Source organism: Macrobrachium rosenbergii, chromosome 55, assembly GCF_040412425.1.
Source record: "Macrobrachium rosenbergii isolate ZJJX-2024 chromosome 55, ASM4041242v1, whole genome shotgun sequence".
NCBI lineage: Eukaryota > Metazoa > Arthropoda > Malacostraca > Decapoda > Palaemonidae > Macrobrachium > Macrobrachium rosenbergii.
The window spans coordinates 11872248-12016426 of record NC_089795.1 but is presented as its reverse complement, the minus strand read 5'-3'; the positions used below and the strand labels follow the sequence as shown (position 1 = coordinate 12016426).

Here is a 144179-nt window from a genome sequence, read left to right as displayed (position 1 = left end):
GGTACTGCCTTGTAATACATATATCCTCCTATAATTTTGATATATTTACTCTTTTATTTATCATGTATTATGTGTAATAATAATAATTATTGAAATATCATAACAGATCTCAAAAGAACTAATGATTTAGATAACTTAATAGCATAATTTAGAATTGATAATACAATTTGAATAGTAACGTAGTATGAGCAACACGTACGTGTGTCCTAGTGAGAACTTGTTTCATTTCAATTATCATCAGTTGAGATAAGAGAGAGAGCGCTTTGTTTTGGGTTAACGTGAGGACAGTTTGGAATAACATTTGCCGATTCGTTCAGGAAATCAACTGTTTTTCGTCTTGTTTATAAAACACGTCAATCATAATTAGCCGATTGCAGTATGTTTCGATCATGTAGAGATTTCTGTAAAAGCCTTGTCCCATACGTAAAGAATATGAGTGATTTCACAAAGTTACATACATGGCTCTGATCACGTTTGCTGGGAGTGACGTCACCTTCCTTCTAGAAATTTCTCTTTTGGTATCTCGTAACCAAAATGCCTTAATGATGCCATGTAGTTGTTTCATGTGCTACTGGAGTTCTGAAATCTATTCATTCTGATTTCCGAGACCGATCAGTTTGGTTCCCTCTCTCTCTCGCTCTTAAAAAGAGATTACTTTTAACGTAGTATATTTGTGGTCACTGGTATTAGCATTAACTTTTGAGATCTGAATTTAGTAAAATTATTTAATTTGTGACGGCGCCTGACAAAAAGGTGTTTAGTGAAATAAGCGTAGCTGCAAAGGGATTTTACAAAGGTTTTCACAAGCTTGTGTTAGGTAACGTGAATTTTACTTATTAATACATGGTATAATGAGTTAGGGAATTTTGCCTTAGTTATATTATTATCGATAAATCTTTTGCGGAATTATGTGTGTTTTTCTATTTACAATCTCTTTATATTTTCACATTTCTTATGTTTGTGATGTAACATTTATTTACGTAGCATTTTAAATATTTCTTGGTAATTTAACATTGCATACTTGATTTAATTTTTCATTTATTAAGATTTTCTTTTCAAATCTTGAGTAATTCTTGATAGTTTAAATTTTTCTTGATTAATTTAAATTTCTGATAAAGTTCTTGTGAATTAGTTTTGTTTCATAATTTAATTCAAGAATTCATAAAGTTTTAATTTAGTTTTGTGTTGTTTTTAAGTGATAGTAAATTTTTCAGATTGTGAACTCTAGTTAAAAATTTTGAATTTAAAAATAAATTTCGTGTTTAATGTTTTTAGGAAAACAGTGTTTCATTTATTGGCCACCAGTAAATAGGATTAATTGTGTGTGCATAAGGCAAAGTGATAAACATGTTCTGTTCTTTTAGTTTTGCTAAAGTGAGTTAAGACCAGGGAAACAGTTAACGTTGTTTGATGGAGTGATGCCCTTTTACTCTAGAATATTTCTTGTTTAATTGTTGATACCTCAAACTCATTCTGATAAACTGAGTTTGATTTTTTCAAGTGATTAATAAGTTTTTTAAGGGATCACCGTTACCGTTAGAGTACTCAGTCGTAAGTCCTATTGTTATGAGAGTTCAGGCGTCTGGCTGAAGTGAGGTAAATTTTTGAATTTTGAGATTAGACGTGTAATAACCAGGTGCCTGGTATGCATCGTGACAACATATAATTTATGTATATATAAATTAAATATAATATATATATATATATATATATATATATATATATATATATATATATATATATATATATATATATATATATATATATATATATATATATACATACAGTATGTTGCACCATTCTGGGAAGGCCGACTAATAGTGGAGACCGGGAGAAGCCACATCAGTGATGAGCATGGTCAATCGATGGAACAGTGGCCTCTTTAACAAGTGGGATGTTATCTGTAGGTGCGGCAGATCGGAAGGTGGAAAAGGGAGCACAGAGGCTCATTGTTCGGTGTGGCCGCACATGTTCAACTGATGAGTACAAAACGGCAAATTGGAGAAGATTAAAGACTACAGGAAGGACTAATTGTGTGAACAAATATCTATGGCACTTGTGAATGTTTACGGGCTGTTATTTATTCACCGCCCCGATCAACTGGCGTCAATGACCACAGGAAGGCAGCAACAGCAGGTCGTCCACAGCAAGTAGGAATCCAACCTCTCACGCCTCCACTCCATATTCCAATAGGAATCCTCCCTCTCACGCCTCCACTCCCTATTCCAATAGGAATCCTCCCTCTCATGCCACCAATCCCTATTCCAATAGGAATCCTCACTCTCACGCCTCCATGCCCTATTCCAAAAGGAATCCTCCCTCTCACGCCTCCACTCCCTATTCCAATAGGAATCCTCCCTCTCACACCTCCACTCCCTATTCCAACAGGAATCCTCCCTCTCATGCCTCAACTCCCTATTCCAATAGGAATCCTCCCTCTCACACCACCAATCCCTATTCCAATAGGAATCCTCACTCTCACGCCTCCACTCCCTATTCCAATAGGAATCCTCCCTCTCACACCACCAATCCCTATTTCAATAGGAATCCTCACTCTCACGCCTCCATGCCCTATTCCAATAGGAATCCTCACTCTCACGCCTCCACTCCCTATTCCAATAGGAATCCTCCCTCTCACACCACCAATCCCTATTCCAATAGGAATCCTCACTCTCACGCCTCCATGCCCTATTCCAATAGGAATCCTCACTCTCACGCCTCCACTCCCTATTCCAATAGGAATCCTCCCTCTCACACCACCAATCCCTATTCCAATAGGAATCCTCACTCTCACGCCTCCACTCCCTATTCCAATAAGAATCCTCCCTCTCACACCACCAATCCCTATTCCAATAGGAATCCTCACTCTCACGCCTCCATGCCCTATTCCAATAGGAATCCTCCCTCTCACGCCTCCACGCCCTATTCCAATAGGAATCCTCCCTCTCACACCACCAATCCCTATTCCAATAGGAATCCTCCCTCTCACGCCTCCACTCCCTATTCCAATAAGAATCCTCCCTCTCACACCACCAATCCATATTCCAATAGGAATCCTCACTCTCACGCCTCCATGCCCTATTCCAATAGGAATCCTTCCTCTCACGCCTCCACTCACTATTCCAATAAGAATCCTCCCTCTCACACCACCAATCCCTATTCCAATACGAATCCTCACTCTCACACCTCCACGCCCTATTCCAATAGGAATCCTCACTCTCACGCCTCCACTCCCTATTCCAATAGGAATCCTCCCTCTCACACCACCAATCCCTATTCCAATAGGAATCCTTCCTCTCACGCCTCCACGCCCTATTCCAATAGGAATCCTCCCTCTAACGACTCCACCCCCTATTCCAATAGGAATCCTCCCTCTCACGCCTTCACTCACTATTCCAATAGGAATCCTCACTCTCATGCCTCCACTCCCTATTCCAATAGGAATCCTCCCTCTCACGCCTCAACTCCCTATTCCAATAGGAATTCTCCCTCTCACGCCTCCACTCCCTATTCCAATAGGAATCCTCCCTCTCACACCACCAATCCCTATTCCAATAGGAATCCTCCCTCTCACGCCTCCACGCCCTATTCCAATAGGAATCCTCCCTCTCACGCCTCCACTCCCTATTCCAATAGGAATCCTCCCTCTCACGCCTCCACTCCCTATTCCAATAGGAATCCTCACTCTCATGCCTCCACTCCCTATTCCAATAGGAATCCTCCCTCTCACGCCTCCACTCCCTATTCCAATAGGAATCCTCCCTCTCATGCCTCCACTCCCTATTCCAATAGGAATCCTCCCTCTCATGTCTCCACTCCCTATTCCAATAGGAATCCTCCCTCTCATGCCTCCACTCCCTATTCCAATAGGAATCCTCCCTCTCATGCCTCCACTCCCTATTCCAATAGGAATCCTCCCTCTCATGCCTCCACTCCCTATTCCAATAGGAATCCTCCCTCTCATGCCTCCACTCCTATTCCAATAAGAATCCTCCCTCTCATGCCTCCACCCCTATTCCAATAGGAATCCTCCCTCTCATGCCTCCACCCTATTCCAATAGGAATCCTCCCTCTCATGCCTCCACTCCCTATTCCAATAGGAATCCTCCCTCTCATGCCTCCACTCACTATTCCAGTAGGAATCCTCCCTCTCATGCCTCCACTCCCTATTCCAATAGGAATCCTCCCTCTCATGCCTCCACTCCCTATTCCAATAGGAATCCTCCCTCTCATGCCTCCACTCCCTATTCCAATAGGAATCCTCCCTCTCATGCCTCCACTCCCTATTCCAATAGGAATCCTCCCTCTCATGCCTCCACCCTATTCCAATAGGAATCCTCCTCTCATGCCTCCACCCCTATTCCAATAGGAATCCTCCCTCTCATGCCTCCACTCCCTATTCCAATAGGAATCCTCCCTCTCACACCTCCACTCACTATTCCAGTAGGAATCCTCCCTCTCACACCTCCACTCACTATTCCAGTAGGAATCCTCCCCCTCACGCCTCCACTCCCTATTCCAATAGGAATCCTCCCTCTCACGCCTCCACTCCCTATTCCAATAGGAATCGTCCCTCTCACGCCTCCATGCCCTATTCCAATAGGAATCCTCCCTCTCACACCACCAATCCCTATTCCAATAGGAATCCTCCTTCTCACGCCTCCACTTCCTATTCCAATAAGAATCCTCCCTCTCACGCCTCCACTCCCTATTCCAATAGGAATCCTCCCTCTCACGCCTCCACTCCCTATTCCAATAGGAATCCTCCTTCTCACGCCTCCACTCCCTATTCCAATAAGAATCCTCCCTCTCACGCCTCCACTCCCTATTCCAATAGGAATCCTCCTTCTCACGCCTCCACTCCCTATTCCAATAGGAATCCTCCTTCTCACGCCTCCACTCCCTGTTCCAATAGGAATCCTCCTTCTCACGCCTCCACTTCGTATTCCAATAAGAATCCTCCCTCTCACGCCTCCACTCCCTATTCCAATAGGAATCCTCCCTCTCACGCCTCCACTCCCTGTTCCAATAGGAATCCTCCTTCTCACGCCTCCACTTCGTATTCCAATAAGAATCCTCACTCTCACGCCTCCACTCCCTATTCCACTAGGAATCCTCCCTCTCACGCCTCCACTCCCTATTCCAATAGGAATCCTCCTTCTCACGCCTCCACTCCCTATTCCAATAGGAATCCTCCTTCTCACGCCTCCACTCCCTGTTCCAATAGGAATCCTCCTTCTCACGCCTGCACTTCGTATTCCAATAAGAATCCTCACTCTCACGCCTCCACTCCCTATTCCACTAGGAATCCTCCTCTCACGCCTCCACTCCCTATTCCAATAGGAATCCTCCTTCTCACGCCTCCCTCCTCACTCCCTATTCCAATAGGAATCCTCCCTCTCACGCCTCCACTCCCTATTCCAATAGGAATCCTCCCTCTCATGCCTCCACTCCCTATTCCAATAGGAATCCTCCCTCTCACGCCACCACTCCCTATTCCAATAGGAATCCTCCCTCTCACGCCTCCACTCCCTATTCCAATAGGAATCCTCCTTCTCACGCCTCCACTCCCTATTCCAATAGGAATCCTCCCTCTCATGCCTCCACTCCCTATTCCAATAGGAATCCTCCCTCTCACGCCTCCACTCCCTATTCCAATAGGAATCCTCCCTCTCACGCCTCCACTCCCTATTCCAATAGGAATCCTCCCTCTCACGCCTCCACTCCCTATTCCAATAGCAATCCTCCCTCTCATGCCTCCACTCCCTATTCCAATAACAATCCTCCCTCTCACTCCTCCACTCCCTATTCCAATAGGAATCCTCCCTCTCATGCCTCCACTCCCTATTCCAATAGGAATCCTCCCTGTCACGCCTCCACTCCCTATTCCAATAGGAATCCTCCCTCTCATGCCTCCACTCCCTATTCCAATAGGAATCCTCCCTCTCACGCCTCAACTCCCTATTGCAATAGGAATCCTCCCTCTCACACCACCAATCCCTATTCCAATAGGAATTCTCCCTCTCACGCCTCCACTCCCTATTCCAATAGGAATCCTCCTCTCACACCACCAATCCCTATTCCAATAGGAATCCTCCCTCTCACGCCTCCATGCCCCCTATTCCAATAGGAATCCTCCCTCTCACGCCTCCACCCCTATTCCAATAGGAATCCTCCTCTCACGCCTCCACGCCCTATTCCAATAGGAATCCTCCTCTCACGCCTCCACCCCTATTCCAATAGGAATCCTCCTCTCACGCCTCCACTCCCTATTCCAATAGGAATCCTCACTCTCATGCCTCCACTCCTATTCCAATAGGAATCCTCCCTCTCACGCCTCAACTCCCTATTCCAATAGGAATCCTCCCTCTCATGCCTCCACCCTTATTCCAATAGGAATCCTCCCTCTCATGCCTCCACTCCCTATTCTAATAGGAATCCTCCCTCTCATGCCTCCACTCCCTATTCCAATAGGAATCCTCCCTCTCACGCCTCCACTCACTATTCCAATAGGAATCCTCACTCTCACGCCTCCACTCCCTATTCCAATAGGAATCCTCCCTCTCACGCCTCCACTCCCTATTCCAATAGGAATCCTCCTTCTCACGCCTCCACTTCCTATTCCAATAAGAATCCTCCCTCTCACGCCTCCACTCCCTATTCCAATAGGAATCCTCCCTCCCACACCTCCACTCCCTATTCCAATAGGAATCCTCCCTCTCATGCCTCAACTCCCTATTCCAATAGGAATCCTCCCTCTCACACCACCAGTCCCTATTCCAATAGGAATCCTCACTCTCACGCCTCCACTCCCTATTCCAATAGGAATCCTCCCTCTCACACCACCAATCCCTATTTCAATAGGAATCCTCACTCTCACGCCTCCATGCCCTATTCCAATAGGAATCCTCACTCTCACGCCTCCACTCCCTATTCCAATAGGAATCCTCCCTCTGACACCACCAATCCCTATTCCAATAGGAATCCTCCCTCTCACGCCTCCATGCCCTATTCCAATAGGAATCCTCCCTCTCACACCTCCACTCCCTATTCCAATAAGAATCCTCCCTCTCACACCACCAATCCCTATTCCAATAGGAATCCTCCCTCTCACGCCTCCACTCCCTATTCCAATAAGAATCCTCCCTCTCACACCACCAATCCCTATTCCAATAGGAATCCTCCCTCTCACGCCTCCACTCCCTATTCCAATAGGAATCCTCCTCTCACACCACCAATCCCTATTCCAATAGGAATCCTCCCTCTCCTCCTCCACTCCCTATTCCAATAAGAATCCTCCCTCTCACACCACCAATCCCTATTCCAATAGGAATCCTCCCTCTCACGCCTCCATGCCCTATTCCAATAGGAATCCTCACTCTCACGCCTCCACTCCCTATTCCAATAAGAATCCTCCCTCTCACACCACCAATCCCTATTCCAATACGAATCCTCACTCTCACGCCTCCATGCCCTATTCCAATAGGAATCCTCCCTCTCACGCCTCCACTCCCTATTCCAATAGGAATCCTCCCTCTCACACCACCAATCCCTATTCCAATAGGAATCCTCCCTCTCACGCCTCCACTCCCTATTCCAATAAGAATCCTCCCTCTCACACCACCAATCCCTATTCCAATAGGAATCCTCCCTCTCACACCACCAATCCCTATTCCAATAGGAATCCTCCCTCTCACGCCTCCACTCCCTATTCCAATAAGAATCCTCCCTCTCACACCACCAATCCCTATTCCAATAGGAATCCTCACTCTCACGCCTCCATGCCCTATTCCAATAGGAATCCTCCCTCTCAAGCCTCCACTCCCTATTCCAATAGGAATCCTCCCTCTCACACCACCAATCCCTATTCCAATAGGAATCCTCCCTCTCACGCCTCCACTCCCTATTCCAATAAGAATCCTCCCTCTCACACCACCAATCCCTACCCAATAGGAATCCTCCCTCTCACGCCTCCATGCCCCTATTCCAATAGGAATCCTCACTCTCACGCCTCCACTCCCTATTCCAATAAGAATCCTCCCTCTCACACCACCAATCCCTATTCCAATACGAATCCTCACTCTCACGCCTCCATGCCCTATTCCAATAGGAATCCTCCCTCTCACGCCTCCACTCCCTATTCCAATAGGAATCCTCCCTCTCACACCACCAATCCCTATTCCCATAGGAATCCTCCCTCTCACGCCTTGACGTCCTATTCCAATAGTATTCCTCCCTCTCACGCCCCCACTCCCTATTCCAATAGGAATCCTCCCTCTGAAAAATAGAGAATAAGTATTGAGAGCAGCAACTACGGCCACCCTGTGAGGAGGAGAATAACTTCATTTATGGAACAGACGCCTCAGTACCCTTAGTTGCTGCTCTCAGTACTTATTCTCTATTTTTTGCAATTATTATATGTCATCTGCAGAATCTGTTGCTACTATTATTATTATTATTATTATTATTATTATTATTATTATTATTATTATTATTATTATTATTATTATTATTATTATTATTATTCGGTTTTTATTATTATTGTAATTTTTTTTGTCTATCACAGTCATCCTATTCGGCTGGGTGGATTTTATAGTGTGGGGTTCCGGGTTGCATCCTGCCTCCTTAGAAGCCCATCACTTTTCTCACCATGTCCGCTGTTTCTAGTAGCACACTCCTCTGCATGAGTCCTGGAGCTACTTCGGCATCTAGTTTTTCCAGATCCTTTTCCAGGGATCTTGGGATCGTGCCTAGTGATCCTTTGATTATGGGTACAATTTCCACTGGCAAGTTCCATATCCATCTTATCTCGATTTTCAGGTCTTGATACCTATCAATTTTTTTCTTTCTTTCTCATATACTCTGGTGTGACATCAATGAGTGACACTTTCTTCTTGATTTTGTTAATCAACGTCACGTCTGGTCTATTATCACGTATCACCCTATCTGTTCCGATACCATAGTCCCAGAGGATCTTTGCCTGATCGTTTTCTATCACTCCCTCGGGTTGGTGTTCGTACCACTTGTTACTGCAAGCTAGCTGGTGTTCCTTGCACAGGCTCCAGTGAAGGACTTTTGCTACTGAATCATGCCTCTTTTTGTACTGGTTCTGTGCAAGTGCCGGACGTTCCCTTGCTATGAGGTTTATGGTTTCGTCTTTCATATTGCACTTCTTACATATGGGTGAGATGTTATCGCCATCTCTTGTTCTCTGGACATATCTGGTTCTTAGGGCCTGATCTTGTGCCGCTGATAGCATTCCTTCTGTTTGATTATTGAGTTCTCCCCTCTTCAGCCATTGCCATGTTTCATTGCTGGCCAGTTCTTTAGTCTGTCTCATGTACTGTCCGTGCATTGGTTTGCTGTGCCATTCCTCTGTTCTGTTTCTCATTCTCCTGTCTCTGTATATTTCTGGATCTTCGTCTACTTTTATCAGTCCTTCTTTCCACGCACTCCTTAGCCACTCGTCTTCATTGGTTTTCAGATATTGCCCCAGTGCTCTGCTCTTGATGTTGACACAATCCTCTGTGCTTAGTAGCCCTCTCGCCCCTTCCTTTCATGGTATGTATAGTCCGTATTTGCTCTTGGGTGTAGTGCTTTGTGCATTGTCATGTGTTTCCCAGTACTCTGGTCTATGTTGCGGAGTACAGTCTTAGTCCACTCCACTACTCCTGCGCTGTATCTGATTACTGGTACTGCCCATGCGTTTATGGGGCTCATGTTTTCGGCGTTGAGATTTGACTTGAGTATCGCCTGAAGTCTCTGCATATATTCTTTCCTTGTCCTTCATCTCTTGGTGTTTTATATCCTCTCCTTCTATTATTCCCAGGTATTTGTGCCCTGTCTCATCTATGTGTTTGATGCTATTCCAGCCTGGTAGCTTTATCCCTTCAGGCCTTGTCACTTTGCCTTTTTGTATGTTGACCAAGGCGCATTTTTCTATTCCAGACTCCATTCTGATGTCCCCAGATACAATCCTTCCAGTCTGGATTAGGGTATCTATTTCCTTGATGCTCTTACCATACAGCTTGATGTCGTCCATGAACATCAGATGGTTAATTCTGTTGCCTCCTTTTTTGAGTTGGTACCCAGCATCCATCTTCTGCAGTACCTTTGTCATGGCTACTGTGAAAAGTAGTGGGGACAGTGAGTCGCCTTGAAAGACCCCCTCTCCTGATGTTAATCCCTTCCAGTCTTATCCCAAAGCTTGTAAGCACTGTATTCCAGTTGCGCAGTGTATTTTTTAGGAAGCTGATGGTGTTTACCTCTGCCTCATGTACTTTCAGGCATTCTGTTAGCCACGTGCGCTCTGTCATGTCAAAGGCTTTCTTGTTGTCAATCCATGCCATGTTTAGGTTGGTTCTCCTTCTCTTACTATTCTTCATTACCATTTTGTCTATCAGGATCTGGTCTTTTGTGCCCCTACACTTCCTCCAGCAGCCTTTCTGTTGGTGGGGGATGGTGTCTGTATCCCCTAGGTAGTTGTTTAGCCTTTCACTGATGATAACTCTTAGTAACTTCCACATTATTGGTAGGTGGGTGACAGGCCTGTAGTTACTTGCTATATTTCCCTTGTTCCTGTCTTTCTGTACTAAGGACGTTCTCCCTGAGGTCACCCATTTGGGCGCATGGTGGTCTGTGATGCAATGCTGGAGTTGATCTGGTATTCGTGGGTGCAGGGCCTCGAAGTTTTTGAGCCAGTATCCGTGGACTTCGTTGGGACCTGGGGCTTTCCAGTTGGGCATTTTCTTTAGCTGGTGCCTTGACTGTGTCTGTCGTGACCTCGGTGAATCTTTGTTTCATTCTCCCCATTTCCTCTGCCTTGATTTCCCGGAGCCATGTTGCAGGTTTGTTGCCGGATACCGAATTGCTCCATATGCTTTCCCAGAGTCTCTTACTTGGTTCGGCTTCGGGAATTCCCTGGTGATTGTCTCCCCCTCTTAGTTGGCTGTACAGTACAGTCTTTTCTGGTTGGTTCTGAAGAGCTTGTTCTGTTGGCATCCATTATCCCTGTTCTGGTACCGTTGGGTCTTACTGTACGTGCTTTGGCTCCAAGCCTCTGTTTGATATCTTCCGCTGCGTTGTTTAGTCACTTCTCTTGTAATTTGTATTACAAATTCAGTTCCTTTCTTGTTTTCTCTCGCTTCTTAGCCTCTTTTCTGCCATTTTCAGTTTGCTCAGGTCAGGTCTCGTCGCCACGAGTTGTTTTTCCAGGCGCCTTTCCCAAGGCGGTTGCTGTTTTGGTTTCTGTTGGGTTGGCTGTGATGGTGGTGTTGGCGTTTGCATCCCCATGAGTTCTGCTACTAGTCTTGCTCCTGAATATGCCAGGTTATTTGTTTCTGGTGGTGTGGATTAGTCTCATTATTTCGTTTACTTCACTCGGTTTCTCCCTCACTTTCTTTGTGTTGTGGGCTTGCGTGGAGGGGATCCCTGTTCTTTCTGTATCTGGCTTCACCCATTGTCTGATCTTTTCCACCCATTCCGACCTCTCTGTTACCACCACCACCACCACCACCACCACCTCCTCCTCCTCCTCCTCCTCCTCCTCCTCCTTCCTCCTCCTCCTCTTCTTCTTCTTCTTCTTCTTCTTCTTCTTCTTACTTCTTCCTTCTGTTTTCTTCTTCTTCTTCTTCTTTTTTTATTCATATCCCTCAGGACCTGACTTCTGTAACCACCTAAGATCCCTAGCTGAAAATCGATTGTATGCAACCTGCTTTTTTTTATTTATCATATTCAATACTTTTTTTACTGTTTATTCTCTACAATCATTCCTCTCACTGCCATTATTATGAATACCATCTGTTTCCAACTCTTCAGCAAGTGTGTGGATATTGCCGAGTATCATTTTACCTCGCGCATCTAGATTGTGTGGGTTGTATATTCCACGTGTGTGTGACCCCGAGCTGACAAAGAAGAAATAATACCACCGAAAATCCCACCAGGAAAATCTACGGATTTACATACCAGGTTTCAGTAACCTGCTGTAATGCTCTACAACAATGGTTCCCAACCTTTTTCCAGTCACTTTTTCACCTGTGGACCCCTACAACGAAATAGGTTAAGCCAGCAAAATTAATAAAAGATTGTTCTGCAAAACATGAATATATTCATGTAAAATGCCTTGCATTGTTATGCTGATGAAGCTGAACATTCCGTTCAGCACTTTTTTTTTATTTAAGTAAAATACATAGGAAAAGTGTTATGTTAATGTTGTTATAGTTGTAGGTATTGTAGGCAAAAACTATCTTTATAATACGTGCCCTATTTTTGAGCTTGCAAGCACATGTATGAATAAAAAAAAATCACAAAACCTGTATGAATAAAACACAAAAAAAAAAAAACAAAAACGGCAGTGAATGAAACTTTTCATTGGTTGAAAAAAAGTATGTCACTTTATATTTCTCAATGGGACTTTTGTGGTTGCTTTTGAGCAACCAGCTCATGAATCCTTGGCTCAGTGGCGGCAGCCAGTGCGCATCTCAAGTCGTCTTCCACAGACAGCTTGTTCCTTGATTTTGTTTGTATTGCAAGTAATGAAGAAAGCCCACTTTTGCACAGGTAGGTTGAAGCAAAAGGCATGATCCTGCATGCTGAGGGCTTAAGTCAGGAAAGTAACGGCGAAATTCATCATCTAGCTGAGACAAGCGATCCACGATTTCCTTGGACAAGGTGCTTGAACGCTGACCATCACCAAGAACTTCATTCAATGATGGAAACATCATAAATTTTCCTACGCTCACTCTCTTCTTATATAGCTCCAATTTGACCAATAATGCATGTATTGAGTCACATTGGCTGAGCAAGTTTGAATAAGTTCCTTGGAGTCTCAAGTTCAGCTGGTTGAAGATTTCAAATATGTCCACAAGATAAGCAAGGCTGAGCTCAGAGTGTTCTGATTTCAATATCTCCAACAGGTCACATTTTTTTCTGTACATCAAGAGACATTTCAACTCTGTAAAACACTCCCCGATGTGCTTAAACTCGTCTAATGTTAGTCTAAATACAACTAAAAGTAAGTCCCCAGTAATGAACAGGTTAATGAAGTGGCTCTGACATGTTTACAAATTTCCATCGCTTCGTTTCAAAGATACCTCAATTCTGCATGTATTTAATCATAGTTAGGCATAACAAAATTATTAAAAAGCTGCTCATGACTGCGTTTGGATACCAGTTATGGCTGCAGTTTCGGTCCGTTAAACTGTTTAGTGATTTTCAGTTATATAAGCATCTTCCCTTTATAATAGCTGCAATAGCTGCATTACTATAAATGGCAATATGAATTAATTATTGCACTTACTATTGCCATAATAAAATAAAGGTTATTTATGAATTTTCTCTCTCTTACTCATATATCACGTATATTCATTGCACTCGTCATCTTAGGAGGCAATAAATCTTCCTGTCATCTCTATGGACCCCTTGAAATTCTTCCATGGACCCCAAGGGGTCCATGGACCCCTGGTTGGGAACCACTGCTCTACAATAAAGAATTCTCCTGTCAGAAATACGCTGTTTCATCCGTCAACATATGAACATTGGACAATTATTGACTAGTATGGGTGTGCGGGAAGAGTGATTTATTGTATAAAATCAATTCGCAAAATGCAGCCATTTTATTCAACATTATTATTATTATTATTATTATTATTATTATTATTATTATTATTATTATTATTATTATTATTATTATTATTTCCAAATAATAAACAGTAAAAATATTGAAAATAACTAAAAAAAACAGATTGCATATAATCGATTTTCAGATATAAATGAAAACAGCAAGTCTCAATAGTAATAATAATAATAATAATAATAATAATAATAATAATAATAATAATAATAACAATAATAATAATTTCGCAACCAGACCTCGGCAAGGACGCTGTTCCAATACTTCGGTTCCACATTACGACTGTGTAGTATTTCCCCAAGAGCATCGGTCAAAAAACTAGATACATATACATATATATGCACGTATGAACTCGTATAAGTGATCCATTGTTATTGTTTTGTAATGACTTTGCCCCGCCATTCTGTGTTTGTACAAGAACGTCCGACGAACGCCGTTGGTGAAGGGAACAGTTGACTTGACAGAAGTCAGTCCTTGTTTCAGGTGACTCAGTTCAGGGTTTATGCATCTTGGGCAGAGAGAGAGAGAGAGAGAGAGAGAGAGAGAGAGAGAGAGTACTACAATCACAGGCTTGCGTGTCGACTTCGTTTATGTTTATCTGCTAAATGCTGTAAGGAGCAATTATTGCTTTTCCAGCAAAAATGTCCGTTTTCTTTTTGATTTTTTCCTGTGGCGTCACAGCAGGCTTATGTGGCGTGTTATGCAGAAGTTCAAAGAGTTCTTTAAATAACTCCCGCGTGAATCTATAGATTAAAATTCTAGTCTTTTCGTTTTCTGTAAAAGAAAACTATTCCAGAGACGGCTCCTTGTCCGTCCGTCAGCGCTCTTTCGTCCGCCCTCAGATCTCGAGAACTACTGAGGAGGCTAGAGGGCTGCAAATTGCTACGTTGATCATCCACCCTCCAAACATCAAACATACCAAATTTCAGCCATCTAGCCTCAGTAGTTTTTATTTCATTTAACACTATAAGACAGGTCACCACCGGCCCGTAGCTGAAAGCTTCATGGGCCTCGGCTCATGCAGCATTTTGCGTTGTACAGAAAACTCCATTGCGCTGAAGAAACCTCAGAGCATTTTTTACTAATTTCTTTCAGGTCATCTGAGGAAGAATGCCGACATTGGACTCTTCGGTCCTTCAGGTGAGAAGACGCCGCCAACAAACCCACAGCCATTTCCCACTTCTCTTCGTCAAGCGTTTTAGGGGAGCCACGTGCAAAATTCGAGCATAGGGGGTCATCGATTTCCATGATTAGCTCAAACACATGTGTTGGCCAGCAAGGTGGGGACGGAGATTGCCCCCCCCACCCACACCCCACCCAACGTCACTAGTTTGTTCCACGACTGCGTTTCGCATTTCCACACAGAATTCGGAAAGTCTTCCTGGGGTGAGGTTCCTCCACCCATCCAGCGATTCCAGACGCAGTCATGAAGGCGGCTGCGTCGTTGCTGCTGCTGCCGCTGCTGCTGTTGTTGTTGGGCCTCTGGTGCAGCTTCGCTTGGAGCCACAACGTCTCGGAACCGGTATATAATAATCTTTTGATTTACCCAGCAGCTTTCTGAGTCTCGCTCAGTTGTGTGTTAGTTGAGGTTGGTTAGTTAGTCTGTGTGGACGTCCGCTGCTTCTGCCAGAGGTTCTCTTTCAGACTGAGTGGCTGTTCGTGGTGGGAGGAGGTTTCAGGCTCCTGGTGCAGTAACTGCGCCTCACTGTCGAACCTCTCAGTTCCAGAGGGCCTTTAGTCCTCCCCACAGAGAGCTGGACTGTGGTACAGCTTCCCTGAAGAGGATGTCGTCCAATTGGAATTTCAGAAGTTCAAGCCAAGAAGCAATGCATTACTACCCCGACACTATTCTCCTTGCATTTTAATAATTCACTTATATTTCTTCTTTACTTGATAATTTCTCTGTTTTCCTAATAACCGATCTCCTCTTTCTGTATTTCCCATTACCTTCTGTTACTCCTTTGGAATGAACACCTTGATGTCCTTTGGAAGTTTGGATTTCAAGTGAATGGCCCTGTTGGCTCGTTCCACCTGAATAGGGTTCATCTTCTGAATAATAATAATAATAATAATAATAATAATAATAATAATAATAATAATAATAATAATAATAATAATAATAATAATAATAATAATAATAATAACAATTTAGCTGACAGGGTTTGATATATATGTGTATACAGTATATATATCAATGTTTTATCAATTTTCCGTTTCAATGAAACGAAAAATGAACCCTGTAATGACTTCGTCTTGTCCCTGCAGCAGTTTCTTGAAGCCTGACACTGATTTGTTGCCGAAATATTTCCGTGGGTCCTTCTAGAAGCGACTCGTGATGCTCCAGCGCTGGATTCTGTTCACAGAAATCTGTAGATAAGGTTTTGATCACTGCCATATAATTTATTCATTCAGTGTTCCTTTTGCTTTACAGGAGGCCTTCAATCACTCACGTCACCTACCCTGCCCAAATTGCCCACACCAGCACCCACACAGTAAGTTCTGTTCAAGGCGACTTTGTGAGGTTTCATTCTCTTTTTCTCATTCTTTGGGACAAGAAGAAGTCCCACTGTGGCGCGATCTTGGCTCCTCCGATGGTTTGACCTCCGATGGTCTGACCTCCGACAGTCTGACCTCCTATGGTTTGACCTAGGGTATGTGAGTGAGTTGAACAGTGCACAGATGGGGTGTCAAAAATAATATGAACATGTAAAAAATGCCCCGAAGTTTCTTCGGCGCAATCGAGTTTTCTGTACAGTAGATCATGCTGTATGAAACTCTCAGCCACGGCCCGGTGGTGTCCTGTGTTGTTGGTACCTATAGCGGCGCCAAATTCACGATCATGGCTAGCTTTTAACCTTAAATAAAATAAAAACTACTGAGGAGGCTAGAGGGCTGCAATTTTGTATGTTCGATGATTGGAGGGTGGATGATCAACATACCAATTTGCAGCCCTCTAGCCTCAGTACTTTTGATTTTATTTAAGGTTAAAGTTAGCCATGATCGTGCGTCTGGCACCTATAACTCAGGCCACCACCGGGCTGCGCTGAGAGTTTCTTGGGCCCTGGCTGAGAGTTTCATACAGCAATATACGCTGTGCAGGAAACTCGACTGCACCGAAGAAACTTGGGCTCATTTTTTACTTGTTTTATCATACGTCTGTGGTCTCGCTTTCAACATTTCCTCTTTATGACGTATTTAGAGAAAGCTCATCATCATCATCATCATCATCATCATCATCATCATCATCATCATCATCTTCATTATGAAAGCATAAAACATGAGTGCAAAGAAATAACTATGTAACTTGGGTCATAATTATTTTTTCAGGCCAGGGTGGAGGGGAGGCGTTTTCACACATCCCTTTTCTAACTCCCCCAGATTGTTGGCCAACTGCCGCATGCATTACTTACGGCGGCCGCTGCGTCAGAAACCGCGACAAGGACGACTGCGACGGCCTTCTGTTTCCAAGGGAATGCAGGTCACCCTACTGTTCCTGCTGTATAGAAGGTAAGAGAAAGAAACTCTGTGGATGTGCACTTCGGAGAGGAGCCTATCCAGTTATACTGAGCACCTCGGTGATTCAGCAGTTTCTTCTTTTGAAGAGCGATTCTCTCCTGACCAGTCAAAATTCTGCCGTCGCTGGAGAGTAGAAGTGCAATTATATGAGATCAGGTTGGCTGGGAACTTTCCCACCCACGACAAAAAGAAAACGACACTAGGAGATTTGCTTCCAGATTCCAGCGGCTCCATAGAAACCGAGGTCTTGTGTCGTATCCTTGCTGTGTGACAACAGAGTCATTTTGACGATTCCTTTGCGAAAACCATCTTTGATTCAGGGTCCCTGTACCCTGAGCCTTTGTGAAGAGTCAAACGATCCCTGTGGGGAGGTAGTGGCATCAGTCCACCTCATGTGGTGCGCTGTAGGCACCTTCCATAACTTTTACTGTACCTCCATTCATAATCACTTTCTTCCACCTTACTTTCCTCAGCCATCTGCTAAAACTGACTCATAATGCAACTGCTTTGAGGTTTTCCTCCTGTTACACCTTTCAGACCCTCTTGCTGTTAATATCTGTTTCAGCGCTGAATGACCTCATAGGTACCAGCATTTAGCCTTTGGGCAAAGTTCTACATTTTATTCTGAGCCTAATTAACTGTCTTTCCATGCTCTTCGCAGCTACACTGAAGACGAATGAATGCGAAGGCATGAATGTCACCTGCCCCCCAAACTCAGTGTGTCAAGATAAAGATGTAGGCTACGAGTGCGTCTGCGATCCTGGCTTTGAGCAGTGCGGAGGTGAGTGACACTGAGGGTTCGTCCATTCTCAACTTGAACGGAAAATTGACACAAGATAAGTGGAAGTTATCGTTCATTTTCCGTTTTTCCTTTCCTGTCAAGTTGTCCTAAACCTTGAAACGTCCCGTCGGACTTGTTTAGGTGCGACAAATTCTCTGAATCTGCATTTGGTATCACTGACCTGGTTTCCTCTTTTCAACAGACATAGATGAATGTCAAAGACAAATTCTCTGAATCTGCATTTGGTATCACTGACCTGGTTTCCTCTTTTCAACAGACATAAACGAATGTCTAAGCAGTCCATGTGAAGCGATTTTAAATAACTCCATCTGCATAAACATACCCGGAAGTTTCTTATGCATCCTCCCCAAAGGGTATGAAGCTGATACACTTTTCATGGGTAAGTCTCGCTTGAACTGAAAACTAAAAAAAATATGAAAAAAATAAATTTTTGACGCACGCTTTTACTAAAACGCAATTAAAACTGCGAGGTAATTTTTTGAGGAGCACCAGGATTTTTCTTACGATTAAGCATGTCTACAAAAATAAAAGGAAGGAGATGCTACAAGAAATTAAAAAAATATATATATTTCTTGTCTTTATCATTCCCTTCCATGTTTGGCGGCCACTCTTTTATTTTTTGTAGACATGATTACTCGTAAGAATATCTTGGTGTCTCAAAAAATGATTTTTTTTTACTTTTTTGTGTATTTTAATAAAAGCACGTTTTAAAAAAATTGTTTATGTTTTTTTTATCTTATATTTTTTGGTTTTGACGGAAATTGTAACCGATTTATGATTGTAACTGAAAAAATTGAATGTGGTAGCCTATCCTGCCTAGCCAAAGTGGTTAAAAAATCCCTAGAATCATTAACTTATTCTACCAAGTCAAAGCTGTGAAAAATCCGTAGTTTCATACAAATCCTGAGATACTGAGAGAGGTCACTGTAGGGTCACTAGAGGTCAGTGCCGACCTACTGATCATGGAAGATTGTGTTATCACCGGGACTGAGTAACCATGCAACCCTAAGCACCCCTTCAGGGGGGGCTTTTGGAAACAATGTTTTGTATTCAAAATATGGTTTAGTGCCAAATGTTGCCCACAACAGGCAAGTCGCGTATTCCGCAGGGAATTACACGCACGGTCAAAACCAAGACAAAATTCTTTACAGAATTGTGGCTCTAACATTTTTCCTTCAGACGTCCTTTCATTGAGAGTTCTGTAGACGAGTAAGTGAGTGAAGTATAAAATAGAGCTATAACGTAAATTGATACATCTTGACATAGCCTGCATCAGGTACTCAGTTTACAAGCGTTTTTCATTGATATGCACAAGCACATAAGTTGTGAAGATTCTCTTCAGTCCTAAATATGTTTAAAGAGTGGGCTCTGCTCATGTTCTCAATAATAGCACTCACACACACACACACACACACACACACATATATATATATATATATATATATATATATATATATATATATATATATATATATATGCTTTCATGCACATACATGTATACGTGAGTGTGTGCTTGTGTGCATGTGCCTTTTACAGGCTATAATTTAATGGAAAATTGGTATATTTAGTGTTCTCTTACATAAGAGTTATTCATTATACTCATTTCCATGCCAAAAGTGCCTTCCGCGGCTGAACCGCCCCTCAACTCAACGGCGAGTGGCGACCCTCCTGCAACTGAACCATAGGCGGGACCAGCAAGTATCATCGCCAGTGTCAGCATCGCCAACAACGTTGATGCCAGAACCTGACGAAGACGCTGAGACAAAACTTCTCATCATTTAAATTTCAGAATCACTTTGTAGAAATCAGATTTTTGTCTTCACTTTTTCATTCCATTTGTGGGAAGATTCTTGTGGTTGAAAGATCACTGAATTCAAAAATAAGATTAGAAATTTTTATTTTAATATTCCAGCTACTGAATGATCCAGTTTCATCACTTCTTTAAAACCTGGAATGGCTATTTTCATTTGGTGTGTTTCACTTTCAGTCTTAGGATAAATGACACATTTGTTGATTTTTTTTTTTTTTGTAAAGCACTGTTTTGCAATGATCTTGGTTTCCTGAATAAAGAACCCAACAATTTTTCTTCCGTTTCGTATTGATTCTTTCCTGAACATAGCGAATCTATGACACTTCTCAACTCCAAAACTGGGTAAAACGTGATATGCACTGGACTGATTTAGGCAACTCGTGGCCTAGATTATATTGTTGAGAATATACATACGAGGACAGGAAGGAGCTTCGTAGATTCCCAAAGTAATTCTGACAAAGAAGAAAAATTAAAAAAAATATGAGCCAGATTAAGGGATTTTCCTATTAAGCAGGAAAGAGACAGGTAGTTGCAACACCCTGGAACTATAGTTCATGCGAGCTTGATGGCGTGTGCTACGCTGCGCTGGAACCCAGCGCTGCCCATCATGTCTTCCCTACCCTCCCGATCCTCTACCTACCACGCCCCCGACCAGGGTGGACAAACAGGTTTGCAGGAGGAGGGTGGATGTGTCATGTCTTCCATACCCTCCCGATCCCCTACCTACCCCGCCCACGACAAACCAATTTGCAGCCCTCTGCCCTAGGTAGCTTTTAAGATCTGAGGGCAGACTGAAAAGTTTTTAAGCTCTGAGGGCGGATAGAAAAGTTTTTAAGCTCTGAGGGCGGATAGAAAAGTTTTTAAGCTCTGAGGGCGGATAGAAAAGTTTTAAAGCTCTGAGGGCGGATAGAAAAGTGTTAAAGATCTGAGGGCGGACAGATAGCTACCTATCTCTTCATGGATATTCACGAATTGATTATATCCTTTGGAAGAATGAATTTCAAAGTCAGTGACCCCTTTAGTGGGCTTGTTCATGACGAATGGGCTTCACTTCTGAAGGATGTTCAGTATTTTGAATACTAATAATGATGATAAAAATAAAAAGGATAATAATCTAATTCCATATGAATAGGGTTCATCATCTGAATAATAATAATAATAATAATAATAATAATAATAATAATAATAATAATAATAATAATAATAATAATAATAATAATAATAACAACATTTACTGAGATTCTATGAAGAAACGCACTACTCTAAGCGCCAGCACAGGAGCTTAAGAATGACAAATTATCCTCTATCTGTACAGAAGAGGTATTGGCGTCCAATTTCGGAATGATTTCTCGCTGAGCTCGAAACAAAACTCCGTTTTAAAAGTTGCTGGCACCTGATCGATCTTGCCTTCAATTACTGCAACTCACAGATCACATCACGCTCCATCATTTCGGCTCTGGTTCCGCGTTCGACGGCGCGGAACAATGAAATTACAGGGTCTGGTAATGACGCGCTTTCCGCACACCCGCGAGGCACGTTAATGTGCACGCAGCATTTAGAGGGTACTGACCCTCGAAAAATGAGCTGTGACCTAAATTCTGTATTTTGTATTCGCAACCTGCATATATATGTATATATATAAATTATATATATATAGAAATAATCAACACACAATCACGTGTGGAACGGAAATAAATTTCTGACTCACCTCAGAATCGAACCCAGGTCTTTCAACTGGAAGGTAAGGGCGCTGCCCACTAGGCCTGGTGGGCAGCGCCCTTGCCTTTCAACTGAAAGACCTGGGTTCGATCCCGATGTGAGTCAGAAATTCATAATTATATATATATATATATATATATATATATATATATATATATATATATATATATCTATAATATATATATAATTTATTCTCTTTATCTCTCTCTCTCTCTCTCTCTCTCTCTCTCTCTCTCTCTCTCTCTCTCTCTCTCTGTACCACTTTTAATTTAGATTCCCTGTGTAACTCGTAATTGATTCAAGATATGTGGTTACAGCAGCATAAAGCCAGGTGTTCCTCACTATTGTACACCGGCTGCTATGGCAACCAATGTTTATTTAACGTCGGGTCTTTCTAAAAAGCAAACTGGTTACCTTCAGCTTAAATAAATGAGAAATATAAACCTTATGCATGAGGGTTATATTGAGATTCCTGTGGACAAAATATAGAGTTTTATCTTTCACACCAATTTCATAAATACATGTATTCAAAATCTCCTTTTCTATTCGAAAAATCCCGTCCAAAATTGACTTCCAAGTAATTGTTGGCAATAAAGATATTAAGCCAAACAGCCACCAATCACCGCTCGTGCTGATGACATCATCAACAGCCAATCACAGCCAAGAATAATTCCCGCCAAAATACCGTTATGCGTTGCTGTTCAGATTCTCGTTATAAAATTGAAGAAATTTCGTCTTGCGTTTTTTTTTTATTAATTAATTTTTGGGGGGCTTTTAGACAGCATACGCAGTTGAAATAGGTCATATATCGTGTATTGTAGGCTGATAATTTATATAACTGTGATGTCACTTTTGGATCCAGTCCTCAAGTTTCCTTCCCGCACAAGAAGACCATTTCCCATCACCCAGCCACAACTCTCCACTGGCCAGATCTCAGAGATGGGCATAAAGCACAATTCCAAATTATTCAAGGTCACCCAGCCACAACGTTCCACTGGCCAGATCTCAGAGATGGGCATAAAGCACAATTCCAAATTATTCAAGGTCACCCAGCCACAACTCTCCACTGGCCAAATCTCAGAGATGGGCATAAAACACAATTCCAAATTATTCAAGGTCACCCAGCCACAACTCTCCACTGGCCAAATCTCAGAGATGGGCATAAAACACAATTCCAAATTATTCAAGGTCACCCAGCCACAACTCTCCACTGGCCAGATCTCAGAGATGGGCTTAAAACACAATTCCAAATTATTCAAGGTCACCCAGCCACAACTCTCCACTGGCCAAATCTCAGAGATGGGCTTAAAACACAATTCCAAATTATTCAAGGTCACCCAGCCACAACTCTCCACTGGCCAAATCTCAGAGATGGGCTTAAAACAATTCCAAATTATTCAAGGTCACCCAGCCACAACTCTCCACTGGCCAGATCTCAGATATGGGCTTAAAACACAATTCCAAATTATTCAAGGTCACCCAGCCACAACTCTCCACTGGCCAAATCTCAGAGATGGGCTTAAAACACAATTCCAAATTATTCAAGGTCACCCAGCCACAACTCTCCACTGGCCAAATCTCAGAGATGGGCATAAAGCACAATTCCAAATTATTCAAGGTCACCCAGCCACAACTCTCCACTGGCCAAATCTCAGAGATGGGCATAAAACACAATTCCAAATTATTCAAGGTCACCCAGCCACAACTCTCCACTGGCCAGATCTCAGAGATGGGCTTAAAACACAATTCCAAATTATTCAAGGTCACCCAGCCACAACTCTCCACTGGCCAAATCTCAGATATGGGCTTAAAACACAATTCAAATTATTCAAGGTCACCCAGCCACAACTCTCCACTGGCCAAATCTCAGAGATGGGCATAAAACACAATTCCAAATTATTCAAGGTCACCCAGCCACAACTCTCCACTGGCCAAATCTCAGAGATGGGCATAAAACACAATTCCAAATTATTCAAGGTCACCCAGCCACAACTCTCCACTGGCCAGATCTCAGAGATGGGCTTAAAAACACAATTCCAAATTATTCAAGGTCACCCAGCCACAACTCTCCACTGGCCAAATCTCAGATATGGGCTTAAAACACAATTCCAAATTATTCAAGGTCACCCAGCCACAACTCTCCACTGGCCAAATCTCAGAGATGGGCATAAAACACAATTCCAAATTATTCAAGGTCACCCAGCCACAACTCTCCACTGGCCAAATCTCAGAGATGGGCATAAAACACAATTCCAAATTATTCAAGGTCACCCAGCCACAACTCTCCACTGGCCAAATCTCAGAGATGGGCATAAAACACAATTCCAAATTATTCAAGGTCACCCAGCCACAACTCTCCACTGGCCAGATCTCAGAGATGGGCTTAAAACACAATTCCAAATTATTCAAGGTCACCCAGCCACAACTCTCCACTGGCCAAATCTCAGATATGGGCTTAAAACACAATTCCAAATTATTCAAGGTCACCCAGCCACAACTCTCCACTGGCCAAATCTCAGAGATGGGCATTAAAACACAATTCCAAATTATTCAAGGTCACCCAGCCACAACTCTCCACTGGCCAAATCTCAGAGATGGGCATAAAACACAATTCAAATTATTCAAGGTCACCCAGCCACAACTCTCCACTGGCCAGATCTCAGAGATGGGCTTAAAACACAATTCCAAATTATTCAAGGTCACCCAGCCACAACTCTCCACTGGCCAAATCTCAGAGATGGGCATAAAACACAATTCCAAATTATTCAAGGTCACCCAGCCACAACTCTCCACTGGCCAAATCTCAGAGATGGGCTTAAAAACACAATTCCAAATTATTCAAGGTCACCCAGCCACAACTCTCCACTGGCCAGATCTCAGAGATGGGCATAAACACAATTCCAAATTATTCAAGGTCACCCAGCCACAACTCTCCACTGGCCAGATCTCAGAGATGGGCATAAAGCACAATTCCAAATTATTCAAGGTCACCCAGCCACAACTCTCCACACATACTAAAAAATGTTATTGATAGCAGTGACTGGACTAACAGTTGCACATAATGATCGTGTTATAAATTTATCAAGTAAGCAAATAAGTGAAAAAGTTGTGAGTGCGCTCGGAGAAGGTTTATCCTTTGTGAGGTTCAAGAAATGTCAGAAGCGAAAGACTGGTCCTTTATTATGTTGTTTCAGATTTAGCTGGCCTTGTGCCAGCACGGGCTCTTGCTCCTAGATGGCACAAGGCCAGCTAAATCTGAAACAGTGTAATAAAGGATCAGTCTTTCACTTCTGGCACTTCTTGAACCTCGCACTGGTGACCCCGGAGTGACAGATAGCGTGATTTTGGCTCGGCCATTAACGGACTAAAAACGGCATTTATTATTCTCGACAGGTGTTTATAATGCGGAAACCGCACAATGATGCATACAATGAGATATATAAAGAATCTGAAATAATAACGATTGTGTCATCCCTATGTATATTTGAAAAATATTGCGATCTTCCTCAAAATCATGTTGACACAATTAAAGGTGTTGTTTCTGGAGCTGCCAATGTTAGGCACGAAAGTAATTTTCCTGCTCGCGATGAGAAAAGTTTGACCGATCTTGAAACGAGACAATACAATCCACAATCTCCGAGCCGTAATTCATAACGATGCCAGTTAGTAAACTGCTAATGAATTCATTCTAATTAACAGAAAATGAATCCTTTATGAAGGCTCATATATATATATATATATATATATATATATATATATATATATATATATATATATATATATATATATATATAGTAATGTTGTTCAATGTAAAACAAAAATGGCAAAAATACAAAATTACTGAGAGAACCATCAAATTTGAAATATTCTTCAAGATATGTCATTATTATCGTACAGGGGGATTATATTGTGATCCAGGTGCATTTACAACCAGCGCGCGAATGCATATAACCACTGTACAAATAAGTATACCTTAGTTTAACCAGACCACAGAGCTGATTAACAGCTCTCCTAGTGCTGGCCCAAAGGATTAGATTTATTTTACACGGCTAAGAACCAACTGGTTACCTAGCAACGGGACCTACAGCTTATTGTGGAATCCGAACCACATTGTAGTGAGAAATGAATTTCTATCACCAGATATAGATTTCTCTAATTCTTCATTGGCCGGTTGGAGAATCGAACGCGGGCCCAGCAGAGTGCTCTAGCTGAGAACGGTACCCACCCGTCCAATGAGGAACTTACCCACTGTACGGTATATATATATGCTGTATATATATATGCTGTGTATATATATATATATATATATATATATATATATATATATATATATATATTATATTATTTATATCATATATATATAAAATATATATATTTTACTATCACGGGAAAATGAGTAGGGTTATAAACCATTGCAACTTGTCATGTATAACTGAATATGTTTCTTTGATAACATCTGTACAGTCATATTATGTTTACAAATCACAAGTAAATTGTAAGTGAGTAATTATTATAATACGTATTTACGTAATCGTTCTGATGCAAAAGAAAAGATGTGAATATGTAATAAATGTGACCATTCGCAATTGTCTAATGTCCATCTTCAACACGTAGTGCATAGATATATATATATATATATATATATATATATATATATATATATATATATATATATATATATATATATATATAAATCTTTTCTAAGATGGCTTCGTCAAAAAGTTTTTGCGCACATCTGAAATACTGGAACATACAAACTCCTCTTCATTCTCACCTAATTTATTTTTCCATCGAATTATTTGAATTCATTGCCGACTGGCGGGGAATAAATTTCATTTATTTTCGTAAAAGTGCAGAAGATGTCACTGAAACAAACGTATTCGACGTAAAACGGCGTACAAAGGTCTGGGAATAACTACTTCTGCATTGCTGATTCATCAAAATGAAAAGCTAAAACTGTTCTGATCCATTGCATCGTGCAATCCATTTCGCCCAGTCTCTGTGCCTAAAGATACGTACACACCCACTATATATATATATATATATATATATATATATATATATATATATATATATATATATATATATATATATATATATATATATATATATATATATACACACGGGTTATGAACTATAATTACAGAGTGCAGTGAACTCAACAACGCGATGAAAATGACAGCAAGTGTCCAGAGAACTGTGGAATAGTGACCCAGATTAGAATGGGGAACTCCTTCCTGGTGGTCACAATCAACCATTCCAATCCCAACCCACTACAACATTTCACAGCCAGCGCTTCGTATATTTCCGCAGCTCGTGAAGTTCCTTTCTAGAATCCTATAAGGCTTCATGCACGCACAAACGCACACAAATGTATATATATATATATATATATATATATATATATATATATATATATATATATAAATGTATAGTGTATACATATATATATATATATATATATATATATATATATATATATATATATATATATATATATATATATATATATATCAGAAAGTGGTTCCTGGGAGATGTTGTTGCACACACAGTATTAACCATTGTATGTATATGTATATGTGTGTGCGTGCATGCGCTCTCGTGGGTATGTGGGCGAAATGGATTAAAATAATTTCCAGCTTTCCTTTGTGATGAGTCAGTAACAAAGTCCAGCGGTATTTATTTCCAGACCTTTGTGCCACGTTTTACATCGAATGGGCAAAATCGAGGTGGTCAAGGTCACTCCCTTAATAAACCCCAACCAAATGCTTCAGGAGAAATCAATCAATTAAACAGACTTTAAAACTAATGTTATAATGTAGATACGCAACGTAATTACATCGTGTAAATATAACGTACGTATTTAACCACCCCCTTAGTAACTAAGCATTTTATATATATAAATAAATAACAACGCCAAATCCCTCCCCAGTCACATTCATACGCACACACACACACAAATATACTGTATGTAACACATTCTCTTACTTTTGTAATATGTAATATGTATATTATACTAAAAGGTCCTTCTGTAAATTCACTTCTACGAACTTTTATATAAGTCATTTTGTGTTCACTTACGCGAAATTTTGAATATGTTACCCTTCACTTGGTTATACGATGGCCAGAAATAAAGTCACAGGAAAAAGTCTTAATTTTGGCTAGGATAAAGTCAGAGAAAAAAATCACATTAATTTGTGGTGACCGGTAATGAAGTCACCGGGAAAATATTCACAATTTTGGCTGGGAAGGAAAGTCATGTAATCAAAGAAAAGCAATCAAGTCGGTTGTAATTTAAGTGCCATAGCCAATTAAAGTAACAAAACAGAAAGTATTTTAAATCAGTTATTCACTGGCGATACATGAATTGTACATGTTGGTAACATTTGACATTTATTGTGGCACTGCATGCACGTGAAAACATTTAACCAGATTGGCCCATTTTGGACTGACTGACTTGTTTTCGAATTTTCAACACCTTTTGGTGCTTTGCCCAAAGGGAAGATCTTACATGACTCCATTATATATATATATATATATATATATATATATATATATATATATATATATATATATATATATATATATATATATATATATATGTTTGAACTTTGAACATTCAAAATAATAATAATTAAAATAATAATAATAATAATAATAATAATAATAATAATAATAATCATCATCATCATCATCATCATCTTAACATCATAGCTAAGGAAAGACTTATACTTTGGTCACTGACAAACACTTGACAAGTGACCTCCATACAATCACATGTTTCAACATAAAGCTAAACCTATTCCAGTAGAAATACTTAACTCTCTTTCCGCCTCTCGTGTAAACAGCTATCATTATTTTGATACAATATACAATACCGACTAACAGATATTCATAATAGCTAATGGTTTGAAATTCCTGGAAGCAAATTCTCACCTGTATACATAAAATAAGTTGTTAACGAAATGAGGTGATCTTATAAGCCCATAACTGCTGTCCATATTCGGCCACCCTAGGTCAAGTAAGGAACAATATATAACTTATTACTTTTGCTGCGTGTATACTGCCTGAATTAATGAAAATGAAGGCACATTCACATGACAATATTCTTTACTGATACTTTCAGTACACGTGGCTCTATTCCAGACGCGCTTGAAAGGTTTCATCCACAAAAACAAATGCTTTCTATTTTATTGTTATCAAATTTAGTTTTGGTGCATTGCAAGGAATCATCTTTCATTTGCAGGAATTGTCAAGTATTTCAACGCAATAGTTTTTGCTTACTGCGTGGATGTTATTTATCTAGGATGTAACCCCATGATTTTATTCAATTCTTTATATTTATTTGTTTTACAAATCAGAACATTTGCAGAAAAAATATACAAAAGTTTTACGTAATATAATTTGTTCTGATGATTTTTACCACAAAACAAACATTTTGGCATAAAATTCATTATGACTTTTTTTCTCTGACTTTATTCCTGTGATTTTATGATCTGGAATCCTTATAACTGAACTGAACTACACAAAAATTGCATGACTTCCTGTTCGCCACCTTTTGATTACTGCCTTGTTTGTGATAAACAGCAATTTGTCTTTAATAACTGGGCTTTTGTTACTGAAGCAATGATAGTTAACCCACGTGCAACAGCACTGCACCGTTAGGAGCGAAGCTTTTACCATTAAGAGAAGTATTCTGCCTTCATTTTAACATTTCATTGCCGAGGGTGGAACATAATCGTCGTATATATATATATTTTATATATATATATATATATATATATATATATATATATATATATATATATATATATATATATATATATATATATATATATATATATAAAGCTTCCGTGATAAAGTTAAGCATTCTGTCTTTTAATAAATTCATTGTTGAAGACAGCACACTATGTCTTGCTTATTTGGTACGATTTTAAAGGAGAAATCGTTTATGTGGTTTGATTTTAAGAGAAATTGTATATACATGTAATGAAGATGATTTAATATTAGTTATAGTTCATATTTTTTGTGTAAATCTTTATAAAAACTACAAATATTCCTGTGATTGCTGAAAGAGTAGGACTTGTCCTAACTACTGAACAAGATAATCGCGACGATATATATATAAACTATATCGACCGGAGATCTTTGAGGACATGGAATCGATAGTCACAGAATTTATACTTGTTAGGCAACAATCCATAGCAAATCAACCTTTGAATTACCCTGTAACTACTGAAAGTGCATTTTAGGATTGACCTTTTTGCTTCCTCTTAAAAAGGACCTTAGAAAACTCCATAACAATCCCCAGCCTAATACTTCAGAAGTTAAGTAAAGTATACTTTAGTTTAACCAGACCACTGAGCTGGTTAACAGCTCTCCTAGAGAGGGCTGGCCAGAAGGATTAGACTTATTTGACGTGGCTAAGAACCAATTGGTTACCTAGCAACGGGACCTACAGCTTATTGCGGAATCCGAACCACATTGTAACGAGAAATGAATTTCTATCACCAGAAATAAATGCACTGGCCGGCCGGAGATTCGACGCGGGCCCTGCAGAGTGCTAGCCGAGAACGATATCGACCAGTCCAACGAAGAACAAATACTTCAGAAGAAATCAACAAACTTATTAGTCTCATAAGAACAAGAAACAGACTGTAAAACTAATGTAATAATGTAGTTACACAATGTAATTACATTATTATGTAAATATAATGTACATCATTAACCACCCCCTAAGTAACTAAGCATTGTAAATATAAATAATAAGCCCAAATCCCTCCCCAGTCAAATTCCCATGACACAAATACACAAATATACTGTACACATAACACATTTTCTTACCTTTGTAATAATGTAGTATGTTTATATACTAAAAGGTCCTTCTGTAAATTCACTTACACGAACTTTTGAATATTTTACCCTTCACTCAGTTATACTGAACTGAACTACACACACACAAAAAAAACAGCAATTTGTCCTTTCTAACTGGACTATGGTGGTAACATCATCTATTACTGAAGGAATGACAGTTACCCCACGTGCAAACTACCGTTGTAACAGCTATGACATTCACAAAGCCCCGATAATAGTTTCGGCTTGTGAAAAAGCAAATTGCTGTTTAATTCAAAACTCACTCGCATTGTACAAAAGGCGGTGATGCGAATTTGCGGATTTTTTTTTTATTTCAGTTCAATACAGGATGATGAGGAAGTGACGGTGACTGGTCGAGTAGGAAAAAAAAAGCAAGGACTGTGCTTGTTACCAGAGCCTGTAAATGAAGATTTAAGTGAAACTAATGATTATAGTTGTGATGATTCGTAGTCATTTTCATTTTTGTTTTATCCGGTTTCATTACTCTTTCTCACTTTTTTTCAGTACGCGTACATATATATATATAATGTGTGTTTGTGTGTGTCCAACACCGGCTATAAACTGAACACCCGTAACAGGCCTGATGGTCGCTACTGTTAATTGCCTTGTCATTCATAAATTAGTAGTTCACGTCCACTGAAATATTTACCATCGCTGTAAGTAAGGAATGTTCTATCTACTTACGTGCAATTTATTACGTTTGACTTTTCCAGAAAATATATTTTTGGATCTTTGACGACTGAAGAAGAGAAGAAACGCTAAAAATTATTTTTGGTCATATTTCATCACGTCTAAAATGGTGGTAGTTGTCATCTAATTTCTGAGAACTTTTAAAATCCAGTAGAGTAAACTTTCAGCTTTCAATGGTACCACTTTATTGGTAATAAAAACTACACGGGTAAAATTAAAAGGATTTTGTGGAAACTTCCACAAAATCGGTCTAACTCTTCAACTGTTCACCCAGAAGTAGATGATAAAGACCTGAGCTTAAGCTGCATTGTGATTTATGTGAAAGCTTCACGAAATATTTTACAGTCATTCCTTCAAATTCTGCCACAAAGTTTCTAAAACTCATGTGCCCAAATGCTTTCTTATTTCTAAGTCATGCAAACCAGAGCTTATTGAATAAATACTACAATTCAATAACTGGAAGAGAAAATTTTGACGATTCTGATTATTTCTCTTAATTGGTCACCAATAAATGCTCTAGATCTACAACCCACAATAATTCATAAAATAGATAAACATCTTTTTTACTCAGAACCAGGTAATTATATTAAATCCCACCTTACGAAAAACTAACATGACCACAGAAATAAAACATTTAACTCACAAATAAAACTCCAAGCTACCAGGCATCACAGCAAGTTGTTCTGAGTCAGGAGGGCAATTGAGTGGGCTGTTACTGAGTAAGCTACAGGCCTCTGCTGTTGATTTCCCGAGACTGAAATGTGCAGAGCTGTGGTTTGCGATGACTGAAGATCAAAAATGCTTCTGAGGTATCTCACAAGAATACTAATTATTATTGCTATTAATACTGAAAGAAACTGCTGCGTCAGCTGCATTAATCTTGTATAGGGTCTTCTCTATTTTCCTTAAATAGTTTTCTTGCTGTCATTATAACTGGTGGTAACGCGCCAGTGTGATTCATCAGGAGGAGTTAAATTCCAGGGATAAGTAAGTAAAATATAGTGAGCATAGTCAGTAGAATTATTTATATATAAGGATACATATATGTCGATTTTGGCTATAAGTCAAAACCTTTCTGAAGTGGCCAACGTTTCTCCCGGATTCATCCGAGTCTGATCACGGCAGTGGGTTGGAGCAGAATGGTGATGCAGCTGATGCTTGAACCCTAAGGATAAAAGTACGATAGCAGTGAGTGTTGGCTAGTGGGAGAGGCCAACAGATGGAAGAAAGAAGAATTGGGTAGTAGGCACAGGCAGCTAGTATGCTAGTTCGTGGTGATCCAAAGCCATATTCCTTGTCCGGTCCTAATTCTTGTGTCTGTATGTGTTTCGTGTATTTGTTGGGTGTTGATTGTGATGGATGGAATGATAGGGGAGGGAGTGATTTCTAAAAGAGTCACCATCTAGAAATGAGTGGTATGGCTTTTGATTTGATGACACACACGCGCGCGCCCGTAAGACCTCATTGTATGCGGTCTCTTACACAATTATAGGCTGTGTGTTGCAATCTTACGATCAAATTTCATTCGTTTCAGCAGTTCAGTACAGAGTCATATCAGGCTTGATTCTGTTCATTCAGTAACTTGGCTGCTGTCAAAATGTTATCATAAAAGTCGAACAGATTAATTTGTAATAAAACACCAATAAAAACCGCTATCAAAATGACTGTTTTTGATTTCGTGCGTCTGGTAAGCATGTTACATAGCCGCCCCCACCCCACCCCCAAAGAGCACCCCACCGTCTCCGGATTGTAGGAAGAAACAGGATTTGATTAAGCTATCATTAATTCTGGTGGGAAACAGTGCTGCTGAAAAAATAAAATGGCTGAATGTATAATATTACAATTTTGTATTGTGAAGATGAAATGAATTTATGAAGAACTGAAATGAAGATTTTTTGGGAAACAATTCGATGGCGACGAAGTCTGACTAAGGAGAGATGATATACAGGCTAATATTGATGCTGTAGTCACTTTCTGGTGAGCGATCACTTGCAAACGTTATTGGCACCTGCTTCTTGCATTGTTATTGAAGCACGTGAAGCCTCGATGACATCATCAACTCTTTCAGGGTGTTAAATTTACACCCGTCGCCCTAGTGGTACTCCAGAACCAGCTGGAATGAATGACAGAAGAAGAATCTACTATATGTTGTCGTTCCAGTTATTGGGTGCTGCCACTTAGCGTTTATTTATGATTCTATTATAAAGAGATAGCCATTAACATTTTATTTTTTATCGTTTCCAAGTACTTCTAAATCATTTTTATGGGATTTCAGTTTAAGTATGATCTGTAGCGGTTGCATAAAGGCCGTAATAGACACAGCATCAGTGTTCCATAGACACATCAGTACATTTCAGAAAAAAAACTGCAATTTTCAGGAAGATTCAAAAGAAGCAACCGTAAGGACAGGCACAAATGACGACACATAATGGTCAAGCAAATGTGTAACAGATACTTTTCCCCAGAAGAAGTAAGTGAGTATTCTCAAAGTTTCATTTTTCAAAATGGCAGCTGGAGTATTCGTTTACAGAAAAGCCCTTTGAAATATAAACAAATGACAAAGCTATTCCTAATGATTACTAAAAGGCATGATTCCAAGAGACAATTTCCTAAACCAAAGAAGATCGGGAGCCGTCCCATAGGGAATACTCCGACCTGACGATTATCGTTCAGCCAACACGACCGACGCCAAACAAATTGAACGATAAGAACGGGTTAAAAGGGGAAGATAAAAAAAATGTTTGCGCTGTTAAGAAACAACTGAAAACGTAGAATGTTTCTCACTCTGCTGCCCAGCAGATATATATAGCGACATTAGAAACAGATTCTTGCAACAGCCATATCAAGAACATGAAGGGGTACTGATAGCTAAAATACTTCTGTTTGCGGACCCACCGAAAGAAGGAATTGAAAAATAGGAGTGAATTATAAAATACATGACATCGCAGAGATAATAAATTTAAAGAAACGGAATCAAATGAGGAATGGAGCGAGCAGGGGAGCCGTTACAAAGACAATTACTACTACTACTATTCCTCTGCCAAACGCTCACCTGTCAAAAGGATGAAGTTATGAACGCAAATGGTTGAGTGTGAATGTATTTTATTGTATAATCCCCGTAGAATTCGTGTGCGTGCACTGACACTTATGAGTTGTGATATTTAGGTCGTGGACGTGGATTAATGACGCCAGAGAGAGAGAGAGAGAGACATTGTCTCTTGTGAATCCCGAGCGGAGATTTCACGATACCTGGTCAGGTATATGGGGCCATATTCCGCCCTCTCGTCTCGTTTGTATTCTATTAATCCTGCTGTAGAGTATTTACTGTCTGTCCTAACCTATTCATTTATAAGTTGGTATTTCTAAGTATTAAATCCGCGCCTGTTTTTACTTTGAAATTGGCCTTTCCTATACTTTTAGGGCTGCTAATGATGGAGACGCATTTGTTGGTTGTCGGCCATGTGTTATTTGCCCCTTAACTCTACCCGACAGTAAAGGGGAACTGTGGGGATTTAATTCTCTATAGTAGCTCCGCGCCTGTTTTTCCCTCACTTTTATGCCTCCTGAAAGCGAAGATGGACTTGCTTGTTGGCGGTCAAGGGGGAAGTGTGGGAACACGGGGTTGGGGGTGGGGAACAACAGAGTTGCGGGGTGGAAAAGTTTACGTTACGGATGTACAAGGGGGAGCCATACGCAGAAACGGGGAGGGCTGAAACCGCGGGGAGCAATTGGGGGGAGGAGAGGAGAAATCACCTGACGTACCCCAACAGCGGGGTAACTGAGGTGGGGTGCAACGGGAGGGTGGGGTGGGGGAAGTTACGCAAGCGGGAAACACGTTTGGGACGGGTCCGGGGAAAAGCGTAAGGGAGGGGGTGGGGCTGGGAAGGAACGCTGCCAAGCAACGGACCAGGGGGCAAAATATATGACCGTGAACAAAAAATTCCCCTTGAATAAAATTTCAGTTTTCAATACTTTTTGATGTATTTCCAGGACACCTAAATACGTTGAGTGATTGTTTTGCTCCAAGAAAGTCCCCATTATATTAACTATAGAATGAGTTTGTATAAATTAGTCCTATTTAAAGGTAAAACACCTTTTCGTCTCTATAAAACTAAATGACGTCTGATTGCAGTGTTGTCAAACTTCTTCCTGTGGAGAATGTAATGTTATTTTCTTGTTGTAAGGGCACATGCCAGTAGTTTGTTCTGGACGAAACCCTTTTTTTTTGTATGTTGCAGATTAAACAACTTAATGTTTGTGTTTTAGTTGATGGTTTGTTACGTAACCCTGTAGTTTTGTAGATGTGACAACTGTTATCCAATGTACTGCTCCTGAGTTTTCTTCCAGGGTGAGAACATGAAGCTCTGCCTGTTTCGAGCATACAGAAAGGCAAGTTAGAGAAGAAGTTCTCGTTCCAGCCCCATCACCTCGTGAACTGTTAGTAATTTCTTCATAAGAATATTCTGAAATCGCCTTTTTTGTTTATGTTTTCCTCTATCGAAGTAACGTAACGTTTTGTCAATTTTTGCAGTAATATGTTAATGTTTTCTTGCTTCTTAATGTAACTTGGATGATTGTTGTGTCCTTTAAATATTAATTATTGGTTAAACTTTTTAATGGTATTTGTGAACCCGGATCACCCAAAAAGAATTGGGGTTGATTGTTTCTCAACTGACATTGTTGGAAAGAATATAATGTTTCTTGACTTCATGGTGATTAACTCCTCAGCACTGTAATGGTCTCATTCAAAGCTAGGGCAGAGGGCTTAAGGTTGAATGAAATCGACAGTAAACAGTGAACAAACAAGTCTCAACTGGTAAAGGAGACAAAAGTGGAGAAATAACAAGTCCCCAAAAAAACAAGGGCAGGATGGTACTCAGCGCCAATCATTTTTGGTTTATGTAAAAACCTTCAGGGGGAAATAACCTTACCTTAGGGCCTGTTCAGGTCAATGGGGTTGTGGAACCTGGTTTAACGAAGTGAATTTTAAAAGCGAGCTGCCAGGTAAAATCCTATTTTCTTGTGAGAGCCCTTTGCTCTCGACACAGATATACAAACCGTCAGGTCCTTTACATTAGGAATTACTTTCAGGCGTAGGCTGGAAACGGCCGTTAAACTCTTGTTAGGTGTTTAGGCAGTAACTACAAGGTAGGCGGAATACCTTCCCGCCCGGGTGTCCATTCAGTTTTGCTTTCGCCGTCATGCGTTGCTGACATGTTTTTGGTTCTCTCTGCCTGACTGTCGTTAAGCTCTTCTTATCCCAGTGGTCTTTCTGTATTTTTGTTTATATATATGTGTTTGATATTTATTAATACAAACCACGATTTGTGATAACCTTCATAAGATCGTTCCCTCGCGCTGTGTCTTGGGTTTGACGGCCGAGGGCGAATTGGAGAAGCGCCTTCTCTTCCAGCAGCCTTTATGTAAATACTGAAGGCGCACTGTACATTCGGAGATATAGTTTGGGACATAATCCTTCACTACATTCATCGTGACGTAACACTTATGCTGAGTGTTGCTCACCGCCTGCGCTTGAGAACTGCGGGCCGGGTGGGAGGTTGCGCGCGTCGTCGATAAGTTCCGCTCCATGGCGCCCCTGGGTGGCCTCCTCTCTGTCCTTTTTTTTTTTTTTGTTTTCTTCCTTCTCCCCTTTAGTAGATCTCTCCCTTCGCCCTCTTCGCTCGCTCATCGGGCGAAACCAGGGCAGAGAGCGATCGGGCGACCTCTTGTAGAGTACCTCCTCCTGCTGCGTAGGGCAGTTCCCTTGTAGCGGGAGGAGCCTCCTCTGCTAATCATCTTTGCATTTCTTTCAGGTTGACAGTGAGCATCACAGACACAGCAGTAGTTGGCTGGATATATCAAAGAATATCTCGCATGAAGCAGTCCCGACATTCATTCAGTGTTGCTTCGGGATCGACCACAATACCTGGTTAGATGACATATTTCCACGTCAGGATCGTTCTGACTCTGTTCCCGCCGATGTGGATCGATCGCTGTCATTGCTGGGCTTCATGTATGTTGTTGCACTGCCTCCGGCGTATCTGTGGTCCATCTGCTCCTGCTGTTCCCTGTGTTATGCTCTTGTCAACTCGACGACAGTCTCTGGGCTGCTCTTCCCGGTCTCCTGCCGCAGGCGCCCAGATCATTCCTGTTGCTGCTGGTGACTTTCATGTGACATTTCTGTCCGTTGCAGTAGCTCCCTTGAACCACTAATGTGTCCTGATTGGGTCCTGATCGCCCGCTACTTCTCCTAGTGGTTGTGCTCGGGGCCTCTTCCGCTGTGTTCCTGCCAGCTGCCCTGGAGGTTACGATGTCTGCCATCCTGTAGATGTTAGCATGAAGGGGAAGGAAGTCGCCTTGTGGAAGTGACGTTCCTGGCCGTTGCAATAGCTCCTGCCCTCCAAACCTCTGCCGTAGCTCCTGCATCGGCTGTCCTGATCATGCCTGCCGCTTCTCCTTGCGGTCGTGCCCGGGGCCGCTTCCTTTGTGCTCCTGCCAGCTGCCCCAGGGGTTACGATGTCCGCCATCCTGTAGAAGATGTCAGCGTGAAGATGAAGGAAGTCGCCCTGTTGAAGTGATGTTCCTGGCCGTTGCAATAGCTCCTGCCTTCCGAACCGCTGCCGTAGCTCCTGCATCGGCTGTCCTAATCATGCCTGCTGCTTCTCCTGGTGGTGGTGTCCTGAGCCGCGTCCATTGTGTTCCTGCCGGACTGCCCTGGAGGTTGCGATGTTTCGTGTCCACGATCCTGTAGAAGATGTCGGATTGAAGGTGAAGGCCCTGTGGAAGTCTTCCTTCATCTTATCTTCCAAGGTCCAAGGGGTCCCAAGGTCCAAGGGGGTCCCGAGCATTGGACAGACCTCTGTCGGCCGAAGGAGAGGAAGGCTGCTTCTTCCTATTGATACCCTTGAACGTCTATGGTCTGCCTCCTTCTGAGGAGGCAGTGGGTCTCTCGTTGGCTCTTCCCAACCTTCGGGTTAGGAAACCGATTTGCATAGCCATGGGTTTTGTGTTCCGGAAGCCTTAGTTTGCGATCCCGTTCCCAGTCCTAGAGGTTCCGCCTCTAAGACAGGTGCTGCTTCAGGCGCTTGTTCGCGAGCCGCAACAAGTGCTCGAGATTCTATGGAATATCGAGTATCCCGATCTGGTCTGGAGAGATTTTCCTCGGCCCAGTTCAGGAGCAGTGCGAGAGAAAGGGCCGAGACAACCAGGTGTCTCAGCTCTTCCTGCCAGCACCACAAGCGCTCCCTGAGTGCTTGCCAGTGCTCAGTCGGGTTCCCAGCCTGGTGTCTCAATCCTGTCGGTTCGAACACCAGAAGAAGCAGAGAAGAGATTCCTTTCAGGAGTCCTGTGGGACTTCTAAGGGACTGACTCTCTTCCGGGAGACAAGTTTCTCTCGTTGGCTCTTCCCGCCCTCGGGCGGGAACCGATTCACATTCTCCTGTGGGGTCTGGCGTTTCGGGGGCCACGAGAGCACGGCCTCTCGAGACCACGCCCTCGTTGCCAGTCTTGGAAGTCTGTGTCTGAGACTGGGTCTGTGCTTGGCTCTTTTGATCTCTTAGGAAACTGAAAGCAGCCGCTCCCGATTTTTGGGAGTCTCGTGAGTAGCTCAAATTCTATGAAGCACGAGCGCTCTCCTGACAAGAGGCACAGAACGAGAGAAAAGTGCCGAGACACCCAGGTGTCTGGATGCTGAGACGCCAGGTGTCTCGATACCGCCCACCAGCTGCTTCGGTTGCTCAGCCAGGCTTCATTCTTTTGTCTTGAACCTTAGGGTTCGAGATTGCAAGATAGCAGACACAGAATTCCCCTTTGAACCTTTTCTTGAGGGGCCTCAGCCTCGAAAGAGTTTAGAGTTCAGGAAACCAGCAATTGTTCACAGCAGACAAGTTCCGCCTGCCCAGTTCCGATTGTGTTTGTGCGATTGGCTCAGCCCCCTCGGCTTACAAGACTGTCTCGGCTCGCTCGGCTTGTGAGACTGGCTCAGCTCGCCCCCCCTGCCCTCCCAGTCCACTGCATACCAACCAGCTGGATCACGTTTCTGCGTGATCGACTTGGCCTTTGTTTTTTCTTGATTCGTGTTCAGCCTGTGTTCGGTTTTTTCCAATTCCCAGGGTTCTTGGCACATGTTTGAGTGAAATTTTCTGGTTGCCCTATCCCACGAAAGCGCCTCTCCTGCTTATCTTACTGGCAGGACAAGGTAGCTCTTTTCTCCTCACCTGTTCAGTAATCTCCTTGGTTGATTACAGCTGGCGTGAGACGAACTTATCTTCAGAGTTTGGCTGCCTGGCACGCTTTGGGTGTCGGTCCCCAATTCTCTTCTAGTATAACCAGGTAGCCAAGAAGGGTTTCATGGGATCTGTCAAGATCTCCTCCAAGGGGAGAGGTACAGGAGTTTCACGCTTCGGAAACAGCGAGGGTCTTCCTCTTCAAGTTATGATTGCCCTTGTGTTTTCAGAGAACTTCGTGCCGATTCGTTGGCACGAGGATCCCTGGGACGGGACTGCCGCTCCACCAATGAATAATCTTCATCACTCACAACCCTTGCAGTTCCCGAGGGACCGAGAGTGTCGGGGACCGCCGCGGTCCTGGCCTCCAAGAGCGTTTTCGACCTGATGAATTCTTTTCTTCGAAGGAGTTCATTCAAGGCGAGACACCAAGCTTCTCCCCTGCCTCGACAGAATATGAATTCTTCTTGCCTCGAAGGGTCTTGCCGACTGCAGTTTTATGGGCGATTCTGGTGCTAAGAAGAAGGACTTTGTCCCAATTGGATCTCCGGTTTCGTAAGTCCCGAGTTGGCTTGACCCTTAGGAACGAACCTTTACTTGGTTCTGCCTTTCTCTTTCAGAGATTTACCAGATACCTTGGTAATCAAGGTTCGTACCAGAGCACTGCCTTGTCCTTTGGACAACAGCCAAGAACCTTTGGGTCTTTGTCATCTCCACTCGACCTCGAGTTCAAGCCAGCCCCCCCTCAACTCCTTAGCTAAGAAGTCCCAGGCTTCGGAAGAAGATTGCAGAACACATAGAGAGAAAGAAGTATTGACTGGAAAGTTCTACTGCTGATGCCTGGATGAAATGATAATTATCGAGTCTCTGGAACTGGCAGTGAACATTGCCGAGACCTGGGAATGGATTCCTTCAGGAGAAGTATCCATTTCCCTTAGGTCTCGGCAATTCTTTTCATCAAACTTCCATCCCGCCTCCTCTCCCATGCTCGCAATTCGTGAAATGCCAGCCCAGCTAGGGCTAATTGTCTTGGTACCCTGTCATCTTGCAGAAGCTTCCCCATGGTGGAGAATGGAAGTCTGCTTCCATTCCTCCGTCCGTCTTTCCTCTTCGATGTATGAGGGAAGAGTTAGGCTAATGCTTGATTGAAGGAACCTTTGAATATGCTTGCATATCCCCCTCACATCTTGTGTCTACTTACGGATTCACCGATTAAGGAATAGGTGCACACCGGTAAGACCTTGTCTTGAAGGTGTGTGACTGAGACGATTAGTACCTTCTCATTACCGTCCTAGGCTCAGGGCAGCCCTTTGCCGTCCGAGAATTCAAGATGAGTTTTATGACACTCATTGGTTTCATTGAACAACAAAACCACAGTAGTGGCATTTGTCGACAAACAAGAGTTAATCGTTTTTTCCTCATGTTTCATCTATCGACATTTGCAGGTACAGTACTCAATTAACCCGATGCATTCCCGGTGGGGATGTATTGGCAGGCAAGCGTGGCCTCGGGTTTGAGTGATCAGGACGGAACGTGCTGCTCACTCTTTCCTTCACGAAGATTCATGCAGAGACTGCTCGACTGAGAAATCTCTGCCGTCCTTCTGTTGCCTCCTTGCACAAAGATAAGAGTATATATTACCTGTTTGATAATTACCTGACCAGGGGCCGCTATGGTGAGGCATGCTGTCTTTTTGGGGAAAATTCAATATCTAAGTTTTTTCCCTCTGTGTCCGTTTTGCTAGGGGTTCACAAGCATTGCTCACCCCGAGCTACAGACAAATACTTGAAGACTTCGCCTTCATCCGACCTGATAGCAGAGGCATCGAGAAGAGTTCTGCTTGACCCAACCTCCTGTAGCAGCTACACAAGAAGTGGTTCTTGAGGCAGTACATCCCTGTGTGTTCAGGACTGGGAGACCTTCCAGCTTTCCTTGCAAGCACAGGCTTTCTCGCCGAGTGGCAACAGATGTAGCTGGATATCCCTTGAAGTCCTCTGCAACACTGTCCCAGGGACTGGATCCATCTTCTCTGGTGGGTGTCGTTGACGGAACTTCTTCCCGGTCAGAGTCGCTCTTCAAGTCTGGACTTCCTCATCTTCTCTGCCGAGGGTTGCTTCTCTCCCTTTCATTTGTGAAGAATGTAGATCCATGCAACCTAGTCTTCTATCTGAAGTAGCCTTCATCTCCTCAGTCAAGAGTTAACTACGGACAAGAAGCTCCTTCGGTTGTGCTGTCCCAGGGAACTGTTCCCTGGGTGGCATGTGACTCTCGTTTAGGGTTCCTGTCCATGCTCTGCACACGCCCTTATGAGAGTCGTCGGATAGAGATATGCCCTCTTAGGACCATCTCTCATCTTACTCCAGCCTTGGCGTAGAAGATGGAAGAACAGGGATGAGGATCATACCTCGACTCCTTCTCGGATGTTGTAGGTGGACTCCGAATCCATGGGCATCTACTGTCAGGTTCGAAGAACAGGGATGAGGATCATACCTCGACTCCTTCTCAGATGTTGTAGGTGGACTCCGAATCCATGGGCATCTACTGTCAGGTTCAAGTCCTTTTTTTCCCCTCCTCCTTGGACTTTGTGTCAGTGATCCAGATCATTCGTTACTTTGTCCTGGATGTCATCAACGTTTTTGCGAGTACTCCTGACTTCGTGAAGCGATCAAAGGAGGTACTTGGCAGCTGACGACGACAGTACCAATACCTTCCACCCGAGAGCTCATGAAGTCGATGGCTTGGTCCACCCCTCGCTTTCCTGAAGTTTCTGTCAGTCTGGAAACAAGACATGGTCTCAGACCATACTCTTGTCTTCCTGTGGTCTTGCCCACAGGCCCTTGGAACCTTTTTCCTTGGTCCTGTGGTGGCTGCTCAACAAGTTGTGTTGTCTTACCCAGCTCCTTCAAGAGAACGAGTAGCATCTCGCCTAAGGTGTTGGTTCTGGAGGTGAGAAGGATACCGAGAATGACTGGCCTCTCTTCCTCCTCCTTCCCCGTCCTCCTACTTCTCCTCCTTCAGTATGAGAATAGGACTCGAACCAATACTTGCTGGATGTGGAGCTGATGCAGTAAGACTACACATCGAGCACCCATTCTGTTTTTCTTATAGAATCATAGAAGCAATTCCACTCCTTCCTCTAGCAAGGGGAGGAAGGAGAGATGCAATAAGGGAACCCCATCTCAGCTTTTTCCTTACTGCCTCCGACTCTAGATCCTTCCAGCCTATTTTGCAGGAGTTACATTTCCTCACTCATGTGAAAGGTCCAGTATCTGACATTTGATCTTGCAGTTCCTACACTCCAATCAATATGTCAGAGGCACGGTACTCCTCCTCGCTCTTTCGACCAGGAGTAGCCAGGTGTGCAGAGCTCCAGTTAGTTCAGGAGACTCACTCAGATTCCTCCCTCCAACCAGTGAGTCTTCCTGATGTAAAGGACTGACGGTATGTATATCGTGTCGGAACAAATCACAATTTTGAAAAATAAATTGTATTTTTCCTAACTATACAAAACCTGAAGTCCTTCACATTACATGTATATCGTCTGAACCTGGACCTCGGCAAACTGGAATTTTACATCCGGGCAGGTATTCCCATACTACCTGGCGGTATTACTGCAACCACCTAGAGAAAAATACAATTTACTTTAAAAAATTGTGATGTTAGAAGGAAATCGCCACAGCGGAGCTACTACTTAGATCTACCAAACAAACTAATCGTTTTTATTATCATTTTATTGTCTCTGACACTATAGGTTCATCCAAGCCTTTTCTGGAATAATAACACAAACTCATTAATTCAAAGCCCAGAAGTCTGACAGTTGAACATCCCATATGTTCAATAGACCAGAGGCACGGGACTCCTTCCTCAGCTCTTTGAGACCAGGAAGAGATTCCCAGGTGAGTGGAACTCCCAGTCGGTTAACAGATTTACCCCCAATCCACCATCCAAAGGGCAAGACAGAAGCCTTGTATTCGTGTAGTAACAAACGGCAAATTTTAAAGTAATTTATATTTTTCCTAACTTACAAACCTGAAGGTCTTTGCATTTATGGCTCACCTCAGCGACCCGTCATTCTGGTACCTGGGCTGAAAGGCAAAGTGGAGTGCAGACCAACGATAAGGGCAGGGCTTCCCCCTACCGTTGGTAGCTAACGACCTTGTTTGAATGTTAATGGCTGTTCCAGCTCGCGTTTGCAAGCAAAATCCTGTGTAAAGACCTTCAGGTTTGTGTTGTGACTAATTTATTCAGACAACAAACACACAGGTCAGTAGCTATTGTGAGCGGAAATGTAGTGCCTGACATCAGGCAGGTAGAAACAGATTAAACACAATCACTTGTGTATGTTGGCAGATGGAAATGTGCGCTTGAATTGGTACATAATACAGGACTGAAGTTAAGACACATATGGCCGAGAGCTGACAGTGCAATGCGTGTGATGATGACGATTCATATGATAATAATAATAAAGGAGATATAGGCCTATGTAGAAAACATGCGTGATATGCCGTGTTTTTTCGTCCACGCGTTGGCGCGCGGGGTTGTTGTTGTGGGGTTACTGGCCGGGGTGATGAAGGTGTGTGTGGGGTCCACGTGTGGACCTTACAGGACTCTCCTCCCTTGGAGAAACCTACAGTTGTAGGTCAGTGTCTGGTATGTATGCTGGCTTCAGACGATCGATGGAAACCCTCGTTGTTCTGCCGTCTACTGTCATCTGGTATGCCTTGTGTCATCTCTGGATGATGCAGTGTGGTCCCGAGTAGACTTGGGGATCTGTGTGCGTCTACCTGTATGAACGCATGTTGTGCGCTCTGCAGCTCGCTAGGGACGTACACATTTCTGGTCACATGGTAGGTCGTCTTGGCAGGCATTATCCTTTCTACCACTTTTCGGGTTTCGGATGGGGATGTTGGACTCTTTTGATCTTGAAAGACATCTGCTGGCAACATTAGTGCTTGGCCATATAGGGCTTCTGTTGGAGATGTGTTGAATGCTGCGTGGTGTCGTTCTTAGGCCCAGTAGGACCCACAGTAACTCCTTTCTCCAGCTCCTGCCTTGACATCTGGTGGTGATTGATGCTTTTAATGACCAGTGTAGCCTCTCGATGATGCCGTTAGCTTCTGGGTTGTAGGCCTTCGTGTGTGTTATTTTTGTCCCCAACTACCTGCGAGGGCGTTCCACGGGGCGGATGTGAAGTTGGCTCCCTTGCCACTTGTGATGATCAGTGGGACTCCATGCCGGCTGGCCCATCTGATGAGGGCTTTCGCACAGCTTTCTTGGTATTTCTTTCTGTGAAGGTGAATAGGTATCTGTACCCTTCAGAGGCGGGTAGGGGTCCTACTGTGTCGACATGAGTCGGCTGCGTGTTGTGTTAAACTCTCTTTATCCTGCTCTCGACATGTCTTGTGATTTTTGACATGTGACACAGGATGCATTCTCTCATCCAGTTTTTTATGTCCTTCATCCCCTACTAGATGTACCACTCTGCTATGATTCAGGCAGTTGACCGGCCTGATGAGTGGGACAGGTTGTGGGCGAGTGTGAAGGCTTTTCTTCTGAGGCCGTCTGGCAGGTAGGGGTGAGGGCATCCAGTACTCGTTTCACAGGTGTCAGTATGTGATCCTTTTTCATTGTGATTAAATTTAGTTTTTATTTAATTTGCTAAACCTAGTCTAGTAAGTTTCACTAGTCATGGACCTCCTCTTGAGTATAACAATTGTTCAATTGTTTACTTGTTATTAATATTTGTGTTTACTTTTCAAGGAGGTTGTGTGTGTGTGGTCCCTCCCCTGTGGTTTATGGGGTGTTGGGGGGGTGACTTCGTATCTTCTGTTCGGAGAGCAGGGAACTGTTCTCTGGACCTTTTGCTCTGCGGAACCCTTTTGCCTGGCTTGGTGGATCAAGGATATCGCTGTGACTTGCTTCTTGATGATTGCAGCCTCTGTTAGTAAATTCCACTTATCTTCCGAACTTGAGGGTTTATGCTGGAGTACTGCCATCCTCAGATTAGAAGACTTCTCCGCATTACCAATCGGGAGTTCCTTTCTGATTCACCGTTCCACCTCTGGTTTGGTTAGAAAGCCCTGGGGGATCTCGCTATCCCATGGTAAGGTTCATGTACCTTTAAATTGTATTGATCACGGCTGTGGATTTGTTGTGGCTGCTTGGTTGGGACTGAGTTGGTTAACCAGCTGTTACTCTACTCCAGTCGTGGAGGATACCCCTATTCTTCGTGGAGAATCTAAATAATGTATTCAAGAAGCTAATAAGTGACAAGTTTATTTATAGGAAAATTAGTTTGTAACTTCGATGCGACTTCCTCCTCCTTTCTGGACCCCTAATTTTTGGTTTTGAGTGTGTAAGAACTATCTTAAGTGTAGGTGTGTTTTAGAAGATTATTATGACGAGTGAAAGGGATTCATTTATTACCTGTATCTATCTGTTTATTTTTGTATTAAATTTATGGTTTTTTCGTGGTGCTTGTGTACTCCCCCTTGAATTCATTCTTGCACTGTGTTTATTGGATCTTGACATGATTCCACCCTTTTGTGGACTTCATATCTGTGTTATTTGGATACTTGAAGAGGAAATTTTTGAGTGAATTTTGGTAACGGTTAAACAAGCCGTTACATAGGCGGTGGTCGTTACTCCACCGTTGATTGGCAGGTCACTCCATGTAAGGGCGGGGTTGTCCTGCGGCAGTCACTGTAGGTCTGCGTTGTCTCTTTGGTCTTCTGCTATTTCGGGATAGGCTATCCCGAGCTGGATGTGTTGACGCAGTTTCTTGATAGTGGATCTGCCACGGTGTTTGCTGTACCTTTCAAGTATTTGATGGTGCAGAAGTGTTCCGCTTTTGCTGATAGGAGCTGTTGCTTCCTTGCTGACCGTGCACCTGCTGACTTCGTGAAGGCGGGCACCAAGGGTTGATGGTCTGTTTGCACTACGAACTGCCGTCCCCGGGCGTGTGGCAGAAGTGGTGGATGGCTTTGTAGGCTGGTAGGAGCACCCTGTTGAACATGGAGTACTGTATTTCTGTTCCACTGCCCTTAGCTTCTTGCTGAAGAACGCGATTGGGCAACTACCATCAACTGTATCCTACTTAAGTATGGAGCCCATCAACACATTACTTGCACCTGTTGTCAACGTGAGGGACCTAAGCGGTAAAGGAAAAATCAATGTGGTTGCAGATGTTATCGCATGTTTTGCTAAAAGGAAAGCGTTATCTTGAATTTCTGACCAATTTAACTTTTTATGTTTTCATTTTAGGCAATCGTACATGGGGCTCATTATTTTAGCAGTGTTAAGTATAAACCTGTGGTAATAACTGATTAGTCCTGAAAATTCTAGCACTGCTTCAATTGTTTTTGGTTTTGGGAAGTTGGCGATTGTTTTTACTTTTTCTGGTAGGGGTTTAATGCCTTCTGGATTACTTGATGTCCCAGGAATTCCACCGTTTTCTTTGCCCATTCGCATTTGTCTTCCCTTACTATGAGTCCGTTTTCTTTGAGTATCTGTACTACTTTCTGGACGTCTGTGAGATGTTGCTTGAGATTGGGGCTAAATATAAGGATGTTGTCGACATAGACTACGCAGAATGGGAGGTTGCTGAGCAGTTCACCCATAAGTCTTTGGAAGGTTTCCCCTGCGTTGCGAAGGCCGAAACAGCTGTATTTGAATGTGTAGGTGCTGAAGGGGGGATGACCGCAGTCTTTTCTATGTCTTTCTTCGCCACTCGGACTTGGAAGCAGCCCTTCAGCAAGTCCATTTTGGCGAGATCTTTGCTCCGTTCATTTGGTTGGTTATGTCTGCAATGTTTAGCAGCGGGTATCTATCTGGCTTTGTTTTGACATTTAGTCGTCGGTAGTCTCTGCATGGACGCCATGTTCCGTCAGGTTTTGGTGCCATGTGAAGGGGTGATGCCCATGGGCTGGGGGCTTTTTGGCGTATTCCTGCTTCCTCCATCTCTTTGAACACTTGTTTGGTGTGGGCGAGCTTCTGTGGGGCTAAACGTCTGAACAATGAGTGGATCGGGGTCCTTCAGTTTCTATATCTTGTTGAATGTTATGTTTTGCTGGTAGACCTGTCAGTAGTAGTCTTGTAGGGGTTGTCATATTTCTGGCAGTGGGGCGGGTGCTACAATTGGGCATTTTGTTCATGACACTTACCTGACAGATATATATATATAGCTGTATTCTCCGAAAGCTGTATTCTCCGAAAGGGACCGACAGAAATTCAAAAACTTACGGCACACGCAGTTGGGCCGGGTGGTTAGTACCCATTCCCACCGCTGGGAGGCAGGTATCAGGAACCATTCCCATTCTCTATTCAGATTTTCTCTGTCGCCGGTATTGTCAACACCTGTTGTCAATACCTCCGCCGTTGGATTTCGGAAACTTTTCCACTGGGTATTCTGATTGTCTTTTGGTTTTTTGACTTTGGATCTGTGGATAGGCATACGCTTCTGTGGACTGATTTGATTTTGGTTTTGGCTATTTCTTGAACAAGATGTCTGGTTCTAGTTCTACTAGTTTCAGGGTGTGTGTTGTGAAGGAGTGTAAGGTGAGGCTACCGAAAGCTTCGGTAGACCCTCACACCGTATGCATGGGATGTAGGGGGCATGTCTGTCTGTTGGATGATCGCTGCAAGGAGTGTGAATCGTTGCCTGTTTCTGATTGGAAGGCTTACGATTCTTACGTACGCAAGTTAGAGCGTGACCGTGTAAGGAGGTCCTCCTCCAGGAGTGTGTCAGTTTGTGTTAGTCAGGGTATTAATGTATCTCCTGTTAATCCTACTAATGCTTCACCTTTCCCTGTAGAGTCGCCTTCGAACCCTGTGATTGCGTCTGTGGAAGGTAATGCTCTTGTGCAGATTTTGAGCTCCATTCATACTTTGGAGCCCTTCCAATCAGCTACTTGATGGGGAGGCCTTGCTGATTAGTCCTTCCAATAAGGTTAGAAGGAGGTGGAGATTGCAGGTAGCAAGCTTCTCTTGGGGTTCCACGAGAGAGAGACCGGCAAGGAGACCAGAGTTAGAACTGTGTCCTTCAAGGGAGAGTACTTCTCCCAATCGCTTCCGTGTTCCCCTTATAGACTGATTCAAGAGTGATTCGTTTCTATCATTGTAACTTGTTAATTTTGTACTGATTTTTATAATACTAAGTACTAATTAAAGTGAAGAAATTACCGATCTCGTCTCTATACGCCTTTCTGAGAGATATCAATACTTAAAAGGAATAAATATACAAAGATAGCACTTCATCCGTGAAGCGATCTGAAGGACACCTCGAAAGAAACCAAGGTAAGAAGAGAAAGACTAAAATCTGTGCAAACATATAACAAAGAACAACATTAAAAAAAAGGAACAATAAAACACAACATCAATGGGAAGAAGCAGTATTCCTTTCCTTCGGCCGATGGAGGTCTGTCCGATTCTCGGGACCCCCTTGGACCTCGGGAGAGGAAGGGAAGACGCAGCAGAAGACGAAATCGAAGATAAGATGAAGAAGACAGCGGCTACTTCCACAGGACGGCTTCCTTCACCTCCACTCTGACATCTTCTACAGGATGGTGGACACGAAACATCGTAACCTCCAGGGTAGTCCGGCAGGAACACAACAGGCGCAGCCAGGACACCACCACCAGGAGAAGCATGATCAGGACAGCCGATGCAGGAGCTACGGCAGCAATTCGGAAGGCAGGAGCTACTGCAACGACCAGGAACATCACCTCAACAGGACGACTTCCTACATCTTCACGCCGACATCTTCTACAGGATGGCGGAAATCGTAACCTCTGGGGCAGCTGGCAGGAACGCACGGAAGCGGCCCCGGGCACGACCGCCAGAAGCGGCAGAAATGATCAGGACAGCCGATGCAGGAGCTACGGCAAAGGTTCGGCAAGCAGGAGCTGTGCAACGGCCAGGAACGTTTCTTCCACAAGGCGACTTCCTTCCCTTTCACGCCAACATCTTCTACAGGATGGCTGACATCGTAACCTCCAGGGCAGCTGGCAGGAACACAACGGAAGCGGCCCCGGGCACGATCACTAGGAGAAGAAGCGGGCACAATCAGGACCTTCGATGCAGGAGCTACGTTAGCGGTTCGGAAGGCAGGAGCTACTGCAACGGAGAGAATGTCATTTGAAAGTCACCAGCAGCGACAGGAGCGATCAGGGCGGCTGAGGCAGGAGACCAGGAGAGCAGCCCAGAGACTGCCGTCGAGTTGTCAAGGGCATAACACAGGGAACAGCAGGAGCAGATGGACCACACATACGCAGGAGGCATTGCAACAGCATACATGAAAACCAGCAATGACAGCGATCGATCTACATCGGCGGGAACAGAGTCAGAGCGATCCCGACGTGGAAATATGTCATCTAATCAGGTATTGTGGTCGATCCCGAAGCAACACTGAATGAATGTCGGGACTGCTTCATGCAAGATATTCTTGATATATCCAGCCAACTACTGCTGTGTCTGCAATGCTCACTGTCAACCTGCTACAAGGGGAACAGCCCTATGCAGCGTTAGGAGGTACTCTAGACGAGGTCGCTCGATCGCTTCCCCCGGTCTTCGCCCGACGAGCGAGCGAAGAGGGCGAAGGAGAGAGAAGGAAGAACCTACGGGAAGAGAAAAAAGGACGGAGGGGAGGCCACCAAGGGCGCTGTGGAAGCGGAACTTATCGACTACGCCCGTAACCTCCCACTCGGCCCGCAAATCTCTAAGCGCAGGCGGCGAGTAACACTCAGCATAAGTAGGAAGAAATTAGTGATGCCCCTTACACACGGAGGGCGGAAGCCCAAGAAGGGAACTAACTCTTACGTCCCGATGGATGTAGGGGAGTGAAGATATTGCGTCCCAAACTATATCTCCGAAAGTACAGGGGCGCCTCCAGTATTACGTAAAGGGCCGCTGGAGAGAAGCATTACCACTTGGTTACGCTACTCCAGTTATGCCCTTGGCCGTCAAACCCAAGACACAGGCAGGGAACGACGGCTTACGCAAGGTTATCACAAATCGTGGGTTTGTATTACCAAATATCAAACACACGCATGTATAAACAAAAATACAGAAAGATCCCACCGGGAAAATAAAGCTTAACGACAGTCAGTCAGAGAGAACGAAATGGCTGACGGCCGAAAGCAAACTGGAATGTTTACATCCGGGCAGGCGGGTATCCCCGCCTACCTGGAGGTAGTTACTGCCTAACCACATTGTTCAAGAGTTTAACGGCCGTTTCCAGCCTACGCCTGAAGGTAATCCCTAATGTAAAGGACCGAGGGTTTGTATATTGTGTCGGAACAAAGAGACGTTTTGCATTAGCCCTGCTCAAACTAAGGGGAATGGAATCTCCCTACAGAAGATTACTGGAGACACGTCCTTAAATACAACACGTAACGTAGCCTAGAAGGTGCTTTTGATGAAAGCACGTAAATATGATCTGAAAATCAGAGCCGCGTGTGCGTTAACGATGAACACGTAATTATACGCACCCAAAGTTAACTGATGCTATTACCACTTAACTTAAATAACTTAAATAGCCCTTAGACTGCACTGGTGCAGGGATAAATGATTGTTATATCAGGATCTTTACTCGAACTCAAAGTACGTAAATGGCAAGGCAGGGGATACAGGCAAGATTTTGACAAAGGGAAGATTGTTTCATGGAGGAAGAGGTTAAAAGTTTAAAAGAAATGGAAATTAAGGAGTTAAGTACAAGGGACAGGGCTGGCTATTTGACTACTCGCAAACGTACGGACCTTTTATGATTGTTATAGGCGCCTACAATCGGATCGGCTGTCCGTTGACGATCGCCACACCAGTGGAGCAGAGAAATATAGCACGTCCGGTGCAGAGGAGGTCAGAAGCAAGTCTTTGCCCTGCTTTTGAAAAACAGGTCGCATTCGGCATCGGGCGGGGCGGGGGGTGGCCAGCGGTACCTGCAAGCATGTCAAAAGGCCAGCAAGGAGGGTATGGGAAAAGCACACTTATCATTATATGCCTATAGAATCAAAAAACTACCTGTTCCCCAGCCCTAAATGCCCTTCTGCCCTTCCCAATCCCTACATGTCTCCCCCATCGCGTGATGGGGGGGAAGGGGTTTTTGGTATTGTCCTTCTGGATCGCGCGATGTGGGGGGGTAGGTGAGGAGTACCGACGCCTGACTAACGGCTGTTTACTGGTTCAAAAGCGCGGTTTCCCTGAGACGCCCGATTCGAAAGACAGAGGAACAACAGATTAATTCGAAATTGATTGCTGAAATTACTATACAAGGAAGGGAGGAATGTTTATTCTTAACAATATATATATATATATATATATATATATATATATATATATATATATATATATATATACCCTATTATATAAGGTCAGATAGGGTCATAACCTCCTTCCACATCTGTTATAAGATCAATGTCATAATCAACTTATATCTCAAAGATACCACGGTAGAAATGGCCAGCCTGCACACTGGGTAAGGCATATTCTCTCTCTCTCTCTCTCTCTCTCTCTCTCTCTCTCTCTCTCTCTCTCTCTCTCTCTCTCTCTCTCTCTCAGCTCCCTTGTCCTCTCTCTCTCTCATTATCAAGGTCACTAACTGAACTAAGGAAGAACAGCAAAAACATGTCTACAAAAATATAGTTTATTCATTGTCTAACATGGTAAATAGATTGGAATCAAAATAGGAATGAAATGGGGATATCTGCATCCCAGAGTTAACAGTGCTATCAACATTATCCAAGTAAGAAAAAATAAATAAATAAAAATCAACATCCACCAGTCGAGTCTTTATAACAACAAAGATATTCAAACCCGTTCAGGTTTTTTGAAAATAATTAGCTCACCTCACAGGCAGCCACAGAGTCTTCCAGGAAAGCAGATCTGAGCACAAAGGGATCTCATCCTGAAATGTCTAACCTGTACTCAAATTGAATTACTCACTCTTTCTGTGACATGCCCGTGAAAACAACCGAACGAACGGTCTAACCGGAACTTGACGACTTCCAGTGACATACCCAAAGCATCGCCCGGGGCACAATGCCCCCTTGCCTCCACGAGAAGTTAGACTGACACCAAGCTTTCGTCGACACTGACTCGTTGAATACGTAGGAACTTTTCCCGTTTACCTTGTCCCAGAATCTCCGAGAAAATGCTTAGCTAAAAAAACAAAATATAACATGCATCCTAAATGTTTTTCATATATATAAACACAATTGTTTAATATGGACATCACTAGACATTTAGTTACGAATTCTGTACTAACCTATTTTTCTGTCGTTATAAAATGAGTAACTCATTTACCCTCATATTTAAGGAAATGAAATACTCTTAATGTATTTTGTTCATAAAGGCTGTGTTACCAACGCTGCATGCGGTAATAGTTCATCTGGGTTTTCTCGTCCATGTGTCTGGGTGTGTATGTGTGTGAGTGTGTGTACGTGTGTGTGTGTGATTACATCATACGTAGTTTGGACAGTGATGAATGTAATTTGATCTGATAAACGCTGTAATGTTTTCAGGCTGTGAATGTAAGTAAGTAGCCTCTAGAATTCTTATGGTCTTAGCCTGTAAGAGCCCCGACGCTGTCTCTTCCAAACACGTGTGTGTTCGTGTGTTCGTCAATAGTCATCATCGGAGTCGACAGGACAAAACAGGAGCGTCTCGTTTTCTTTCTCTACAGGAACGCGATTTTAACCATACAATATTTCCGTCTGTTCTCCCTAAGCATTGTTGTCTTGATGTATGTACAGTCACTCAAAAATGTTTTGCAACATGTTCCAGAAGTTTTCGTTCACCTAACAGTAATTTGTTCTTTTGATATTTACAAGGAAATGTAATTTTCTTATTCGATTTTGGTTATTAATCATACGGTTAACAATATAAAAAAGAATGGTGAGCGAAAAATTCATGTTACGAAAAATGACGAAACATTTTGAAAAATTTCACTTCAGATGATTGGGCAAAAGAGTCAAAGAAGAAACTATATTTCGAATCCAGATAAAAGCTTATTGACTAATAAAATAATATTGAATAACCATCAATGAAATTATATATGTATAAAGGAAGAAAGAATTCAACCATCATCGTTGTCAAAAACAAAAAAAAAAAAAAATCTCACGACGTCGTATGTTATCGTGTGACTCCAAATTCGGGCAGGAAAAGTTTCAACTGTCTCGTCACTAAGCCGGACCACAATCGTGAACTTGCATAAGACTAATGTTTCTGTTGTAGATATTGCTCGGCAGCTTAGCGTATAGAGGGATGCAACAACAGAGAGAACGAGGAAACATGATAAATTCATTGTAAAAACTGGAGGACAACCTCATTGTTGCACTACTGTTAAGTATCATCATCGGATGATCACTAAGGAGCTCCGCCTAGCTCCCCCCTGACTACCGATGTTGCTATAAAGAGAGAACATTACGCTCTCCCCTCAAGTTGCTGCTCAAACCATCCGTGACAGGCTGCGTGAGACCAAGATATTATTTCATCGTACTGCTGCCAAGAAACACTTCATATCAGCGAAACACAAAGAACAGAGGCTAGGGTTTGCGTTATAATATAATCCAGTGGCCGATGATTTCTGTACGAGTCATCTTTTGCGATGAGGAGGAGACATTCTCCACTGATGAGCATGGTAGTCTTCTTCGCTGCTGGCATTTAGCATTAGCTAAATTAATGTTGAACTTCTAGCTAATTTTAATTCTTTAGAAGCTTAAATAATAAGAAATACAAAAATAGGCGTTATATGTTCAGTTAACTTCATAAGAGGCATCAAAATGATAGGCCTGAGTAGCAATGAAAGGAATGGGAAATTACACGTGATAACGGCATTATATATATATATATATATATATATATATATATATATATATATATATATATATATATATATATATATATATATATATATAATATATAGCTTAATGATAAATAATATTGCCAGACCAGGAAGAACATTCTTTATTGTACGAGCTTTCGAGGTATAAAACCTCATCATCAGGCTGAAAAAACCGACTAGGATGAGAATCAATAAAATTACATTAAAATGAATTGTCATAATAAATCTTCAGCAAAAATACTAACGAAATATGTAAAAAGAACAAGTGACTACAAAACTAAAAGGGTGAGACGTAAAATAACGAAAAATTAAATAAAACTAAAGTGAAATGAAAACAAACTACCACTCACAAAGTAAAATATTTAACGACATAATTGAGTATGAAATTACACCATAGCTAGTTGAATACCAGAGCTAGTTGAATACCAGACGAGTTGTTGTTCAATTCCGGCTTCATCTTTTTAATAGTCAGCGACTCTGAAATCAAAAGGTCCGGTCTATTTGAACAAAGGGACAGTACCCGAAAATCCAGGTCAGTGAAAGGATTATGGTCCTGTGCTAAACTGTGTTCTCTAATGGCAGAAAAGGGTAAATGTTTTGGATTATTTTTCTTGATAGTCACCCATAAGCCATAACGGTATTGGAGTCCATTTTCTTTGCCAGTAAGTTATACTGAAAACTGTAAGTTTATTTTGCATAATCGATCATAATAAGGCATAGTGCCACCATTTCTTTGACACAATTATTATATTTTTTGCTCCAACACTTTCTTTTTATTGAAAGCACCAACTGAAAATATTGCATTCCACTGACCGGAAGGCAATCTATCGCGAAAATCGTCTGCTGGGGAAAGTTACAATATATGAAGTATTTTTTGTGAAGGACCAAGCGGTATTTTTTATTAATTTTTAACAGTTTTCGTGTTATGTTTCAAATTTTCAAAGTAACGTCCTTAATATTGCATACTTGTCCTCGCGCCTAGTATATAAATTGAATGGTTCAGACTGTTGTCCATTTGCACAATCGACGTTATTAAAGATTTACCACGTAACAATCAATATAAACAATTTTGTTGAGTACAGTATTCTTCTGAATGCTGCTCCTATTTGGAACTGTTAACTGCTAACAAACAACTTTCGGGTATGCCACCACTCACTGCCATTATAGCACATAAGGGCTCATCATGTTGTGCAAAGTGACAGCTGCCCCCCCCCCCACCCCATGGCAAGGACATACACCTAGATAATTGGATGGCTAAAAGATGAAGGAGCAACTCTGCAAGACGTATTGTAAATTTATAGAAATGATGAAATCGTTTTCTTTCTCTACAGGAACGCGATTTCAACCATACAATATTTCCGTCTGTTCTCCCTAAGCATTGTTGTCTTGATGTATGTGCAATCACCACTACTTGCATTGCCATGCAAGCATTCTAATCATGTACTCATAATGTTGCAACGAATCTTCTGAATCAAACTGTATGTGTCTTTCTGTTTGTGAAGACGCCAAATGTGTAAGGACTGGGGTATGAGCGACATACTGGCTGGGTGTTTACTGGTTAATTGGTTGTTCCTTACTGAGATAAATGTGTTGGTGTTTTAGATTTAGCTGGCCTTGTGCCAGCACGGGCTCTTGCTTCTAGAGCAGCCCGTAAGAGAGATAAATGTACAGAATCTTCGAAGGTGTTATTGACGCGTGCGAGCGGTAATGTAGCGTCTACACACAGACAGGTAAAACAGAGATAAATGGTTCAGACATCTGTGTTTGTCAGCAGACAAACAGATGGCGATATCAAGAGACATGATTAACATCCGGTGATGAAACACACATCAGTGGAAAGGCCAGGAAATTCGAAGATTCTGTACATTTATCTCTTACGGGCTGCTCTAGAAGCAAGAGCCCGTGCTGGCACAAGGCCAGCTAAATCTAAAACAACAACAACATTTATCTCAGTGAGGAACAACCAATTAACCAGTAAACACCCAGCCAGTATGTCACTCAAACCCCAGTCCTTACAAGCCTCTGTCCATAATGACTGCTTGGAAATTGGTGTTTTCTTATTATTAATATTATTATTTTATTATTGTTGTTATTATTATTATTATTATTCAGACGACGAACCCTACTCATGTGGAAAAAGCCCAAAACAGGGGCCATCGACTTGAAATTCAAGCTTCTAAAGAATATGGTGTTCATTAGAAAGAAGCAATAGAAGGTGAAAAATAATAAATAGGTAAAAAGTAAATGACTAAAATACAAGAAAAATTGCATTGCAGGCATAATTCAATAACAACCTCAACAGTAGCCATTTCTGTAAGCATGAAATTGGATTGAGAATGATTATCTGCATTTATTACTACTGTTATTATTATTATTAGATTATTATTATTATTGAACCAGCCCACAAAAGTGGCCACTGACCTGAAATTGAAGCTTCCAAAGAATAATGTTCATTAAAAGAATATCTTCATAGTAAACCAGACATATATACTGTCTATTTTGCTTCTGAAACGACATGCAATGTTCCATTCCCGATCAAGAATGGGAATCAAGTCCATTTTCTTTGACCGTAAGTTATACAGAAAACTGTAAGTTTATTTTGCATAATCGATCATAATAAGGCATAGTGCCACCATTTCTTTGACACAATTATCACATTTTTTGCTACAAGACTTCTCACTTGTCAACACTCTTTTTATTGAAAGCACCAACTGAAAATATTGCATTCCACTGACCGGAAGGCAATCTATTGCGAAAATCGTCTGCTGGGGAAAGTTACAATATATGAAGTATTTTTTGTGATGGACCAAGCGGTATTTTTTATTAATTTTTAACAGTTTTCGTGTTATGTTTCAAATTTTCAAAGTAACGTCCTTAATATTGCATACTTGTCCTCGCGCCTAGTATATAAATTGAATAGTTCAGACTGTTGTGCATTTGCACAATCGACGTCATTAAAGATTTACCACGTAACAATCAATATAAACAATTTTGTCGAGTACAGTATTCTTCTGAATGCTGCTCCAATCTGGAACTGTTAACTGCTAACAAACAACTTAATCGGGTATGCCACCACTCACTGTCATTATTGTGCATAAGAGCTCATCATTTTGTGCAACAGCCCCCACCCCCAGTCCCCCTGTCCATGGCAAGGACATACACCTAGATAATTGGATGGCTAAAAGATAAAGGAAAAAGCAACTCTGTAAGACGGATTGTAAGTTTATAGAAGTGATAAAATCAAGAAAATTGCGAAGAAGACACTCGACATTCCAGATTAGTCATCAGTAAAATAACGGACCCAGATCCTGAAGCTTCCCTTCACTTGTGTCTATATTTCTTTAAAATCTTTCGCTTAGAGTAGCTCCTTGTATCTTCCCATGCAGCTCCCTTTTGAAAGCACCAACTGGAGCTAAAATCGTCTGCTGGGGAAAGTTACAATATGAAGTATTTTTTGTGAAGGACCAAGCGGTATTTTTTATTAATTTTTAACAGTTCTAGGGTTTCAGAGGTCACCCCTCCTCATGGAGGGGCGGGACCCAATCACGATCTCTCGAGGACTTCTTCTGTTTGCTCAGTGGGGGAGCATTCTCCCCCTGGGCAAAGGGAGGCAGCCCCTGATAACCTATCTTTTTCAGGTCTGGGAGAGATCCGGAAGACTTTTTGGCCATCCATAGGTCTGTCTGGAGAGCCACTGGGGCGGGACTTGATTGTGCACCTTAGTGCCTCCAATCTACCTTCTGCCTCTACTGCGTCAGTGACTGGAACTACAGTTTCAGTTATGGGGTCCAATCCCATCGATGTCGACGCACCATCCAGTGTTCTCCCAGTAGTAAGGATCTTCCCCTGGATGAATTGATGAAGAGGTACAAATGTAACCACAAGAGGACATCGAAGAAGCGACCCTGTCCGCCTTCATCGTCATCTTCAGTATCATCATCTTCACCTACCTTTGCCTCCTCCCCTTCTCCTTCTAATGGTCCCGTTATGCAGACAGACCCAAAGTGGAAACAGGCAGCTGCTCTAGACCATAAGAGGGCCCATCGGCCCTCTCACGACATGTTTTCTTCTACAGAAGAAACACGAGGATCTCTACAGCAATCCCCTGTCCCTGGACAGTGAACCCGCGTCTCAGACATCCCCGGACATCTGAGGCACAGAAGCAGCCCACGACTTGGCTTCCACGAGCCTAGTCCATGTACATGGATCCCCCATGCACACCAACAACCAAGGCATGGTGGCCAGACAACAGACGCCTATCATATCTGGTAAAGAACCTTCTTCCATGCAAGGCTCCTAGGATCCGACCTGGAGACTGGACCATCATGTAGCAACATCATCCTCAGCACGCTCCCGTATACCGGGCGATCTGCGTACATGGGTCTCCTCAACCTGTGCCACTGAAGGTTCTTCCACCCAGGTTCTAACGGACCCCTGTAGCTCCTGTAAGCATCCACAGTCCACGGACCAGGACACAGCTCATAGAGAGAGTGCTGGTGCACAGCATGCAAGTGCTGCCCCAACCCCGAATCTCCGAACCAGGACTTGGCTTTCATGAGCTGCTCCACAGATGATTGGAGAATTGGGTCCTGAGTCAGCAATGCCGACCACAGAGTTCACTCCCCAGGTGTTCACGCGAGCGTTCATCTTTGTATCGACTTGGGTCCACTTGCACAGGATATGCCTTCTGAGGTATCTCGATGATTGGTTAGTCCTGGCGAACTCACATTTGAAGTTGCTACAGGACAGAGATCACCTCCTTGATTTTTGTTGCAGGCTAGGCATTGCGATAAATCTCAAGACCTCATACCCAAACAGAGGATAAAGTACCTGGCCATGCTGAGAGATATGGCAGCAATGAGAGTCTTTCCTTCAGACTCCCAGATCAGCAGGTTCAAGGAGGCAGTGCAATCATTCCTGTCCCGACAGGAACAACCAGCTCAGATGTGGCAAGTTGTTCTTGGTCACCTGTAATCCTTGGAGAAGCTGGACCCTCATGGGCGACTTCACCTTCATTCCCTCCAGTGGAGAATGAAGGAGTTCTGGTCTCAAGCAAGGGACCCATTGTCCCTTCCCATTCCTCTCTCAAGAGAAGTGAGCCTGGTGGCTAGTCGACAGGAATCTTGTATTAGGAGTTCAGCTTCACACTCCCCCTCCCGAGATGCTTCTGTTTTCGGACTCTTTGAGGGAGGGATGGGCCGCACACCTGGAGGAGTTACTAATCTTGGGTGTGTGGAATCCGAATGACAAGCACTTACACATCAACATCCTGGAGCTCAAGGCAGCCTTTCTAGCTCTCCAAGAATTCAAGGATTGGGTGATGGGACACACTTCATGAGCGACAATACCATAGTAGTGGCATGTCAACAAGCAAGGGGTACTAATGTCTCTTCAGCTTCATCGATTGATGGTGCAAGTGCACAAGTGGGCAATAGCACATTCAGTGGAGTTGTCATCCGGATACATCTCAGGCAAAAGGAATGTAGTAGCAAACAAACTCAGCCGTCAGGGTCAAGTGATAGGGGCAGAATGGTCACTACACCCAGATGTCATGGAAAGATTGTTTGACCTTTGGGGATGACCAGTGATAGACCTTTTCGCAACCCGGCACAACAGGATGTTGCTGGTGTTTTGCTCCATTGTCCTAGACCCTTGGGCTGCAGTGGAGGATGCTTTTCAGCACCCTTGGGATAATCTTGACACGTACACTTTTCCTCCGTTCTGTCTTATTCGTCAGGTGATCGACAGGGTAATGATCACCACGAATCTCAGAATGACCCTGATGGCTCTCAAATGGCCACATGCCGAGTGATATCCGGACCTGCTAGCTCTATTATCCGAGGCACCAAGAGCAATTCCTCCATGGCGCAACCTCCTTTGCCAACCCCACACAGAGAGGTTCCACCAGTCCATAGAGTCTCTACCCCTTCACAGCTGGAGATTATCCAGTGGCTCCTGCAAATGAGATGCTTTTTTCAATGAACAGCATCTGAGATGTCTGGATATCTTCGGAAATCCTCTGCTGACATCTGTTAAGGAAAATGGGCATCTTCTGTGGTTGGTGTTGTGGAAGGGGTTTCTCTCCAGTCGGAGCTACTATTCAGCTGGTAGTGGACTCTCTCCTCTTCCTTCGCTGAGAGAAGCATCTCTGTCTCAGCAATTAAGGTCTACAGGGCCGTCCTGGGCCTAGTCCAAAAGACATAGATCTCTCTTCCTCATGGGGAATCTCCATGCTAATGAGGTGCTTCGAAAAGTCTTGCCCCACCAGGGAACACAGGCCTCCTGAGTGGGATTTGACTCCTGTCCTTCGAAGCCTGACTTGGGCACCTTACGAGCCTCTACAAGAGTCATCAGACAGTGATCTGACCCTTTAGACTGTATTTCTGCATGTTCTGGTATCAGTGAAGAGAGTAAGAGAACTCAATGGTCTTTCTTATAATGTCAAGCTCTGGAGGGGATGGGGATCTATTTCGTTCGAATTTATCCCAGAATTCGTAGCGAAGACTCAGAATCCATCGATCCCTGACGTCAGATTCAAGTCCTTCTTGATCCCCTTCCTAGAGGATTTTGTAGGTTAAGAAACAGATGAGATGCTACTTTGCCTGTCAGGACAAAAAAGGTCGAACTGGGTATTAACTGATTTATTTACCTGAGCACAGGTAGACATAGCAGAGTGCGGATGGAAACGAAGTGCCCGACCTCCGATTGCCGTGACATGAACTTGAGAGCAATTTGTGTTTGCTGACAGACAAACAAAACGATGCAGGTATCAGGGGGAGCGGGCGGCCAATGCTGGTTTGGCAGAGAAGTGTTGAGCTGGACCCACCTATTGGCACGTCTTCCCACCTCAGTGCGGTGAGTGCTGTGTGGCAGGCTGCTGTCTCCAGGTCCTTGTAGTCTGTGCCCAGGTGGACTGAATTTATCTCGACTCTTGATAGGGCATCGGCCACTGGGTTCTTTTCACTGGGGGCATAGCTAATGGTGCAGCCGAACTCGGAGATAGCGGCCAGGTGCCATTGCTGTCTCGCCAAACATGCATCTCCTGCCTTCGTGAATGCATGCACCAACGGCTTGTGATAGATTGCCCGCAGCTCCCTGTCGAATGCACTGTAGCGGGTCTCCAGCGTCTTTAACTTGCGGCTGAAGAAGGTCAGAGGGTGAGGGGAACCACCTACTACCTGCTCCAGCACGGCTCCGCAAATGATGTTGCTGGCGTCGGTGATAAGTCTCAGGGGGGCGGTGGGGTCATGGTGTGTTAAGGTGGTGGCTCTGGCAAGGGCTTCTGCCTTCGTCTGTTCAAACGCCTGCTGCTGCGGAGCTGCCCACGTCAGAGCTTTCGGCTTCCCCTTCATACTCGGTTAGGGGATACATGATGCAGGCGATGTCTGGTACAAAGCAACAGTAGTAGTTGACCATTCCAGGGAACTTGCAGGGACTTGAAGGATTTTGGTGTTGGAAACTTCTTCACTGCGTCCACTTTGGAGGTCATGGGGCGGACGCCTGCCGGAGATATCTCATGGCCCAGGAAGTCTACCTTTTCCTCTCCGAAGGTACACTTGTCGAACCTGACATTCAAACCGTTCTCCTGCAGGTGCTTCAGCACAGCCCGGATGTGGCGCAGGTGTTCCTCCGGGCACCTGGAGAAGATCAGGATGTCGTCTACGTAGCAAACACAGAAAGATAGGTCCCCCAAGATGGTATCCATAAGGCGTTTTCCGGAATTGTGGCCCCTGCGTTCCTGAGGCCGAAGGTGGAGTAGGAGAAGGTATATGTTCTGAACAGCGTGATGATGCCTGTCTTCGGAACATCATCGGGGTGCACTGGTACCTGAAAATAAGACTTGAGCAAACCCATTTTTATAAATACTTTAGCCCCTTGCAGGACACCTGTCAGGTCCTGCATGTTCAGCGAGGGATAGTGGTCTGGTGTTGTTATTAGGTTCAACCGACGACAGTCCCCACAAGGCCTCCAGGAGCCGTCTGGTTTCCTTACCATGTGGAGGGGGCCGCCCACGGACTTGATGCCTTCCTGCAGATGCCCATCAGTTCCATCTCGACGAAGGCTCATTTAGCGTCTTGCAGTTTTTTGGGTGGCAAGTAGCGGAATTTGGCATATGTTGGCGGGCCTGTCGTGGTGATATGGCAATGGATGCCATGCTTGGTCTGGGCTCCCGGCAACTGGCACTGCTCTGGCTTGAAGACATCTGGGAACTCATGGAGGAGGCGCTCTGTATTTGTTCAGAGATGGAGCAAGCAGCGGGCATCCCGGCCTGATGGAGAGCGGTTGGGAGTGGCAGGTTCCAGTATCCAGCAGTCGTTTTCGGCCGACATCTACCAGAAGTCTGTGGTGTGTGAAGAAATCGGCGCCCAGTAGAGGAAACTTGACATCCACGATGATTTACAGCCCAGGATAGATATTTTTGAGGGTCCAAGTTCTGTAGCAGCAGATGGGGCTTCCATTTGCGGCCACCAGTGCGGTTGTGGTGCTGGACATGCGGTCGTGGTCCTCCCTTGATGTCGGAAACACCGATTGCATCGCCCCAGTGTCTACCAGCATCCATCACTTTGATATGGCGCCATGGATGAAGAATTCTACTGGTCGGGACTCCTTAAGGTTTGCAGCCACTGCTGTTATTTGTGGCCGCCTTTCTCGTTTTTTGTGAAAGAACAGGGGGCTCTGCAATTTCTGGTGGCGCTTCCGAACCTCCGATGGAAGTAACACCAGGCTGGATTGTCCACATCCTCTGCTGTTGCAGCGGCGCCGTCTTCCTGTATACCGCATTCGTGTCCTCTGCCTCTGCTGCTTCTGTTACCAGGTTACAGGCTGCTGGTGTTGCGACATGTTTGGAGGCCTTGGTGGCCTCGTGGAGTTTGTGTGCTACGTCCGCCAATTTGTCCATTGAAAGGGCATCTGCATCCATGATTTGCCCCCTCACCTCCTGCAGAAGGCGCCGCAGGAATATTTCTTGCGACAAGCTGATCTCCTTCCTCCGACTGCCCACATTGATGCCCAGCAGCATCAGGAGACCTTGTAGTTCGTCCCAGACGTCCCTGGGTGATGCATCCTCCAGGGGCTGGGTCATCAGGTCAAGGGTCCATTGGGCTCTCTCTGGGACGGGCATGGAATGTGTCGATGAGCTTACCTCGCAGGTCTCTGTACTTGACTTTGCCCGGCTGCGAGTCCAACCATGGGGTGATTTTGTTGAAGACCTCCTCCGGTAGCATTGTCATGGTTACACCCGCCTGGGTCTCCTCTGTAATTTTTGCCACTCAGAAATGGACATCTGCCTGCAGAAACCAGGATGCGGTGTTTTGTCGCGAGAACAGAGGGAGTTTTATCGCCTGGCTTATTGCTGCCTTCAAAGGCGAGAGGGGGATGCAGAGGATCTGTGCATCCTCGGAATGACTTTGTACCTCAGTGTCTGACATTTTTCCTCACACCAAAATGAGAATACTCACCGTATTTAGTCCGTTAATGGTGTTTGGGGCTCATCAGAAGTCAAAACCGCTATGTTCACCGTCACTCCTCGGGTCATCAGTTGTGAGGACAAAAAAGGTCGAACTGGGTATTAACTGATTTATTTACCTGGGCACAGGTAGACATAGCAGAGTGCGGACGGAAATGAAGTGCCTGACCTCCGATTGCCATGACACTCACTCAAGAGCAATTTGTGTTTGTTGACAAACAAACAAATGGTAATTTTAGGAGACATAATAACAATGATAAAATATATATCGGTGGAAAGGCCAGAAAATTCCACATATGAATATATACATGAGATTCTTGACATGTTAATAAATGCGATGCATGAACGTGATTGATGAGAAATGAAGAGACGCCTGACGTCTTTACATGCCCAGTTAGAGTGCTGTGGTGCTATCTTAAAAGGACTCGGCAGCTCAGGCCTGGGTGTTGACTTTTTGTTACCACTGGCAAGATCAAGAAAGAGGTGTCCAAGAGTGCAATCTCTTTCTGGCTTCGTGAGGTTATCAAGCGGGCATACTCAGTGTCAAACAAAGATGGACTCGAGTATGTTCCAGCCTAGAGCTCACTCATGTAAGTCCATGTTTGTCGTAACGTAAGTGCAAGGCATCTTATATAACGTTGTTGGTAGACACATTCAGTTCAAAGCTATTGCTAGATGTTGCTTCATGCTTTAATGTATAAGTTTAACCAATTGTTATTGGGCTAGTATTGATGCTGACACAGGATTCGATCCTGTAAGTTCTACCTCATGTATGTAGAATATGATTCCTTATTATATATTGACCGCCATGCTCATATGTTTGTTATGATTCCATTATATACACTTTTGTATTTTATATACACTCTCACTGCCCTTCTTCAAAATGTCTGCTCTGTAATAAAAAAACAAGAAAGAAAGTGGTCTAATAAATCCCAGTACACCAATGCGACATTTAGTGAGAGATGGGATTCAACCTCAACTACTAAAGACCATGATTCACTCCCTTACAGGTAAGAGTGAAGAATTGTAGTATGTGTTACTCACGAAGTCAGGGGCATTGCTCCATCCCTCACATTCGGGAGGAACCAGTCGGTGCATCAGGTGCTGAGAGCAGGAGTGTGGTCAGACGACATGCACCTCCTTTTACCCAAGGGATGTTGTCCCTAGGTCCTTGGACGCCTTGTGCTTGGATCCTGTGGTGGCTGCTCAACAAGTTGTGTAGCTCATCCAGTTCCCCTAGCAGGACAGGTAGGATCTGGCCTAAGATGCTCCTACCTCTCCTCTTACGGCGGGTGGAGGGTAGGATTTCAAACCGTCATGTGCTGGATGGACACAGATGCCGGTGAGTGATCAGCCATTGATCAGCCATTCTATTTTTCCATTGTTATGATCTAATATAAGCAAGTCCTGTCCCCTCTCTAACAAGGGGAGAGGACGCGGTTGGCAATAAAACTAACCCATTACTTAGCTTTATTGTCTCTGACATAGTGTTCTCCCAAACCTTTCTTGAAGTAATGTTGCTTTCACACTCATTACTTTGAAAAGCCCGGAAGTCTGACAGTCAAGCACACATTTGTTCCCCTGATCAGAGGCATGGGACTGCTCCCTTTGCTCAACATTGCACGACCAGGAAAGAGTCCTAGGTGGGGCAAACCTCCAGTCGGCTAGGAAGTCTACTCAGATCCTCCCACCAAACAGTAAGTTTTCCTCTGTAAAGACTGATGGATTGTATTCGTGTAGGAATAAATGACAAAATTTGGAAGTAATTTGTATTTTTCCTAACATACAAACCTGATCATAGACAATCTCAACTTCAAGTGGTTCACTTTCTGTCTGGATAAGATAAAAAACCAATTCGTTTTTCCAGTCCACCAATCATGAAAGGTATTGTCATCAGTTCAAAAGAAGGATTTCCACCATTACAAAGACAGATTTTCAGCATTTGCCGAAAGATCTATTGACATCCGAAGAAGCTTTCAACTGTCCTGACAAAGACAAGTGGGAAACTGCCATGCTGCAAGAAATGAAAAGATCAGAAAGCGTGGACACCTGGAAAATAGTGCAAAGGCCAACAGAATATAAAGTGATTGATTGCAAGTGGGTATTCAGAAGAACTTGGTGAACTTGGTAAATGATACACAAAGCAAGACTTGTGGCCAGAGGGTTCTGCCTAACAGCTGGTGTGGACTATCTCGAGACTTATGGCCCTTTAAGTGAGAAAATCAAGCATTAGACTGCTACTGGCCTTAGCTGCTGAAAGTTCCTGGTCTGTTGAACAGCTTGGTGTAAATCCAGCCTACCTAAACAGTTGACTCAAGGAAATCATATTTATGGAACAACCTGTTTGATTTTAAATTTACCGCGGGGCATCAGCGAAGGCTGAGTGTTGTTCACATGCCAAGGCATGAACAAACCCGCCCCATATGGCGAAACTGTAGAGTGTAGATACTCTGTAGTTAGTTGGACAATAAAACCCATAGAATGAAGGCGTGTGTTCTTATTACTTCGATTCAAGAAGGTAGAAAAGAATGTATTAAGAAGTCGAATTACCGAAGAATATCACACACAACCATAACAAACTATAAAAGTGTCATTGCTCCTTTGCGAGATAGTCTGCTCTGCGAATCTGTTGCCGGGTCGGCTAGCTACCTTGCATTGCCCAATTTTTCCCGAATTCAAGCTGCTGCTGTACTGTTATGTGCCTAAATAATCTAGGCAGCAACTATATATATATATATATATATATATATATATATATATATATATATATATATATATATATATATATATACACAGTATATATAATCTGTAGTAAGTATTAGAATTACAAGAATATTTGTCGTCTAAAGAATCAATATACGCTAAAGACATATAGCCTATTCTTGTAACAATTCTTGATATGTTGTACTGAAAATTTTAAAGCGCTTGAACTCAAACACTATACTTTTTTGGATTCAAATATTTGCCAAAATTCTCAAAATAATAGGCGCTTCTTGAAACTGCTCATGTGAGTGCATGTTGGATGCGCCTTTCTCGTGCAATTTTCTTTTTTTATATAACGTGAAAAATGGTAGTGCTGGAAGGAATTTCATTAAGAAAAAAAAAATGCTATTTTCGTGACGTCACGCGCGACATACTTTTACGACTTATATACATCTTTATCCATTTGAGATTTTGGGAAAAGCGAAATTTACAGGTTATTTGTATGATATCTGAGTACCTACATACAAAATGAGGTGAGTCTAGGGGAAATAATAAGACCGCAATACACCTGTGACGTCATACGTCGGTCGGACATGAAGTAAATCTATGTTTGGTCAAGTCGCCTGTATGGCGTCCTAAGTCCGACTGCTTCTATCTTCCATCACTATATGACACCATATTGTCCCCTTTGAAGCGCATACTTGCATGTATAGAAACATACCCATGACTAAACACACATATATATATAGAGTGATGGACAGCTAGATACATAAATCTGCCAGAGACGAATTAATTAAATGAAACTTCCTACATCATCAACACCTGATTGAAGTCTTTCTAACAAGAGCTTATTTCGAAACATTGCTTCCCTCTCTCTCTCTCTCTCTCTCTCTCTCTCTCTCTCTCTCTCTCTCTCTCTCTCTCTCTCTCTCTCTCTCTCCAGACCCCCGGGAGAAATTGCAATATAAAGAAAATATCGTCAGATTGACAGAGACAATACAGAACTCGGGACGAATTGTTCTACTTACCGAGATAGGAGTCTTCAATCCCTGTCGTGTAAACTTGTTGCTGCCATTTTGTTATCCTTTGGATTCTGTTGAGCAAAATGGACCGCTTGTTAAAATACCTCATTATTAACGCCCCAAAAATAAGTAAAATAAGCTACTGTATTCGAGATACACTTTTACCGTTACGTGAAATGATTAGGTACGGTAGAAAATGAGTAAACCGCAAAAAAAATGCTGATTAATTACCTTTATAAAAAAGTGATATAATTAAATGATATAATTTAATCATATTTATAGTATTTAAACTAATTTAAAATGTTAAAAAGCGTTACTGTTAACCCATTCATATCAAATAAACCATTATTTTCGCGATACTCCTTTACCGTAACCGAACCTAACACCTGCGGGTAGAAAATAGTTAACGCCAAAAAAAATACTTCATTAATTACATTTACAAATAAAATAACTATATATATAATTATATTTATTACGATTTTATAAATTTAAAACGTTAAAAACGTAATTATGTAATTATTAACCCAAAATGGCGCAAATAAACGACCTAATCACCTTGTGTGGAAAGTGACTTTGTAAACAAATGTCGGCCATGGAATTTGATTTCTGCCTAAAATTTTACAGAAAAGAGTCGAATTTCGACCGGAAATATTGACTGAATGGTCGAATCGAAGGTCAGCCGAGGTAAATCAATGATTGGGGTTGAATTGGTGAGTTAAAAATTGGGTTAAATTTGAGTTTTTCCGTTAAATATGGTCAAATTACAAGAGGCATTTCTCGTCTCCTGAAGGTGAAGGCGACGATGGTCGGTCCCATTTAAGCGTTAGATCGTATTCGACCTTTAATTGATATCCAGTAATCGACCTTTAATTGATATCCAGTCATCGACCTTTAATTGATATCCAGTAATCGACCTTTAATTGATATCCAGTAATCGACCTTTAATTGATATCCAGTCATCGACCTTTAATTGATATCCAGTAATCGATCTTTAATTGGTATCCAGTAATCGACCTTTAGTTGATATCCAGTAATTGACCTTTCATTAATATCCAGTAATCGACCTTTAATTGATATCCAGTAATCGACCTTTAATTAATATCCAGTAATCGACCTTTCATTAATATCCAGTAATCGACCTTTCATTAATATCCAGTAATCGACCTTTAATTGATATCTAGTAATCGACCTTTAATTAGTATCCAGTAATCGACCTTTAATTAATATCCAGTAATCGACCTTTAATTGATATCCAGTAATCGACCTTTAATTGATATCCAGTAATCGACCTTTAGTTGATATCCAGTAATCGACCTTTAATTGATATCCATTAATCGACCTTTAATTGATATCCAGTAATCGACCTTTAATTAATATCCAGTAATCAACCTTTAATTAATATCCAGTAATCGACCTTTAATTAATATCCAGTAATCGACGTTTGATTAATATCCAGTAATCGACCTTTGATATCCAGTAATCGACCTTTAATTAATATCCAGTAATCGACCTTTAATTAATATCCAGTAATCGACCTTTAATTGATATCCAGTAATCGACCTTTTGATTGATATCCAGTAATCGACCTTTAATTGATATCCAGTAATAATTTAATTGATATCCAGTAATCGACCTTTAATTAATATCCAGTAATCAAGGTTAATTGATATCCAGTAATCGACCTTTAATTGATATCCAGTAATCGACCTTTAATTGATATCCAGTAATCGACCTTTCATTGATATCCAGTAATCGACCTTTCATTAATATCCAGTAATTGACCTTTAATTAATATCCAGTAATTGACCTTTAATTAATATCCAGTAATCGACCTTTAATTAATATCCAGTAATCGACCTTTAATTGACATCCAGTAATCGACCTTTAATTAATATCCAGTAATCAACCTTTAATTGATATCCAGTAATCGACCTTTAATTGATATCCAGTAATCGACCTTTAATTGATATCCAGTAATCGACCGTTAATTAATATCCAGTAATCGACCTTTCATCAATATCCAGTAATCGACCTTTCATTAATATCCAGTAATCGACCTTTAATTAATATCCAGTAATTGACCTTTAATTAATATCCAGTAATGGACCTTTAATTAATATCCAGTAATCGACCTTTAATTGACATCCAGTAATTGACCTTTAATTAATATCCAGTAATCGACCTTTAATTGATATCCAGTAATCGACCTTTAATTAATATCCAGTAATCAACCTTTAATTAATATCCAGTAATTGACATCACAGAACTTCATCCAACAAGGCAGAGGACCCGATGGGAATGTCGGGTTATGGGTGGGGTATACCTCCGGGACAGGGTGATTTTTGCTCCCCCGCTTGTTACCCTACGATTTAGGGGATCCTTATCCGCTGGACGGTAAAGGGGGACTGTGGGAATTCGGGGTTTTGGGGTGGGGGAGAACACGCACAGACGCAGCGGACGTGTTTATACGGAAGAGCATCCCAGATGTGTAAGACGCCAGGGAGCCGTTCGTTGCGGGGAGGGAGCGGCTGAGGGAAAGGGAAGAACGTGGGGGGAAGGCAGGGAGAGAGTTCCCCACGTCCCCCCAAATGCGGGGGAAGGTGAGAAGCGGCGGGGGGGGGCAGGCAGAAGGTTCTGCGCAGATGCAGAACTTACTGGCACCGAGGAAACGGCAGGGGCGGCGTTGCGGGTGGTAGGTAGGATCACATTAGGAAGGTGGGGAGCTCTACCAAGCAGGAAGCAGAGGCTTAGAGAGTAACAGGCCGGCAGAAAGCAAAACGTCGTCTCCGTTACCAACAGCCCTAAAAGTACTGTTTAGGGAAAACCAATTTCCGAGGCACCAGTCAGTCCGCAGCAGTTCCGAATTCATAAAACAAACTGGGAAAAAAAACAATATTCAATATACTGAGAAACCGTAAAACCCCAATAGACTTAACCGAGGGACTCCCGATCCTGTTTCTGGGGGAGTACGGTGCCTTTTGTCGCACCCGAGTGCTTTTTTTCTGTAAATCCAGTCTGCACTCGCTACCGAACGCGGGGCTAAAACACCGTTTTTTTTTAAAAGGCTGAATTAACATCTCGTGATTGCCGTAATAATGTATGTTAAATTCCCGGTAAGTGACGTAAGAGTTCTCGCAGGTAATGGCCAAAGAGTGCCGAGTTACAGGCTCAAAGGAGCACTTAAGTTTATGGCGAGGACTCAGCCGGTGTACTGAAACGAAATACGCAGTTATTCAGGTTATTAAAACGCAGGCCTACGTCAGAGATAAGGCTAGTGGTGGGTTGAGAGAAGAGAGGTGGGGGGGGTGGTAAATGACGTTAATGAGAAAAGGAGGGAAAGGAGCTTGTATAAGAATTTGCAAAGGAAAGTAGGAAACTGTCCGGCGATAATGCATGGAAGACGATAATGCATGAAGTCGGAGAGTTGTAATGCACACTAAACGTTACAGCAACCAAAAGAAAAATTTTTTATAGGTTATCATAATAACCTAACAGCCTAAAACAGTAGGCCGCATTAATTAAATGAGGCTGGTTTATAGAAGGAGTAAAATGTAGGTTATTATACTAACCAAAGCCACCTAACCTAACCTAATTTAGCACCTGGCTGGAGGGACATTGCCCCCCCTGGACCCCCTCCTTTGCTTATAACATAAATTATGGGTTTTTATAGTAACTAAACCAACCTAACCTAACCTGTTAGGCCGCATTACCTGGCTGGGGGCTTTGCAACCCCACTCCCCTTTAAAGAAAACCTAAATAAATTAAACAGAACAAAGTTAAAGTAGGTTAATAGTTGACAAAAGGCTTATGAACCATTCCAATGCAAACAGATGGTTGCAACAGTTGGAAAGATGAAGGTCTAACCCGTGAGGATCACGTATGAATACCCCCACACCCCCTCCAGTTCCTTTAGGGTGCAGCCCTGTTCTTCGAGGCCTGTCCTCAATTGTAATGCCGTATTGTAACGCTTGTAAGGCAGACGTCACGTGGAGGGAATGCATTAATGTACAGGAGCAGTAATAATTGTGAATAAGGGACTCGAAATAAAGGCACGCAGAAGGAAAAGCCGGTTATTAAAAATGAAAACAGAAAGAAGAGTGAGTAACTCGGAGTATGAATCCAAACGTCGTTTCACCCATTCCTAACCATCAGTTTGGGATGTAGTACGAAGAATTAGGAGGGTTTTCCTCAACGTAGAGTTAACGGTGTAAAGTGATTCGTTGGATAAGTATTTATAGGCTTCGGACCCCCAGCCCCTCTTTTTCCTCGGCAAGAAGTGGGGCTGTGTAACAAAAGCTCCCCTATAAGACGCATCGCATGTATGGCCGCATTCGAAATAGCAGTAGTAGTGAAAGGGTATGTATTTGTAACGGCTACCTCAGTCATCTTGTTCCTCCTGTGTTTGCGTAAGGTGGTTTTGTCTGTGTGATGCTGTATACAGTAAAAGCTGATCGCCTTCTCACCCTCTTGCTCTACCCCACCCGTAACCCTGCTTTCCCCTAGTTGTCCCCTAAATTGTAGGATAACAACAAGCGGGGGAGCAAATCAGCCTGTCCGGGAGGTACACCCCACCCATAACCCCGCTTTCCCATCAGGTCCCCTAGCTTGTTGGATGAAGGTGGTTAATTACAGTCGTGTGACAAAAATTGAAGGTAAATCCGTAATTAGCAACCAAAATACTCTAGAAAAAGTTCATTTACAAGGAAATCCCCCGCTGCGGAGTTAATAAGTAGTTCTGCCGACAAATCCTTTCACTACTACTGCTATTTCGAATGCTGCCATGCGTGCACACTCTTATGGGGGAGCTTTCGGTACACAGCCTGACTTCTTACTGAGGAAAAATGGGGGCTGGGGGTCCAAAGCCTATACAGGCAGTCCCGGTTTACTGACGGGGTTCCATTTACACCGCACACAGAACCGAAAATCGTCAGAAACTGAAAAATCGTCGAAAATCGTAAAAATCTTAAGAAAACCTTACTTTTAATGCTTTGGGTGCATTGAAAACGATTACATTTTTATTGAGTTTTTCATCAAAAAAACCTTCAAATTATGAATTCTGTCATTTTGGAGCCATATTTTTCTTCCATCAGATCGGCGACGATCGTGAACTGGGAAGTAATTTCTGATGAATATATTTGAAAAGCGCCAGTAACCTCGAACGTCGTAAGCCAGACCCATTGTAAACTGGGGACTGCCTGTAAAAAACTTATCCAACCAATCACATTACACCATTAACTCTGCATTGAGGAAAACCCTCCTAATTCTCCATGCTACAGCCCAAACGGATGGTTAGGAGTGGGTGAAACAACGTTTGGATTCATACTCCGTGATACCTATGTTACTTTCTGTTTTCGTCTTTTATAACCATTTATAACCAACTTTTCTTTCTGCTTCCCCTTATTTCGAGTTCCTTATTCACAATTATTACTGCTCCTGTACATTAACGCATTCCCTCCAGGTGACGTTTACCTTACAAACGTTACAATACGGCATTACAATTGAGGACAGTCCTCGAAGAATGGGGCTGCACCCTAGAGGAACTGTGAGGAAACAAGGGGTTTCAGGAGGAATGGAGAAGTTTCTCTCGCCGTTGGAGGGGCTGTGGGGGTATTCATACGCGATCCTTACAGGTTAGACCTTCATATTTCCAACTGTTGCAACTGTCAGTTTGCGTTGGAATGGTTCATAACACTTCCGTCAACTATAACAGTTTCTGTTAACCTACTTTAACTTTGTTCTGTTTAATTACTGTATACTGTAATTACAACATTTATGCATTTCTATAGTAAGTAAATGAAAAAATTTAAACAAACAAATTTCACCCCAATCTTTTTTCATGAGTTTCAGAGATCATGCCCCCTCGATATGAGACCACCTTGACGTGGTGGGGGGCTCTTGAACCCCAGGAATTTGTTCCCGGGTTTGATTCCAAGAGTCTCATATATATATTGTATATTTCTTTGGACTAATTTTGTGGAATTTTCCACCTTTTGTAAAATTTATTGGACTTGTTAAATAGGAAAAGATATCATAGCTGGGACTAGGTTTATATCCGAAGCTAAATAGTGGGAACTGTGGTAAGATCATCAACTACCCAATAATGTTCGGACCTGAGAGATATCAGATTGATAGCTCAAGGCCGGAACTATTCTTTAGGGCTAGGCCATGGATTCCAGGGGGTCTGGTTCCGGGGATGATTGTATTCTTGTAATACCCTCAGCCCTAGCAAGCGGGTTTGGCTTACACTTGGGCCACTCTAATCATGTTGAGCCATCCCCTGTGGGGTAAGGTAGGGATACGGACATTTGGGAGTTGGTTCTCACTTGTGCCATTGGTGGAAGAATAAAACCTATGAAAGACTAATGATAACTTTTCAGGTTTAATTTTCTTTTTTTTTTTTACTTAATCTTTATGAGTAGTAGTTATTAAGATTCAAGTACCCCTGGGCCCTTTGATGGTATCGTCTCGGCACAGTTGACGACCACTGGAACCTCCTGACAATCTTTGCTTGGAAAAATCCAAGGAACCTTTTAGAGTAATTACACTGAAACCATACGCTCCAGTGCAGAGCAAAGGGAAATTGAGCAGAAATATATGTGAAATAGGACCAGGACTTTTTGAAACCTGTTATGCTAAATACTTGACTTTTAACCTGGAAGAATCCAGTTGCAATATTTTTAATGTATATGGAGACATTGTGAAATGATGTGGCTGAGAGCCCAAGATATCACCTGAGGGTCGAGGAAAGCCGAGGGTGGAATTGGCCTCAGCAAAAGAAAGTGAAAAATTAAAAGCATTATTGCATCTCGGAGGAGTCAAAGTAGAATGTGCAGTACATGCTTTTTGGAATTGCTCCAAGGGATTGATATATGCACCCCAACTGATGACATGCTCGGAGGAAAAGTTTGTAGAAGAATGAAAAGATCAAGGAGTTATAAAAATCGAAAGAATGAAGAAGATCAATGGAGCCTTAGTTCTGCTTCCTAATTTAATTATTACATTCGATTCCATTTAACTGCTTAATATAATAAAAGCAGCCCGGTTACGTTTTAAGGTTAAGCAATATATCCCAACACCAAGGAGATGTTTTCATTGTCAAGAATTTGGGCATATGTGAGGATCTTGTGGGCAGAAACTACAAGGCAAGCCTGCCGCTTGCAATAAAGAAGCAAGATGTATATAATGTGGAGACCATCATCCATCATCTTCACTTTATTGTGATGTATGCCTCATGGAAAAAGAAATCCAAACATTAAGGGTAACTGAATGTATTACGTTTAGAGAGGCGAAAGAGAGACTCTTGAATCAGTATGTTAGACCTGGAATATCCTTTTCCGGTGTTGCTGCCAACGGAAGAAGAAATTTAAGTGCTACCAGAGGCAATGTAAATAGAAAATCAGTGACGACCTGTACTGCGTGCCTCTTTGGAGGCTGTGCCAGTGATTTCTGGCGCTCCTGCCTCTTCAGAGACAGTTCCAGTGGGTTTCTGGCACACCTGACTCTTCGGAGGCGGCGCCAGTGGATTCTGGCACTCCTGCCTCTTTGGGGGCAGTGCCAGTGATTTCTGGCATTCCTGCTTCTGTGGAGACAAAGCCAGTGATTTCTGGTACTCCTGCCTCTCTGGAGGCTGTACCAGCTATCCCAGGTGTGTCAGCTTCTTTGGAGGTTACGCCAGTTATGGCCGACATTCCTGCCTCGTTGGAGGCTGCGTGGTCAGTATCCGATGCCCGTGTCTCCCTGGCGCCTGCACCAGCTGTAAATGGTGCTTCTGATGCTTTGGAGGATGCACCAGTGTCCGGACCTCACACCACTCCTCAGGCAGGGCCAGCCAGCTTTGTCTGGTGTTCCTGAGACTGATAACCCTGTGAAAAGGAAGGTAGCCTTAAACAATCAGTCTGCTTCTGGAAAAATGAAGGAGCAAGGCAGTAAGCTGAAAGCTCTTCAAAGAGGCTCCAATTTAACAAGCTCAAAATGAAAGTAGAGTTCATTAATTTTCTCCAGTGGAACTGTCATGGATTAAGGGCTGAATGGGAAGAATTAAGGCTGCTCATATCAGAAGTGTCTCCTGCATGTACTGTATAGCTTTGCAGGAGACCATGATTGGTAATAATATGTGCCTCAGCCCACGAGAGTACACTGCCTGTCATTCCACCTATAGAGTAACGTAAATATTGAAAGCCATGGGGGTGTAGTTTTGTATGTTCGAAATGACACCCCACAAAATCATATTAGTATCCAGTCTACATTGCAAGTGGTAGTTGTGCAGATCCATTTGCAAAGGAAATACGGGCAGTCCCCAGTTTACGACAGGGGATCCGTTCTTACGCAGCGTCATAAGCCGAAAATCGTCGTAAACCGAAAAATTGTTGAAAATCGTCAAAAATCCTAAGAAAACCTTACTTTTAATGCTCTGGGTGTATTGAAAATGATGTAAACTGCATTTTTATTGAGTTTTTCATCAAAAAAACCTCCAAATTTTTATTATTCTGGTGTTTTGGAGTCATATTTCTTCCATCGGATCGGCGCACAACGCGTCGTAACCCTGGAACATGCGTCGTAAACCGGGAAATCATTTCTGATGAATATATCTGAAAAGCGTCGTAACCTCGGAACGTCATAAGTCGGACCCGTCGTAAACCGGGGACTGCCCGTATACAGTATGCTCTCTCAATCTACCACCTAGTGAAGTCTTCCCCATTGACGAATTCAAGTCCTTCATTCATCAGTTACCACTCCCCTTTGTTATTCAGGGAGATATGAATAGCAGAAGCCCTCTTTGGGGTGACTGGGGAGTCTACACATTTTCACATTATCAGCAATTGATTCGTGTATATGCAGTGATGACCGCCTTATTGACTTTAATTGGAGGGTTATAAATTTACCAGTAGCCATTTTCCAATAGTGGTGAGTGTAGCCTCAAATCTCCCATCTTCAAGACTACCTAAATGGAACATTGGTAAAGCTGATTGGGCAACTTTCCTGTGTAGATGATGCTCTTGACTTTTTGAATACAATAATTTTCTTGGCTGGTCTTCAATCTGTACCTAGGACTTTGGGCATATTTATCTGCCAACCAGCTCCCTGGTGGACTCGTGAATGCCGGGAAACTCATAGAACTATGAGGTCTGCTTTCAGCAAATACCGCAGGCGAAAATGTGAGTATTACCGTGTTGAATTTCGAAAAGCAAGAACTCATTTTCGCATTGAAATTAAAAAAATTAAAAATTAAAATTCACTAAATTTGGAAACACCTCTAACTTAAGTTTGGAAGAGAGTTAGGAAAACAGCAGGCAAGTTTAGTCCTTGTTAACCTCCAGTTATCAAGATCAGTGGTTGTGAGGTATGGACCCCCGGTTAGTGGCAAATGAGTCTGCCAATCATTTTGCTAATGTTGCAAAGAAAAATGATGATAGACCCCATTCAGTTCAAAGGCGGCTAATGGAACAGGCCGAAATTGATTTTAATACATCAAGAAATGAACAATACAATGTACCTTTTACTATGAGAGAATTTGAAGCAGCTGTGAATAAATGTAATGAATCAGCTCCTGGACTGGATGATATAACACATTCAATGATTAAGCATACCCCAGAAAACATCAGACTTTTCATATTGAGCCTCATTAACAGAATTTACCGTGAACATATCTTCCCTAAGCTTTGGGAGGTGTTAAAATTACTACCATTTGTAAAACCAGGAAAAGACCTATTCGAGACGGAAATTATTGTCCTGTTGCATTGCGACATCATGTTTGTGTAAGGTCATGGAAAAAATGGTGAACACACATTTGACGTGGCACTTGGAACGTCGTAAATATCTGTCACCTACTCAGTGTGGTTTTCGAAGTATGCACTCCACAACTGATGTATTGGTTCGAATGGAATCTTCAAGATGTGAATCTTTTGCTAACAAGCGGCATCATGTTACTGTTTTCTTTGATCTAGAGAAGGCTTATGATACAACATGGAAATATGGCATTTTGAGGGCCCTTTATGAATTTAACCTGAGAGGCAATTTGTCCCTCTATATGAAGGCATTTTTAAAAAATAGATTATTTCAGGTTCAGGTTGGAGCAACAATGTCAGATGTATTCAGTCAAGAAGAAAGAGTACCTCAGGGTAGTTTTTAAGTGTAACCTTGTTCACCTTAACAATCAATGGGGTTTCCAAAATAATTCCCCCAGATATAACATACATCCTTTTTGTTGATGACCTTTCAATATTCTTTGCAGCAACAAGGATGGCAGTGGCTGAACGCCGCCTTCAGCACTGCATTGATATTATAGTAAAATGGGGTGAAATGAATGGTTTTAGGTTTTCTACTAGTAAAACGGTAATCGCGTACTTTTGCCGTATAAGAGGATTCCATCCTGATCCAGATCTGTTCATACATAGGCATAGAATTCCATGTGTTGGTGAAACAAGGTTTCTTGGGTTGATTCTTGATAGCAAGCTGACCTGGATTCCACATCTGAAATATATTAAGACAAAATTCTTGAAAGCAATGAATGTGCTGAAAGTTCTGTCTCACACTTCGTGGGGTGCTGACCGAACTCAGATGAGATTATGTAAAGCCTTGGTCTTTTCAAAATTAACGTATAGGTGTGAAGTATACACTTCTTAAAATGCAAAATTCATCAAATAAGATTGCGTACAGGAGCTTAAAATGCTCAATTCAAGCTTGTAGATGCTGGTTAGATGCCTAAGTCTTTACCACTGCTGGTTCAGCACTTTCAGAGGGTCCCCTATTTAACCAGGAATGAAATGAAAGCGTTGGCAGTTTTTTATGAAAATCACCCCAAGCATCGCTTTTAGAGTAAATTTTATTGTCAGGCGATTAAACATACCGAGGATGGATATTTTACCAGGAAGATATTCAGTCAGCAAACCCCCCAACCCCCACCCCCGGAACCTTCCAGAGGTAAAATTTTGAAGATATTTTCATTTTACCAAGACAGAATTGCCCAGTGAGGCCATGCGGTCAATATTTTTAGAGAATTCCTTGCAACATGACAACTCTCCTGCAGTTTTCACGGATGGCTCAAAGTCAGATGCTGGCGTCAGCTTTGGAGTGGCCTTCCCTGGTATTGAAAGAAGTGGGAGATTATCATCTGTTGCATCTATTTTTAGATATATTGGAATGGCTGCTTTTTGTGAAAAGAAGAGGAAAAGAAGTAAATTTTTGTTGGGTGCCTTCCCATATTGGGGTGGTTGGGAATGAGAAAGTTGTCCAACTGCTGTATCGGGATTGATATCCTCCAGTAGGTCAGAAAATTAAAGAGAGTTTGCAGTCCCAGTGGGAAAATATTGCAACAAATCAAAAAATGTGCAGTATTATGTCATCAGTGGCTCCTTGGTCATAACTGTATACAGGCAGTCCCTAGTTTACGACGGGGTTCCGTTTTTACGCCACGTCGTGAATCGAAAATCATTGTAAACCGAAAAATCGTCGAAAATCGTCAAAAATCTTAAGAAAACCCTACTTTTAATGCTTTGGGTGTATTGAAAATGATGTCAACTGCATTTTTATTGAGTTTTTCCATCATAAAAACCTCCTAATTTTGATTATTCTGCTGTTTTGGAGCCATATTTCTTCCGTCAGATCGGCGTACAATGTTGTCTTAAACCCGGAACATGCGTCGTAAAGTGGGAAATCATTTCTGATGAATATATTTGAAAAGCATCGTAACCTCAAAACGTCATAAGCCGAACCCATCGTAAACCAGGGACTGCCTGTACTGCATGCCTAGGAGACGAGAAACAATGTTATGCAGATTGAGGATTGGACATACAAGACTCGCACATGGGTTCTTGATGTCCTGTGAAAATCCTCCACTTTGCGATGACTGTATCATGCCTTGACTGTAAGACATTTACTGGTCGAGTGTCCCAACCTTGGGAATTTGAGACGTAGGTTCCTGTCCAGGGTTTGTGAGAGAGAAGGTCATTTGATTCTAGCTACAATCCTCTCCGAGGATTGTAACATAGGGCAGTTATATAGCTTTATGTGGGAGGTGGGCCTCCTCAACATCATGTGCTGGACAGGTGTGCAATAGAGGTGAGCTACGTAACTGAGTACTATACCTTGTTTATAATCTGTAAGTCTCTAGATTAATAGAGGAAAGTCCTTCCCCTCTCTCTAGCAAGGGGAGAGAGGGGCCGACAAACAAAACTCGTTGATTTCATTAGCCTTTTATTCTCTCTGACGTTATGGGTTCATCCAAGCCCTTTTCAAATCAATGATGCGCTACATACTCATTAATTTGCAAGGCCCAGAAGTCTTGCAGTTGAATATCACTTATGCCCAACAGGCCAGAGACACAGCACTCCTTCCTCTATTCTACATGACCAGGAAGGAGGCCCAGGGAGTCGAACTACCAGTAAGCTTGTCGAGTTTTTCGACTCAACAGAAATAATTCTGCTGATGCAAGACGTCTGATGACGTCACATGAAAGGTCTAATATTTCATATTTATGTTTCTTTGATTCCACTGTTATTAATTGGAATTGAGGTATATTTTATTATTGGAATGATTGCTGTTGTATTCAGTAGAAGGTGTTTCTCATTTTCCTAAGTTTATCAGTTTTGTACAAATAAGTCAGTTTCGTTTGAGAGTTGTGTTCGGAGTTCGGACATGACTTAGACTCGAGTATTATTGAGGTTATTGTTGTTTACTGATAGTCGTCATTAATTGGGTTATTAAGTCTTTGATATTATTAAATCATTTAATTTTTCCATCTAGAAATGCCCCCCCCCCCTTTACTACCTTATGGCCAAGCATTAATTTCATTGTATCGTTTATTGTAACACGAACAATGTGCTTTGATTGAGAAGGCTGGGAGGCAGATCCCACCAAAATCGTTGTTGTTACCAGAGAGTCGTGCTTGAGAGAACGTCTTAGCACCCGTTCGCCGGGATTTAGCAACATACGCACTCATTCACAGTAATCTCATTATCACATAGACATTAATGCTAGGGTAGCGGTGAGTGTGTTGTGACGGGCCTGTCCGACGTAGTCATCCGTTCCGGTTATTGTATGGTAACCTTAACATAGGATAGCTTATACCTCTAGCTAACTTAGACTAGGACATTAGCCTTTAGGTATGTCCTAGAGACCATTTATTGCTCTTATCTCTGAGCAGCCTGATTTAGGCTTTACGGCAGGACTGTAGTTGCCGAGCGTCTCATTTCCTATTTGATCTGTTGATCGCTTTTAGGCTAGTCGTGCAAGAAGCCTGTTAGCCTAGTAATCTGACCTTTCTGTTGTAGCGATCCTACAGCGAATGGTCATGTTTATTCATTTATGTTCACGAATAATCTTGTATCGTCTACTGAGGACTGTAACGGGTGGGATTCTTGCTGTTGGAAATATTGATGATAGTAGGCTTAGTCTGTATGTTAATAAAAACAAGTTTATACATTATTTCATGTCTACACGCCCGATGCTTTGTGGTTCATTGCATTCTTTCAGGAAGCATCGTTGACATTTCCTGAAAGATAGATCTTCAGGCAGATTTACCTACCTTCATATAGCCTAGAGTTGTAAGTTGATTGGCTTACCCAGCATTGCAAGGTATGTGAAACGGACGTTTGTTGGTTTGCTACAGACCCTTTTTCTAGTCACCTAACGGAAGTGTTACCCTCCATGTTATCTGGGAAATATTTAATATTTTATTTTATTGTGTAGTCTTTATTGACCAACTTTCCTCCACAAAGTTCAGAGATTTACGCAGGATCCTCCCACCAAGGAGGAAGTCTCCATATGTAAAGACTGAAGGTTTGTATTCGTGTTGGAACAGACTACAGATTTTTAAAGTAATTTGTATTTTTTCCAGCATACAAACCTGAAGGTCTTTACATAAATGGCCCACCTCAAGCCACCCCTCATTCTGCTATCTGGGCCGAAAGGTAAAGTGAATGCGTGATGGTGGGGGTGGGCAGGATTCCCACCCTACCTTCGATAGTTAACCACCTTGTTTAAAGTTAAAAAGGCCATTTTCCCAGCTCACGCTGCAATTATACCCATACGTAAAGACCTCCAGGTTTGCATGTTAGGAAAAATACAATTTACTTTAAAACTTTGTACTTTTCCACCCTTGCAGCATTGAGAACCAAAAGGCTTTTTACTGTATTCATTTTTATTCACGTATGTATACATTCATGTAGATTTTGGTGGGCTGGAGTTGAATGTGGAGGGTACGAAGTCGCGAAGAGTGCATATGCAGATACAGTAATTGAGGAAATACTGTATTATGAAATTTTCATAAGTATACAAAACAAAACCTTACATCATCTCAACCAGCCCTCTTGTTTCGTCAGGCCAAAAGAAGAAGTGCTTGGGGATGACACGTGAGTGAGGGAATATCCCTTACTCACTCTTCTTAACCACCAGTTATCACGTTTCCAACTTGCACTGAATGATGCCCCTTCATAAAAAGCTCTGGTTGGTTTGGCTCTGAAAAAAATGTGTCATATTCGAGGAAACGTAGCAGCGCGTACCTTCGAAGACTGTCATCCGTGTATCTGGTCTTAATAGCTACTCACGTATTGTATCTGCCTTAACAATCAGTGAAACTCGGTTGAAAACTTTCATCTCTCTTGAAATTACTACTCAATTCACCCTTGCTACTTTTTCTTCTTGTCTACTGCAGCTGTGGATAATATGGTGTTATGTATAACTGGATCACATATAATGAAGCATTTGCTGTTACCCCACAAAATTCTTACGCTGCTCTCGTGCATTTTCTATTCTTGACCTTTGATTTGCTAACGAGGACGTGTTCATAAGTAATGCTATAAATGTTAAGCTAAGAAGGTTTGCAGATGTGAGAGGGTGGGAGTCAATATTAACTGTTAATCCATTGTTGCATTGTTGCCTCAGGAATGTTTTGATGCTGTGTTTGGACAACATTTGGTTAGATTTTATTAATGTTTAGATAGTACTTTCAAATGCACACCTTGTTAATTGGTCTGAGACCTCAGAGGCATCGTGAGGGGGGGCGGCTGGGGGGGGACATATGTCCCCGGGCGCAGCATTGAGGGGGCGCCAAATTGAAGTTGGGAAGGCATCTATTTTGGGGGAAATGGGGGTGATGAAACCAGTAACTTAGAATCTTTTTAAGTTTTTATGAGTTTTCAGTACATATTCTATATTTAATGAAGATTGACTTCCTTTCATGTTCATTATATGTAAATGTAATCGTAATGTGTTAAATACTATACCATCAAATTTTATTACGTACTTGTACTGTAAAATAAGTGGTTCAGTGACTGTGAGTCAGTGCAAAGATATTGGATGGGTAACCCCCCTCGTCTTTGTTTAGTTATTTCCTTGCATATGGTTGGTCCTAAGCAACTATCACTTTAATCTTTTTGTTTTCATTATTTTGACGCATGTTAGAATTGAAGAAAAGTAAGGTGTATAGTTAGTGAACTAATTCATCTTTGTTATTATCCGTTTTCTTTGCAGGCATTATAACTATTCAGTCTTTGCCACAAAATCTATTTTTGTTCATGAGACTTACCTGCCAGATATATATATAGCTGTATTCTCCGAAGGTCCGACAGAATTTCAAATTTCGCGGCACACGCAGTGGCCGGTCAGGTGGTTAGTACCCATTCCCGCCGCTGGGAGGCGGGTATCAGGAACCATTCCCATTTTCTATTCAGATTTTCTCTGTCGCGGACTGTCAACACCTGTTGTCAGTTCCTCCGCCTTTTGGATTTCGAAATTTGTTGTCACTTAAGTATTTTGGTTGTTTTTTGGTATTCGACTGGATCTGTGACTTGGCATACGCTCTTTGTGGACCGTTTTTGATTTTGCTTTTGACTTTTCTTATAATTAAGATGTCTTACCTCTAGCTATCGAGTCTGTAGCTTGGGTGAATGTAAGGTGAGGCTATCGAAGACTTTGATAGTTCCTCACTCTTTATGTATGATATGTAAGGGTGTTCAATGCTCTATGATAATCGGTAATTTCCTTTTAGCTATGAAATAATATCTAATGCGATCTATGGCAACCCTGTGGACATAGTACGCATCAGCGAAAGACAGGAATGCCGCAGGGCAGTCAGTGGCAGTCAGTCAGTAGCAGCTCAGAGCTTGACTAAGTAAACGTCGCGCTGGCCAACCTCAGCCGTGTTTTGACACTCGCTTCATTTAGCTTCATTTAGCGAAGTTATATTACTTTGCAGGTCTATTTTTGGCTTTTCATTATGTCATAAAACATCAAACTGTGTAACGGCAAGCAAATAAATACACAGAGAAGCAAAAATATCGTTTTTCTCAAAACTAAAGTTATCGACATTCAAACTGCATCTCCTTCATAACGCTTTTGCACCGATCTCAGATACAAAAAGTAAACGAAAGCTAAATGTTTGCATAACAAAGGGGCTTCCATGGGAAGCAACACGAGACCCGCACCACGAAAGAGTTTTTTTCCAAGGAATGTCACTTCAAGAGAGGTAGCAAGTGACTCCCTTCATCTCCAGACTCCCTTTGCAACCAGGCTTCATTTTGCACAAGCCTGGAAAGAGTGAGGGGCAGACGTTTGGTCCCTCCTACTGTTAGAGAGAGGTTACTTGATTCCCTTCCTGTCTCCTCTTTTGTTTTTGTTTCCCAACTGCCTTCCTGTCAAACAGAAAATTGTTTGACCTGCTCAACAGATGTTCGAGCGGAGAGCAGTGGAACAGATATTGACTCGGTGTTCCCGGGATTTTACTACAGATTGTTTCTAGTCCCGAAACTTTCAGTAGGCTGAGACCCGTCTTGGACGTCAACAGGTCGAACAACTTGGTCCGGAAGGAAAAGTTCAAGATGGAGACCTCGCAGTCAATACTAGGAGCCCTTCATCCCGGGATTGGATGGTATCTTTGGATCTCCAAGATACTTATCTTCACGCCCCAATTCATCCACGTTCGGTGAAGTATCTCAGGTTGTCTTGGGGGACTAGATGTACCAGTTCAGGGCTCTCTGCTTTGGACTCTGCATTAACGGCCATACCACGTTGAAAACACCGCTTCTCGTCCGATCAGCGGTTAAGCAACGTTGGTCTGGTCAGTACTTGGATGGTTGACCGCCTGGGAACACCAGATGCTGTTGGCGTCACATTTTGCTCCGAGGGTGTTTACACGTCTCATGAAAAACGTTGCGATGCAGTTGCATCTGTCGCACGTCAGGATCTCACTCTACTTGGACGACTGGTTGATTCGAAAGCGTCGCCGGCGAAGGTATCTGGAGGACCTTCAGTTGACTCTGCAACTCGTGAAGTCCCTGGGACTTCTGGTCTGTGGAGAAGTCGCAGCTGATCCCCTCACTGTCCATTGTGTCTGGGAATTCAGATCTATTCAGCGGCTTTTATAGCGTCTCCGTCGCAAGAACGGCAACTTCTATGTACTGAAAAAGTTTTGGCCTTCTTGGAAAAGGAAACATGCTAGGTGAAGGAAGGAATGAGTCTGCTGGGGACCATTTCCTCGCTGGAGAAGTTTGTTTTCTGGGGAGTCTGCATCTCAGGCCTCTTCAGTTCTTTTTGTTGGAGAACTGACAAAGCAAGGAAGACTTGAAAGAGGAATTGAGAATTCTTCCTTATATAAAGAGGATCTGTGGTGGTGGCTCGATCCAACGGAATTGCAGAAGGGATCTCCCTCAAGCTTCTGAACCCCAACCTAGTGTTGTTTTTCCGACGGGTCGTCAACAGGTTGGGGGGCAACACTAGAGGGAGAGAAAGTGTTAGGAACCTGGAGAGAGGAACAGGTGTCCTGGCACATCGACTTCAAAGATTTGGCGGCTATCTTTAGCTCGCCAATTCTTGAGGTCCAAGTTTGCAATCATGTAGTTCTAGCAAACTCGGACAATACTTGTTCCCTGTTCAGCCTTGCAAGAGAGATTATTCTTTGAGCCTATGCTCGCAACATTTCGATTCTCACAAGTTTTGTGGCAGAGGTCGAAAATGTTCGAGCAGACCTGCTCTGTTGGCGCCATCAACTCCTGCCGAAGGAATGGACCCTTCATCAGGAGGTTTGCCAAGATTTTTGGAAATTTTGGGGTCGCCATCTTGTGGATATTTTCACGACCTCAAGAACAGCGAGGCTCCTCTGTAAAGCTCATCTGTACTCGACCCTGGGGCAGTTGCGATAGTTGCTCTTCCCTGGGATTGGACGGGAATAGATGTTTACGCCTTTTTCCCTGTTCTAAATTCTGGGAGAAGTCATACGCAAGTTCGCGGCCTCACAAGGGACGAGGATGACTCTCATCCCCATGTTTTGGCCTTCAACCACTGGTTCTCGGAGTTTCTCTTCTGGTTGGTAGACGTTCCCGAGGACCCTTCCTATGAGAGCAGACCTGCTCATACAAACCCACTTCACGAGATATCTTTGAATCTCCCCCGCTCTGAACCTGACTGCTTTCAGACTATCGAAACTTGGTCAGAGCGAAGGGGTTTTTCTGGCCAGGTGGCACGGGCCATCGCTAGAGCCAGAAGTTCTTCATCTAAAGGATATATCTAGCGAAGTGAGCAACCTTCAAAGGTTGGTGTAGAAAGAAGGGCTTTTCCTCTTCCTCTATCACTGTGAGCCAGGTTGCGGATTTTCTCCTTTACTTAAGAGAAAAACTCGATATAGCAGTTCCGACTATCAAGTGTTATCGGAGCATGCTTTCGATTGTATTCAGACACAGAGGATTAGCTTTGTCTGACAATAAGGACCTCCACGATCTTACGAGCTCTTTCAAGACGTCCAAGGTTCCTCAGCTGATTTCCCTGCTTGGAACTTGGACGTAATGCTCAAGTTTTTGATGTTTAGTCCTTTGAGCCTCTCCACTCTGCATCTCTTAAGGATGTTACTCTCAAACGGCATTCCTCGCGAAGAGAGTGAGAGAAGTTCGAGGTCGTCATGTGGGCTTCAAGGAACATAATGCTGTCTATTCTTTAAGCCCTAAGTTCTTGGCTAAGAATGATAGGTCTTCTAACCCTTGGCCTAGACACTTTGAAATTAAAGGTTTAGCAGACCTTATTGGACAGGAACCTGAGGGAGTTCTATGTCCAGTTAGAGCTCTCAAGTACTACCTTAAAAGAACACAGGACACTCGTGGTCCATTGGATGTTTTATGGTGTTCTGTGAGGCAACCAGTTAAACCTATGTCAAGAATGCACTGGCATTCTTCATTAGGGACGCCATTAAGGACGCACACTCTAGTTGTGACGACTCCAACTTCAAGTTGTTGAGAGTTAACGCTCACGAGGTGAGGGCAGTTGCTACCTCCATGGCGTTCAAGAAAAATATGGTACTCAGTGACATTTTTAGTGCCACATTTTGGCGAAGTCAATTCGGTGTTTGCCTCACACTCTTGGCAAGATGTTTAGGTAGCATACGAAATTGCTTTTCGCTAGGACCATACATTGCTGCTTCAGCAACCTTGGGGACAAGGGGTAACTCTGATCCTATCCCCTTTTAATTGTGTTTTTGTGGTTGTTGGGTCGACTACTGGAGGCAGTCTTCCCAATCCTTTGCAAACTAACGCTTTAGGTGTTGGTTAGGTGGTTAGTAATGCTCTTTGTCCTCTTTGTATGGGCTATGATCTAGTCACATTGTGGTCACGCCCCTGTTGACAGATCATCTAGAAGTCGCCAGCTATATAGGTCACTACCTCGCTGGGGTCTCTAGTAAAGCAGAAGCAGACTAGAGTGACAGTAACCACTCAGTCAGCTACGCTATCAGATAAGGAACCAAAATAATTTTACCAATAATTGGTTTTTTCCTATTTCTTGGCTGTCTCTACCCCCTCCAAAGGTGGTATTCAGCTATATATATATCTGGCAGGTAAGTCTCATGAACAAAATGATATTTTAATGATAAAATAAAGTTTGTTCATACTTACCTGGCAGATATATATATTTATATTGCCCTCCCTCCTCCTCAGGAGACAGTGGCGTTAGAAAATCTGAATAGAAAATGGGAATGGTTCTGATACCCGCCTCCCAGCGGCGGAATGGGTACTAACCACCTGACCGGCACTGCGTGTGCCGCAAATTTGAAATTCTGTCGGACCTTCGGAGAATACAGCTATATATATATCTGCCAGGTAAGTATGAACAAACTTTATTTTATCATTAAAATATCATTTTTTTTTCTGGTATTAACTTCTATGCTGGCAACAAATTGTTCATTTTCATGATTTTCTTAGGCCCCCTGTATTCCCTAACGTTTAACTTCTTTTTTAGTCAAATTTATTTAATTTGCCATTTGTCTTTGGTTATTAAGAGTTACTAGTTACTGTGATGCTTTACTATAATCTACATTTTAAGTTATCAACATTTTGGAATTTGTTTATGAGGGCTAATGATTAATTAATTACAGTATATCTGTTATATGTAAAATAAACTATTTCAGTTTGCAAATTCGGTTTGTGCGCTGTCCTTCCAGATTATTATTATGCAAATTAGAATTTTTGTTTTCAACACAATATATCTAAAATAATGAAGGCAAACATTTCCGGCCAAGATTAGCACACTCAAATAAAAATAGTCCTCCCCGCCTCCCCCCCCTCCCCTTTGGGGGTCGCCACAAAACACTTTGGCCCCCGGGCACCAGCAACCCTCACGACGCCACTGTGAGACCTTTATAGGAACCTGAATTAAATTTGATTTATTTTGCTTCAGTTCTGACATTGTTTCCTAACTCTGTTTTGCATTCTTTGATTTCAGATTCTCCCTCAGAAGAACCTTCCTTCCTTCGTCAGTTTGGAGCAACATCAAGAATTTGGGAATGCATGTGTTTAATGGTACTACATGCAACATTACCAGTAACAGTGAATATTAGATTCGTACTTCAGCAATGAAATCTGGTTGTAGTCCGTCAAGTTATTGTACTTAATTTTGAACAGATTTATTGGATAGCCATTTGTAAACAATTTTGTGTTAAGAGTTGTCAACTGAACACATTGTCCTTACAGAATAGTGTAAGGTATTATTCTTGCATGTCATTATGTATTCACTGAAAATATAAAGTTGATGTATTTCAAAGTGGTTCTCTTTGAACGAAGAAGTGTTTAAAGCAGTAACACAGGCCACTTCTGGTGTCACCACCTCTATGAACCTCACGAGCAGAATCTTGAATAAAGCTGCTCGGAAAGAAATAACACAAACCTAATAATGGATAGCGTGACAGTGTGGCAGCCGAGCTGAAAGTGGATGCTGGTGCTTGGCAAAGCAAGTAGCATGCACGAGGTCCAAGGATATGCAGTGATGAGCTTGGATTTCAACCTGTAGCATATTGGGGAAGAGATTTGAACATTGAAGGACAAAAGGCTACAATGAAGCCAGAACCCTCTTTAGAATTACCTCCGAAAAGTAAGCTTGAAAGTGCGTTATCACTACCTTCCATAAATCAAGAAAACAGCAACATGGCTGCCTTTAGTGAAAGCAGTGATGGCAACTCTTTGTCTCTGGACCCACTGATGGTCGTGAAAGCAGAGCCAGGGGAAGTCTGTGAGTCTAATGAAGATGGTGAATGTTCGTATGAAATGAATTCGGTAGTGAAGGAAGAAGATCCACTAAGTTGCAAAATGGAAGTAAGACAATTACAAAGGAATAGTCACAATGGAGAGAAGCCTTTCAGATCCACTGACTGTGAGAAAGTATTTTCCAAGAAAATTAAGCTTAAAAGTCGTATCACAAATCCGACCAGAGAGAAGCCATTCATGTGCGAGGTATGTGGGAAAGCATTTTCCTGGAAACTATGTCTTACAGTTCATATGAGACGTCATACTGGAGAGAAGCCATTCAAGTGCAAGGAATGTGGGAAAGCATTTTCCGTTAAACAAAATCATATAGATCACATGAGAATTCATTCGGGAGAAAAGCCATTCGTGTGCAAGGAATGTGGAGAAGCATTTTCCTGGAAACAAAGTCTTGCAGTTCATATGAGACTTCATACTGGAGAAAAGGCCTTCATGTGCAAGGAATGTGGGAAAGAATTTTCCAGGAAATCAAATCTTACAGTTCATATGAAAATTCATACTGGAGAGAAGCGATTCATGTGCAAGGAATGCAGGAAAACATTTTCCAAGAGCACAGATCTTACACGTCATATGAAAATTCATACTGGAGAGAAGCCATTCGTCTGCCAGGAATGTGGGAAAGCATTTTTCAGGAAACCAGATCTTACAGTCCATATGAGAATGCATACAGGAGAAAAGCCTTTCGTATGCAAGGAATGTGGGAAAGCATTTTGCAGGAAACCAGGTCTTATAGTTCATATGAGAATTCATACAGGAGAAAAGCCATTCCTGTGCAATGAATGTGGGAAAGCATTTTCCAGGAAAAATAATCTTGCAGATCATATAAGAGTTCATACTGGAGTTTATAGCCATTCATGTGGAAGGAATGCTGGGAAGTATTATTTGGGTAAATTACCCTGACAAGCCGTATGAGAATTCATACTGGAAACCATTTGCAAGGAAACCTCATCTTGCAAGACATGGATAAGCCGTACTGGAGAAAAGCCTTTTGTGTGCAAGGAAATATGTGAAGGTTTTTCCCACTAGAATTACTCTTACAAGACTTGAGAATTCATACTTGAAGAATGTGGGAAAGTAACCATTTACAGTAAGCCCTCAATTATCTGATGTAGTATGTCCAAGGCTATCGTGGAGACTGAAAATTTGTCAATATGGTTAAAAGAAAACCTTCATGGATGTAAAATGTCAGTTATTTGGAATTAATCTTCCCGACTGTTAAAGTTAGCTTATATCTTTGCGCCATTAGGTATGACCGGCATACAAAATAAAAGAAATGATGCTTGGCTAACCCAGTAGGACTGTCTCTGTGATCATATGTTTCCCACCAGGTTGCGTCTTCATGACATGTCCTGATGCAGACCGCGTGAATTGGCAATAATTTTGATTATTTCTGGCTTATTTTCTCCTGTACAGTATTGTGCTTATTTTAGCCTATAGTCGACCTAGCATACTTGGTCGAAAGGGGGCTCCCAGTTGTTTTACAGCTCGACACACCTCTGTTTCTCGAAGGTAACTTGTGGATTGTGGATACCCTTTCCTTCCTAAGACCTTGACCATTTATAATTAACCTCTTTGGCATTTCCCGGTTTTGTTTCTCTCGTAAACAACAGAGTTCAGAGCTAAATCTTCTTTTAGAAACGTTATCATAAATGAAGATATGATGTGTGAGCATGAATTAAACGAACTTAAATGTTATCACCAGGTGACTGACTCTCTCCCTCCTTTAAGTGTAAGTTCATAATTTTGGACTGCTGTGTTTTTTCATGTCACTTCCAGTAATTATTAGGCTCCTTCTTGGTCTTCTCTCTCTTTCTCTCTCTCTCTCTCTCTGATTTCTTTTATTTTTAGATGTAAGTACAGTATAGTATTTATTAATTTTCATTATTTTATGCCATAGTTTTGCCATGCTATGTTATTTTATTATTTGGAGTTAAACTGGTCTACCATTAGGAATTAAAGGGCTCATTACTTTATAATTCATTGATCATCTTATACTAGGGTATATCTTATTATAATTTTATTGTAAAACTCTTTCATCAAAATTGTCGAAAGTAGTGACAGGTTTTGGTCTATTTTTTTCCTTCTCGTTCTTGGAAAATCGAACCTCTGTGTCTCCCATTTCTTTATTTTGAGTCCTTGACAGTTCAGTCAATTTTCTCATTAAATCCTGGGCTACTTCCGTGGAGAAATATTTATAGACATTGTATATAACTTCCATTGTTTTGGGGGTGGCTGCTTCATTTTGGGGAGATATCCATTGCTCCTTGTGTTGGCCCAGAGGTCCTTTAATGGGATGGGTTAATTCAAGGCTACTGACCCAAAACTATAATTGTTTCTTCCTCACCACCACCTTAGGGTAAACACAGGTGTGGCAGAACTTGCGGAAAGTTCTGTCACATTGTCTTAATTAATATTTTCATATTCTGTTCCTAACAAGATTATTATCGTAAATCTGCCATCAGTTACAGTGAGATGTGTTTCTTAAATAAAGCCTTTTTTCAAAGAATCGAAAGGGAGTCTTCAATAGCCTTATTTGCACGGTGAGGAATCGAAAGGGAGTCTTCAATAGCCTTATTTGCACGGTGAGGAATCGAAAGGGAGTCTTCAATAGCCTTATTTGCACGGTGAGGAATCGAAAGGGAGTCTTCAATAGTCTTATTTGCACGGTGAGGAATCGAAAGGGAGTCTTCAATAGCCTTATTTGCACGGTGAGGAATTGAAAGGGAGTCTTCAATAGCCTTATTTGCACGGTGAGGGAAGTACTTTTGGCATCGCTCTTTCACCCTCCTGAGGCAGTCCTTTGACCAAGTACGCTAGGTGGACTATAGCTGTCGAGGCACAAGTGAGGTTTTCTCGATGCGGAAATAATTAGTGATCTGATGAGAGGATGAAAATTGTGTGAAGTATTGGAAGATGCTAGAAGTTGATAGTTTGCACAGACAGTTTGTTAGGGCACCCCATAAGCCTACTCAGTCTTCATTTCGTCTTCTGGTGTTGCTTCTCCTCCCCCTCCTCCATTAACCTACTTACTAGCCTAGGTCAGTTCCTCTCTCACTCCCTCTGCTCCACCTTCTTTTGCTCCCTATGTGGTTCAGGAAGTAAAAAAAATTTATTGAGATATACCTGTATTCTTTTATTATGTTTAGAAACTTGACCATACATATCAGGGAGAAGATTCCCCCCACCCCACGGTGATTGACCTTTTTCGTTTGCCCCAACGAGAGAGGTGTTGGAGCCTTGGCGTCTGTCTAAAGCCAACCCTCTGGACTGCCCTGGGTCCGTTGGTTTCTGCGTGGACAGAGAACCATGGCGTGTCTCGGGACAAAGGTCTGTGCCCTCCAGCATCTCTCTCAACCGTCTCCCCGGCTCAGGTTCGGTGCGTTCTCCCGACGAGTTGTTTGGTAGTTTGGCGTTCGCGCTCGCTGGCTCACATGTCGTCTATTTTGGGGAGAGTGATAGGGACGTGTGTGAACTGTATAGTTGTTTAGGGATACAGACATTTACGTTTGCCCCAGCAGATTTGAGCTGGGCGTCATTTCCGTTATCATTCACTCACCCGGTGCCATCCTCCGAGCGGACGGTAACCCTCCCCCTCCTTACTCAGTTTTCCCCTGTATCACCTCATATTCGTCACCTTGTGACAGTCATTCCTCTCGGTAATAGTGGCTCTTTGTCTTTCGCCGCTTAACTGTACAGAGTGAGTTAGCCTGGTGATAGAACAGCTCTCGCTTCTCAGTTATCGCCTCTTAAGTGTTGTACAGACAGTACCGACTGTCATCACACATCGCCATCGTGGTTATATGGTGACGTCATATAAGAATCCTCTGCCTTCCCCACCCAGATATCCAGCGCCCGTTCACTCCATCCGGTACTTGCTACCGTCATTCTGTGACGCCATTGCTGATGTTCTGGGGTTTGTCACCTTCTCTGGTTTTTTTTTTTTTTTTTTTTTTTGCCTCACCGGCATCGTCCGTAGATTGTCATTTTCTTCCGTCTTCATTCTTAGGGGATTTCAACTGTAATTTAGTTGATTCTCCTTCAGTATTTAAGTGGTGCATAGCTCATGTTGTTCCATTTTCGCTTCCTTTTGCCGAAGATGAATCCTTTAACTGGCACTCTTTAGTTTTTTCTATCGTGGTTCCTGTTAAAACAAGAAGTTAATACTGATTATGGTAAGGTGCATTATCATGGAAGTAGAGCCTTTGGGAAATAGATGAACGGTTGAGAGAGAAAGCTAGGAAACTGCTTAGTGTGAAACAGTTCTGCTCATAACCCAAACAGTGTAGTGTGCTTGCAACTGTGTTTGTTGAGTGAGCTCTTACGAACCGAGCAACCTAGGTGATGTGCTGGCATGTTATTGGCTTAATCTAAACAACAGAGGCAATCTCGGAATTGTATCCTTTAATGCTGGTTCTTGGATGCTACTGCATCTATTTCCAGTTTTTGAAGCTGCTTGGAGCTGGGTTAGGACTTACATACGATATAAGTTTCAAGTTTTTGGACCAAGGAAGCGAAGACTCCTCTAATAGGTAAGGTACTTTGGCCTAATTGTGAGGGAGAAGTACCTTTGAATTTGGTATCTCTTTCTTAGCACTACAACTTGATTACTGCAAGAGTAATACATGTGATTATATTATATATAAATACAATATTTATGCATATATATGTGTACAGTGACGTTTATGCATGCATATGTAGATATATATGTATATGTAAGTACATATGTAGATACATATATAAGAGGCAATGATGATTCATCAGAGTTGTAACCTTTCCTTGACAGACCTACTTCCGAGGCTAATGGGAGGAATGTCTTCTTCCTTTTACAACTTGGCTGTAAAGTAATGGAAACGGTTGTGTACAAATAATATAATGTAAAGCCCTGCTCAACCATTAGTAGCTGATTGTGACAGTGTCCCATCATTGTCTCCTTACCCTCTTAAGTGTTTGAGGCCATCACCTAAGATGTCTCGAATCAGGAGATGAGAAACTTCTTAGAACTGCTTTTGAAGTCTTCCCTCTAGGGTCTAGCCCCTACAGCCTTTTTGCATTTAAGTTCCATATAGAATTTCCTAAACAACTCTCGAGTTCTGCTTCAGTAGCGATCTGGCTCATATTCTAAGTGGAAAATTACACACGCAACCACAACTGATGTTTTGAACTCCCTTTTTAAGTAAGGTGTGTGGACCTCAGAAGGCCATGTGCAGAGTTTCATAAGTTTCTGGCAAAGCATCAGGAAGAACCTTTGGTAGTGGTGGTTCTCAGGGAAGGATACTTTATACCCTTTTTTACCCCTATCAACTTTTGGTATCCTTTTCCCCACACTCTTTGCAAAGAGAAGTTCAGAGTTGGGTGGGGTAAATTGGACAGTTGTTATGCAGTGAGGCCATCGAGCCATGGGCATTTCCAGCCTCGACCAGTTCACTTGGCTGGACTTGTTTCTCTAGCCACACTAACCCACCATCCTCATTCAGTGTGGTAGGCACCTGACTTTAACAGTACGTAAGGTTCATTCCAAATAATTATAATTATCAGGATAAAGTTAATTACTGTATGGATACTTACCAACTGTTAAAGTGGAAACCCACCCAGCCTCCCCACATCTGAGTGGGTGGTCTTGAAGAATTCTGACACGAACGTAATCATTCCAACACCACCTGGTGACAAACAGGTGATTACAGAGACGGTCCTAGCGGGTTAGCAAAGCGTTATTTTTAAAATTTTGCGTTCCGATCGCACCTAATTTCGTGAAGATGTAAGGTAACTTTAACAGCAGGTAAGTATCCAAATAATTAATTATATGAAAATTATAATTTTGTACCCTATTTTTATACCTGTTTTGTGCCTACAGTACTGTACAGTATATGCTTATAAACGGTACAGAATACGCTACGATAATGTACACATAATGAAAACCAAACTGTACAGTACTATTTACTGAATAAATGTATGAAAAAAATTAACATTGAAATTCTCTCTCCCTCTCCTACCTGTTCGCATTGCCCGAACTGTTTACATGGGCCAAACTTGAAAAATCTCTCTCTCTCTCTTTTTTTTTTTTATTAAGAATAACCATTGGGGAGAAAGAGAAATGTGCAAATGCACAGCATCATGATGCAGACATGTATATGCACATGAATACACATGCAGTATATGTGTGTGAACACATGCTTATTTGATGTTAAAAGTAGATACTGTTTTGTACAGCATTTTGTTGCCTCCACATACAAATCTAATAAAGATTTCATTCAAATATTAAGGATGTATTACGGCATTATTTTTATTTATTTGGTGTGGCATAAAAAATGTAGGCCTCCTTCTGGTGCTGGGTCTTCGAGACTGAAATTTCATAATCAGTCAATCAATCAGTCCAAAACGTCTTGAGCTACTAGAGCTTATTATTGGTTGAAATGATTTTTAAATGTGTATTGCTCCATATTTACTGAAAATACAGATTTATGCAATTATATTAATGACATTCCATTAAAGGATACGTATTAACTTTCATCACGTGCTGTATATCGAGCTCTTACTCTGAATGTGAACACTTTATAGAAACAAGGTGACACATGCCGAGTTCTCTAAGGTATGGATGTCAATCCTTGGGTGCTGCTGGCGAAAGTGAGAGAGAGAGAATCAAAGCTGCAATTGGCATTACCTTTGAACGCTAAAAGGAAGATTACACTTTGCATTTGCCTAAATTGATAACAAGAGCTTTTAAACCTGCAGAGTGAAGAGAGAGAGCCTCACAGATATTATGTACAGTAGTTTTTAAACGGTTACAACTGAATGAACAGCAGACAAGGTCTAAATGCAATACCTAATCATTTTTTTGTCTGTTTAACTTATATGGGTATGAAGTAACTCTTGCCCCCAGTGCATTCTAATTTAACGGTTAGGACTGAGTGAAAAACGAACAAGAACTAAAGCAATACCTAGTCTTTTGTGTTGTGTGGACAGGCAATACCTTTAAGTACTTTACTAGTTTATATTGTACAAGGTTCAGTTGATTTGCTGATTACATGTCAGTTACTCTTGTGCAATCAATTATATCAATACCGTAGTATCTGATTACTACCTCTTTATTGCATTGCGCATAATCATACGATTACAAGATGTCCCATAATAAAATGTGATTTATATAACTGTGTTTAACATTAAACATATTGCATTAAATGTTCACCCAAGGTTTCAACCAATGATATATGGCTGCCTAAGTTGAAGGTGATTATAAGGGGTTTTGATCAAGGAAGGATTCCCAAAGTTTTGTATGACATACCATATAAATAAATAGCTGTCATTTTCTTCAGTATGATGCATATGTGTATTGAAACAAACACACACATAGTGTATATATACACGTGCAAGGACAGACACTGACTGATAAGTAAGAAGTTTTAATGCAACATGATTGGGCAGTTTATGCTGACATGTTATTTCGTAATGTGTTCTTCAAGTTTTTCAGTCGCTGGTATTGCAACTTCAGAAAAGCCCTTACTTAATATAGAATATTTTTGGTCATAAATTTAAGTCATAAATTCACTGTAACTTCTGGAGTTATCCATCAGAGGGGGAAACGAGAGATGGAAACTTCTATGACATACTTATAACACTCAGCCACTCAAAAGTAATAAAAGAAATGACGTAATGACAGTTTTGCTTTTTAGCAACAACAGTCGTGAAAGCTCCCGAACAGATAAAGCCTTGCCCAGCTCTCCCCACTCAGCTCTCTTGGCCCTCCCACCCCATAAGCACACAGTTGCAAAAGCTCCCATGCAGACGAGGGCCCTCCCCACTAAGCAACCCCCCTCCCAAGTGCTTAACCCAGCCTGTCACCCTCACTATACCCCTTTCTCAGTGTGCTCTATGTATGGCTGTTAACAGCATTATTGTGCATTTTTTTGCCTGCTGCACAGTGTTGCCAACTGTACAGGAGGCTTTCTACTCATTTTTATTCATTGTATACATATATATACTGTGTTGGGGTGCTTGAGTCCTTGCAAATATGGATTAACGAGGGGTTACTTTAGCGCTAGGAATGTGAGAGAGTATTTACCTATAAAAATAATCTTAGGACACATCCACACTACAATTTATCTAATACATATCACAAACTGGTTGATAACTCAAAACAAGTTAACAACTGTAAGCAAAGAATGAATCTCTGGTAAATGCCAGACAGTGAAATATACAGGAATTAAAAATCTATGTGAGCATTAGCAAATCCTATGAGTATGTTTGTTTGCCTTATAATGCAAACCCGTAACTTGTTATAGCCTTGTTAGAGTTAACCATCATACTTTGTGATATCATGCAAGAAGCATGATTGCAATTTTTAGCCGGTGTTGTACATGTCGTGTCAGGACTTCCAAACAGTGAGTGAAGTTTGACCGAGAGAGGTAGAGAGAGAAGTAGTTTTCTCCGGAGTCACCGGGTGGCAATTCTCTGCCGTTGACACAGAGTTCTCTCTGATTTCTTCTTCCCCCTAGCAAACTTCTACCTGCTGTTGCTACCCCTAGGGAGTGTTTTCTCCTACTGCTTCATCAGTAGAGAGCCAACGTAGGGAAACGGTTAAATGGTTGGACAACTCTTGGGTACTCTCGTTTGCTCGGAGGGGGACACAGTTACCAGTTCCAGGAAGTCATCTCCCCAGACCAGTAAAGGTCCTTCTACAGGTGCACAGGGTTCTTGGACATTGTGTCACTAGTGCATGTCCCAAGAACTCACCCTCCCAGACTGGTAAGGGCCCTTACACCACTGCACGGGGTTCCACGGACCCCCGTCACACTGGTACCGGTCCAGGAAATCACCTTCCTGGACCAGTATGTGCCCCCTACCATTGCATGGGGTTCCACAGACACCCGTGACATTGGTACCAGTCCAGGGAATTCTTTTTCTGGATTGGTAAAGGTGGAAGTCAGAGAAGAGAACTGAGAATCCTCGTCTTCTTCACCTCCATCTTCATTGTGCGTTGTCATCTCCTTCCCTTCTTCCAAAGCTAGCAAGCGGGGGAAGAAGGAGGCTGCCTTTCCCAGCTGTAGGAGTCCTACCAAAGGGCTTCTAATGGCCAGCCTTCTGGATCTCTCACCAGCAGTACTTTCTGTTCTGCAGCTCTTCATTCATCCAACTGCCACAGTAGCAACCGCCGACCTTGGTTCCATGGACCCCTGGTGCAGTAATACCAGCCTGGGAAGCCTTCCCAGTCAGGTGAGGTTCCTAGTCTACAGACCTAGGCCTTACCCAGAGAGAGAGAGAGTAAGTTTAGAACGTGCAAGAGCTCACTCATCACCCCTGTCTTCTACTGTACGCTTCCCTACAGGAACAGTGCAACAATCCTGGAATAGGGACGCTGGCCTATCAGCCTGTCCACCTGGGGATGGCAAAAGGAGATGCCCTATCCAATCTTCTTCTACCGTCCATGTTCGTGTGAATGGGATCGCTCTCCCAGACCCATAAAGCCGTTGCCACCACAGGTTGAAGACCGCCCATGGCCTACTCATCTGCCAGCACTTCAGCCTCCAGCTGGTACGGTAAGGATACTAGGTATCTCTCACCTGTCCCCTCCACCTCCTTAGAGTTTTCCGGGAACTGAGGATCAGACCGGTCTAGGGTTTAGGACTGGGAACATTTCACGACCCATCCCTTCCCAACCATGGAAGGATATGCCCCGGATTTGGTCCGTGGGCCGCACATGTCGTATGCTTGAGTGGTAGAGAGATCACCAGGGGGCTCTGGCCCCCCAGATCCCAACCCCTTGATGAGGTGGGGGCTTAGGATGGAGTGCAGGGAGTGTATGCTCCTTTATGCCGACTCTCTCTGCTGTGGGCTCAAGGGAACTATAACTCCTTTACTCCTCCTCCTCCTATAAATGTTCTCTTCCCTTCCTCTTTCGTTGACGACCTTGGCATGGTATTGGATTACGGCATTCGCTGCTCTTTTAACTTGATGGAGGGTGGAGTTGGACAGCGTGCCGCTCCACTCGTAAAACTAGAGTACCTGATGTGGTTGAGCGAGGGGAAATTTTTACGTCAAGCCATGTCCTCTGTGGTGGGTCCAATCTCGAAGGACTGATGACCCTTGAGGCACTGTGGGTAACAGTAATGCCTCTTCCCCAGTTGGACCTTCCTGTTGAGAAGGTCCTCATCCTGGACGAAATTTATATTTGAGTTGTATGGCAAACATGTCAAACCTCCCTACGACTTCTGACACGAGTACGGACTGTCCCGAGGAAAGCTCAAATTACAGAAGTCAAAGTGGTATTAAAGCATTAATGCCATTTAGCAAGCCTAGAAACTCTGAGTACAGACATGACCCAACCTTGACTCACTTCGACTCCCTCTTTGGGAATGGAAGTTGGTCAGGGTTTCTGACCTTAGAAACTGACCAAAGACTATCAGCACTCAAGTTGAAAAATTATTTATTGGCCAGACATTCTATTGCAGAAATGTCGTTTAGACAGATAAAAGAAAAGACGTGGCTTATAGAAGCCACAACAAAAAGTCAGTCTGAAGATTATTTTTCAAAAAATATAGATAACATAAATATAAAATAAAAAACCATGATACTATGAACAACATTCAGGATACCATTGTACTTCCTGAGAGTGATAAGTCAGTCGAAAAGAATATACTGTTAGACTCACTTAAAATGAGATACCCAAAGGTACAAGATTGTGAACTATATGATCTACCAAGTAAACAGATTTAAAGACGTCTTCTGTACCCATTAATTACGATCATGTATCGCATCTATCAATGCAGCAAGAATCTCATGTATATATTTGTATGTAGAATTTCCTGTCCTTCTCGCCAATATATATTTTGTCACTGTATGTATATTATGTCTCTTTTTATTGTTATTTGACTGACTGTTAACAAACACAAATTGCTCTCACTCAGCGCGCGTGTCACGGATACCTGGGGTCGGGCACCTTGTTTCCGTCCACACGCTGCTATGTATACCTTATGCCCAGGTAATAAATCAATCAGTACCCTGCTCTGTCTTCTTTGACCTCACAACTGGTGACCCCAGAGTGATGGTAAACGCAGCAGTTTTGGCTCTGCCATTAACGAACTCACTACGGCCGCTTTACCTTCAGGGAGCGTTTAACAGAACCACATGGCGACAAAGTCTAGACCTCTGAAAGCTCCTTCTGCGGAGAACACTCACACCACTAACGGACTAATTATGGTGTACCGTCTTCAGGTACGTTCTGGCGTTCTCGAACGGCTTGGCCCTGCCATTTACGATTCACGTCGACCGTATTCGTCAACGGAACCACACGGCATATAGTTTTGCCTTCTGACGAGCCCCGAACACCATTAGCGGACTAAATACTGCACTTATTTCGCGTTCCAAGGGCACACACATCCTCTGCATCCTCCCTCTCGCCTTCGAAGGCAGCAATAACCCAGGCGATGAAACTGCCACCGTTCTCACAGCAAAATACTGCATTTTGGTTCCTGCGGGCAGACGTCCATTTCCGCGTAGCTAAAATCGCGGGCGAGGAAACCAAAGCGGACGTCACCATGACAACGCTGCCGGGGGAGGTCTTCAACAGAATCATCCCATGGTTGGACTCGCAGCCGGGCAAAGTCAAGTATGACGACCTACGAAAGAAACTCACTGACACGTACTCCATGCCTGTCCCAGAGAGAGCCCAACGTGCCCTTGATCTGATGAACCAGCCCCTGGGGGACGCATTACCCAGGGATGCCTGGGATGAACTACGAGGTCTCCTGATGTTGCCGGGCTTCGACTCAGACGAACAGAGGAGGGAGATCAGCTTGTCGTAAGAAATATTTCTGCGGCGCCTTCCTCAGAAGGTGAGGGCACAAATCATGGAAGCAGACGAGCTCTCGATGGACAAGTTGGTGAGCGTCGCACACAAACTCCACAAGGCCACCAAGGCCTCCTAGCATGCCGCAACACCTGCAGCCTGGTAGCAGAAGCCGAAGAGGGGGACATGAACAGGGTATACAGGAAGAAGGCGCCGCCGCAGCAGCAGCAGAAGACGAGGACAGATCCAGCCTGGTGTTACTTCCATCGGAGGTTTGGAAAGGACGCCAAGAATTGCAGAGCTCCCTGTTCTTTCACATAAAACTAGGAAGGCGGCCACCCATATCAGCAGTGGCTGCAAACCTTAGAGAATCCTAGCCAGTAGGATTCTTCATCCATGACGCCATATCGGGATGACGGATGCTAATAGAGGTGGGGGGCTATGCAGTTGGTATTTCCGCCGTCGGGGGAGGACCGCAACGCACTAGTGGCCGCAACTGGAAGCTCCATCCGCTGCTACGGAACTCAGACCCAAAGAATATCCATCCTGGGCCTTAAATATGAATAGTCTTTCGTCATCGCGGATGTCAAGTTTCCCTTACTAGGCGCCGATTACCTCGCACAACTGCTGGTAGATGTCTGCCGAAAACGCCTGCTGGATACCAGAACCTGCCGCTCCCAACCGCTCTCCGCCGGACCGGGAATGCGTGCCGTGTGCTCCATCTCATCGAACAAATACAGCGCCCTCCTGCATGAATTCCCAACTAACATGGCACATTCGAGAAAATAAAGTTTTGATGCCCACTCAATTTGGGTCACAATGTAACAGATCTACATTAGATTCTCTATCTGACTTGGAAGACCACATACGCAAAGGACTGGAATGAAAACAAATTATTGTAGCTGTTTTTTTTGACATCGAAAAGGACTACGATACTACATGGAGGTATGCCATATTAAAAACATCATATAAAAACAGCATCTGTGGGCATTTACCTCGGTTTATCCAAAACTTTTTGACAGATCGCAGTTTTCAGGCGAGAATTGATGATGTTTTGTCCAGAACATTTCCACTTGAAAATGGTGTTCCGCAGGGAAGTGTCCTTAGTGGCACACTGTTTACCTTAGCAATAAATGGTTTCAGTAATAATCTACCTATTGAAATTAAAAGTAACCTATATATGGATGATTTTACTATATATTCTTCAGCATCTCGAACAAAACATGCAGAACGAATCATTAATAAAAGCATAATAAAATAGATGAATGGGTCTCATCTGTAAGTTTTAAATTTTCCATAGATAAAACTCAGGCAACAATGTTCTATAAAAATAAGTATTGGAAAAAAGTGAAGAAATAGATTAAAAAATCAGAAACCATACTATACCAATTTGCCAAACAGCAAAATTTTTAGGATTAGTATTTGATACTCGCTTGAACTGGAAAGCCCACACAACATACGTGAAATCAAAATGTAAAAGGGCATTAAATCTAATAAAAAACTAACGAACACTACTTGGGGAGCCGATAGACATACCCTCACTGTACTGTATAAAGCAACAGTACCGTCTACCATTGATTATGGAAGCGAAACATGTGGCTCCGCATCAGACGCAGCGCTGAAAGCTTTGAATCCAGTTCACAACGAAGGCCTTAGAATATGTTCAGGAGCCTTCAGATCGTCACCAACCTCATCTTTACAAGTTGAATGTTGAGAACTACCACTGTCTCTCCATAGAGAGTTTGTAACAATGAAGAGTGCCCTGAGAATTCAGACAAGTGATTCTCCAACAAAAAAATTATTTGAATTAAGAGATGTGTTTATAAACAATCACTCACTACCTTTCCCTGTTAGAGCTAAAAGATTGTTTGAGTCACTGAATATAAACACACAGTTCCCTTCTATAGTAAAATTACCTCCTCCTTGGACTATGAATAAAATGAGAATTTGCACACACTTAAAGTATTTATCAAAACTTTACTCATATACCCCAGAACACCATAGACAACATACAATAGAGCATATTAGCCGAAAAGGTCTGTGAGAGGTGCTAAAGAAAGAGCAGGAAAACAGGTACTGCTAGTTTATTGATGTTGTCGTTGTTGTTTCAGATTTAGCTGGCCTTGTGCCAGCACGGGCTCTTGCTCATAGAGCAGCCCGTAACTCTATGTTGATGATGAGTCTGTGAGATGGGTAGGTTAGATGAAAACTTTACTGTATTATGATGCATGAAAGTGATTTTGGTGGGGGTAGTTTATTGATGAAGCGACCCGCTTATAAAGCGGCGTGCGGACGTCGGCATACACACAGACGTCAGTACAAAATTTACAAGTGACCCGAGGTCAAACTATTTCTCTACACAAAAAAGGACAGGTACATATAGACGACAACATGATTAACAACAGCTGATTGGACACAAAAAATACTCTTGACACATATACTATGTATAAGGGCAAATGAACAGGTAATAAATGTACAAATCACAGTAATGATAATAAGGTTGTGTACTGCGACCTCGGGTCAGCTGTGAAGGCGCCGTAGAAAACGGGAGGTTCATCAAAGAGAACCCGTTGAGCGGGGACTTTACAGGTCCATCAGAGCACGGAGTGGGATACGCTGCAGTATCCCCAGAGAAAAGGTACCAGTTCTCTCCATCTGACAATGCCTCAGTATTTATAGCAGAGTTATGTGCTATAGCATCAGCCATAAAAATATTTAAAGAAGCCGTGTAAAGTCCCCGCTCAACGCGTTCTCTGTGGAGAACATCCCGTTTTCTGCGGTGCCTTTCCACGACCTAAGGTCGATCGGAATATATATTTATCACCATAACTGTAAACTGTGTATATGTCGTCTTTCTAAGTAATCATGTATTGTGTACAAGTAACAAGTTATTTATTTCGTGTGTCAGACATTGTTTATCACTATGTTCGCTGTGTGAACCTGTCCTGTTTTTGAAGGAACTAGTTTGACCTCAGGTCACCTGTGAGTCTTTGTACCGGCGGTCTCTGCGAACTACGCAGACGTCCGCATCCCGCTTAATAAGCAGTTATAGTTTTCATGAATAAATCAGCAGTACTTGTCCCCCTGCTCATTACTTCGCACCTCTCTCACAGCCTCGTGTAATAATTATGTGATTTTTAGAAACTTTAGAAGCGCCACTGAAGCCATTCGAAGTGACAATCCAAAAAATAATGTTGTACAACAAATTAGGTTTTCAATCCATAAGTTGAATGATAATGGAAAAAATACTGAAATATGTTGGATCCCTGCCCACGTAGTGTGGCGGAATTTAAAAAAACACAAAAGCAATACACCGAACATATAACCACATACAACACTCACTCTGATCCTCGGCTGCTGGGAGATGGATGAAGGTGTCCACGGTCGCCAACACAGTTGACAAAATTACACGAACAAAACCGAAAAACGAGCAAAAAGAAAGAGACGCATGCACAGACAACAGTGACATCCAACGGAAAACACGCGACTCGCGAAACATACAGTAATCCACCATCAACGTCCGCCTTGCACAGAACTCAGCTCAAGACTCACTCAAAACCGAAAAAAAAACTCCCTCGACATTTGCACAGACAGACAGCACCGTAAACGAACTAACGACCTCATCCCTCTTCCAACAACCGAAGCACGCACTAACGACAATTACACTCACTCTCTCTCTCTCTCACGAAACGTTGGGAAATGCTAAATACAAACAAATTTATTCATCCCTCTATAGTAGGGATCAGAGGAAACGAAGAGGCCGATAAGGGAGCTAAAGAAGCAGAATGTATGACAAGATCAAATATGAATATACCTATTAGTTAATGATTATATAACACATAAAAATAAGTGGCAAAAAATATGGAATGAAGAACCGGAAAGTAGTAAATTAAAGCAAATATATATATATATATATATATATATATATATATATATATATATATATATATATATGTTTCATAACAAAATTTATAAAAGAAGACTTGTCAAAAAAACAAAAGATTATTTATTTCTTTATTAAGTACAGTTCAGTGAGAAGGGTAGTCACAGAAAATATGGGCTTCCGGGAATTTCGGGGTGGGGGAGGGTCGTTCGACACCCACCCCCCACATCGGTACAGGCTTGATCTACTGATAATATATATATATATATATATATATATATATATATATATATATATATATATCTTTAATCTTTAGTCTATGGGTATTATCAACAGATAATTCTTAATATTTTTCTCACGTGCGAGATTCCTCAAGCACATTGTGTTCAGTTGTCAGGTTCCTGCTCCCCCGCCCCCAAAAACAACCCAACCCCCGCGCTGCCTGAGGGGGAATACTGTACTACTCCCAATAAAGGGGGTAGAAATTCCATAGCAGCCCAACCTAATATGCTGAACGAATCCAATTGTCACTTATTCTTTTCCACAACTCTTTCTACATCTGTTTGTTGAAGGAACAACGTTCATTTGACACTGGAGACGACTGACGACGATCCCAAGAGAAGAAGAAGCGTTGAAGTCTGTTATATCAGGCTCTCACCAGCTCCTTTCAAAGCCTTCCATCCATTGGCCAAAGGTTCAAACTTCAGCCAATGAGAGAAAGCGATGGAAATGGGTTTCTTTCTTGGATGTGGTGGAGGATTGGCCAAGAGAAACTCTTGGTGGCTGTGCCCTTGTTGTCTCCTTGAGCAGTTGACCTCAGGCAGCCATGTTGGAGAGATGATAGTTTGATCTGTCTGCTGTTTTCACGGTGACGGCTTCTTCTAATATTTTCTAGTAAGTGGCCTTTCCTTGTTAGCGATTCTGCGCAGCTTTTTAGGTTAAAATCTGGCGAGTTAATCCGCCTGAAGGTTAATTAATGAGCAACGTATTTAGAATTGACTGGGTAGGGCTCCCTACCCCCACAGAGCTCCACAGAGACCAGTGACTACTGTCGTTTCTGGCTGGTAAACTGCAATCAAATAAGGTGAAAATCTGCTTGAGGAAACCTTTAAGAGGCATGAAATTCCGACCGTGAAATAGAGTAATTTGCGATTTAAGGCTGATTCATTGAATCAGTCTGTGCTCTGAAGTAGTCAGTGATTATTGTCAGGACTTTGGTCAAGTGACAGAGAAGTAGATTTCGTGTCCCAGTGCACTCTTAGTTTTTTCCTTTTATAAGTACGTTTACGCGAACTGCAAGCACTCTTCTGCATTCAGTGCTTGCACGGAAGCATGGCACAGCGGCCAGACCCACAAGTCAGCCTGTACACGAGCCTGCTGTTGGGATTTCCCTCTCTTTCTTCCGCTTTTTCTCTCTTGAATGGTTTCGGTCATTTTTCGGAGGGCTCCAGCCACCTCCCACTTTATAATTTACATTTTTCTTGGGTAGAACACATCAAAACAACAAATTTCTTCTCGTTACGTGACCTTTGCAAATGCTTGAGAAGAGAACAATAATTAAATTACGATTTATAAGGTGAGACATTACAGGCCCCCCACCCCATAGCTAACACGGCAAAATTGTAACCAGGAAATTTTACCCCTAGGGTACGTTAGCTTGGTATTGTTAAGTTCTTTGGTGCCCTATCATTTCCTTAGCCATTTTTGCATGAAAAACTCGAAATAGTTTTTCATGCAAAAATGGCTGAATTCTGTCAATTGACATTGCAATGAGGTTCTACATTATCAAGCCTTGCAAGGCATCTCAATTAGAGATACTCTGGGTGACGTTGGTTGGGGGTTTGGTGGGGTGGGGGTCTTGTCTTTCAGTATGGCCGGCAGTGAGCAAAAACGAAAAAGAATTAAATAATTGTCGGCGTTTAAAATGCAGCGCCATATTAGTTCACTTTGTCAGGGGCGACAATTCAGTGACATCTGTGATTATATAACAGCCTTTCTGCTTTGGTCATTTTTCTTCTAGTGACCCGTTTTTTGGGGTGGGGGAGGGTTGGGGCTAGATTTCGAGTTCCTGGGGAAAGTACTCTGTAATTAGTGAAAGATCGCTTTGGTATTTCACCCAGAAGAATTTTGTTTTGAATATTTGCCTTTGTTTTTGGCGACAACGGTCTCTTATAGAGGTTACCTGCTCGTTACGGCAATTCATCTGCTGACGTCACAAGGCGGTAGACGAAGGCTCTGCCTTTAGGGGGGGGGGGGATTTTGGGGGAAGTGAGCAGACCTTCTCTTTCTCTTGACCTTGGAGGGAAGTGTTAACCCGTAGAATATCAACACCAGTTGATGAGTTCAGTCCCTGCACAGGTCTTATGACAAGTGGTTCCTAACCTTTTATTACCACTCTAAGAGTTGGCCATTTCCTCTCTCTCTCTCTCTCTCTCTCTCTCTCTCTCTCTCTCTCTCTCTCTCTCTGAGGGTTTTGGCTGTTGTGGAATAACCATAGGCTGTTGATATAAATTCACCGTCGTTTTTAAAAGAGTTGCTGTTAAAAGTTCAAAGAACTGACCGCCGGTTTTATAAGTCGTATTTGTGCACATCTGGAATGTCGATAAATTATTTATTTACTTATTTTTTTATTTATTCATATTTATTGATAAATGTGTTAGTGTTGGTGCGTGTGCGGGTGTCTTAATTCACACTATAGGCCTATAGTGTTTTTTTCCTGCTCCTAATATTCACTGTGTGTGTGTGTGAGAGAGAGAGAGAGAGAGAGAGAGAGAGAGAGAGGTAGGTAGGTTTAACGACACGCACTGATAAACATTCAAGTTGGAAATCTCCCGAAGCTAGGGTCTTCAACTGACATGTCAAAAGTATTTTAATGTTTTCTCTCTCTCTCTCTCTCTCTCTCTCTCTCTCTCTCTCTCTCTCTCTCTCTCTCTCTCTCTCTCTCTCTCTCTCTCTCTCCATGCTTGAGACCGGCATGTCTTTGTGAACCGTAGGCACTTGATTTCTATTATATAGGTTTATCGAACCTTTGTTTAAAACAATCCTGAACAGAGTGAATGTGCTGACATTTACAAAGTTATATATGCTCACTTAAATCACCCATTGAGCTTTTCACACACACACTTGCGCGAGCTGAGAGAGAGAGAGAGAGAGAGAGAGAGAGAGAGAGAGAGAGAGAGAGAGAGAGAGAGAGAGAGAGAAGCCACGCCCACCAGGGAGACACTTAACTGGAGTGTCCCCTAACGAAAAAAATATGCACTTTGATTGACGTGATTTCTTGACACTTACTTAGTGACCAAATACTGACAAAATAGATAAAATTAACAAGACTTAACAAAGAAACTACTTTAGAGGAGAGAGAAGGAGCGTGGACTTCTTTTTAGACCTATCCTGAGGAGTCATAGATGACCAGTAATAAGATTTGAAAGCAAATTTACAATTTAGAGAAAATTGCGGAAAATTTACACATCTGCGGAGGCTCCAGTCCTTGTCGAAATAACTTAGAAATGTAGAGTAAAAAGTATGTCTTTGGGATAAGGATCGATGGAGGAAATGATTAAATGTTTCTCTCGGAGAACTTGTATATGTCAGTCCATATAATGGCCCTGATTTAAGCGTATAAATGTTCTTTTTTTTTTTATCCTTCATCAGCAAGGCGATAGAAGTAAAGTAGTAACAGCTTAAGTAGATAGTTGATAGGATTCGGCATTCAGGCGAAGCATTAGTAAGAGAATAATTGTAAGCATGTACTAACCGGATCCTGAATGGTTTCCGAGAAATCTCACACCCATTGTTAATCAGACTTCAGGAAATGATATTCATTTCATTTATGTTATTCTCTTCAGGTCGGGGATGGTGGGGAATTGTATCTGGGAACATGGCTTCCACAATTTAACTGGTGATTTGTAGGTTTGAGGTCAGGTGGCGTTGTGTTGAGTCTCTGGGAATATTCAACGATTTGTAGATGTGTCATTTGAGGTTAATGCAGTTTGTCATCTTAAAAAGAGACATTCTCTCTCTCTCTCTCTCTCTCTCTCTCTCTCTCTCTCTCTCTCTCTCTCTCTCTCTCTCTCTCTCTCTCATCCATTTCCCATCCATCCATTTCCCAATGCAAGTGGAGATTGTAAATTGTGTAGTTGGTTTAATTGATGTCTGGGGTGCTTGCTGCCATCTTGTTATAATCTCTCTTTGATTTCAACTTGCCGAAAGTAGCTATCATTCCTCTTGCTTGACAGTTCTTTTGATGGTGTAAAGTTAACCCTTAAGGGATGGCTAATTATATACCTTGCAAACCACATCCCCCCCGGGGCCGGGCAAACTTTAGGGTTGGCCAACTTGAGAAAAAAACACATTAGTGGAAAGTGGAAGATATGCAAATGCACATGGTGTGAGAAAAAGAACTTCTAAAGAATTTCCCTACATTCCACGGGAAGTTGAAAGTGACTATTTACAAACCCTGTGTGGGGCCTCTTTTACAAAACACTAGTAAATTTTACCAAGTTATACCTGTTTTTCTAACAATTTATTTCATTTTATTTTGCAAAATTATAATTACAGCTCACGCAATGTCATAACAGATAAGAACTAAAATCAGTAACAAAATCTATTTGTTGTAAAAATTTTACGAGATCTACCGAGGTATATATATGTTTTACCTAATATTTCTTGTTTTTTCATATATTTCTTTGCAAAATTACAGTTATAACCGACATCATATCATAAACGATAAGAACTAAAGCCACCAGCGATCCCTGGGTACATTTATGAGCGAATAAGTAAAGACGTCGTAAGTCAAGAACAATACTGACCTGCCTGAGACGCCCATGACTGACCTCAGCCTGTGAGAGAGGTGCGAAATGATGAGCCCGAAAGGTGACCTGAGGTCAAACGGATTCTCTATAAAACAGGACAGGACCGTACAGAAAGCATAGCGATCAATAATGTCTGATACGTAATGTAAATACTTCGTTACATGTACGTAAATCATGATCATTTGAGAAGACAATAAAATATACAATTTACAATTATGGTAATATGTGTTCGGTCGCCCCCAGGTCGAATGGGAAGGCACCACAGAAAACGGGATGTTCACCACAGAGAACGCGTCGAGCGGGGACTTTACAAGCCGAATTCTAAAGTTGCCGCGATTCATTTAAGGGGCCATTGAAGTGATGGAAACTCTCTCCCGCTCGATACAGCCAAGTCGTATGGTGCGTAGTACTAATACTCCTCAGAGGGGATCCGTCCACCACCCAAGACCTGTTTTAGATCCTCTCACGAGGGGATAGGTTCATGTAAACTTAAAAAGCAGTGGCGTCATTTCAGATTTTTCTTAGGGTGGGACAAAGATTAAGAACTTACGGTGTGGATGGGGTGGTGAGCGAAGCGAGCCCTGTCAGCCGAGGGTAGGGGGTATCCTGTGAGCCCCATGGGAAATTTTTGGAAACTTGTGTGCATTTTGAAGCCATATAAGAGCTGTATTGAGTTAATAAAGGTGTGCCACATCCACCCACATATTATTATTATTATTATTTCAAAGGCTAGGGGCAACCCAAGTCTTGGGGGAACCATCGTCTTGAGGGGCCAAGTGGACCCCCAAAATGACGCCCTGGTAAAAACATAAGATGATAATAAAGTTCGTTATTCAAAATCAATAAAAAAAAACTCATGATCCAACTATGACTGGACAGGACAGTCTTTAGTACTCAATTCACATCATGAAGTAACATCACAGTCAGGGTATGTAATTAATCCCATATTCAGGATATTTTGAAAAACTAGGCTAATATAATATTACTTCATTGCATCCTGTACTTAAGGAACAATTTATTTGCCAAATATGGTGATAAGTGATACTTATGAAATTTCAGCAAAATTTTCAGTGAATTTCAGTACTCTACTCAGGACAGCACAAAGACTTTCTTTACTGTTGCTAAAAATACATTGAAATTTTCTGTTTTTTACAGCTGTTAAGTTATTTGGAGCCTTGTGCATACAGTTAAGGAAATCAATTAGCCATTGGTTGTATTATAATCTCAAAAGTTCCAAGTCAGTGAGCTTGCTGATAGATATGATGTACTGTACATAATGTGACTCGCAGCAAAATGATTCTGTAGGCTGTACACCTCCTCACAAGGACCAATTACTTCTACTCATATCTCTCCTGTAGCTGCACCCCATATTACTATAGTCAATGAGAATCTGATATATGAAACCTTTGTAAAAATGCCTTGTCAGAAAAATTAAACTGTATTATATAACGACATAATTTTACGACTAGGGAATGTCGTCAACCTAAATGGGACCATCTAATGAAAAACTTCTAAAAATCGAAATGATTTCAACCATTCTGAGATGATATCTCCAGCTTCCTACAATAAACTTAGTTTATTTTGAGTGCCTGCTGATATACCTTGAGAATTGTAGCTTCATCTAATTGATCACATTAGGTGTGTCACTGGTAAACTGTTATCTTTCATCAATTAGGATATCAGATATTCAAAGTTGAATCTTTTTCAGTATTATTCTCCAAAATCTGAGGATGTTGAATCCTTATACTTCAGCTAGAATATGGACTGACAGTACAGAAGTTACTGTATGAAACATACACAGCAAGTTTTGGGAGCAGAGCCAAGTGAATCTTCATTCAAAATCTTCAGTTAGGACCAACCTCATCACTATTCATCAGAACTGCCCAATCTTAACCTACTCAACCTAACTCGAACCTTTCAAAGATGCAAGATGAGCCCTGGAGGGCTATCAATCTTCAACCTCACAAGTTTAAGGTAAGGGAAAATTTTGGAACGTATTGGTATGCAACGTCCCAAGGTAGGTTAGCTCAGCCTAGGATGAATGACCAAAATCTGGCTTGAATCTAAAGTGTCTTATCCAGTTTAGGATTTATTTTGCTAAGTCAAAGGACCCTAGGATGTACTGGTAAGGATCCAGGGCATGGTGAATCCTTCCTGAACCAAGCTGGGACTGGATAGTAGATCCTTTGAGAGTTAACTAAGTAGGAAAGGATGTGTTAGCCAGGGGTGGTTGGTGTTTTGGCCAAGAATAATCTGATCATTCTTGGTTGTCCCAATTTAATTAAGTCACTAGGTTATGGCAACATCAAGGGAAAATGGTCTACTATAACCTATAAACATCAAGTGAAAATGGTCTATAACCTATTTATAAACGAACAAACCTATAGATAAAGTGAAATTGGCCTATAACCATATAAACAAGAAGTCATTGGCCTGGACTGTAAAGTGTATAGTCATCGTCATAATCTTAGAAATGTTAAAATATGATAGGTGATACAAATATGATATACAGGTTATGCAAAGTACCAAGTAATAAGACTGGAAGTAGGCTGTAACACTAGTAATAGGTGTATACAAATACTAGTTGTGCAAGAAACGATTTTCCTTTCATTTGTAATAGAACTGTATGTTACGGAACACCTGTGATCAGCTAAGTATGAAGGGAATATTTTCATTCAAATTCAATAAAAAGAGACCTTTCAAAAGAACTAAATGGTTGTTAGTGATGTTTATACAAATGCACAATTTTTTCCATAGCTCCAAGTGACCTCAAGAGTGTTACAGTAATTAGGAACTATAGTTCAGGACTGACTTAGAGTTGAAATATAGTTAACAGTTGATAACCTACTGAAAAATGTTTGGATTAGTATGTGAAGGGATATTTATTGCTTTCAGCAACTTTTTCAAAGCTGTATTGAAAGGTTCAAGAGGCTGTGGAGCCTAGAATACTTTTCAAGAATAAATAACTCTTAAATATTGTCCAATTGTTGGAAGACGTTCTTGAAAGCTGCCTAATATCCTACACAAATACAGCTATACAGTTGATGACTACTCCTGTTTCATATACAGGAGAGTTTAGAGTTGTTTGGCAGGATTGTATATAAGGGAAGGGTGCTCGTTTAAACAGAGTTCCAGATAACGAGACTTTTTGCAAGCAATGTACAAAACAGCAATCTATTAAGATCACGTATGCTTTAGCAAAACATCAGTGGTCAAATAAGCTATGAAATTTTTGAATTGTTTTAAATATCGGTAATCAATTTTCATACAGTTCTTGGAGAAGGGATTTAGATTTTGTTCCGCTTCTCGTAGAACTGATGAGAATGATTAAGTAGATGGATAGTATAGTCAAGGTTAGAAATTGCTTTCAGTAAAGGGATAAGTAATTATATCTGCAATCCACTGCATTCTGTATACTACCATTTTGTGTACAAGACCTGATACATATTTTTTGATTTCAGAATAGCACCACCAGCAAGATCAGTGAGTTCAAGAGTACCTCGATGAGGTCCCACCGTTGAGAAAGGACCCGAGGGGGTGGAGAGAGGTTGCCAAGATGATTTCTCCAACCAACTCTCTGAAACTAAACGAGGCTGGGTCACTCTGCCAACCTACCAGGGTAGTCAGTACAGTTATTGACAGTTGGTGAAATTAGCTGTTGAAGCAGCTTAGTATGGCAGCAGGAAATTCGGTCGTAACGAACACTTGCCATGTTGTGGAGGAGAGGAGAGGTGCCTTCAGAGTATCATAGAGAGGTCTTATGAAAGCAGTGTGCATTTTTAGTGCACTGTGAGATTGGTGTGTTCATTCAACTGGTGCACAGGCAGGTATATATTATGTTTGGTTTGTCACAGGACAGTTCTACTGTAAATTTGTAAGAGACCAGTATCTTCATAAATTATATAAGCAGTCTATTATAAAATCTTATATTGCTTATATCATCTTGAATAGTAAAAAAAAAAGTTTGATATAGAAAATTTATTTTTTAATTGCTCTTTCTCTCCACAGGTCATGAATGCTGCATGCTGGGAATAATTGAAACAGTAGTATTTACACCCGAAGCAAGGTCTACACCCCTGGCATGGTACAATGGAAAATAGAAGTGTATATATGTCTACACTCAGCAAGCTGTTACAGAGGTTGCATCGACAAGTTTGTGTAACGGAATGAATTTATTTACTGTACAGTATATATAATATATATATACTCAAATTCTTTGCAGTAAATCCACCTGTACAGTAACTTGAAAATAAAAACTATATATGTACTCATATTTTTGGGCAATAAACCCATCTGTACAGTAACTTGAAATCTTAAGTTTCTTACTGCTAAGCAGTTTGTACTATGTACAAGACCCCCTGTTACAATATAGCTTGTATAATGTGTGCCTGAAGCTTATAGTTCCTCTAGAGAACGTTTATTAGGTAAAAAGGGCCTGGAGTCACTTGTAAACTGCCACTGAAGAATGAAGTTGTTGCCCAGAATTGTTGTAACGTCACGGGTGTTGTTAGACTGTCCACCAACCTTGGTGGACAGCCACATATATATTTCTCGGGCCTTACCAGTGCCGTCATCTCCTCTGCCACTTCTCTGGCAACGAGAAACTGAAAGAAAAAGGGAAAATGTGATTTTCAAACGAAACGAAACTTGATTATCCAAGCAATTGAAATTTAAAAATTTATGGGTCAAATGAAGATTTATGCTGGTCAAACGAAAAAATTTATGCTGCAATATGAAGTTTAAAATTTATGCTCAAGAGTTGAAAATTTATCCAATATGAAGTTTAAAATTTAAATTGAATTTTAAAATTTATGCTGGTCAAAAAGTTTAAAATGCTGGTCAATATGAAGTTTAAAATTTATGCTGGTCAATATGAAGTTTAAAATTTATGCTGGTCAATATGAAGTTTAAAATTTATGCTGGTCAATATGAAGTTTAAAATTTATGCTGGTCAATATGAAGTAAGTTTGATACTAGTGACGCTTGGCTATTATAAACAATTTCATCACATGTCACTTTAGAAACCACAGTTTCTAAAGGCCAAAAAACCCGTATTGTATATTTACCTGGACTATACATTTGCATCTAAGATATCCTTGGATGAATTACAATGTGACGCTTCTGTAACAGCAAGGCAGGTCAGGTTTAGGATACAGTCCACATGTCCTAAAAGTAGACATCAGTAGACGAGACAGGAGTTCCTGATGTGGACACGATCAAGAAATGGCACTCTGGTGGGTGGAAAGGGCATCGCTTCCTGCCCAGGCCTGACTGAGAGAGTTCTTGGGGCATCAATGCCATGTTTGATCCGCTTGCTTAGATATCTTCAGCTTCTGACCTGAAATACAGTCATTGTTAGACAATCAACAAGACATTGTCATGTTTCATAGTAAAAGCATCCGAAAATTGTGTAGGCTACGGTTTTTTATCATCTTAACAAACAAAAGGCTCTCTGACCAAAATTATAAAAGGCCTTTTTATATAAAAAAATTACAAAAACCTTTTTTTTTTCACAAAACATGACATAGGACACTAAAAACATTCCAAAATTGCTGTTTAAATGTTGCGCTTGTAAAAGGGCTTTTTTTTTTTTTATACAGAAAATATTAGAGGCCTCTATGAATATAGAAATTATAATGCCTTTTTTTTATATAGAAAACATCGAAACAAACGGACCTTTTAGAATATAGGAAATATGATGACAGACATGCCTTCTTGACTATAGAAAATACAGCAATACACAATTTTTAAGTACAGAAAATAATAGACTAGAATTTTTGAAGATTGCAATTCAAGAGACAGGCCTTTGTCAATATATAAAATATAACATACAGGCCTTTTTGTACATAGAAAAATATATCAGACACGACCTTTTGAGTATAGGAAACAATATGACAAGCCTTTTTTGAATTGACAAAATATGGCGTAACACCCAACCACAAGATTCAGAGATGACGGTGTTGTGGTTTTATCAGAAGAACTTTCTTAGATTATTGCAAAATCATGGTGCAGTACACACCTCAAAAGTATTTCATTCCCAATATATGAATGGTACACTACTCATACACTATGGTACAATTTTTTATATGGTGTTGTGCAATATTCACACCGTATTATGATGAAGAAATTGTGTGGAACAAATAATCAGATTATCTTGCCGATTTTGGGATTTTTGGTCGGAATCTCAAAACACCATCAGGGAAGAGAGAGAGGAGCGGGGGGGGGGGGGTGCAAAATATTTAGCAAAATGTGTATATGTGTGAAAGAGAGAGAAAATATTTGGCAATATGCGTGTGCGAGAGAGAGAGAATGACCTACACCTCAAAATGGTTACGAATGGAATATAAAACCAAGTGTTAGATTGTAGATATTGGCAGATATGTTGCAATAAATGAGGCACTTACTAATTATGGTGTACCAGATGATGTATTGATGTATTAGTTTATGTATTCATAAAATCCTCCTCATAAATTCGCATCAAGCCTGTGATGTTCCTTCGGCCCTCGTGATGTTGTGATGTTTTTTCCAAATAAATTTGCCTGAAAAAAAACTGAATGAGGCCATTGTCGATCATTTTAACAATATTTTGCTAACCTCAATAATAAATATATAAACGAAAACAAATTTCAAAATATATTTAAATATATGTATCTCCTTGGGGTGGGTTATGACAGAAAATTTATTCTACAATGCAATTGTTTGAAGCAGGAAAAATATGCTTAAAATTAGTGTTATAACTAGTGAAAATAAGTTTGAAATGTAATGGTTATAATTACAGAAATTTTACTTTAAATGCAATTTTTTGAATTAGGGAAAATAAAAATTAAAGGGTTATAATTATAGAAAATTCATTTAAAATTCGGTGGTCATAAATGGGAAAAATCCATTTTAAATGTAAGGGTTATTATAAAAAAATGGATTAAAATTACAATTGCTTTATCTAAGGAAAATTTATGCAAAATGAAAGGGTTATAATTTGGAAAAATATTTAAAATGTAAGAGTTATAACTGCAGAAAACGTATTAAAAAGTTGAGGGTTATTCGTATAGAAAACCAATTCAAAATGAAATTTTTTTAGATTATGGAAAATATATTCTAAACGAAAGGTTATAATTAGGGAAACTTGATTTAGAATATACTAATTGTTTAAATCTGGGAAAACTGATTTAAAATGCAATGCTTAAGAGCAAGACATTCTGGAAAAACTGATTTAAAATGCAATGCTTATAATGAGAAAATTATATAAATGTAAGGAATAATACCTATGGAAAATTTATTAAAAATGCATTTTTTAAATTGTGTAACATTAATCTAATATAATTGTTTTCACTAGGAAAGATTTACTTAAAATGAAAGGGCTGAATTTGGCAAAGTTTACTGAACAGCAGTTCACTTACGGTTGGGCCGATTCAAATTTGGGTTAAATCAGTCACCTGATTGTTGAGTTAAGCGAATTTAAGTTGAATGAGGTACCTAAGGTAACACAGGTTAGATCAGGCTATATTTTTCACTTAGGGTTAGGCTAGATAAGGCTTGGATAGGTTACATCAGGCTACCCAAGACACCTGGGGTTCAGCTAAGTCAATTTTGGGTTAAATTAGTCAACCAATTGTCAAATTAGGCTAAGTTAAGGTGAAATAAGCACCTAGGGGTCATAAGGATATGTCAGGCTATATTAGACACCTGGGGTTCAGCTTAGTCAATTTTGGGTTAAATCAGTCAACCAATTGTCAAATTAGGCTAAGTTAAGGTAAAATAAGCACCTAGGGGTCATAAGGATAGGTCAGGCTATATTAGACACCTGGGGTTAGGTTAAGTCAAGCTAATATAGGATGAATCTAACTCATAAGATGTACTATTAACACCTCAAATCAGGCTATGTAAAACCAAGGATGTATTATTAACACCTTAAGTTAGACTACGCAAAAGTATGAGTGTGTTAGTAATACCAGGTTAGGCTAGTCAAAGTTAGACAACATTAGACTATGAAAATGCTTTTTCCTACATTCAGTTGTGTAATTAACTTGAAACTAATGACAACTGGTTTTATTCTAGCCCAACACATTCTTATTAATATACATCCAATTTGACACAAACTACCAGAAGTTAATTTAGTTAATATCACGAATTTTAGCCATACTTGAGACTTAAACTCACACAGTTGTCACCCTAACTTCATTCAGTTCATAACATTAACTTGGGTTAATAACATGAATACTGACCACCAAATATTTAAGGCCTAAATTCATTTAGCTATTAACATTAACTTTGATTAATGTTAATATCGGATCAATCAATAACCGCACGTTTATTTAAGGCCTAAATGCATTCAGTTAATAACAACTTTAGTTAATAACATGAATATTGGACCAATAACTACCCTAACTGATATTTAAGACCCAAATTCGATTAGATAACATCCACTTTACCACCATAACTCAACATTAATCTCCACACATGTTAACAATTTACCTTCACTCACCTTTAGTTGATAACATTAACTTTGGTAAATAGCATGAATACTGGACCATTAACTGACCATGCTTATTTTAGGGCCAAATTCAGTTAAGATTCACTTTACACCCCATAATTCCACCTTAAATTACAAAGTAACTTAACTTAATTAACCTTCACTCACCTTAAAATTACATTTAACAACACTTCATTATGTAATTAACACTCACTGTCAGTGATTTAACTTGCAAATATAATTGAGAGTTAATTATTGTCTTTAGCAATTCTTCTCAAAGTCTTTGTTGATCTGCCATCTTGGAAAATTCTAGTTCCATGGACTCTGAAGTCTGGTTGATTATAGACTGACTTTAGTGCCATCTGGGGAGTGAGCTTTTGAACTAAAATGAAATTTATTCAATTTTACACTTCATAAAATTTGTATAATATCTTCTTCTTCTCATTATTATTATTATTATTATTATTTGTGAGTCTTTCCCACTTACAAATATTAGAATCTTCTTCCCAGCTTCCCATTTTCATATGGGGTTGCCGTGATGCCTTCTTTTGAAGGACTTTGATTTGGCTTTTGGGGTAGACTTTGCAGTCCCGATCGGCTGCCCTGCCTGACATCGCTTAGACCCCGGTATTGTGTATGTGTATTGTACCAGTTCACCAGCGCTCTTTTTCCCAGCAGCGAGGAGTTGTTACGTGGTGAGGTCGATATAAAACAAAATATATTAGAACAACAGTTTATTTAAGAAAATATTTAGCTATAAGATTTAGCATCTAAAAAACTGCAAAAATTTCCTTGAGATAAACTGAAAATATTTACATTATGGATTTGCCTGGATTGAATGATCTTCCTTTGCCATTTTGGGATCGAAAAAAATATCTGGAATGGGACTTTATATCTCCCATTCCCATCTTAATGAAATTCCATCCTTATGAACTGAGTAAAAAAGGGTCATTTTCGCCTGAAATGGAATTCTTTATATTTTATTTACTCCCGGTGTTTATAGAAGACTGTTTATAGAAGCTGTCTCGCTGTCCCATAGTTCTGGGATTAGAGAGACCTTTTATAGTCAAAGTCTCTCTCTCTCTCTCTCTCTCTCTCTCTCTCTCTCTCTCAATTCTAAATGGAACCTTTTAACCAGCATGTGTGAAATTAAATCCCCTTTAAAATAAAATTTATTCTAAAAAAAAAACAGCGTGAACAGGCTAATTATGGCAACCACTCAAAAATGAAGAAAATTATTAAAGATGCAAGCAAATAAACTACTCCCTAAAACACTGCATTATGGAACCACAATGAGACCTTCTCCCATCTTTAAGCCATCATTGTGACAACTCTAAGGCGCGCACCTGCGCCCATTTTGTCATTCATGCCCACATTAAGGAAATACTGCATAAAGGGGATGTCACGTTAAGTGATGGTTTTTGCGGAACTGCTGGTTCCCGCTCGTTCCCCTTTTGTGGATTGCTGCCTCCTTACCTTCAAGTTTTTTTGTTTTGATGTTCTCGTCGGTGAGCCGCCGTTTTCTTTCGTCAGTCGGGTCTGGTAGGGCAGCGAAGGTAGCGGCAGTGGCAGCAGCAGCAGGCAGTTTTTTGAGTCGACGTTGGTCGAGTTTTTGAGCAGCAAATTGGAGCACGGCTACGGCAACGTAGAGGTGGAGTGTGACCATGAGTAGTCGTAACCACGAGGCTGCTCATCTTTGATGACAGCGTGAGGCTGTCCTGACGTCTCCATCGGGGTATTCTGGTTGCTGGGTTTTTGTCCCTGTTACGCAGCTGAGGGCTGTCTTGGTGCCCGATGGAGGACTTATGTTTGGTTTTTCTCGTTCTGCCTGCTGTTGTTTTATTTGCCTTTTATTTAAATTTTTAAGCTACCTTTTGTTTAGAAAAATCGTTTGTTTAACTTTATTTTGTTTAGTGCTGCCTCTTGGTTTTTTTTTTTATGCTTATGGTTTTATCTTTTTACCAGACCTGACTCACTTGTAAATATAACTTAACTTTGTAAATAAATTAATATTAAGCTCATTTTATTGTTTTGTTGTTTTCCCTCCTTTGTTTGTTGCATCTGCCGTCAGTCATGACAGCCCCGTCCTGAGTATATTAAAGAACCTGCATAACGACCCACTCTAATGGCACTAAGTGACAGGATGGCTCTGTTTTGGCTGGCGGGTTGTTAATTGGAAAAAAAAATAATCTTTTTTTTTTTTAGGTGGGGAGGTGTCACGTTATGATGGTTTTGCGGGAACTGCTGGTTCCCCGCTCGTTCCCTTTTTGTGGATTGCTGCCTCCTTACCTTCAAGTTTTTTTGTTTTGATGTTCTCGTCGGTGAGCTGCCGTTTTTCTTTCGTCAGTCGGGTCTGGTAGGGCAGCAGCAGCAGCAGGCAGTTTTTTGGAGTCGACGTTGGTCGAGTTTTTGAGCAACAAATTGGAGCACGGCTACGGTGGAGCAAAGTCACCATGAGTAGTCGTGTGACCACGAGCTGCTCATCTTTGATGACAGCGTGAGGCTGTCCTGACGTCTCCATCGGGGTATTCTGGTTGCTGGGTTTTTGTCCCTGTTACGCAGCTGAGGGCTGTCTTGGTGCCCGATGGAGGACTTATGTTTGGTTTTTTTCATTTGCCTTTTATTTAAATTTTAAGCTACCTTTTGTTTAGAACGTTAATCGTTTGTTTAACTTTATTTTGTTTAGTGCTGCCTCTTGGTTTTTTTTATGCTTATGGTTTTATCTTTTTTACCAGACCTGACTCACTTGTAAATATAACTTAACTTTGTAAATAAATTAATATTAAGCTCATTTTATTGTTTTTGTTGTTTTCCCTCCTTTGTTTGTTGCATCTGCCGTCAGTCATGACAGCCCCGTCCTGAGTATATTAAAGAACCTGCAAAACCCACTCCGGTCGTTGGGGAAAATATCTTCTTAGCTTGAGACACGTTGTTTCTCATACCATCAAAACATGAACATAAAAAGAATAACTAATCAAATCATTAGTACAAATAATAACAGTAATTAGTGATAAATGTCTACCTCCAACACTCGACATTTAGACGACAGTCTAAAACCAGGTGTCCAGGCCACTGCTCAGCTCCAGGCAGAATAAAACATTACAACAGGAAAGGCCTAATCACGAGGCACATGCGGGTACTGCGTGTACAAATGAACTTACATGCTACGACGCCCCACCTATAAACTAGTTAAAACTAGGAATTGCTTCTAGAAGGTTCCAAAGAGAAGTGGCGATGCAAGCTTCCGGTCTCGTGGCATCTCAGATTGACAGACTTAATTGTCTGCGCTCTAACATATTTCCCCTCCCGCGCAAGAAAGACTCGAGCGTCTCCACAAGTGCTAGGCTGGAAGACTTTCATTTATTCACCCTCTGCCATAAATGATCTCTGTGTGGCACGTAATCTTATAATATATATATATATACATATATATATATATATATATATATATATATATATATATATATATATATATATATACAGGACACCATATATATATATCAAATATAAGGAGCCCGTAAAAGTGCTATTTGCCTGAGGAGAGAGACGGTTTGGTCTCTGAAATATAGCCTTTACTTTCCACATTTTGGCATTTTTATGGGCTCCTTATTTTTGATGGACTTCAGTTTTAAGAAAAAATATTTCTTTCATATATATATATATATATATATATATATATATATATATATATATCTTTCTTTTCTGTATCTCTTTTCCCCATTTCTATGTGGGGTCAATGTTTCTGACAGCCTTTCTCCACCTGGCTCAGTCAAACACATCGTCCTCTGACAATTGTCTGTCTCTCAGGTCTTCTCTAACTACATCCACCCGCCTTCGCTTCTTCGGTCTTTCTCCTGCTCTCCCACCAGGCACCTCCATCTGCATCACTCCCCTCCCTGCGTATGTCTCATCCCTTCTCATCACATGGCCATACCACCGGGCCTTCTTTAATAGTTCCTCTTCGTCTTTCATTTTTGATCGTGTCCATTTTTGTTACTCCACACATCCACCTGAGCATTTTCATCTCTTCCGCATCCAATTTCCTCTCTGGCACTCTCTTTGTTGGCCATGCTTCTGCTCCATACATCAAAGCTGGTCTCAATACTGTCTTATACACTCTTCCTTTAACCTTTATGTTGATTCTGCTGTCGCACGAGACACCTGACATCTTTCTCCAATTTTCCCATCCAGCCTGCACTCTGTGTGTTATTTCTTCATCCAAATTTCCATCATCAGCCGCTGTTGAACCAAGATACCTGAATTTTTCTACTCAGTTCATCCTTGTTCCTTCCGTACTAATCTCGGAGTCTTGATCTTCATTAAAACTTAGGTATTCAGCCTTCTTCCTACTGATCTTTAATCCTCCGTCTTCCAGTACCTTCCTCCATTGCTATAGTTTAGACTCCACCACCCCTCAATTGGTGCTGCATAACACGATGTCATCAGCAGACAACATGCCCCAGGGGGATTGATCTCTTATTCCTTGAGATAGCACATCCATTATCAGGTCAAAAAGATATGGACTTGAAGCAGATCCCTGACGTAAACCAGCTCTTACTGGCATCCATCCAGTTAACCCAACACTGCTTCTAACCTGCGTTTTCACTCCTTCAGACACACCTTGGACCAACCCCAAGTGCTTCTAAGGTGTTCCCTTTACCCGCATGCACCTTCAAACCCCTTGGTATGGGACTCTATCATGTGTCTTTTCCAGATCTACGAATACTATGTGCAGTCCTTTCTGCTTTTCCCGGGGTTTTTCCATCGTCTGTCGGAGGGGCGAACACTGCATCTGCCGTTCCTCTTCCTGGCAGGAAACCAAATGTTCTTCACCTACAGATGTTTCTTCTCTAATTCTTTGATCCATTACTCTTTCCCAGATTTTCATGGTGCGAGACATTAGCTTTATTCCCCTATAGTTTGCACAGTCCTGGATGTCACCCTTCTCTTTATAAATAGACACAATAAAGCTTTCTCTACATTCTGGTATCTTTTCCTGACTGTACAGTCTCTCTGCTAGGTCCCACAGCATGCCTTCTATTCTTCTTCTCCCAGGCAAGTCTTCCACACCTCCGCAGGAATTCCATCTTAGGATACTGTAGCATGTCCCACTCCGTGCTCTGATTCACATCCATCTGTTTATATTGCGTAATGTGGACCTTTTTGGCTTCTATGCTCTATTGTATGTTGTCTATGATGTTTTGGGGTATATGAGTAAATTTTTTTATAAATATTTTAAGTGTGTGCAAGTTCTCATTTTATTCATAGTCCAAGGAGGAGGTAATTTTACTATAGAAGGGAACTGTGTGTTCATATTCAGTGACTCAATCTTTTGGCTCTAACAGGGAAAGGTAGTGAGTGATTGTTTATAAACACGTCTCTTCATTCAAATAATTTTTTTGTTGGAGAATTGCTTGTCTGAATTCTCAGGGCACTCTTCATTGTTACAAACTCTCTATGGAGAAACAGTGGTAGTTCTCACATTCGACTTGTAAAGATGAGGTTGGTGAAGATCTGAAGGCTCCTGAACATATTCTAAGGCCTTCGTTGTGAACTGGATCCAAAGCTTTCAGGAGTTTCTGCTCTAATCCGTGATAGACAGCACTGTTGGTTTATACAGTACAGTAAGGGTATGCTTATTGGCTCCCCAACTAGTGTTCCACAGTTTTTTCTATTAGACTTAATGCTCTTTTACATTTTGATTTCACGTATGTTGTGTGGGCTTTCCAGTTCAAGTGAGTATTGAATACTAATCCCAAAAATTTTGCTGTTTGGCCAATTGTAATACTATGGTTTTTTATTTTTAAATCTATTTCTTCACCTCTTCTCCACTTTTTATTTCTATAGAAAATGATTGCTTGAGTCTTATCTTTGGAAAATTTAGTTTACATATGAGGCCCATTCATCTATTTTTATTAAGTTTTATTAATGATTCATTCTGCATGTTTTATTCGAGATGCTGAATAATATATGGCAAAGTCATCCATACATAGGTTACTTTTAATTCCAATGGGTAGATTATTAATGAAATAATTTATTGCTTATGTAGGCACTGTGCCACTAATGCCACTTCCCTGCGGAACACCATTTTCAAGTGGAAATGTTCTGGACAAAATATCATTAATTCTCACCTGAAAACTGCGATCTGTCAAAAAGTTTTGGATAAACCGAGGTAAATGCCCACGGATGCTGTTTTTATATGATGTTTTTAATATAGCATACCTCCATGTAGTATTGTAGGCCAGCCTTATTAATATAAAAAAAGACAGCTACAGTAATTTATTTTCATTCCAGTCCTCTGCGTATGTGGTCTTCCAAGTCAGATAGAGAATCTAATGTAGATCTGTTACATTGTACCCAAATTGAGTGGGAGTCAAAATTTTATTTTCTCGAATGTGCCATGTTAGTCGAGCATTTACCATTTTCTTTAGTAACTTGCATAAGCAACTTGTTAAAGAAATTGGACTTGAATTATTTACATTACTAGGATCGTCTCTAAGTTTCGGGATAGGAATTATTATAGCTTTACGCCATTCACCAGGAAATAAACTTCCAATCCATAAATGATTGTGAAACTGTAATAAGTATGACTTCGCCAAAGGTGCTAAGTGGCAGATCATCTCGGAACAAATATTGTCATCTCCAAGAGCAGATTTATTGCTATTCAACACAGCATATTCCATCTTTTCCATATTAAATTCTCTATTGTAATATATATCTTCTATTGTTTCAAAATTTGTTATTAAAACTCTATATTATTTTTCTTTTGTGCAGGAGTGTTCATCTAAATTATCATCACCACTTACTTTCGCTAAGTTTTTTCCTATCACATTAATTCTTTTGGATCAAGCATTCTTTTCCCATCTTTTATTATGGCATGTCTAGGTGGTTTAACATGGGTACCATTTATTTTCCTGAAATTTTTCCCATATTTTTTGTATGGGAGTATTGTTAGATAGATCTGATACATATTCCCTTCATGAAATAATTCTTCCTTGAATTACTTTTTTAAATTTTGCAGATATTTTGTTGTATAGAGGTTTTAATGCATCAATTTACAGTAATAATAGAGTATTTTTTTGTAAAGTTCCTTCTAATATCAGTAATGTTTTATTTATTTTGTTGAATTTTTTATTTGACTTACAGTATCTAGTCGTCTCCCTATGTAGTGTTTTATTTTTATTAATTCTGTTGTTTATCAGATGGTGAGGCATTCCTATTGTGCATTTCATATCAATCCCAATCTGCTTTGTAAGAGTTATATTGAGGGACACGTTTGGCAGGATAATTTTTTGTAATGAGGAAATTATTATTGTTAAATGATCACTGGTTTGCAAGTCATCAACTGCATTCCAATCTAATCTGTCCACTATACTTGAGGCGCAGAGTTAAGTCTACTGAGGAGAACGTTCCGTGTGTTTTTGAATATGTGACAACTTTGTCATCATTTATGCAGCTTATTTCATTTGAATCCATAAATTCTTCTATTTTACTTCTTGCTCTAGCCTATTTGAGTTCGTGCAATTATAGTCCCATATTGCGTTGTGTGCATTAAAGTCACCTACTATTAATCTAGGTTCTTTGGCAATGTTAAGAAATTCTTTATCAGTTGTCTGGCATTTACCAGGGATTCATTCTTTGCTTAAAGTTGTTAACTTTCCTACCAGTTTGTGATACGTATTAGTTAAGTTGTAGTGTGGATGTGTCCTAAGATTATTTTTATAGGTAAATGCTCCCTCACATTCCTAGCGCATTCCCCTTGTTAATCCACATTTGCAAGGACTCGAGCACCCCAACATACATTATATATAAATCTATATACAATGAATAAAAATGAGTAGAAAGCCTCCTGTATAGTTGGCAACACTGTGCAGCAGGCAAAAAAATACACATTAATGCTGTTAACAGCCTTACAGCACACTGAGGGGGGGTTAGGCTGGGGTAAGCACTTGGTGGGGTGCTCAGTGGGGAGGGCCAAGAGAGCTGAGTGGGGAGAGCTGGGCAAGGCTTTACCTGTTTGGGAGCTTTCGTGACTTAAAAGCAAAAATGTCATCACACGCCATTTCTTTAATCACTTTTGAGTGGCTGAGTGTCATTCTCACTCTCTTCCATCTCCCCCTCCGATGGATAACTTCAAAAGCTGCAATGAATTTACGACTGCTAAATTTATGAACAAAATTATTTTATGTTACGTAAGGGGTTTTCTCGAGTTGCAATACTAGCGACTGAAAAACTTGAAAAACACATTACGAAATAACATATCAGTATGAACTGCCCAGTCATGTTGCATCGAAACTTTTATCAGTCAGCGTTTGTCTTTGCAGGTGTATATATACACCATGTACGTCAAGTAGACATATACATCATACTAAAGTCAATTACAATGCACACTTGCTGTGTGGTTTGCTTGCCTTTCACTCTCTGGATTACTCTTTTTGCTATTTATAATGGTGTATGTCATACAAAACTTCAGGAATCCTTCCTTGATCAAAACCCCTTATAATCACCTTCAACTTAGGCAATCATATATCATCGGCTGAAACCTTGGGTAAACATTTAATGCAATATGTTTAATGTTAAACACAATTATATAAACGACATTCTTTATGGGACATTAACTTGTAATTGTATCATCAAGCACAATGCAATAGAAAGGTAGTAACCAGATACCACAGTACTGATATAATTGGTTGCACAAGAGTAATTTACATGTAATCAACAAATCAACTGAACTTTGTACAATGTAAATAGAATTGCATAGTAAAATATTGCCTGTCCATATAACACAAACAAAAGACTAGGTATTAGTTTAGCTATTGTTCACTTTTCAATCAGTCCTAACCGTTAAATTAGAATATTTTGGGGGCAACAGTTACTTCATACCCATATTAAGTCAAAGAGACAACAAAATGATTATGTTGTTCGCTGCTCATTCAATTGTGACCGTTTAAAAACTACTGTACGTAATATCTGTAAGGCTCTCTCTTCACTCTGCAGTTTTAAAAGCTCTTGTTATCAATTTAGGCGAATGAAAGAGTAATCTTCCTTTTAACCTTCAAAAGGTAATGTCAACTGCAGTTTTGCATCTCTCTCTCTCACTTCTGCCAGCACTCAAGGGTTGATTTCCATACCTTAGAGAACTCGGCATGTGTCACCTTGTTTCTATAAATTGCTCACATTCAGAGTAAGAACTCGATATACAGCACGTGGTAAAGTTAATGCTCTTTCATGGAATGTAATTAATATAATCGCATCAATCAGTATTTTCAGTAAATATGGAGCAATACATAATTAAAAGTGGTTTCAACCAATAATATACGATAGGCTAAGCTCTAGTACCTTAAGATGTTTTGGAAGAAGGCGTAAATTTTCTATGCCACACCAAATAAATAATAATAATGCTGTGATACATCTTTAACAAGATGTGAATGAAATGTTTATTAGATTTTTAATGTGGAGGTAACAAAATGCACTACAAAATAGTGACTACAGTAAACCCCCTGCATTCGCGGTCTCACCTATTAACGGATTTCTCTGTGGAACGTGTATACACATTATTCGCAAAACATTCGCGGTATTTTTCACTAAGAAATATTCACTAATTACTGTATTTTCACATTTTCATGACTAAATGCACTTTTTGTGATAAAACTATTAAAATACTCGGGTATAAGCATTTTTAGAGATTTTTTTTTGTGTTTGAACTATCAAAATAGGCAGTTCTAAGTGTTTTTAGAGGGGTTTAAAGTATTCGCGGATTTTAGCCATTCGTGGGGGAGGGGGTGGTACGCATCCCCCACAAATATTAGATTTACTGTACTTTCAATATAAAATAAGCAAGTGTTCACATATATATACTGCATGTGTATACACGTGCATGTACGATGCATGCATTTGCACATTTCTGTTTCTCCCCAAGAGTTGTTCTTAACAAGAAAAAATGTTTAAAGTTTGGCCCATGTAAACAGTTCAGGCAATGAGAACAGGTAGGAGATAGAATGAGAGAATTTCAATGTTAATATTTTTATACATTTATTCAGTAACCAGTATTGTACAGTTTGGTTTTCATTATGTGTACAGTATTGTAGTGTGTTCTGCACTGTTGGTAAACATATACTGTACAGTATTGTAGACACAAAACAGGTAAAAAAAATAGGGTACAAAATGATGATTTTCATGATATGAATAATTATTTGGATACCCACTGTTCAAATTAGCTTATATCTTCGCACCATTAGGTGCAATCGAAATGCAAAATTTTAAAAATAACGCTATGCTAACCCGCTAGGGACGTCAGTAGTCACCTATTTCTCACCAGGTGGCGTTGGAATGATTACGGTCGTGTCAGAATTCTTCAAGACCACCCACTAAGAATGGGTAGGTTTCCACTTTAACAGTTGGTAAGTATCCATATAGTAATTAATTTTATCCTGAAAATTATCATTATTTGGAATGAATCTTACCCACTGTTAAAGTTAGCTGACTGCCACATTGATTGAGAATGTCGGGTTAGTGTGGCCAGAGAAACAATTCCAGTCAAGTGAACTGGTCGAGGCTGGAAATGCCCATGGCTTAATGGCCTCATTGCATAACAACTGTCCAATTTACCCCCCCCCCAACTCTGAACTTCTCTTGGCAAAGAGTGTGGGGAAAAGGATACCAAAAGTTGATAGGGGTAAAAAAGGGTACAAAGTACCCTTCCCTGAGAACCACCACTACCAAAGGTTCTTCCTGACGCTTTGCCAGAAACTTCTGAAACTCTGCACAAGGTCTTCTAAAGATCCACAGAGCCTACTGGAACTGGGAGTTCAAAACATCAGTTATGGTTACGTGTGTAACTTTCCACTTAGAATGTGAGCCAGATCACTACTGAAGCTGAACTCGAGAGTGGTTTGGAAAATTATATGTGGGAAAATTATGCGTTAAGGAGACAATGATGGGACACTGTCAAGATCAGCTACTAATGGTTGAGCAGGGCTTTATATTACATCGTTTGTAGACGACTGTTGCCGTTACTTTACGGCCAAGTTGTAAAAGGAAGAAGCCATTCTTCCCATTAGCCTTGGAAGTAGGTCTACCAAGGAGAGGTTACAACTCTGATGAATCATCATGAAACTGCCTCTTCAGGACTAATATATATAACTACTATCATCACCATTATCTCTTATATGTATCTACCTATGTACATACATATCTACATATGCATGCATAAACATCACTGTACACATATATATATGCATATATACTGTATATACATATAATATAATTACATATGTATTACTCTTTCAGTAATCACATTGTAGTGCTAAGAATGAGATACCAAATTCAAAGGTACTTCTGCCTCACAATTAGGTCAAAGTACCTTCCCTATTAGATGAGTCTTCGCTTCCTCCGTCCGAGAACTTGAAACTTGCAAGTTGAACAGAGGAAGATGAAAAAACTTGTATGTAAGTCGTAACCCAGCTCCAAGCAGCTTCAAAAACTGGAAATAGATGCAGTGGCATCCGAGAACCAGCATTAAAGGATACAATTCCGAGATCGCCTCTGTTGTTTAGATTAAGCCAATAACATGCCAGCACATCACCTAGGTTGCTCGGTTCGTAAGAGCTCACTCAACAAACACAGCTGAAAGTACACTACACTGTTTGGGTTACAAGCAGAGCTGTTTAACACTAGGCAGTTTCTTAGCTTTCTCTTTAAACTGTTCATATATTTCCCACAGGCTCTACTTCCATGATAACGCACCTTACCATAATCAGTATCAACTTCTTACTCGTTTTAACAGGAGCCAAGGTAGAAAAACTAAAGAGCACCAGTTAAAAGATTCATCTTCCACTCATCTTCAGCAAAAGGAAGTGAAAATATTGAAGGAGAATCAACCAAACCACGGCTGAAACCCCTAAGTCTTAAGACAGAAGAAAATGACAATCTACGGGCGATGCCGGCGAGGCAAAAAAAACACCAGAGAAGGTGACAAACCCCAGAACATCAGCAATGGCGTCACAGAATGACGGTAGCAAGTACAGGATGGGGTGAACAGGTGCTGGATATCTGGGTGGGGAAGGTAGAGGATTCTTATATGACATCACCACGTAACTGTGGCGACAGTCGATGTGTGACGACATTCGGTGCCGTCTGTACAACACTTAAGAGGGGATAACTGAGAAGCGAGAGCTGTTCTACCACCAGGCTAACTCACTCTAGATAGGTAAATGGTGAAAGACGAAGAGTCACTATTATCAAAAGGAATAATTGTCACAAGGTGATGAATATGAAGCGATACAGGGGGGAAAACTGAGTGGGGGGGGGGGTTACCGTCCGCTCGGAGGATGATACCGGGTGAGCAAATGATAACAGAAATGATGTCCAGCTCAAAACTACTGAGGCAAACATAAGTGTCTGTGTCCGTAAATAACCCCACGGTTCACACACATCCCTATCACTCTCCCCAAAGTAGATGACATGTGAGCCCGTTAATGCAAACACCAAACTACCAAACAACTCGTCAGGAGAACTCACTGAACCCGAACTGGAGAGACGTTTGAGAGGGGCGGTGAAGGGCGCAGACCTTTGGTCCCGAGACACATCGTGGTTCTCTGTCCATGGAGAAGGCCAACGGACACAGGGCAGTCCAAAGGGCTGGCTTCAGACAGACGCCAAGGCTCCAACACCTTCTCTCTCGTGGGGGGAAAACGAAAAAGGTCGATCACTAAGGGGTGGGGGGGGAGCGATCTTCTCCCCGATATATACAGTCAAATTTCTAACCATAATAAAAGAATACAGGTTTATCTCAATTACTTATTTTTTTTTCTCCTGAACCACATAGGGAGCAAAAGGTGGAGCAGAAGGAGTGAGAGAGGAATTGACCTAGGCTAATAAGTAGGCTACTGGAGGAGGAGGAGGAGGAGACGCAACACCAGTAGACAAAAGGAAACTGAGTAGACTTATGGTGTGCCTTCCACATCAAGAAAACCACACTTGTGCCTCAACAGCTATAGTCCACCTAGCGTATTTGGTCAAAGGACTGCCTCAGGAGGGTGGAAGAGCGATGCCAAATATACTTCCCTCACTGTGCAAATAAGGCTGTTGAAGACTCCCTTTCGATTCTTTGAAAAAAGGCTTTATTTAAGAAACATCTCATTATAACTGATGGCAGTTTTATGATAATAATATTGTTAGGAATTTGAAAATATCAATTAAGACAATGTGACTGAACTTTCCCCACGTTCCGCCACATCTGTGTTTCCCATAAGGTGATGGTGAGGAAGAAACAATTATAGTTTTGGGTCAGTAGTCTTGGATTAACCCATTCCATTAAAGGGCCTCTAGGCCAACACAAGGAACAATGGATATCTCCCCAAAAACGAAGCATCTGCCTTCAAACAAAGGAAGTTATATACAATGTCTATATGTATTTCTCCGAGGAAGTAACCCAAGATGGAGCTTTAGCTCATTCCGCACGTGCTACAAAACATACAGCAGAAGCAACAGGATTTCGATTTTGATGAAAGAGTTTTACAATAAAATTATAATAGGGTACAGGCAGGCAGTCCCCTGTTCATGACGGGTCCAGCTTACAATGTTCTGAGGTTACGACGCATTTCAAATATATTCATCCGAAATTATTTCCCGGTTTATGACGCATGTTCCAGGGTTACAACGCGTCGTGCGCCGATCCGACGGAAGAAATATGGCTCCAAAATGGCAGAATAATCAAAATTTGGAGGTTTTTTTTTTATGAAAAACTCAATAAAAATGCAGTTTACATAGTTTTCAATACACCCAAAGCATTAAAAGTAAGGTATTCTTGGGATTTTTTACAATTTTCGACAATTTTTTCGTTTACAACGATTTTCGGTTTACGACGCGGCGTAAAAACGGAACCCCGTCGTAAACTGGGGACTGCCTGTATACCCTAGAACAAGATGATCAATGAATTATAAAGTAATGAGCCCTTTAATTCCTAAAGGTAGACCAGTGTAACTTCAAATAATAAAATAATATACCATAGCAAAACTATAACATAAAATAATGAAAATTAATAAACACTAGACTTACACTTAAAAGTAAAAGAAATCTGAAAAAGAGAGAGGTTACTCTTCAAATTACATTGAGCAATCATTACAAACCTCGACAGTATGTAAAATTTACGAAAAACCAAATAAACGAAAGAAAAACTTTAGACTTATCAAAAGAAGAAAAAGGAGCCTAATAACTACCGAAAGTGATGTGAAAAAACAGTCCAAAATTACGAACTTACATTTAAATTTCATTCAATTTATGCTCACAAATCTTCACTAACGATAATAATGTATCTAAAAGAGAGTTAGCTCTAAACTCCGATGTTTACGAGAAACAAAACCACGAAATGCCAAAGAGGATTATAAAAGGTCAAGGTCTTAGGAAGGAAAGAGTACCCACAACCCGTGAGTTACCTTCGATTAACAGAGGTGTCAAACTGTAAAGTACACTAGTTTGACTATAGGCTACGATATAGGCTACGTGGTTGTGCACCACTGAAATATTCGGTTTCCTCAAACTCTTTCCTTTACAGCCACGTGCTTTCATTTCTGCTTGTTGTACACGACACAATGCATAGACAGAAAACAAGCACAGTACCACACAGGAGAAAATAAGCCAGATATTACCAAAATTATTACTAACGCCGATTCACACTGTCTGCATAAAGACACGGCATGGAGACACCACCTGGTGGGCAACAGGTGATCACAGAGACAGTCCTAGTGGGTTGGACAAGCGTTATTTCTTTTATTTTGTATGCCAGTAATACCTAATGGCACGAAGATATAAGCTAACTTTAACAGTCGGGAAGATTAATTCCAAATAATTGACATTTTACATCCATGAGGTTTTTTTTTTACCATATCGACAAATTTTCAGTCTCCACGAGAGCCTTGGATATATTACAGCAGATAATTGAGGGTTACTGTAAATGGCTACTTTCCAGTATGAATTCTCATATGAATTATAAGATGTTTCCTGGAATATGCTTTTCCACAACCTTGCACGTGAATGGCTTCTTTCAAGTATGTATTCTCACGTCTTGTAAGAGTAATTTCAGTGGGAAAAACCTTCACACACTTCTTTGCACTTCAAAGGCTTTTCACCAGTATGGCTTATCCATGTCTTGTAAGATGAGGTTTCCTTGAAAATGCTTTCTCACATGAATGGCTAAACTCCAGTATGAATTCTTATATGATCTGCAAGATTCTTTTTTCTGGAAAATGCTTCCCCACATTCCTTGCACAGAAATGGCTTTTCTCCAGTATGAATTCTAATATGAACTGTAAGATCTGGTTTCCTGCAAAATGCTTTCCCACACTCCTTGCATATAAATGGCTTCTCTCCATTATGCATTCTCATATGGACTGTAAGATCTGGTTTCCTGAAAAATGCTTTCCCACATTCCTGGCAGACGAACGGCTTCTCTCCAGTATGAATTTTCATATGACGTGTAAGATCTGTGTTCTTGGAAAATGCTTTCCCGCATTCCTTGCACATGAATGGCTTCTCTCCAGTGTGGATTTTCATATGAACTGTAAGATTTGATTTCCTGGAAAATTCTTTCCCACATTCCTTGCACATGAAGGCCTTTTCTCCAGTATGAAGTCTCATATGAACTGCAAGACTTTGATTCCAGGAAAAAGCTTCCCCACATTCCTTGCACACAAATGGCTTTTCTCCAGAATGAATTCTCATATGATCTATATGATTTTGTTTATTGGAAAATGCTTTCCCACATTCCATTGCACTTGAATGGCTTCTCTCCAGTATGACGTCTCATATGAACTGTAAGACTTAGTTTCCAGGAAAATGCTTTCCCACATTCCTTGCATATGAATGGTTTTTCTCCAGTATGAATTCTCATATGACTTGTAAGATCTTGTTTCCCCAAATATGCTTTCCCACATACCTTGCATATGAATGGCTTATCCCCAGTATGAATTCTCACATGACGTGTAAGAGCTGGTTTCTGGGAAAATGCTTTCCCACATTCCTTGCACATGAATGGCTTTTCTCCAGTATGAATTCTCATGTGAACTGAAAGATTTGATTTCCTGGAAAATGTTTCCCCACATTCCTTGCACTTGAATGGCTTCTCTCCAGTATGGATTCTCATATGATCTGTAAGATGTTGTTTCTGAGAAAATGTTTTGCCACATTCATTGCACATGAATGTTTTCTCTCTGGTAGGATTTGTGATATGACTTTTAAGCTTAATTTTCTTGGAAAATACTTTCTCACAGTCAGTGGATCTGAAAGGCTTCTCTCCATTGCGACTCTTACTTCGTAATCGTTTTACTTCCTTCTTGCAACTTAGTGGATCTTCTTCGTTCACTACCGAATTCATTTCATACGAACATTCACCATCTTCATTAGCCTCACAGACCTCCCCTAGCTCTGCTTTCACGACCATCAGTGGGTCCAGAGACAAAGAGTTGCCATCACTGCTTTCACTAAAGGCAGCCATGTTGCTGTTTTCTGGATTTATGGAAGGTAGTGATAATGCACTTTCAAGCTTACTTTTCGGAGGTAATTCTAAAGAGGGTTCTGGATTCATTGTAGCCTTTTGTCCTTCAATGTTCAAATCTCTTCCCCAATATGCTACAGGTTGAAATCCAAGCTCATCACTGCATATCCTTGGACCTCGTGCATGCTACTTGCTTTGCCAAGCACCAGCATCCACTTTCAGCTCAGCTGCCACACTGTCACACTATCCATTATTAGGTTTGTGTTATTTCTTTCCGAGCAGCTTTATTCAAGATTCTGCTTGTGAGGTTCATAGAGGTTGTGACACCAGAAGTGGCCTGTGTTACTGCTTTAAACACTTCTTCGTTCCAACAGAACCACTTGAAAGTCCATCAACTTTATATTTTCAGTGAATACATAATGACATGCAAGAAGAATACCTAACACTGTTCTGTAATGACAATGTGTTCAACTGACAACTCTTCACACACAATTGTTTACAAATGATTATCCAACAAATCTGTTAAAAATTAAGTACAATAACTTGACGGACTACAACCAGATTTCATTGCTGATGTATGAATCTAATATTCACTGTTATTGGTAAAATGTTGCATGTAGTACCATTAAACACATGCATTCCCAAAATCTTGATGCTGCTCCAAACTGACGAAGGAAGGAAGGTTCTTCTGAGGGAGAATCTGAAATCAAAGAATGCAAAACAGAGTTAGGAAACAATGCCAGATCTGAAGCAAAATAATAAATCAAATTTAATTCAAGTTCCTATAAAGGTCTCAGACCAATTAACAAGGTGTGCATTCGACAGTACAGTACCATCTAAATATTAATCAAATCTAACCAAATGTTGTTCAGACACAGCTTCAAAACATTCCTGAGGCAACAATGCAACAACAGATTAACTGTTAATATTGACTCCCACCCTCTCACATCTGTAAACCTTCTTAGCCTAACACTACAGTATTACTAATGGACATAAACTTATTAACAAATCAAAGGCCTAGAATAGAAAATCCAAAAGAGCAGCTTAAGAATTTTATAGGGTAACAGCAGGAAGGGTATAAATAAAATGCTTAATTATATGTGATCCAGTTATACAATGCACCATATTATCCACAGCTGCAGTAGACAAGAAGAAAAAATAGTCAGGGTGAATTGAGTCGTAATTTCAAGAGAGATGAAAGTTTTCAAATGTTTCACTGATTGTTACTGCAGATACAATACATGAGTTGCTGCTACAGTTCCTCAAATATGACACACTCTTTTCAGAGCCATACAAACCAGAGCTTTTCATGAAGGAGTATCTTTTAGTACAAGTTGGAAATGTGTTAACTGGTGGTTAAGAAGAGTGAGTGGGGGAATTCTCCTCACTCACATGCCATCACCAAGCACTTCTTCTTTTGGCCTGATGAACCAAAGAGGGTTGGTTGAGATGGGAGATATATATATGTTTTGGTTTGTATACCAACGAAAATTTCATACTACAGTATTTCCTCATAAATAAAAATGAATACAGTAAAAAGCCTTTTGGTTCTCAATGCTGGAAGAGTGGTTGATTGATTGATTGATTTGTTTATTAAATCTGGTGTCATAACATCTAGGTTATTGACACCGAAACAAATTTAAATATTAAATATTGAAATATTGGAAGAGTGGAAAAACTACACATTTTTAAAGTAAATTGTATTTTTCCTAACATACAAGCCTGAAGGTCTTTACATATGGATACACTTGCAGCGCGAGCTGGGAAAACAGCCGTTTAACTCTGAACGAGGTGGTTAACTATCCATGGTAGTGTGGGAGTCCCACCCAACCCTGTCATTACGCATTCACTTTACCTTTCAGCCCAGGTAGCAGAATGAGGGGTGGCTTGAGGTGGGCCATTTATGTAAAGACCTTTACGTTTGTATGTTAAGAAAAATAATAATTACTTTAAAAATTTGTAGCCTCTTCCTGCGCAAATACAAACCTTCGATCTTTACACAAGACTTACTTCTTGGTAGGAGGATCCTGAGTAAATCTCTGAACTGACTGTTAGTTCGACTCACCTGGGCCTCCTTCCTGGTCATGTAGAGAAGAGGAAGGAGTGCCGTGCCTCTGACCTGTTGAGCATATGTGATATTCAACTGCAAGACTTCTGGGCCTTTCGAATTAATGGGTATGCAAAGCGTCACTGATTTGAAAAGGGCTTGGATGAACCCATAGCGTCGAAGACAATAATAGGCTCATAAAACCAACTGGTTTTGTTTTATTGTCAGCCCCTCTCTCCCCTTGGTAGTGAGGGGGGAAGGACTTGCATCTATTAATCTCCAGACTTACAGACTATAGACACGGTACAGTACTCAGTATGCAGCTCACCGGCATCGCACGCCTGTCCAGCACGTGACAGTTCGCCAACCATCCTTCTGCCCTACGGGCAAGGAGGGTATAAAACAAGAAAAGGAGGCGGCCAGTCACTCACTCACACTCTCTCTTTGCAACTGAACACCTTAGGCGTGATGCTACTTGTCCCTCTAGGGGAGCTGGGTGAGCTACACAACTTGTTGAGCAGCCATCACAGGACCCAAGGAAAAAGTGTCCATGGACCTATGGGCAACGTCCAGAACGTAGAGGGAGGTGGATGTGGTTTTTCGCGACCACACTCCCGCCCTTAGTACCTGCGGAGCCAACAGGTTCTTCCTGAATGCAAAGGACGGACCAATGTCCCTAACCTTGTGAGGTCTGCTCGGAACGTACTCCTGTCTACTTCGTCAGAAAGAAATCGTGTTCTTGGACACTTCTTTCTTAGTTGGGCCAGTACTAAGGAAGAGTTGTTGACACTCAGGTTTGAAATGTCGAGTCCTCTTAAGACAGTACTGCAGCACTCTAACTGACAGTTGTATCTTGTCACGATCACTAACAACCAGGTCCTTTAGGGAGGGGACTGAAAGGGACTCGAAGCCAGTGTCAGGGACTGAAGGATTTGTAGTCTTTGCTATGAATTCCTGGACAATTTCGAGCATGACAGATCCCTCCTCCTTGAGTGCTAGCATCGAAGGCCACGTGGCTCGCCAACTCTCTCTTGTTGATGCCCTCTCTTCCTGGTCATGTAGAGCAAAGAAAGGAGGACAGGCAGGAACATAGTCTTGAGGGTTAGATCCCTGTCTGATAACTCTCATAAGGGAGGTCAAGACTGCTGGAAGCTTCTCATCAGCATGTAGATCTCTCATGAGGAAAGGAGATCGATGCCCTTTGAGAGAAGGTCTTGGGGAGGGCAGTTGAATATACGGAATGATCGACTGTCTTCTATATCTCAACAAGCTGAGATGAGAGAGAAACCTCTCTTGGTGAGGAGGGACGTGGTAGTCTGCTACCTGCTGCTGAATAGCTTCTACCAGACAGCAGGGCTAGCAGGTCTGAATACCACTCGGCATGCGGCTACTTGGAGCCACCAGGGCCATCCTGTGGTTCGGGGTGATCATGACCCTGTTGATCACCCCATGAATCAGACAAAACGGAGGAAAGGCATAGACCTCACGATTGTCCCATGGGAGTTGGAAGGTTCCTTCTATAACTACCCATGGTTCAGGAATGGCAGAACAGACCCCGGCAGCTTCTGTTGCGTCTGGTTGCAACGAGAGCTATCGGTGGGAGGTCCCAAAGATTGGAAATCTTCTGCAATGTCTGGGTGTAGGGGTATGTCCCTGTTACCTGACCCCAGCGACTGAGCTTGTCCGCCACTACGTTCTGGTTCCTGGGAATGTACCTGGTTGACAGCTCTCTCCAGAAATGGCATGACTGCCACTCATGCACCTGAACTGTCAAAATGTGAAGCTGAAGGGAAACCAGTTCCCTACCCCCCTGCTTGTTGACGTATGCTACTACCATGGGGTACTGTCACTCATCAACACCACGGAGTGTCCCATCACTCGATCCTGAAACTCACTGGGCTAAAATGCCGCCAAGCTGGTTTCTGTCGAGACAAGAATAACTGCATTGCCTCTCTGAACTTGCTGATACTCGAGTCTGAGGGGTAGACTCTAGTTTCAACATGCCCAGATAATTAAGCTCTGCTTGGGTATGAGATCGGACTTCTCGAAATCGAACGGGACTGTTAGGTCACAAAATAATTTGAGAAGTCCGTCTCTGTACTGGAGCAACTGGAGGACAGATATTTGAAAATACGCATCCTTAAGTCCACTGAAACATGAAGTGAACTCCTTAATGACACTGAGTACTGACCATACTGTTTCCACCTTGAATCGAGTCTGGGGAACGAATCAGTTCAAGGGAGGAAGGTCTATGACCAGTCTCCACACCCGTCGTCTATTCTACGAGAAAAGGGTGGCTGTAAACAACATTCCCGTGCAGGACTGTGGAGGAGGAATAAGTGCACACACACTCCAGACTATCTCTCACCAAGTCGAGCCATGGGATCCGTGAGAAGACGATCAGCAGCTGCTTCGTGCCCACAGAGCAGAACATGTAAGCACGGTGAAAAACCAGTTGAAGCTCATTGTAACCAATCTGACAGGGCATTGGCTAATAAAAGTCATAGGGTTTGCATATATCAGTATGAACCACCATATCAAAATACTGAATGTGTAAACTCAAGACTAAAACAAGAAGTTGCATTTGCATATATCATGACACGTTACACAGTTAAAGCCCCTGGATTCGCATTCTCACAATTCGCAGACTCAGCAATTTGCGGAATTTTCTGTGGAACCTGTCTATAAATCATTCGGGGGGAATACTCATCCATTCGTAGATTTTTTCGTAGTGCAATATTCTGCATTTTCATATTTTCGTGGCTAAATACAGGCGGTCCCCGGTTTACGACGGGGGTTCCGTTCTTGCGCCGCGTCATAACCGGAAAATCGTCGTAAACCGGAAAATCGTCGAAAATCGTCAAAAATCATAAGAAAACCTTACTTTTAATGCTCTGGGTGCATTGAAAACGACGTAAACTGCATTATTATTGAGTTTTACATAAAAAAAAACCTTAAATTATGATTATTCTGCCGTTTTGGGGCCAAATTTCTTCCGTCGGATCGGCGTACGACGTGTCGTAACCCAGGAACATGCGTCGTAAGCCGGGAAATAATTTCTGATTAATATATTTGAAAAGCGTCGTAACCTCGGAACGTCATAAGCAGGAACCGTCGTAAACCGGGGACTGCCTGTACTGTACTGTACCTACATTTATATTTTATGAGAAAATTAAATATTGAGTGAAAAGGTGCAAATGTAGCAATCCATGTGTCATGGGTGATATTTTACCCTATTAAAGATTATATTTACATCACAGTCTTTTGAATGTACAGTATACTTCTACAGTAGAGTACTGCATTGTGCTGGATGCACATTAGGGGAACAGCATGTAACCTAATTTTTTATAATAAAAATGCCCAGCCTCGGTTAAACTAATGCTTTTCTTTCAGGTGAGACGAACACTGAAATCGGCCGTGCCCTTGGACTTAGCAAAACTACTGTTCAGTCTATAGTCCAGGATAAGGATTGTGTTTTACAACACATGAAAGGTGGTGCTTCGATGATGGCTGTTACTACTCATGGTGCTGCTACTACTAGAGTAGGCAAGCAACATAACCCCAACCTTGTGGAGATGGAGAAGTTACTGATCGTCTGGCTCAAAGACCAAAACCAACAAAATGTTCCAGTGAGCCTTGGTATTATTCAGGGGAAGGCTAGGCAGTTGTATGAGGCTTCAGAAGGCTAGGCAGTTGTATGAGGCCTCAGAAGGCTAGGCAGTTGTATGAGGCTTCAGAAGGCTAGGCAGTTGTATGAGGCAGCATTGCAGAGAGGGGAAGGTAGTGGAAGTGAACCATTTGTAGCCAGCAGAGGCTGGTTTAATCATTTCAAGGTTTGAGCAGGTTTCCACACAGCACAAGGATTTCCTAGTTGTCTCGCTGAAATAATCAGGGATGGAGGCTATACTGCTGTCTAAGTTTTCAATGTGGATGAGGAAGGCTTATTTTGGAAACGTATGCCTAGTCGTACGTACATATCCAAGGAGAGGACAGCACCTGGCCATAAAGTCAGTAAGGAGAGCCTGACTTCACTTCTTGGGAGTAATGCCAGTGGTGACTTCAAGCTGAAGCCCTTGTTAGTGTATTTGGCTGAAACTTCAAGGGCACTTGAGAGACTTTTCAAGCCCCAGTTCCCTGTCATTAGGAAACCTAACAAGAAAGCCTGGGTCACTGCTGCTATCTTTGAGGAATGGTTTAATGATCACTTTATGCAGGCAGCTAAGAGGTATTTGGAGGAGAAGGGTCTGGAATTTAAGGTCCAGCTGGTGTTGGACAATGGCCCTAGTCACCCTGCTGATTTGGGCAGCCTACCTTCCACCAAACATGATATCGCTTCTACACCGACGGACCAAGGAGTCATTGCTAGCTTCAAGGCTTACTACACCAGGAGGATACTTTGCCCTGTCCTCAGGGTCACTGAAAATAGCAGTGGGTAGTTGGATGTCAAGCAAGTCTGGAAAGACTACAGTATTTCAGATGCTGTATAAAACATTGTCACGGGCTTGTCACAAGCTTTGGCCCACTCTGAGCCGGGGCTGGTAATGATCGAGGAACAGGACTCTAATGTGGAAAGGTTCACGAAGTTTCAAAGAGTAATTCAGGAAGCTCTAACCTTTCACAAGGGGACTGTAAGGGAGAAGCGTAGGTTTTCGGCTTCAAGAGAAAGTCTCCAGCACCAACTGCAACTCTTAACCCAGGTAAGGAATTCATTTTTTTTTTTTACCACTGTGCAGTATGTACATATAATATTGTAAATAAAATGTTTTATAATTTGTAATAAATTTTATACAGTAAAACTATTACATATACACTTATTACTGTAGTACATTGTACAGTACTGCTGTAATTTATACTACAGTATGTAGTACACTGCAAATCACCCAATCGTTTTTATTATTGCAGAAGAAATGCCCTATCCTGATTCCACTGCACCTGACATAGTAGAATTACCTCCACCAACCTCTCCTGGTAAGGATTATTTTTTCTATTGGTTTTACTGTACAGTACAGCGCATATGCAAATGGTTTTATACTATAAAGTGCTGTACAATACTGTACTAATATATATTCATGTACAAACTGTACAGTACAGTACTGTTGCATAACCTAATTTTTTTCATTATCATTCCAGGACTGAGCCCCCACCTTCCAAGTACAAATGATGACCCTCCACTAGTAGCTGACCCCAGCCACTCCAGCTCAATCTGGTAAGGAAGTTTTTTTTTTTTTTTTATTTATTTGACTGTACAGTAGGCAGTCCCCGGTTTACGACGGGGGTTCCGTTTTTACGCCGCGTCGTAAACCGAAAAATCGTCCTTAATGAAAAAAGCTTGTGCATTCTTCGAAATGGGTCTACGAGGATCCCTGACTGAGCACCAGAGACTCTCGACTGTACCTCCCAGCTGTTTCTTCTTATCAAGGTAGAATTTGAGGCTCCTAACCGGACACAGAGTCCTCTCCAACTCTTGCCCTGTCACTGACGAAAGACCTTTTACCTCAAAGCTTCTTGGCCAAGGTTTAGAAGGGTTTTCATTCTTCGCCAAGAAGAAGGGTTTGAAGGAGCAAATAGCTGAGTCTTTCTTAAACCCAACCCTACCTTCCAAAGCTTGTAGTTCGCTTATTCTCTTAGCAGAAGCCAGAGCAAAGAGAAACAGTGACTTCCTGGTCAGATCCCTGAAGGAAGCTTTTTGAGGAGGTTCAAATTTCTTGGACATCAAAAATTTTAAAACCACATCTAAATTCCAACTGGGAGGCTTCGAGGTCTTGGTTTTAGACGTTTCAAAAGACCTAATGAGATCATGTAGGTCTTTGTCTCCAGAGATATTCAGACCTCTGTCTCTGAATACTGAAGCCAGCATACTTCTGTAACCTTTGATCGTCGGTACAGCGAAGTTGCACTGCTCCCTCAAGTAAAGAAGGAAGTCAGCGATGTCTGTCACAGAGGTACTGGAAGAGGATATCTTCTGGGTCTTGCACCATCTTCTAAAAACCTCCCACTTACACTGATAGACGCGCAAGGTTGAGGTTCTCCTGGCTCTGGCAATAGCCTTTGCAGCCTTGCGCGAAAATCCCTTCGCTCTGACCAGTCCTTCGATAGTCTGAAGGCAGTCAGATTGAGAGCGGGGAGATTCTTGTGGAATCTGTCGAAGTGGGGCTGCCTGAGAAGATCGTTCCTGTGTGGAAGCAATCTGGGAAAATCCATCATCCATTCCAGTACCTCTGTGAACCAATCTTGAGCTGGCCAAAACGGGGCGATCAGGGTCAGTTTCGTGCCTTCCGAAGAAGCGAACTTTCTTACTACTTCCCCCAAGATCTTGAATGGGGGAAAAGCATATCCGTCTATTCCGGACCACTCTAAGAGAAGACCGTCTATGGCAACTGCCCTCGGGTCTGAGATCGGAGAGCAGTAGTTCTCCAATCTTGCGTTCCAATGAGTGGCAAAGAGGTCGATATTCGGCCTTCCCCAAAGGCTCCACAGCTTTTTGCAAACCTCTGAGTGGAGAGTCCACTCCGTGGGTAGGACTTGATCTTTTCTGCTTAGCAGATCGGCCCTCACATTCCTTTCCCCTTGCACGAACCTGGTGAGGAGTCTGATCTTTCTCTCCTCCGCCCACAACAACAACGTCCTTGCTGTTTCGTAAAGGGAGAAGGAATGTGTTCCTCCGTTTCCTGATGTAAGCCAGGGCTGTAGTGTTGTCCGAGTTTACCTGAATCACATATCCTGTGACTAGTGGCTCGAAATGGATGAGAGCTAGTTGCACCGCGGACAGTTCTTTCTTGTTGATGTGCCAGCTCACCTGTTCCCCCTTCCAGGTGCCTGACACTTCTCTCGAGCCGAGTGTTGCTCCCCATCCCAACTCTGAGGCGTCTGAAAACAACACTAGGTGAGGGCTCGGCAACTGAAGAGGCAATCCTCGGTTTAATTTCTGAGGGTCCAACCACCAACGGAGATCCTCCTTTACCCTGTCCGATATCTGGAACGATGCTGCTAAGTCCTGAGACTTCTGATCCCATCTCTCCTTCAGGTAGAATTGAAGGGGTCTTAGGTGAAGTCTTCCTAAGGAAACGAACTGTTCCAGAGAGGGAAGGGTCCCCAGCAGACTCATCCATTCCCTCGCGGAACAATGTTCTTTCTCTAAGAAGACCATCAACTTCTCCAGGCAGCGATCTCTTCTTTCCCGGGATGGAAACGCTAGAAAATCCCAAGAATCCATCCGAATCCCCAGATAAACAATGCTCTGCTGTGGAATCACCTGGGACTTCTCTAGGTTTACTAACAGTCCTAGGGACTGGGTCAAATTTAGAGTGATAGACAAATACTCCAGACAACTCTCCTTCGATTGTGCTCGAATCAGCCAGTCGTCGAGATACATCGAGATCCTTACTCCCTCTAGATGTAACCAGCGTGCCACATTCCTTAAAATGCCCGTGAACACTTGGGGGGCCGTCGAAAGTCCGAAGCACAGGGCCCTGAATTGAAATACTTTTCCCTGAATCATGAACCTTAGGAACTTCCTTGAAGAGGGATGAATGGGAATGTGGAAATAAGCGTCCTGAAGGTCCAGGGAGACCATCCAATCCCCTGGACGAAAAGCAGAAAGAACCGAAGAGGTCGTCTCCATGTTGAACTTCGTCTTGATAACGAAGAAGTTCAGGGCGCTTACATCCAGAACCGGCCTCCACCCCCCCCCGGAAGATTTCGGCACCAGAGACAGCCGATTGTAAAACCCTGGGGAATGGAGCTCTTGAACCGGCTCTATGGCTTCCTTTTCCAGCATTTGTTCCACCGCTTGTAGAAGGGCCTGGTTCTTGACAGGATCCTTGTATCTGGCTGATAACTCCCTTGGAGTTGTTGTCAAGGGAGGTCTCTCCTTGAAGGGGATGTGATAACCT

The 144179-nt window shown here is 41.8% G+C and overlaps 2 protein-coding genes, 2 long non-coding RNA genes and 1 pseudogene across 6 annotated transcripts; 4 read left to right on the top strand and 1 right to left on the bottom strand.

Annotated features, from left to right (window-relative positions):
• Nucleotides 1-67866: 67866 nt before the first annotated feature.
• LOC136835902 (zinc finger protein OZF-like) lies at nt 67867-94768 on the top strand. Of its 3 annotated transcripts, XM_067099771.1 has the most exons (3): nt 67867-68003; nt 80764-80865; nt 87991-94768. In XM_067099771.1, exon 3 carries the CDS (start codon nt 88599-88601, stop codon nt 89703-89705), a length of 1107 nt encoding a protein of 368 aa, XP_066955872.1. In that variant the 5' UTR covers nt 67867-68003; nt 80764-80865; nt 87991-88598; the 3' UTR covers nt 89706-94768. The 3 variants fall into 3 exon arrangements, with proteins under 3 accessions (XP_066955872.1, XP_066955871.1, XP_066955873.1); XM_067099770.1 differs by lacking the exon at nt 80764-80865; XM_067099772.1 differs by lacking the exon at nt 80764-80865 and having other exon boundaries at nt 67880-67977.
• LOC136835973 (5S ribosomal RNA) lies at nt 84280-84395 on the top strand (annotated as a pseudogene).
• A 10498-nt stretch (nt 94769-105266) lies between the features above and the next one.
• LOC136835914 (uncharacterized) lies at nt 105267-113418 on the top strand. Its single transcript, XR_010852294.1, has 4 exons — nt 105267-105361; nt 109167-111252; nt 112740-113105; nt 113287-113418. It is a non-coding gene; the product is annotated as an uncharacterized lncRNA (long non-coding RNA).
• On the bottom strand, nt 113242-119142 carry LOC136835910 (uncharacterized). Its single transcript, XR_010852289.1, has 4 exons — nt 117917-119142; nt 115683-115817; nt 114345-114616; nt 113242-113882 (listed from the first exon to the last, which is right to left on the bottom strand). It is a non-coding gene; the product is annotated as an uncharacterized lncRNA (long non-coding RNA).
• A 21101-nt stretch (nt 119143-140243) lies between these two features.
• LOC136835737 (tigger transposable element-derived protein 1-like) lies at nt 140244-140723 on the top strand. The gene has a single exon (XM_067099599.1). The coding sequence runs from the start codon at nt 140244-140246 to the stop codon at nt 140721-140723; it is 480 nt and encodes a 159-aa protein (XP_066955700.1).
• Nucleotides 140724-144179: the final 3456 nt, after the last annotated feature.

Excerpts from the sequence above, each read along its gene's own strand:
- LOC136835902 (XM_067099770.1), top strand. The coding sequence starts at position 88,599 with ATGAAGCCAGAACCCTCTTTAGAATTACCTCCGAAAAGTAAGCTTGAA.
- LOC136835737 (XM_067099599.1), top strand. The coding sequence starts at position 140,244 with ATGCCTAGTCGTACGTACATATCCAAGGAGAGGACAGCACCTGGCCAT.